Raw genomic sequence first — 144179 nt, 5'->3', positions numbered from 1 at the left:
GGCGTGTGTGGGGGGGTGATATATAGATTTGTTCCAGGTCACTGGGTGGGGGCTTGAGCTGGTTTTGCATAGTGTTATTGGAATGGAACCCCTAGATACTGAACCCGGCCCTTGTTGCTGCCAACTCTGACAGGCAGAAGGGTTACATGTGCATCTATTCCATGCTAAAGATAGTGATGCCATTAAGAGAAATGCCATGTGAAAGTAATGGTTTGTTGTTGCAATGTTGCCAGCAAACACTGGTAACGTGCGATATACCTTGGTTTTGTTCAGACATCAGTACACAGAAGCAGAGTAGGGGTTTGTGGGGCCCTGGGCCAGACCAAGTGGGGGACCCTCCCCACGCCTTCTGCCTGAAGTCCTCCTCACCTCCCAGGTGCTCCTGCCGGGAAAGTGGGGGTTGGAGCACAGGGGCTTGCCCCGCCCCGCACTCCTGCTGGGGAGTGGAGTCAGGGTGTGGGGGCTTGCCCTGCCTGCCTGGCACTTTTGCCAGGGAGAGGGGTTGGAGCACGGGGGCTTCCCCCACTCCTCAGCAGGAGTGTTGGATAGGCAGAGCGGGTTGGGGTGGGAGAGGTGCCCATTTTTCTGGAGAGCCCCCAATTGGCCAGGGCCCCTGGGCATGGGCCCCGTTGGCCCAGTGGCTAATCTGCCACTGTCAGTACATATGTCGTGTACTGGAAGCTGGATCTGTACTGGTATCTGCATAACGTGTTGGCTCTGGGCTATTCTGAAAAAAATAGAAAACTTAATGGAGCTACGTGAGGCATAAACCACCAGCACCATATGTGTGAATTATGGTCTCAAACCCCTGATTGGGCCAATGATCCTGTAATCCAAACACTTAATGTAATCTGAAACCAATTCAGTGAGTCTGAATTCTCTGGACAAACTTTAAAAGGCATGTGCGACTGACAATGTGCAGCTTAACACTCAGGTTGTTACACTTGTATATTCATGCGTCGTTGTTGCCTTTTGTCTGGGCACTGATCCCAAAATCATTCAAAAATTCGCACGGATTTTGTGTGACCTGCTTTCTGCATGCCCAACTCGAGAGGCCTTGATACATCAAAGGGTGCTCAGCACCTCTGAGAATCAGTATGTGGATGCTCAGTGAAAATGTGAAAATCAGGCCCTGGGGGAGTGTTAAATTCAACAACGCATGAAAACTGACATATCTCAAAGTAGTTGATTCTTGTGGCGTTTTGTCCCAAGTTATTACGCATCTACATGAACTCAGGAAGGACCTCTATCCACATTTCTTTGTGAGATGACATGCAGTACTGACTTACACTAAGGGGAAAAAACAAGTAAAAGGTTTCTTGATGCAGTTACTCTGACCTCTATCACTCTGCTGTCTTTCTCCTTATAGTTCATTTTGACACATCTCTGTGAACTTTTGAGTGAGGGGTGAGGTTATGGAATATGTACAGCTGAAAAATAGGGCAGATAATTTCCACTGCCAATGAGGGGAGACTTAAGGTTTTAAGTAGTGTTTCAAACTTGTCATTTGAAAAAGGAAAAAAAAAAAAGATCAGGTTGGCTAGTGGGCATACAAAAACCATTTTATCTTTACTTATATTATATTCCCACATCTTGAATAATTTCAGTCAATGTCACAATTTGGTCCAATATCACAAGCAGAAGTACATTAAACAGCAAAATATTTTAAAAAATTATATTTAAGATTATTAATTACACCTATATTTTGAGCTCATTTAAGTGATCATGCCACCAGTTTATTCTTCTATCAATATGTGACTTGTATGCAAAATCATCTTTTCACTAGTAATCACTCTAATTCGGTAGTTTAGGGGATGGGTCAATTAATAGATGGCAGCTGTGAGCCAAAACTTTCCACAGTGCTGACACCAGCTCAGAATGTCTCACTGTGTATAGGACTTACTGATCTCAAAAGGGATGTTCTTATTTTAATGTTGATCTTTTTAAAAAACCAAAATACTAGATCAAACAAATAACTTGCCAAATTTCCAGATTCAAATCTGGAAGCAAACTTCTGCAGGAGGTACTATATTTGCAGAAGTACTGTACTAATTATTACTTGCAGTAAAGGCCACTGAGTTGACCCACTATCACATCAAACTCTCAAATGACATTAATTCAAGATGTGAATCCCGGCAATTACAGGCCTGTGAGCCTGACTTCAGTACTGAGCAAATTGATTGAAACTATAATAAAGAACAATATTGTCAGACATATAGATGAACATAATTTGTTGAGGAAGAGTCAACATGGCTTTAGTAAAGGGCTTTGAGGGGGTCAACAAGCATGTGGACCAAGGGGATCCAGTGGATATAGTGTACTTAGATTTTCAGAAAGCCTTTGACAAGGTCTCTCACCAAGGGTTCTTATGCAAAGTAAGCTGCCACGAGATAAGAGGGAAAGTGCTCTCATGGATTGGTAACTGGTTGAAAGATTGGAAACAAAGGGTAGGTATAAATGGTCAATTCTCAGAATGGAGAGAGGTAAATAGTGATGTCCCCCAGGGATCTGTTCTGGGACCAGTCCTATTCAACATGTTCATAAATGATCTGGAAAAAGGAGTAAACAGTGAGGTGGCAAAATTTGCAGATGATACAAAATTACTAAAGATCGCTAAAACCCAGGCAGACTATGAAGAGCTGCAAAAGGATCTCTCAGAATTGGGTGACTGGGCAACAAAATGGCAGATGAAGTTTATTGTTGATAAATGCAAAGTAATGCACATTGGAAAGCATAATCCCAACTATGCATATAAAATGAAGGGGTCTAAATTAGCTGTTACCACTAAAGAGAAAAAGATTTTGGAGCCATTGTGGGTAGTTCTCTGAAAACATCCACTCAGTGTGCAGCGACAGTCAAAAAAGCTAACAGGATGATGGGAATAATTAAGAAAGGGGTAGATAATAGGACAGAAAATATCATGTTGCCTCTATATAAATCCATGGTATGCCCACATCTTGAATACTATGTGCAGATGTGGTCGCCCCATCTTGAAAAAGATATATTGGAATTGAAAAAGGTTCAGAAAAGGGCAAAAAAAATGATTAGGGGTATGGAACTGCTTCCGTATGAGGAGAGATTAATAAGACTGGGACTTTTCAGCTTGGAAAAGAGTCTCTACACCAGTCATGTGTAGGGGTAGGTAGATAAGGAAGTGTTGTTTACTACTTCTCATAACATAAGAACTAGGGGTCACCACATGAAATTAATAGGCAGCAGGTTTCAAACAAATAAAAGGGAATATTTCTTCACACAGTCAACCTGTGGAACTCCTTGCCAGCGGATGTTGTGAAGGCCAAGACTATAAGAGGGTTCAAAAAAGAACTAGATAAATTCATGGAGGATGGGTCCATCAATGACTATTAGCCAGGATGGGCAAGGATGGTGTCCCTAGCCTCTGTTTGCCAGAAGCTGGGGAATGAGCAATCGCTTGACGATTACCTGTTCTTTCATTCCCTCTGGGGCACTGGCCACTGTCGGAAGACAGGATTCTGGGCTACATGGACCCTTGGTCTGACCCAATAGAATCATAGAATAACAGAGTTGGAAGGGACCTCTGGAGGCCATCTAGTCCAACCCCCTACCCAGAGCAGGACCAATCCCAACTAAATCATCCCAGCCAGGGCTTTGTCAAGCCTGACCTTAAAAACTTCTAAGGAAGGGGATTCCACCACCTCCCTAGGTAACGCATTCCAGTGTTTCACCACCCTCCTAGTGAAAAAGTTTTTTCCTAATATCCAACCTAAACCTCCCCCACGGCAACTTGAGACCATTACTCCTTGTCCTGTCATCTGATATCTCTGAGAATAGTCTAGATCCATCCTCTTTGGATCCACCTTTCAGGTAGTTAAAAACACCTATCAAATCCCCCCTCATTCTTCTCTTCCGTAGACTAAACAATCCCAGTTCCCTCAGCCTCTCCTCATAACTCATGTGTTCCAGTCCCCTAAGCATTTTTGTTGCCCTTCGCTGGACTCTCTCCAATTTCTCCACATCCTTCTTGTAGTGTGGGGCCCAAAACTGGACACAGTACTCCAGATGAGGCCTCACCAATGTCGAATAGAGGGGAATGATCACTTCCCTCAATCTACTGGCAATGCCCCTACTTATACACCCCAAAATGCCATTGGCCTTCTTGGCAACAAGGGCACACTGCTGACTCATATCCAGCTTCTCGTCCACTGTCACCCCTAGGTCCTTCTCCGCAGAACTGCTGCCGAGCCATTCGGTCCCTAGTCTGTAGCGGTGCATTGGATTCTTCCATCCTAAGTGCAGGACTCTGCACTTGTCCTTGTTGAACCTCATCAGATTTCTTTTGGCCCAATCCTCCAATTTGTCTAGGTCCCTCTGTATCGTATCCCTACCCTCCAGCGTATCTACCACTCCTCCCAGTTTAGTGTCATCCGCAAACTTGCTGAGGGTGCAATCCACACCATCCTCCAGATCAATAATAGGGCCATTCTTATGTTCTTTTGAGAAGCCTATACCACTTATTTACATTTCTTTGATTTTACTTTGAGCAATTTGTGCAGCCAGTTAATCCACTTTCACTTTTGTAGGTGGGTGCCCGTAGTTAGGGTCCTGTCAGCCATACTAGAGGAGTCGTACTTTAAAACGTTCTCCTGCTCTGAAAGATACCTCTGCTCTGAGAGATTTAAAATGAAAAGTACAGCTTGAATTGATAAAATCCCTCACAAGGAACTTCTAAAGTGTGCGCAGTGTAAACAGCTCGACTCCAAAAGTAAATGGAGGCTGCAGAGATCACATACGGGGTGTCTGATTTTCAGTCCTAACCAATTTTCACTAACTGTTATGATTCATCCCCACAAAATTCTCCTCAGAAAGGTGCCATGACCCCACAAAGTCACCATAATTTTGAAAGCTCCATACGCTGCAATGACTCAATGTCCACCACAATAACCATCATAATGGTGCTATACCACAGATGAAAACAAACACAAGGGAATGTGTAAATATGGCCTCTGCAGTGCCCCTGTTCCACGGGTCATCTTGGGCAGTGGTTCTCAAACTAGGGCTGCCACTTGTTCATGGAAAGCCCTTGACGGGCCAGGCCGGTTTGTTTACCTGCTGCGTCTGCAGGTTCTGCCGATCGCGGCTCCCACTGGACGTGGTTCGCCGCTGCAGGCCAATGGGAGCTGCGGGAAGCGGCGCGGGCTGAGGGATGTGCTGGCCGCCCTTCCTGCAGCCCACATTCACCTGGAGTGGTGAACTGCAGCCAGTGGGAGCCACGATTGGCCGAACCTGCAGACGCGGCAGGTAAACAAACCGGCCCGGCCCGCCAGGGGCTTTCCCTGAACAAGCAGCGGCCCTAGTTTGAGAACCACTGATCTAGGGAAAGTTATTCCATTAATGGCTGAATGAAGCAAAGAATTAGACTGAAGGTTGCATAGAATTCTTCTGTTCTCAGTGGAGGAATACAGCCAGTGTTACAACCTACCTCGGTCTGGCTTAATAAAACATACTATTTCTGCTCATTGTCATGGATCCATTTGTTATGTGTTTGTACAGAGGGGCCTCAGTCTGGCTGAGGCCTCTAGGTCTGTTGGAATAGATATGTTTAATGGATGATTAATACTTAAGTAGCAATGGAATTGTTCCCTTTGTCTTTAATGGGAATTGGACTGAGCCTATAGGGTGAAATTAAATCCAGCAGAGGCCTTGTGCAGGCTCTCTTCATGGGAGTTTCAGAGTAACAGCCGTCTTAGTCTGTATTTGCAAAAAGAAAAGCAGTACTTGTGGCACCTTAGAGACTAACCAATTTATTTGAGCATAAGCTTTCGTGAGCTACAGCTCACTTCATCGGATGCATACTGTGGAAATTGCATGAAACAATGTTTCATGGTCTCTGTATATATAATGTCTTCTGCAGTTTCCACAGTATGCATCCGATGAAGTGAGCTGTAGCTCACGAAAGCTTTTGCTCAAATAAATTGGTTAGTCTCTAAGGTGCCACAAGTCCTCCTGTTCTTCATGGGAGTTAAATCTCACGTAAACCCTCCAAATTAAGTGTGTGCAAGTCAAACCTCACCCCTGTGTCAAGGGCTATCAAAAAACCCATGTGTGCAATTAAGTTGTAGCACTCCCCCCTCCATGTAGCAAGGTCGTCACCACACTCTGTTGATCTGTAACTTTCCTGCCAAAAACTGAGTAAAGAGACCTTTTAAAACAGACGAAACTCTTCTTGTTAAGGTTATTCTAGTACCCAATTCTTCTTTTCCTATAATCTGTATTGGCACAGACATACTATGTGGGAATACCTCCTTTTCTCCTCTTTATTGTGTTTGTTACAGCACTTTGTGTTGTGTTGGGATCCATTTAAATGGCAGGTGTTTTTATAATGACATTTTGAATAGAATAATAACTTAGTTTTAAAGATTTATTTTTCAATCGAGCACTGGAATTTGCATAAAATGTAACATTTACACAATGCCATCTGACTCCATGGCACATCATAATCACCAACCATGTGATAGAACTTGTATTACTTTATAACCTCTAGACTGTGTAGTTAGAAAGGTCACCTGCTGCTTGGAAAAGCACTTAATTACTGCAGTACTGTAATTTGGAATAATTCGTTCCTTTTTTGAAAACATACCATTACCTGCAATTGTTGCTGCATATTTGAAGACATTTTAATTAAAAATATGATATGTTCTTCTACTTCCCGCAAAATGCCCTTTACATTGAATTTGGTAGTACTTTATTTCAATAACAGACCTGTATTATGCAGTTCTGTTTAATCTCTTTATTCAAAACGATGGCTGAAAATAGTTATTTTTCCACCTTAACTCTAAGTAATTTAAGGAAGTGGCACAAACACTGAAACACAAGAACTAGAAGAGCTAGGAGCCAGATCTTCAGCAGGTGTGATGAATTTGCTTCGCACCTGTTCATGACCAGCAGGAGACAACCAGTGCATTTACGGTTGAAGATGAATGTGTCCAAAATTCAAAAATGAGGTGGCTGATGATTGACAATAAGGTTATGATTATTAACTCTGTTCTCCATTTTCAGCATGAGCTATTGGCCACTGCTGTGATACTTTCTTGTATACAGTATATTGTAAAAGAAAAGAGAATGCAGCAGAATACATTTTTAAGGGTATGTCTTCACTACCCACCGGATCAGCGGGCAGCGATCGAACCAGCGGGGATTGATTTATCGCGTCTAGTCTAGACACAATAAATTGACCCCCGAGTGCTCTCTCTCGACTCCTGTACTCCAGCACCACGAGAGGCGCAGGCAGAGTCGACGGAGGAGTGGCAGCAGTCAACTCACTGCGGTGGAGACACCATGGTAAGTTGATCTAAGTATGTCGACTTCAGCTACATTATTCACGTAGCTGAAGTTGCGTAACTTAGCTCGATCCCCCCTAATGTAGACCAGGGCTAACAATATGTTGTAGTTCAGTAGTGGCTTTCCAATGGAAGATCTCAAAGCACTGTCTTACTCATGTGAATAGTTTGTCTCAAGATTTGGCCCTAACCAGTCAGATTTTATTTTGAGAACACTGAGTGTTTTGACACTGTGTAGCTGTAAATGGCCCATGGGCGTTCTTCATTTTCATTCATATGGCATGGGGGCTTTCTCTGGGCCATATTTCTCACTGCAATTCAAAACATGGGCCCTAATTCAGGAAAGCACATGCCTAAATCCATTCCTATCCAGGACTGCACTCAAGCCTATGTAAATGCCGAGCCACACTGATGTTAATGGGAGTTTGCCATTGATCTCAGCAGAGCCAGTATTTTGCCCTCTGGTAGATATGGCAATTTCCAGCAATATATTGGAAGGCTTTGTTGTATAGAGCTTGTGTATTATTGTGGGTTGGGATAGCATATAACTTTTCTAGGGGGCAGATGGGAGACCTGGGAGTTCAAAAGACTATACTAAAAACGTGCCAGACAAGTATGGACTTTTGGGACAATGAGTGTTAAGTGGATTTTCTGGGAAATACCTAGGGAGAGGTTAATGCAAATTCCCAACCTCGGGTTATGCAAAACCCCAGTCTTTTGAAGCTATGCCCTGAGGAGAGAGTCATTGTCTGCTGATTACTTATTATATAGCAGTGGTTCTCAAAATTTTTTTTGCAAACCACTTGAGGGTCTCAGTGGACTACTTAATCTTTCCAAATGTTGTTTGTACCATTAGCTAATAATTGTAAAGCGCTTTGGATAAAAGCGCTGTATTAAAAAAAAAAACACCTTAAGAATAATTAATGTTTTTTGTTCTACAAATAAAAGCACACAACTCATATTAAAATATCAGTAGTCTTATCTTTCTAATGGAATGGATATGCCCTCTCTCCTCCACTGTGGCAGCCACAGAGGAGAGACTAGGAAGGAGCGGAAGTCTCTCTCTCTCTCTCTCTCTGTTCCCCCCAACTCCCCGCCACAGCAGCCCCTGAGCTGGGGCTGGGAAGGAGGAGGGGGGTCTCTTTGTTGCCACAGCAGCCACAGAGCTGAGGCTGGGGGAAGGAGGGCCATCTCTCCCTGGCAGCTGCAGCCCTGGAGCTGGGGAAAGTCACCTCTTTCTCTGGCTGCCGCAGCCCTGCACATCCCAAATTCCCTCCCACCCCCTCTTCTCACCCCACTGCCCCCTCCCACCTACCCTCTATTTCCCCCAAAGCCACCACCTCACCTTACATGTGCATCGTCTCTAGGATCCAGGCACCTAATTAGTGGAGTCATGCCTGCGCGGCTCCACTACTTAGATAGGAAGCCCTTCATTCTCTCATGTGCAGCTGCCCAGGTGTGCACCTTAGAGGGAACTATCCGCAGACCACCTGAACAGAGCTCGTGGACACTGGTGGTCTGTGGACCAGTTTGAGAACCTCTGTTATGTAGGCTATAGCCAGGATCAAAGACCCAAGCTCTCTGAAGAAACACCTGATCTGCCCAGTCTCTGTCTGGTTCTAAGAGAGATGAACTTGTAAACACCGGGAAGACCCAGTTGTGGCTTTTGAAGGGCTAAAACCTACCAAAGCCTGAGGTTGGAGTTGGGGTGATCGCTGGTAAACTTTTTAGCACCCATGTAGGTTCTTCTATTGTTTTACTTTGTTTTCTCTGTAAAGCTTTCACTTTAAGAATAAATGTGCTTGCTTAGAAGGAGCAAGGTTTAAACTTGTTGCTGCAGGCATTACATAGGGCATAGCCCTCAGAGAAAGCAAAGTGCAGGTGCTGGTCTTTAGGCAATCTGGCTTGCTGGGGATATCCCAATGTAAGGCAGGGAGCTATGCAGCCTCAAAATCCCCAGTCTAGAGGGATTTAGAGTAGCAGCCGTGTTAGTCTGTACCCACAAAAAGAAAAGGAGGATTTGTGGCACCTTAGAGACTAACAAATTTATTTGAGCATAAGCTTTTGTGAGCTACAGCTCACTTCATCGGATGCATGCAGTGGAAAATACAGTGGGGAGATTTTATATACACAGAGAACATGAAACAGGGGGTGTTACCATACACACTGTAATGAGAGTGATCAGGTAAGGTGAGCTATTATCAGCGAGGGGTGGGGGTAACACACAAAAAAAGCTTTTGTAGTGATAATCAAGGTGGGCAATTTCCAGCAGTTGACAAGAACGTGTGAGGAACAGTGGAGGAGAGGGAATAAACATGGGGAAATAGTTTTACTTTGTGTAATGACACATCCACTCCCAGTCTCTATTCAGGCCTAATTTAATGGTATCCAGTTTGCAAATTAATTCCAATTCAGCAGTCCCTCGTTGGAGTCTGTTTTTGAAGTTTTTTTGTTGAAGAATTGCAACTTTGAGGTCTGTAATTGAGTGACCAGAGAGATTGAAGTGTTCTCTGACTGGTTTTTGAATGTTATAATTCTTGACATCTGATTTATGTCCATTTATTCTTTTATGTAGAGACTGTCCAGTTTGGCCAATGTACATGGCAGAGGGGCATTGCTGGCACATGATGGCATATATCACATTGGTAGATGTGTAGGTGAGCAAGCCTCTGATCTTGTGGCTGATGTGATTAGGCCCTATGATGGTATTCCCTGAATAGGTATGTGGACACAGTTGGCAATGGGGCTTTGTTGCAAGGGTAGGTTCCTGGGTTAGTGTTTTTGTTGTGTGGTGTATGGTTGCTGGTGAGTATTTGCTTCAGGTTTGGCAGTGAGTCCAGGCTCTCCACCCAAGAGAAGTGATGTCTGGGAGCCAGAAGCCTAAAGTGAGTGCCCTTGGTGGACCATGGAGGGGAAATACAGGGCCTGAAACTATGACACAGTTGAGCTCTCTAAACACATGCTTCAAATTATCTTCAAAAGGGATATTTTGGAGCATTATCACTGCTGGTTCCTGACCATCTTGCTTGGCTTTCAAACATTCTGCAAACCCCTTGAACGGTACCATGAGGGCCTGGTTAATGGGGTAATAGGTGGTATTATAGCAAGCAAATTAAGATCTAAGTATAACAGAGAAACATAGCCGTTTCCCACTTTTGACTCAACTTAGATTGCTATATTCTGTAATGTTATTAAATGCTGTCTTGTACAACACATTGTACTTACCTGGAAAAGCGACCAAGAGGGTATGCTAAGAAATGCCCAGGAGCAATGTGCAAACATTGCCAACGCATTAGAAGAAAACTGATACTAGCATTCATTGTTACTACAAGGGATATTACGCATGTGGGAGGAGTACCATGAGCCATCTAGTACTCAGTGAATACTCAGGCCACATTCTTGTCAATAAAACATATTGCCATAATGGAATGGAACATCCACCTAGCAATCCCAACACACAAAGGGGGAAATATCCCTTTTCCAAATGTACATTCCATGCCCTTCCGGGCATGCATTTAAGAATAAAGGTTCAAACTTTCTTCTGGTAGAAATGCCTCACAGCTTTATTGACTTCAGTGTAGTTGCGCCAAATTCTCTGCTGGTATAAATTGGTACTGTAGCCAAATAACATGGTGAGAACCACAGAATTGGGATATTTGCCATGTTAAATTGTACTGAAGTGTGTCATTTTTAAGGTAACTGAGCATTAGCTGAATACTAAGCATTCTCTCTCAGTATATTTCATTATAGTAAGCAAAAGTATACCTGAGCTACATACAGTAGTTAAATTTACCACTGTATTTATGGTCCTTCCTCTTCTCACTCTATTGTAAACACCACAGCACAATGAACATCTGATTTTCAATGATAAGGAGAGAATCTGAGTGGGTGGGGGGGAATAGCTTAATGTAAATAACAAAAGCATCCTGGGAAAGACCATTTTTCATTTATTTGGATTTACAAAAAAAAGCAAGCAAGCCTACTTCCAACTCTAGGGACTTGTAAGAGTGATTTTAAAAACAAAAAAAAATCAATGAGGGGAAAAAAACCCATCAGTAACCCCACAAAGTACAGCAAGAAGGGAATAACTGTGTGGCATAAAGAAGATGAAAGGAATTCATGCTTTCCCCATATATACATCAACTGCCTTCTTGAAAAACAGGAGGCTGGCAGCGCACCCAAAGGTTAGGTTAGTTTTTTGCTTGGTTGGTGTTCTCTTAGGTGACAGAGTTGACATTTTCCCTTTATCTTTACAAGGAGGCAGTTACGTTATTCCCCTTGGTATCCCAGTTCTTGTCTGCTCTTGCATATTTATTCATCCTTCATCTTTAGGGATAATTCCAACCGGAAAGATTATAGTGTTGGTTTACATGTCTTCCTCCACTGTCACAGAGAGGACCATAGCACAGAGAGCTGTTCACCACTGAAACCAGATAGCAGAAGTTTGTTTGACTATGAAATATAATGTGTCTAAAAACAGTTACATTTCAGATGCCAGTAGCATAATGGAAGATGAGTATCAATGCTAACCAGTGAGGAGAGACCCCTTCTGTTCATCACCTGAGATTATTCTAACACATACTTCTACTCAAAGAGTCCCAGGGGATGTAAACAATCTATGGCTCATGCAGCTTGCAGCTGCAGTGTATTTTGTGAAATCACTTACTGTATTAATAACATTATAACATTCATAAACCAGTCGGAGAACACTTCAATCTCTCTGGTCACGCAATCACAGACATGAAGGTCGCTATCTTAAAACAAAAAAACTTCAAATCCAGACTCCAGCGAGAAACTGCTGAATTGGAATTCATTTGCAAATTGGATACTATTAATTTAGGCTTAAATAGAGACTGGGAGTGGCTAAGTCATTATGCAAGGTAGCCTGTTTCCTCTTGTTTTTTCCTACCCCCCCCCCCCCCAGATGTTCTGGTTTAACTTGGATTTAAACCTGGAGAATGGTCAGTTTAGATGAGCTATTACCAGCAGGAGAGTGAGTTTGTGTGTGTATGGGGGTGGGGGGGATGTGAGAAAACCTTGATCTATGCAGGAAATAGCCCGACTTGATTATGTAAAGAGTTGTCACTTTGGATGGGCTAGCACCAGCAGGAGAGTGAATTTGTGTGGGGGGGTGGAGGGTGAGAAAACCTGGATTTGTGCTGGAAATGGCCCACCTGTTGATCACTTTAGATAAGCTATTACCAGCAGGACAGTGGGGTGGGAGGAGGTATTGTTTCATGATTTCTGTGTGTATATAAAGTCTGCTGCAGTTTCCACGGTAAACATCTGATGAAGTGAGCTGTAGCTCACGAAAGCTCATGCTCAAATAAATTGGTTAGTCTCTAAGGTGCCACAAGTACTCCTTTTCTTTTTGCGAATACAGACTAACACGGCTGTTCCTCTGAAACCTGTATTAATAATGCAGAAGCAATTAGTTTTTGGAAATCCAAGGCTTTATGTATGCTGTGTACACTAGAAATAACTCTTGCGTGTAATTCCCCTGGGTCTAACAGTGCTGTTATGCAAGGTGGGATCGATACTGTAATGTAAGCAAGGTCTGAATGAATTCTCCCCTGACAGCCAGCTGGGATGCGGAGAGACTTCAGGAGCAAACTGTATTTGCATGAACACACCTACTCTGCTTAGATATCCAGCAGATAGAGCAGTGTTGCTCAAAGTAATCAACTTTGGCTGTTGTTGGGTTACAAATCACTTAGTACTGAATGCAGGGATACTGAAATGTTGTTACCAGTGTTGTTGGCATTATTGCATGAATAAAGGGGAGCAGAACTGTGCTTAACCTGTCTCAAATGAGGGGGTCCCCCTCAGCTGAAAAGACCTCATTAAACCAGGGGCTTGAATGACAGAGCCCTGTGAAAGTAAGAGGGGTGAGGTTAGGTGTCCTAGCTGGGAGGTGTAGACTCTCTCTCTAAGGGACCTGGGTCTGGTTTAACCTGTTCCTCCTCTCTGTTCAAAGAAAGAGCTAAATAGGCTTCATTAGGAGCCTCTTTGTTATGTTAAAGTGCTCAAATGAGAGCTGAAATCACTTGAGATGGGGCAGTGTTTCTGGCCAGCCTGCAAAGAGCTGAAAATAACTGAGACTGATGTCAGAGGTCACAGCAGAGAGGTAGATGTCAGCAGAAGGTGATTGACAGTCAGCCAGCAAATGAACAGCTGGTGAAGTGGTGAGCAGAACAGAACAAGCGGCTGGCGGGGTGGCCAGGTGGTGAGGAACAGCAACGGGTGGGGCTGCCAGGCACAGCAAGTGCACGCAAGGTGCCTTCTTCCCCAGGGTGGGATGTGAACTCTCACCGATGCGCCTCCGAACCCTGGGCCCTCACTGACCAAGGACAAACCACTGTGAGTGGGGTGTGGTGAGGGAGCAGAGAGGGGCACAGAAAAGGAACTGTTGGCTGTAGAACTCAAGAACATGAGGCTAAAGACACCACTTCACGCACTCTGGGGCGGGCGTCCTGCTCACAGCTTTATGATTATGAATCCTGCTTGTGGCATTTCCCCTAATTAATGTCAAGTGACTTCCCTCCTTTCATTAAAGGTTTCTTTTCTACACTCAGGCCTGGTCTACACTGGGGGGAAATCGATCTAAGGTACACAACTTCAGCTAAGTGAATGATGTAGCTGAAGTCGACGTACTTAGATCTACTCACTGCGGTGTCTTCGCTGCGGTGAGTCGACTGTTGCCGCTCCCCCATTGACTCCACCTGCGCCTCTCACTCCGGTGGAGTACTGGAGTCGATGGGAGAGCACTCGACGGTTGATTTATCGTGTCTCGCGATAAATTGACCCCCCCCACTGGATCGATCGCTGCCCATTGATACAGCAGGTAGTATAGACAAGCCCTCAGACTCTGTGTTTGCGAGGGGGGAAGCATTGCCTCTCAGACATGCCCGGGGTGGTGTGTAATTTTCCAAGGTTACTGGGTGGGGGCTCGAGCCAGTTCTGTGTTGTATTGTTGAAAAGGAACCCCTAGATATTGAACCTGGCCCTGGTTGCTGTTGGCTCCACCTGGCAGAAGGGTTACAATAACATGGAATGTGCCAGATACTGAGGTCCTTACTTAGAAAAAGTTCCTATCCAAGTCAACGTAAGTAAAAATTGAGTAAGAATGGATTTGTGCTGTACTATGTTGGCAATAGCTTAGCCATACGTTTGTCTTGTCCTTGTAAAGCAAGGACCAAATTCTCTGCTGGTGTAAATGGGTGAGGTCCACTGAAGTCAATACACCCATTTGCTGAGCAGGAGAATTGGCCTAAGTCTCTATAAACTCTTTAGCTGTCTCTCTCTCATAGAGCCTGCCCCCTCTGATCTGATGGAGTGCTTCCTTCTGGCTCTGTGTGGATATAGGCACTTCCTTCTGCACAGCCATGAGCTGGCTAAGGAGTCTCTGCTCTGAGCTTTGTACATAACAAGCATGTTCCTGTTATTGCCAAGCTCTGGATCTTCAGCGTTCCATTTCCCTGCTATCGCCACAATAGGGCTCATCGCTGAAACTGTTCCATTTTCACTGATAAAAGCAACTGTGATTAGTACCAAACGCAGGTGACTGGAAAACAATCTGTTTCAGGTATGACTGTGGAGAGCACTGAAAGAGGAACTTTTCTGTGTGTTCAAAAGTTCATATCTATTTCCAAAGGGTTTCATTTCTGAGCATTTAAATACCTCATACAGCAGTCACCATTAAAAGCCAGCATTTACCAGCCGTTACCACAGTGTGAGACAGCAGTTGGACTATCTATCCATGTCCTTATCGGGCCTCCACTACTGTAGTGTCAGAGCCCCTTGTTTTTAATGTCTTTATCCTTGTGATGGGTCACAGGGCCTTAACTCTGTGGCAGGCTGCACTTGGAGGAGAGTCAGGGCTGGTAAGTTCTAGCGGATGATGAAACCCAGCTGGGCAGGGACAGGCTGAGCTGGTATAAAATCAGGAAGTGGAGCACCAGGAGGGGGCTGCAGGAAGGAACTCTGCAGTTACTCCCTAGAGAGGAGGAGAGTTGGCAAGAAATGAGGAGGTGGTCTAGGGAGAAGTCCTGGGATCCTGCCTTGGACAGTAGACTCTGGCAAGAGCCTGAGAAGGGTGAAATACCCACCGGGAGAAGAGGAAGCTCTAATGGTAAGCTAGAGGGCATCAAAACTAGAGAAAAATGTAGGAAGCAGCCCAGGGAAACTGCAATTATGTAGTCTGTGGTTGCTAATTATATGGTCCCTGGGCTGGAACCGGGACAGGCCTGGATTCCCCTTCTGGCCACTGGGAGAGTGGCACAGTCTGGTCAGTGAAGCAGAAGACTGCCTGAGACAGTTGTCCAGAGGGACTCTGATACCCCGAAAGGGGAAAACTGTAGTGACCTGGTCGGAGGGCCAGCCCACAAAGGGGTAGCCATGGGATCCGGAGGGAGAGACCCCAGCATGAGAAACTGAAGGAGGGGGCATCAGACTGATTAAGAGATAATCCCTAGATCAGCCACAAGGAGGCACCACAGTAGTCAGTAGCAAACACCCGGACAATCCTCACAACTCGAGTTGGCCGAATTTTTTTGGCAAATAATAAATTTGCCAAAAGTTGTGGTTTTGGAGGCACCAAAACTATTCATGAATTTGGGCTGAATTTGGCAGACGATTTCAGACCAAAAATTCCCCAAAACCTGACGACAAAAAAGGTGAAAATTCCAAAATGTTCAGTTTCAAAGGGCTGATTTGAAAAGACCCTTCTAAACTGGTTTTTGTTTGTTTCATCAAGAAAATCAGGGAAATAAATTAGTTGTGGTTAAAACAAATTGATGTTTTGTTTTGTTTTTTTAGTTTGTCCAACAAATTATTCGCTCGGCTGCACTTGCGCACCCCTGCAAGTGAATTAGGGCAATGCCATTATCCCCATTTTACAGATGGGGAACTGAGGCACAGAGACAGGGTAGGATTCAGGTGCCTAACTCCCACTGAAATCCATAAGTGACTTGCCTGAGATCACACCAGACATTTGTGGTGGAGCCAGAGTCCAAGTTTCCCATGGCCCAGCCTAGTGCTGTATGCACTAGACAATTGTCCTTCTCCTCCACCTGATCTAGGTATAATGGAAAACAAAGGTAGCCTCAGACACCTCTGTGGTAACAGACGAGCAAATGTGAACTAATGAATCAAATCCTTTGGTTTTCTTGACTAATGAAGTTATGTAGCTCATTTACTGAGAGGTTTGATATGTGCTTAGTCAGTTTATCATGGCCATTCCTTTGGAATTCAAGGTCAGCTACAAAGTAAATTATCCATCTTGGGTGCATGCTATATGGTATCTGAACTACAAAAGAAGAGGTACAAAGACTCCTTTTGTGGATGGCAGAATCACAAGAAGACATTACACACCCATTTTTCTACAGGGGTTCAACCTCGCAATGCTGACGGATCTCTCAAATCTGGACATTTAATGGGAGTTCAGCATGAACATGAACAGTGGGAGCAGGCCCCGAGTTGAGAATTAAGTGAGAAGGCCAGATGCTGCTCGGAGTTACGCTGTTGTAAACCCAGAGCAGCTCCACAGAATGTGCAAAGCTTCTGGCCAGAGCAGTGCAAAGCAGTGGGAGCAGGGCTGAGGACCTGATCCTGCATCTCCCAACACTGGTTATCCTTCTGGTCCATGGACTTGTATAGAGGAGATTGTCCCACATTGCCACAAATTGTTGCTTCTTCCTGCAGTGCTACCGTTCGCTTTAGGGTCAGATTGAAACCTGTGGGGTAGACCGTCCCTTCCTGCAGAAAAACCTGACACAGAGTATGCAAGTAGAGGGGGAAAGGGTCTCCGAGTTTTCCTTTGAAGGGAGTTCAGTAAGTAGGACTGTAGGCAGGCTCCTACCACGCACAGATTCAGGGGGTAGATGAGTGAGGGGAGACTTGGTGCTGTGGCTATGTGGCTCCTCTGTGTTGGTTTGAGCTCCCTGTGGTTTGTCCCTGTCAGCACGGCTCCTTCATTGCTGTCCTCATCTGGCTGTGCAGGGGGAGAAGTGAAGGGAGTTTTAGGCAGCAAATCAAGTTTGAAGGAAATTGGTTCGGTAGTTTTTATACGTGCTGACAGCACAGGTCTTCTCACCCTGATTGAAGCTCTGTTAAAATGCAGGGGCTAGAAAGCTGGCTGCCCCCCGCAGCTGGTTAGCGCAGAGGTGGCCTAGAGCTAGGTGGCCTAAGGGCATTCTTGTGCCAAACAGAGAGGTAGTGTTTGATTATTACAAACTCATGAAATACCCACAGTGAGCCAAATCCTTTGCCTCTGCACACAGCCCAAGTAAATGTGTATGGGGGAAACGCGAACACTGGATGTAGAGGGACAGGATAGGGAGGTCAGGGGTACAGCCACCGCTCAGAAACCCTGCCATAGAGATACAGTTGCTACTACAGCCTACAGGATGAGGCCTTGAGTCTGATTAGCATGGACACCAGGATAACGCATCAGCCAGATGCAGACATGAATATGTACAAAGATGGTTTATCCTTTGCCTCCAGCCTCAGCTGAGGGAGGATCTAACCCTATTAAGCACACATCATTTATACAAAGTTACCATAAATAAATAGTGTTATATATGTTTTCTGTTACACTATGTAGGAAGGTAGAACATGGTCTGATTTGGTGTCGCAATTCTTATCTGCTCTGGGATCTTGCTTCTGACAGTGGGCTCCATTCTTTATTTAAGTTACAGTCTTTTCTAGAGACCTCCGTTGAGATCAGGGACCCATAGTCACTGCTGTGCAGCTGCATAGCAAGACACAGTCCCTAGTCCACAAAGCTTACTGTCTAAATAGGCCAGACAAAGGATGGGAGGAGAAAGAGAGGTGAAATGACTTACCCAAGATCCCACCATAAGTCTGTGGCAGAAGCAGTCCAGTGCCCGATCCACTAGATTGCACTGCCTGTCAGGTACCAGCTACTTCAGAGGAAGTTGCAAGAAACCCTTAAAGGAGTAACTGGCCAATAGGGGAATTATCGTACTAACATGCATCTATTTAGGAGCTGTCTGATACCCTGAATCATGAGTGTTTAAATTCTTTATAGAAGTGTTTTCCTGTCTAATCCAACTGTGGATAATCTCACTAAATACAAATCTAATCTTATTATGATTCCTACTAAGCTCTTGGTCTCAATGCTACCTTGTGCCAATCAGTGGAGTGATTAAAAATCATTTCCTTTTGTTAGCTTTGTATGTATTGCCTTTCATTGTCAGTGACTTTGGGGATGAATGTACAGGAGCTCCTGATTTACTGTCTCTGAACCAATCATAATATCTAGCATAGTCTCCCTTACTCATCTCCTCACTAAGATAATCAACTCTAAGCTGTCCTCATATGGAAGTCTCATTAGCACTTCCATCTCTTTTGTTCTTCATCTCTGAATCTCTTTCATTTCTTCCATTTCTTTCTCAACACTCAGCAGTTAAAGTACCTTTCCAAAAATTATACTGTCCAATGATAAATGTATGAATTGGTTTACCACTTGACTATCCCTTTACATAAAATATTTAGGTACTGAAAATATTAAACAAAGCTAAGGTAATTATGTTGTGAAGAAATGTCCATTTTTGTAAACTTAATAATAATGGGTCAAATTCTGCCCCTCTTACTCATGTTGAGTAGCACCCTATTCTACAAGTAGTCCCACTGCTTCCTCCAAAATTTCATTTGGTGGTTCATACTTATTGGCATTAATAACTTCCATTCAATATATGTTTCTCCATGCTGTTGACTAATGTCTACTGGTCTTATCTCTCTCTCCCTCACTCTCTAATTCACATCACATATTAATATGCATTAAGCACACAATATCAATATAACATCATTTTGTGTGTATATATATTTCTAGCAGTTGTGTGGCCTAACTTGGCCTATGTCTGTCTTTCTATAACCCTGTTCACCTAAGCTATGTATCCAATATCACACTGCAAAGCTGTAGTCAGCTTTGGCATTGAAAAACAGGCACTGTCAAAGGCAAAATACATTCAAGTTCTGCCCCTGTGCAAGCTGGGGAGGGACTTTCAGTGACCAATACCTGGAAAGCTAGTGTCCAAAACAAAGATAAGGAAGGTACAGAACAACAAGTTCGAGAACTGGGACGAACTGGTGCATTGGATTTTAGTGACATGTAAAGACTTTTGCAAGTTGTAAAATCACCCTGTAAATAGTCTGACCTGAAATGTGTAACTCTGGGAAGACATCTTGATTTAACTGGGAATTGGTCCTGCTTTGAGCAGGGGGTTGGACTAGATGACCTTCTGGGGTCCCTTCCAACCCTGATATTCTATGATTCTATGATCTTCTGTGTAGAGTGAACTTAACAACGTGGCACAAGACAGATTCCTAGAAACTGGTACCATATTGAACCGTTTTTCCTGAACGATACTATTATTGACTATTTGCAATCAACCCGACTGATGTTGGTCATTTGGTCTTGTGTGCATATTTCATAACGAACCAAAGTGTGGTCAAGCAATGAATTGAGTGTGCAATTTACCAATAATGCTGGTATGGTGTGTGACAAGCTCAGGCAGCAGATTGCATCTTACTGTAAGTTTCTGCATTGCAGCTTACTGTTCTCATGCTGCAGCTGGGATGGCTTGGCTGACCCCCGGGGACTGAACGGAGACCTCTGGAGCTAGAAGCGAGCTTGAGCAAAAGCTCTCTAGTTGCAGCGGTAACAAATGTATATCCTCTGTGGATCGGGTGACCTGTAATACACACTGAGTTACCCAGGGTCATCAAGCAATGTAAACATCCACGCCACTGATGTCACTTGGTATATGGTGACCTGTGTCACTGTTTTTGCCTGTGGACTGGGCCTTTCTTCCTGCACATGGCAAGCTGGTAGAGGTGCTTCCTCGTGTTGCAGAGCATCTTTTCATCTTGGATTCAGACACTAAACCTCTCTCACTGCAGCTGCTTCCGGGGTTTTGTGAGAACAGTGCTCAGGAGTTTCCCTCTGAACCCTTAAACCCTCAGATGGCATAAGAAAGTAGACGCTGGCCACAATTACTACATCAGTGGTGCCCAGTCTTTCTCTGCCCCAAATATAGGGGAATACTGGGAGACCCCACATACAGCGGAGGATAACTTTTAACTTTCTAATGGCAACTGCTGTGTCGGTCAAACTTCAATCCCATTGAAACGAGTTAATTATTTTTGTGCAATGTTAACTTAATAATCTTGTGCCTCCAGTGGGCCAGGTGATCCTTAGTCCTGCTGGTATGTGCAAAGGGGTGAGAGGCGGGAGCTTTCTTATCACTGCCTCTTCGTGAGGGCCAGGCTGAGAGGGGCTGGGAGAGATCACTGACGATCTGAGGGGAAAGGACAAGAAAACATATCATTAGTATAAAATGTAAAGGGAAAAAATGGCCGAAAGACAAAAATAAATCACTAAGACGCATTTAAAATCCATTATCTAGGAACACAGGAATGGCCATCCTGCCTCAGCCCATAGTCCATCCAGTCCAGTATCCTGTCTCTGACAATGGCCAGCTGCTTCAGTAGCCAGTTATGGGAAAACCTGCCCATATAGAAATTTTCTTCCTAACCCCTTCAATTAGAGGTTGGCCTGAAGCATGAGGTTTGAAATCAGCATTGATTTCAATAGTTACTTTGAATTCATGCTGGTATAAACTAAAGCAATGTTTTCCCTCATAGTTTCTTAACCACTTTCTTCCCTTCTAGGTGACCCAGTCATTTTTACATCCTGGATATACCGAACGTTAATACCTGAAAGCTCATCAGTGCAGAACTCTGTGGCACTATACACTAAGGTCAAACTTCACAGCACACTGTAAACGTAATTTGTACCCATATTACCCTGCCACGCCGTTGTCAAGTGGCCGGAGCATAAATGAGAATCAGGCCCTACATGATGCATGAAATCCTGATCAAATTCCTCAGTAATGGGTAATGCTGTTTGGTTTATGTGCTGTAGTGTATCTATATTATTCATTTACTATTCTGCACAGAATTTATGGAACGGATTCAACACAGTCTCTTTGCTATTATTCTACACTCCCCTGGTGACATTTGCATTAAGCCTCTGTTTTTAAACGAGATCCCAACCCATCACTCTGGCATCATCCAACTGAAAAAAGAGTGTAGCCTACCTGATTGCAGCACTGTTTCACACTGTGCTTTTACTGATGTCCGTGTTGATGGATAGTGCCAGTCATTTTTTTAAAACGCAGGTTGTGACTCCATCTATCCTTGAGACAAAGATACTCACTGATCTAGGAAACAGTCATAGATACCGTGAGCCAAATTTTCAGTTGATGTAAATCTGTGTAACTCTACGGGACTAGGCTGATTTACATCAGGTGAAGATTTGGCTCCTTGTTTGTTGCATTTTTGACAATCTTCCTGGCTTTCTGCGTGAACCCTTACTAATGAAATATACACTCATTCTGCTAAGTGGGGCTTGGCAATTTGAGGAGAAAGGACTCCAGTCCCCAGGGCTATGGAGGGACGTCATAAATCATATAATATGTTCAGAGATTTTGCCTGAGCCCACCGAAGAGACTTGTCAGATATGAGCTCTTGTTAAATAATTGCTGACAGGCATTCTCGGGCATCTTACTACTTCTGCTTTCAGTCATTAGCTTTGACAAAATGACTCCCTTTTATATTCACTTTGAATGTTCGACTCTTCAGTTTTGACCTCCTGGAGAGGAATTGAATAATGTAAGGTCATTAGAGATTTGAATTATGCCTTTCCCCCACTTCTTCCTGTCATTTCTGTCTCTTTAACACCATCCCGTCCCACCCCTGTTCTTTCTACCTAAGTGAGTGGATGGGCACTTCCCTTTAGAAATCTGCCCTCTCCGCCTGCCTGTCCTTTTCTAGAACACTTACAGGATTAATTTTAAGAATGCTGATAAATACTTCCCTTGGTCCGGATGATGATGATTCTCTCCCTTGGGTCTTGAAAATCCACCATTTGTCCTGATTTAACATCATGACATACAAAAATATGAAGACAGACTGTACTCTGGCATCTGCAGTCCCTTTTGTGCTGCAAAGACAGTAGCCTTTCTGGACAGGAGGCAGCCATTTTTGTTGAAGAGCTTCTATATATAGGACAGGTCAAGTACTTCATCCTGTGCTACCTTGCAGAAGAATTGTGAATAAACTTCCTCATTGTAGACATCTTTGTAGGACTCTGTATGCTGGTCTTTAGCTCTGTGTTTGTGTGATGCACATTTGAAAAGGGCTGAATTGCATTTCCTTCCCTAAAGTCAGATCACAGCCCAAGCACAGATAAAGCAGTCACCATCGCAAGGCTTTTTTAGGCTAATTATCTGTAAGTACAAAAGAGGAGCATCACAAAAAAATGGACTTTTTCTTCATTCAAAGGAGAATGAGCCTATTGCTGGCAGAAGCTCTGTACAAGCTGAGAAAGGAGGTAGAGAAGAGGTGAGATGCAGGGGATTGAACTGTGATTCATCAGAGGGTTGAACTGTGAAATTTGAGTCAGGGCTGACTTTTGTCCACTGAACTGCGTTTTGAAATGAGGGGACGCACACTGAGAGACCGGATCAGAGAGAACTGGGAATTCATAGGCATAACTTCCGAGTCCCTTAAATAACTTTCCTTACCCTTTTTGTGGCTAAGCGTCACCAGACCTGCTAGAAACTGGAGTGATGCCATTACATAGTTGACATACTGTTTGGGTGATCTTCCAGAAAACACCATCCTGGCCACTGTGCGTGTAGAAGCCCTCTACACCAACATTCCACATAAAGATGGACTACAAGCCATCAGGAACAGTATCCGCGATAATGTCATGGCAAACCTGGTGGCTGAACTTTGTGACTTTGTCCTCACCCATAACTATTTCACATTTGGGGACAATGTATACCTTCAAGTCAGTGGCACTGCTATGGGTACCCGCATGGCACCACAGTATGCCAACATTTTTATGGCTGACTTAGAACAATGCTTCCTCAGCTCTCGTCCCCTAACGCCCCCACTCTACTTGTGCTACATTGATGACATCTTCATCATCTGGACCCATGGAAAAGAAGTCCTTGAGGAATTCCACCATGATTTCAACAATTTCCATCCCACCATCAACCTCAGCCTGGACCAGTCCACACAAGAGATCCACTTCCTGGACACTACAGTGCTAATAAGTGATGGTCACATAAACACCACCCTATACCAGAAACCTACTGACTGCTATGCTTACCTACATGCCTCCAGCTTTCATTCAGACCACACCACACAATCTATTGTCTACAGCCAAGCTCTACGATACAACCGCATTTGCTCCAACCCCTCAGACAGAAACAAACACCTACAAGATCTCTATCAAGTGTTCTTACAACTACAGTACCCACCTGCTGAAGTGAAGAAACAGATTGACAGACCCAGAAGAGTACCCAGAAGTCACCTACTACAGGACAGGCCCAACAAAGAAAGTAACAGAACGCCACTAGCCATCACCTTCAGCCCCACAACTAAAATCTCTCCAGCGCATCATCAAGGATCTACAACCTATCCTGAAGGACGATCCCTTGCTCTCACAGATCTTGGGAGATGGACAGCCCCCCAACCTGAAGCAAATACTCACCAGGAACCACACAACAAAAACACTAACCCAGGAACCTACCCTTGCAACAAAGCCCATTGCCAACTCTGCCCACGTATCTATTCAGGGGACACCATCATAGGACCTAATCACATCAGCCACACTATCAGAGGCTCGTTCACCTGCACATCTACCAATGTGATCTATGCCATCATGTGCCAGCAATGCCCCTCTGCCATGTACATTGGCCAAACCGGACAGAATACATGGACATAAATCAGACGTCAAGAATTATAACATTCAAAAACCAGTCAGAGAACACTTCAATCTCTCTGGTCACTTGATGACAGACCTAAGTCGCAATATTACAACAAAAAAACTTCAGAAACAGACTCCAATGAGATACTGCTCAACTGGAATTAATTTGCAAAACTGGACACTATTAAATTAGGTTTGAATAAAGACTGGGAGTGGATGGGTCATGATACAAAGTAAAACTATTTCCCCACGCTTATTTCCCCCCTGCCCCCCACTGTCACTCACACCTTCCTGTCAACTGTTGGAAATGGGCCATCCTGATTAACACTACAAAAGGTTTTTTTCTCCTACAGATAATAGCCCACCTTAATTGATTACTCTCGTTATAGTGTGTATGGCAACACCCATTGTTTCATGTTCTCTGTGTGTGTGTATATATATCTTCCTACTGTATTTTCCACTGCATGCATCTGATGAAGTGAGCTTTAGTCTATGAAAGCTTATGCTCAAATAAATTTCTTAGTCTCTAAGATGCCACAAGGACTCCTCATTTTGCTGATTCAGACCAATGCGGCTACCATTCTGAAAGCTGGTCGGGTTAAGAAAGCCAAAGGTGGCCCCACTAACTGATTTATGCGGAGTGAGAGGGCTGAGCCGCAAAGAGGGGGCAGCGGCTGCTGGAGCAAGAGCGGTGCCACAGACGGTGAAAGAGACAGAGTGTGGCGGAGTGTAACCGCAGGAAGGGGCACTGGCCAGGCAGAACTACCCCCAGAATGACCAGGAGGGGGTCCCATCTGTGGTGAGCACCGTGCCCCATCACAGTCCCCCTACCAGCCCACCAAGAACGGTGACTTGGAACCCCCCCGTGACATGGGGTAAGACCTACTTAACCCCCTGATGCTAATGAGACTGGAGTTGGATCGAAGGCCCAACGTGAAGGTGATGGACTATTGTTTGTTGGAACTACTGGTTTAACCTGGACTGGGTGGGATTCTGTGACCTATCCCGATGGCTGAGTTGCAAGAAGAAGCAAGGCCAGAACACCTGTCTGCAGGGGGCAAAAAGGAGATGGCCTGTCCAGCCACCAGGGGATATGCCATCCGTATGCTCACAGTTGTATGCTTATAGCAGGGAGATCAATTCCCTCCCTATTGCCCACCCCTGGACTCTACTTTTTGTATCCTACTTGGGGAGGATTCAGTATTTTGAGTGCAGATGAAAAGACATTAGCTAGGATAGATCAAAACTTTGGAAAGAAAGTGGCCTGGAAGTGAAAGACTCATTGCTGCGATCTGTCGTGATATTTTTGTTCCTGAATCAATGCCCCTTTAAAGAGTTTCTTCGTGATCTTACAAGTATTTTGATCTTTCAAAAAAATCAGTTTATGGTGGTGGTGGGGGGCGGGGCGGGACAGAGAGAACTGGTTCAGCTTATCTTGAAAGCCTGAGTTTAATTTAGGCTGGGAATGTGTTAAAATTCTCCGATATATTTAATAAATATGCCCCATTGACAGTGAAGTGGGTCAAGAACCATCATTGTGTATGGATCTCAGGGAGACCTGGCAACAAAGCATCAGGCAAGCAAAATGACATAGAAGGGACACATAAAAGCCAACTAGAAAATGATGAATGATCTCCTGGAAAATAAGGCCAGGAGAAGAATCAGTGTATCTGGTCAGTAAAGCAAAATGACAATGACATTTTCCTATGGAAAATGTTATTCAAGATAATGCCACTCAGATGTACCATAGTGATACCAACACACAAAGATGTGTCACAAGAGAAACAAAAGATTTCCATCCACAGCAATGGAGGGAAAGAAAATGCAATGAGGTCCCTCTTGCCTGGCACTCTGCAAACTTTCACCAAAGCTCTGATTTGATAGCATTTCACACCCACTTTGCCTTGTTGTAAATGACAGTGCCAGGTTTAGGGCATTGCTGAAATGAGCCCACGGTCAATAATCATGATATATAACAAGCAGCGTGGCAGAGGTGCTCAGTTACTCAGAAACATGATCCTGTGTCATATGCATCGTTCCCAGTACACCTTTAATACAGTTCAGTTTGAAATTCATGACCATGCCAGGGCACAGTCTTCAACCCCGGCTGTTTGTGCAAAGCAATTGCAACTGAGAGTTCTCCTGACACAGGGAAATCCTTAGGTGTTTCCAAGCTGGAACAGCCAGTTCTATGCCATTTAGTGTCTCCCCCACCCCCACACTCCCTCTCCATAGAGGGGAGTATGCAGAGGGAAGGAGGAAATGAAAGAAGACATGGAGTTGATCCTGTGACATGTTTATCACAGGAGTGGGTGGGTGAGATTCTGTGGCCTGCGTTGTGCAGGAGGTCGGACTAGATGATCATAATGGTCCCTTATGACCTTAATATCTATGAATCTTAAGCCATCTTTGTGGGGAGAGGGACAAATTGTGGGGCGGGGTACACAGTGTGCCACTAAATCTGCCCCTGGGCCAGCATCTGGCTGCAGGCAACAATTTAGAGAAGGCAAGCAGCCTCACAAAATTACACTGGGGGATGTTTTGGTCCCTGTTTGGCCCAGGATTGGGGGAGTGGAAAGGTGGCTTATAGCCCCCACATCCCTATCTCAGCTGCACTGAGAGTAGGCCCAGCTGAGCGCTGAGTCCCGAATATAGGCGCTTTTAGCGCATCCGTTACTATGAATAGAGTGCAGTCCACTTAACTCAATAACTGGTTTCTAATTCGATCAGGACTTCTGAAACCAAGCCATTGGTATTGAAAATTGTAATCTCTGCCCTTTATTTGGATCTCTTTTAGCCAGATTGAACAGTTTTACTGAGTAATACAATGATTTGCCAAAGAAGGTGACTACTTAATTATCAAGAAGGGCCAAGATTCCAAACAGAGAGAAGAAAGAGACCAAGGAAGAACCAAGTGGTGATCGCCACAGGCAATATTTGTACACCTGAAGAATCACCAGAGGGGTCAGGAATCTGGCTTGGACTCCACAAAGATGACCTATCAAGGCTTTCAGTTTTTCCCATCCTTCTGATGCTCCCCCGCAAATATCACAGATCTTGCTGGGCCCGCTGGAAGGCCTCTTCAGGGAGACCCAGTACCTCTGCTCTCCCTCCTGGCTCAGCCAGGCCTTGTCTGGCTCCCTGGCAGCACAGCTCCACAGGAGCTGCACTCTGGTGGGTGTTCTCACTTATGTTTCTCCCCTCTAAGTCCCCCTCAGTGTTGGATCATATTAAAGAAGTTCTGTATTAAAATCACAAATGAGTTTGATTCCCCATAGTTTCAATTCCAGGGTATTACTAATTAAGAGGTCTCTTGGTTTTTGGTGCTGTTTCTCTCCCTCTCTGTGTGAAACTTCCAAGCTGCTAATTGCGTTAGTACATTCTAAGACAGAGTCTGTTCTCAAAGCAATTCACACAGAGAGAGACTCAAAGCAATACTCTAACAACAGAAACAGCACCCAGAGACTCCCCGCCCTTTTGTTGTATTAACAATTGTGATTAAAATAGAGATAGAGGATGTATGTGGATGGATGCTTGGTGTGAATAATAACTGAATGATCAGGAAGGTGCCAGCCTAAGAATCCAGTGTCTATCGGCTGAAGAAGGCGTCAAGTGGAAATAACCAGAGGACCCCCGGAGGGCAGACTGGAATCCACCCAACAGCCTCAAGAATGGGAGAACCAAAGAACAAGATAACATCTGGCAGCACAGAGCCATCAGAAATGTGCCATCTGCTGATTGATCCAGCAACAGCATGATGAAAGCAATTCCCATAGACTGGCCTAGGAAGAAATTCCTATAAAAATGGACTCTAGAAAGTGAGAACTTTGGGGTCTGATTCTGCAAACCAACTTCCAGGAACATCAGATGAGCATCTGACAAGGCCCTGCTCCCTCCTCATGTCCAGGCCACCTGGCCAGTGGCTTGGCATGAGCAACTCTAAGCCTGGTAATTATGATAACTACCTTGCAGAACCTGTGTGTGTTTGTATGAACGAATGTGTGAATAAATATGAGATTGAATGGAATGTTATAGCTCTAACTGTTGATTACCATGAAGTTACTTCTGATTTACATCCAGTGTCAAACAATCAGGCCGCAGGATATGCTTCGCAGCTGTTCAAAAGCTTGCGAGCATGAGTTCAAGTCTCTCACTGCTTAGAAAGAGAAAGGAAAAGATGTTCTGCCATCTTTGTTTCCAGCTGAACATGGCTGGAAAAGGGGATTCAGAGAGTTTAGGAAATTTGAAACTCACTCAGAATGTGCCCAATCCAATGCTCATTAAAGTTACTGGAATGATTTCCATTGACTTTTCTGGTCTTTGAATTGAGGCCAATGAGCCCCAAAATCTCTACAACAAAGCTTTTATGGTCCTGCTATCACTCACTGCTGGAAAAACACAGACAAAAGCCAATGGTAGAAATGCAGGCTTGAAGCACAAAGGAACTGTGTGAGTGCTGGCTCACATATTCATGTCTGTTCACTCAGGGCCTGATCCAAAGCCTATTGAAATCAATTAAAAGACTTACATGGACTTCAATTAACTTTAGATCAATCCTTGAAACTTTTATTGTGATGGACACTAGGCTTCCCCCTGAATTCAGAGGTCTGGATATTACGCCTGATCTGATGCTGTCAATCTGACATCCTATTGTCATTATCCTCAAGGTTATCTTCTTTCTTCCTCTAGTCACTGCAGCTTTCTTATTCTTAGAATCATAGAACTGGAAGGGACCTTGAGAGGTCATCTAGTCCAGTCCCCTGCACTCAAGGCAAGACTAAGTAATATCTAGACCATCCCTGACAGGTGTTTGTCTAACCTGCTCTTAAAAATCCCCAATGATGGAGATTCCACAATCTCCCTAGGCAATTTATTCCAGTGTTTAACCACCCTGACAGTTAGGAAGTTTTTCCTAATGTCCAACCTAAACTGCCCTTGCTGCAATTTAAGTCCATTGCTTCTTGTCTATCCTCAGAAGTTAAGAACAATTTTTCTCCCTCCTCCTTGTAACAACCTTTTATGTACTTGAAAACAGTTACCATGTCTGCTCTTGGTCTTCTCTTCTCCAAAATAAACAAATCCAATTTTTTCAATCTTCCCTCATGGATCGTGTTTTCTAGACCTTTAATAATTTTTGTTGCTCTTCTCTGGACTTTCTCCAATTTGTCCACTTCTTTCCTGAAATGTGGCGCCCAGAACTGGACACAATATTCCAGTTGAGGCCTAATCAGCACGGAGTAAAGTGGAAGAATTACTTCTCATGTCTTACTTACAATACTCCTGCTAATACATCCCAGAATAATGTTTGCTTTTTTTGCAACAGTGTTACACTGTTGACTCATATTTAGCTTGTGATCCACTATGACCCCCAGATCCCTTTCCACAGTACTTCTTCCTAGGCAGTCATTTCCCATTTTGTATGTGTGCATCTGATTGTTTCTTCCTAAGTGGAGTACTTTGCATTTGTCCATATTGAATTTCATCCTATTTACTTCAGACCATTTCTCCAGTTTGTCAAGCTCATTTTGAATTTTAATCCTATCCTCCAAAGCACTTGCAACCCCTCCAAACTTGGTATTGTCCGCAAACTTTATAAGTGTACTGTCTATGCCATTATCTAAATCATTAATGAAGGTATTTAGAAGCAGACTCAGAACTGATCTCTGCAGGACCCCACTCGTTATGCCTTCCAGCATGACTGTGAATCACTGATTACTCTCTGAGATCGATTTTCCAATCAGTTATGCACCCATCTTGTACTAGCTTCATCTAGGTTGTATTTCCCTAGTTTGTTTATGAGAAGGTCATGCGAGACAGTTTCAAAAGCCTTACTAAAGTCAAGATATACCACATCTACTGCTTCCCCTCTATCCACAAGGCTTGATACCCTGTCAAAGAAAGCTATCAGGTTGGTTTGACATGATTTGTTCTTGACAAATCCATGCTGACTGTTATTTATCACCTTATTATCTTCTAGGTGTTCACAATTTGAGTGCTTAATTATTTGTTCCATTATCTTTCCAGGTATGGAAGATAAGCTGACTGGTCTGTAATTCCCCAGGTTGTCCTGATTTCCTTTTTTATAGAGGGGCACGATATTTGCCCATTTCCAGTCTTCTGGAATGTCTCCCGTCTTCCATGACTTTTCAAAGTTAATTGCTTATAGCTCAGATATCTCCTCTGTCAGCTCCTTGAGTATTCTAGGATGCATTTCATCAGGCCCTGGTGATTTGAAGACATCTAACTCGTCTAAGTAATCTTTGACATGTTCGTTCTCTATTTTGGACTCTGATCCTACCTCATTTTCACTGGTATTCACTATGTTAGATGTCCAATTGCCACCAACCTTCTTGGTGGAAACTGAAACAAAGAAGTCATTAAGCACCTCTGCCATTTCCACATTTTCTGTTATTGTCTTTCCCCCCTCATTGAGTAACAGGCCTACTCTGTCCTTGTCTTCCTCTTGCTTCTAATGTATTTGTACAGTGTTTTCTTGTTTCCTTTTATGTCCCTAGCTAGTTTGATCTCATTTTGTGCCTTGGCTTTTCTAATTTTGTCCCTACATACTTGTGTTATTTGTTTATATTCATCCTTTGTAATTTGACTGAGTTTCCACTTATTGTTGGACTCTTTTTTTGAGTTTTAGATCATTGAAGATCTCCTGATTAAGTCAGGTGGTCTCTTGCCAGACTTCCTATCTTTCCTAGGCAGTGGGATAGTTTGCTCTTGTGCCCGTAATAATGTCTCTTTGAAAAACCGCCAGCTGTCTTCAATTGTTTTCCTCCTTAGACTTGCTTCCCATGAGATTTTACCTACCAACTCCCTGAGTTTGCTAAAGTCTGCCTTCTTGAAATCCGTTGTCTTTATTGTGCTGTTCTCCCTCCTACCATTCCTTAGAATCATGAACTCTACCATTTCATGATCACTTTCACCCACGTTGCCTTCCACTTTCAAATTCTCAGCCAATTCCTCCCCATTTGTCAAAATCAGATCTAGAACAGCCTCCCACCTCGTCGCTTTCTTCATCTTCTGAAATAAAAAATTTGTCTCCAATACATTCCAAGAACTTGTTGGATAATCTGTACCCTGCTGTGTTATTTTCCCAGCAGATGTCTGGGTAGTTGAAGTCCCCCATCACCACCAAGTCCTGGGCTTTGGATGATTTTATTAGTTGTTTAAAAAAAGCTTCATCCACCTCTTCTTCCTGGTTAGGTGGTCTGTAGTAGACCCCTACCAGGACATCACCCCCCCACACACTTTTTTTTACCCCTTTTATCCTTACCCAGAGACTTTCAATGAGTCTGTCTCTTATTGCTATCTCAACCTCAGTCCAAGTGTATCCATTTTTAAAATGTAAGGCAACACCTCCTCCCTTTTTTCCCTTCCTGTCCTTTGTGAGCAAGCTGTATCCTTCTATACCAATATTCCAGTCACGCGTATTATCCCACCAAGTCTCCATGATGCCAGCTACATCATAGTTGTGTTTATTTACTAGCAGTTTGAGTTCTTTCTGCTTATTCCCTATACTTCTCGCATTAGTATACAGATATCTAAGATACTGATTTGATTTTGGCCCCTGGTTCTGTCTTCTCTCTCCCTTATTTCTGCTATAACAGCCCATGCTCCCCCCAGATTCTGACCCTTCTTGCTTTTCTATTGGATCCTTTCTATTTTATTTGGTTATTAAGATCAGCCATTTTCTAATGAATCCCAATAAAAGGTTTAGATGTGTTCCAGTATCAGGTTTTGGGAATGCAATTTTGATTTAAATACTACTATCCCCCTGAAATAGTACCTTTTTGCTCTTCCAATGTTGACGTAATTGCAACAATTTGAAAGTCAAAACCCAGTTGGGTCTAGTGCCTGGGCGGTTATGACAAATTTAGCTCTTTAGAGGTATGCATAGATGCATGTTGTAGATGTGAAAACAGGGAGGAAATGTTACTAAGACTAAGTAACTGGAGAAAGAGTTTTATTTTGCGTAAATAACAATTTTCAGGTAAACTCTAAAACAATGCTTTCTAACATGAGCACGTGTCTACACGGTAAATAAAATCACGAGCAGCAGGCCTTTGGACAAGTGACATCTGACATACTTTTATGTAGATTGATTTTGAGCTATGTAAATTAAGAATGTTGCTCTTGTAGGCACAAGTGGATCTTACATTGCAGGTAGGACCTGCACTAAAAAAATCCTAATAAGCAAATTCTGTAGCTGATGGCAATTGAAGTCAGCTGCCTGTGAAACTAAGAAAAAAGAAGAATTATATTTATGGTGTTTTTTTTTAAATAAGCTTTTCTGGATAAACTGTGTAACAGGACAACATATTCCAGGCTTGTTTTTCTGCTAGTGTTATGAATCAGCACTGCAAAGGAGCAGGAGATGTTGAGGGGAATCTGTTTTGTCTGTTGCCCTATGCTGGCCCTTCATGCCTAACACAGTCTGCTGGAAGTTCTGTGCAAATTTCCATTCTGCTCCGTGTTAATTTAGTGGGCGTTTTGCCAAACTGAAGACTGCAGAACCAAATCCTAGGGAGGTTAATAATGGTGATTCTTCTCGTCAGGGGATAATTGAGTGCTGTGTTTAACTCAAATGTAAAACAATGTTGTTTCAGGGTTCAAGAGAATGAATACTCCTTTTCTTTTTGCAAATACAGACTAACACAGCTGCTACTCTGAAATCTGTTATATCAGTCTCCCTCATTTAATTTCCTGAGAGTTCCTTAAAACACAGAAACCCACAGCTCCAGCTGCTTTTTATTAATGTTTGAAATACCCACATACAGGATAAATATCCAACACTCAAATGACCTGCTCAAACCAACCATCTCTCATGCTGAGACTATCCTATCCTCGGTGTTCTGTAGGCTGGCTTCCCATAGACCATTGAGTAAAGTTCAAGGTCTCTGTCCTTATTTTTAATGTGCTCAAGGGCCTGGGCCCAGGAAACCTAAAAGATGACCTAAAGCTCTGGGATGAAGACTATGGTTGATAACTCCGTTTCTCTGGCACAGTGGAACTCTCTATAATAAGGATAAAGCTCACCTGGGCAGGAGACAGAGCTTTCTTGTGGGCTGGTCTGAGTCTATGGAACAAATGTCCCCAGGATGTAAGGACCATCACAAACCTCACCACCTTTTCTGCTCTAAGGGTATGTCTGTACTCACGGGCATGCACAAAGGGGGACAAGCAGGGGCACAGCACCCCCAATAATTGGCAGAAGCACAGAAGTCCTCCAGCCCGGGGCTGGGGGGGGGGGGAGCAGTCACATTTTTATTCCTGCCCCTGTCCATACTGCCATAATGAAGTGTGACTGCAGCTTCTGTAGACCTACCCCTGTGAGCTTTAATCTAGCTAGCTCGAGTAGCAGAGCAAAAAGTTGCAGCTGCGTGTGCTTCAGAGGGAGCTGAATAAGCCTCCTCAGAACATTGGGTAATTATCCATGGGGCTCGCTTGCACTGAGACTCAGACAGCTGCAGCTCCCCTGCTCTGGTACCTAAGAGAGCGAGGTGAAAGCCAGTTCGGGTATGTTTCCACAAGCCGCAACCACGCCTTGTGATGGCACAATGGACATGCCCTAAATACAAGGTGCACTTCTTCAGCCTGTCTTCTCTATCAGAAAACACACACAGCAGTGTGTGCATTTAACAAAGCCCACACAACCAAAACAACACAATCCACTACACACACCATTCTCCTCTTGGGTGGAAGATGAGAGAGAACAAATGACGGGATAGATGAGAGCCACGTCACTTAATGCACCACTGCAAGACGCTCAGCTACTACAGGGACGAGGACAATATACGAACCTATATAGAAGAGAGAAAATATAAACCACACAGCAAAATCTTATCCCGTCATCCACTCACACCACAGTCCCCACAACCAAAACCAGATCAGCATTTTAGGGTGTTCTAAAGATCAGAAAATGTGGCCTCAGGTGGGACAGCTTTGAGCGAACTGAGTCTGTGTTAGTGGCTCTAAATTAGTGTCCAAACCAACCTGCTCCCTAGGGTTTGGCTTTATTGGTACCTCAAAAATAGCACGTCATAAATCTTAGCCTAAGTTTGCCCCCTGAGTGTCCTACTGCAGGGTCTGACAGATCTAACAGCTTCCCTGCTGCGACCTTGGTTGCCATTTAGTTCACATTTTACTTTGCAATAGGTTTTCCCTCAGTCTCTCCAGGCAGATTGCTCCAGCTGCATTGCCATTGTCTAGCACACGCAGGGACTTATTGGTAATGTTGCTGTGACTAAGTGCTCACTATCACACGCCCCCTGAGGTGGGTCACGACCGGGAGGGCCAGACCTCAGGACAGACTGTCAAGAAGTAGGGCAGACACCCCAAACTGGTGGTGGGTTCTATAATTAGATTTCACCAACCCGGGAACAAATGTGAACTCCTGAAGCACCACACCAGCCTTACCGTGGAGACACAGACAGTCCCCTTGGGCATTCCACTCTATCTTGCCAGCCAGGCAAGCTGGACTTAGTGATAGTTGCTTGCCATACACCAAAGATCACAAAAGATTCAGGTTGCTTCCTGTCCCAAGAGACCAGTCACTTACCCCAGGTCAGTTTATAGATCATTCACCAAAGACAACGCGCGTAGCCAATCCTGTAATAAACTAACTAAGGATTTGTTAACTAGGAAAAAGAAATGAGAGAGTTATTTACTGGTTAAAGCAGGCAAGCATATATACGCCAATAAGTTATGGATCCAAGAGGTGACATAGTTGTAGTAATCTGTCAGCACTGAATGTCTTGTAGGGCTTACCCTTGGGATCTCTGCTTTTGTTTCATAGCTCCAGTCCTGTCAGAGTCCAAACAGTAAAAAAGATGAGAAATATTCATGTTCACTATCTTTATTTCCTTCTTCCAGAATTCAAGCTTCTGGGACCAACCCTTTGGCACGTAGCCTGTGCAGGGGCAATTGGCAAAGTCTTTGTACCATGATGTCCCACAATGGCCCATTTAGTTTTGGAAGTCCTTCCTGATGGGAAAGAGACGATCCGTTCTGACAGGCTGACGGTTTCAGGGCAAACATTTTGTACAGTTATACAGCAAAAACTTACATATTACATTATAGCCTGGGATAAAGATATAAGTGAGATTAATGCATGCAGCAACCTACAAGCATGTCATACGTCCAAACACATTGTTATAAGTTCAATACCATCTTAACCATGCTCAGACAAAGGTGACACAGACTGGTTTCCCGCAGTGAGTTCTCAGCTGAGTCCTAAAGCCTTGGCAACAGCTGGCACCTGGTTTGCCAGCATCACGCTCCTATGAACCAACAGGCTTCTTACAAGATCCACAGAGAGTGCACTTAAATTTCATATTTATTCTCAGCATTTTTTTGGTGGTTTCATGAGTTCTTGGTTCGGGAGAGAAGATGCTGGCTTGTCTTCCTTGCCACTCTCCCTCTTTCATTGTTTGGCTCCCTCATTCAAAAATGAAAGGGGCATGGTTCTTTTGGAAACCTTCTTAAATGCCCAGTGAGGCCTGGAATAATGATTCATACTTATGGTTCTGTGATTGTAGACTGCTCTATGCTTAAGACCAAAGCAGATTGTGAAGAACTTCAAAAAGATCTCACAAAACTAAGTGATTGGGCAACAAAATGGCAAATGAAAGTTAATGTGGATAAATGTACAGTAATGCACATTGGGAAAAATAACCCCAACTCTACACACAATATGATGGGGGCTAATTTAGCTACAAGTAATCAGGAGAAAGATCTTGGAGTCATCGTGGATAGTTCTCTGAAGATGTCCACGCAGTGTGCAGCGGCAGTCAAAAAAGCAAACGGGATATTAGGAATCATTAAAAAAGGGATAGAGAATAAGACGGAGAATATCTTATTGTCCTTATATAAATCCATGGTACGCCCACATCTTAAATACTGTGTACAGATGTGGTCCCCTCATCTCAAAAAAGATATACTGGCATTAGAAAAGGTTCAGAGAAGGGCAATTAAAATGATTTAGGGGTTTGGAACAGGTCCCATATGAGGAGAGATTAAAGAGACTAGGACTTTTCAGCTTGGAAAAGAGGAGACTAAGGGGGGATATGATAGAGGTCTACAAAATCATGAGTGGTGTGGAGAAAGTGAATAAGGAAAAGTTATTTACTTGTTCACATAATATAAGAACTAGGGGCTACCAAATGAAATTAATGGGCAGCAGGTTTAAAACAATAAAAGGAAGTTCTTCTTCACACAGCGCACAGTCAACCTGTGGAACTCCTTGCCTGAGGAGGTTGTGAAGGCTAGGACTATAACAGGATTTAAAAGAGAACTAGATAAATTCATGGTGGTTAAGTCCATTAATGGCTATGAGCCAGGATGGGTAAGGAATAGTGTCCCCAGAACTCTTTTTGTCAGAGGGTGGAGATGGATGGCAGGAGAGAGATCACTTGCTCATTACCTGTTAGGTTCATTCCCTCTGGGGCACCTGGCATTGGCCACTGTCGGCAGGCAGGATAGTGGGCTGGATGGACCTTTGGTCTGACCCAGTATGGCCATTCTTATGTTCTTATGTTCTCAAAGGGCAAAATAAGTAGCTCAGATCCTCAACTGGTGTAAATTGGCAATAGCTGCACTGGCTTTAATTACGCTTTCCTGATTTACACCAGCTGAGGATCTGTCGCCATATGTGTACAAGGGACAACACCCGTGTTCCCACTCCTCAACTCCTGTTGTACCCTTTCTTGTTTTCCTGTGTGTGAATTATCTCTCCTACCTGTGGCTGACACAGCATATCTAATCTCATGCTATCAACTAAAATGGATCCAGCCTTGGAGTTTGAAATACTTGATATAAATCAAAAGATTATTTTTCTAATTGCCAGCCCTGGGAGCTCACTGTGAGCTTGGAAAATAAAACTGTGTTCTTTCTGCCATCATCACCAGTTTTAAAGATGATACAGTTAGAATTTAGCTGATGCTGATGGTGCTGAAATACTGGAACCCACTGTTGGGAGCTGTACTTTTAAGAGGCTCACATTATGCAATACAGAGACAATTGGAACTGAGACACCAAATGAAGCAGATCTCTGTCAAGCTCCTGGTCTCTGAGTGATCACTGAACCACGCCCAGCCAGCTTGCCCAGCTAACAACAGTACAAAATTATTTCTCACCAAGGTAAACCAATGTGCTCTGAAGACACAAACAGCCATCTTCGGGTCTCATTTACGCTAATGTAAATCTATTGAAACGAATGGATTTACTCCAGTTATACCCTGGTGTAAGTGATTAGAATCTATACCAAAAGAACAGATGTGCTGTACAAGAAGGTTCCATTTTCTCACATTGATTGGGTGCTTGACTTTATTTTAACAAATCCATGACCACCTAGCCCTGTCATGGCTGTCACTCAGCTTCATACAATGGCACTGGGAATTTCACTGCAACAGTAGGGAAAATTCAGATCCTCTTGCCACAGAACAATTAGAGCTACTTTAGTCTTTAAGCCGAGACATATGGCCCATGCATTCATTGATTCCTTCCAGCAGAGGGAAGTAGTACATATATGCACTAGCCAGTTTAGTGGCGTATATTACTGCCAGCTTGTGCCTTTGTCTCATATGTGTGCTTCTACGTCTTATGCGGCACAAGTCACATAGTCTGAGAAAGCGCAACATTAGAATTGAGCAACAGCAGAGGAAGTCAGGAGGCACTGTCGAAACTGACAGATTTGCCAGACTAAACAACAGCCTAAACAACCGACTGTTCCTGGAAAAGCGGCACCAGCCTAAACAACAGCCTAAACAACTGACTGTTACTGGAAAAGCGGCACCAGCAGGTTTTTAATGAACGTCAGTGTTTTCTCTTTAATTCCTCCTCGTCTCTCGTTCTTTGACTTGGATCGTTTTCCAAACAGTGTCTTGGACGTGAATCGTCTTCCAAGCAGTCATCTTCTCCTGAGGTTTGAGAGCCAACCCTGTGAGGGGCTGATCATGTTCAGGTCCCAGTGTCTTCAGCTCAAGAGAAGGTGCTCAGTAGCTTGCTTTGCATCCCTGGGTCCTTTAGAAGGGTTGATTCAGACAAGTTTAATTCTGATGACTCATAAGTGTCACCCATTTTGCATTACTTAGCCTGTAAATGGCTGCTGACAACATACACAAGGGCCGGTGGGCTGGTGAGAGAATCTGAACTGGTCCCAGCAACTACTGTAAATACGACCTTGCAAAACATCCCTCCTCCAAATGGGTACATGCCGAAGCAGCACAACAAAGAGCTATTGACCGGGAGCACTTTGCTGCCACAGAGCCCATTGGGATCCAGCAACACATTCAGCGAGACAGGCCATTTTGCATTGCACAGGAAGAGTCTAATTCGGACACGGTCCATTGCAGCACAACTTCTTCCCTTCTTTTTTGTTTTCTTTGCAAAGATAGGGAGAGCTTTTCAAGCCGATCTTTGCTGGTGTCTCGACGTCTGACTCTCCTCTGTAGGCAGTTAGGCCGATCATTATAAATACCTTTTTTCTGCGCACTGGGTGAATACGCTGATGTTTGGAGATAAAAACATGTTTGGCAAATCATTTTGCGCTTTCATTGTAACCAGGCAGGAAGCATTCAGTGCTGTGAAATGTTTTATAATACTGTTGGAGGGCTAATTGTTGGTTTTGTTCTATAGCTAAAAGTGAATGGCCAGCCTGATTTCAACTGAATATAAAATTCCAACACTAGAAGTGTGGTGCATAAGTATAAAGTAGATTTGGTTAATTTTATGCACACGGCTTTTTTTTTTTTTTTGCAGACTACCCACCATATAGTGGCTATTAATTAACTATATACAACTACAAAAAGGATTGACTTTGTGAGGTATGACATGCTGACATATTGAGTGTGACATGCCACTTTGAGTTTATAAACCCTCTGATTATTCTGACTTAATGTACCAGTGCAGACTGGTTTTTCTTTATGAATAATGAGTTGATTTTTTTCCAAAATAAACTTTTAAAATGCTGATTTAAATTTATATATTTATATATTTTTAAATCATCATTTTAAAAGTTTATATATATATAATATGGTGTGGGCATTCTACCTGATGTACAATTCAGGGCAAACCTGTTAGTATAAATGAAGATTAATATTTGACCAGATACATAAAAAGGGGCCAGAACCTCAAAAGGTATAAACTGACATCATACCATTGACCTCAATGGAAGTATGTTGATAAACACCAGCTGAGGAGGGCCTCTTTGTTTGTGTTTTTCACATGATTAAGGAGATCCTGGCTCTGACCTGAAAAGAGTCCCTAGTGTGGCCTACCCCATTGCCCAGATCCCAGGGATCTCACTGTGTATGGGTGGGCTGTTCCATCCCTTCAAAAAGACATTGAGTGGTAGCTTCTGAATTATAGTGGAAATATATATATACACCAAATGCTTCAGTTCGTCAGACAACTAACACAACATGTCACCCTCCTTCTCTTTCTGCATATGATTTTTAAAAGAGCACCGGTCCTATAAGTCTTAACATATACTCATATCACTAAGCATCATTTAAGGAGTGTAGTAGTCTCCAAACCCACTCAGTCCAGTTCCCAACAGGTCCAGAGAACAGGGCCCCATTCAGCCAATTAGTTGTTCCTTCTGTTTCATCGCTACCACCTTTCTCAAGGAGGGGAAGTTTGACCTTTGAATGTTTGTGTTATTCAAATGACGGTTACTCCCCAAAAGGGATGGTCTAGTTTGGCCAGGTCTCAAGATACAGGCTTTGGCCTCCAAAGTGATCACATAGCCCCATGTCTTCTCTCTCATCCACTACATTATCTTTCCCTTGCTCTTGTCTTAATGTAGGGCTTGGTCCTGGAAACACACAAGCAAGTGAATCTATGTTCACAAAAAGAAAAGGAGTACTTGTGGCACCTTAGAGACTAACCAATTTATTTGAGCATAAGCTGTCGTGAGCTACAGCTCACTTCATCAGATGCATACTGTGGAAACTGCAGAAGACATTATATACACAGAGACCATGAAACAATACCTCCTCCCACCCCACTCTCCTGCTGGTAATAGCTTATCTAAAGTGATCACTCTCCTTACAATGTGTATGATAATCAAGTTGGGCCAGTTTGTGTGTGTATGGGGGTGGGAGGGTGAGAAAACCTGGATTTGTGCTGGAAATGGCCCTCCTTCATTATCATACACATTGTAAAGAGAGTGATCACTTTGGATGGGCTATTACCAGCAGGAGAGTGAGTTTGTGTGTGGAGGGGCGGAGGGTGAGAAAACCTGAATTTGTGCTGGAAATGGCCCAACTTGATTACTATACACATTGTAAGGAGAGTGATCACTTTAGATAAGCTATTACCAGCAGGAGAGTGGGGTGGGAGGAGGTATTTTTTCATGCTTTGTGTGTATAAAAAGATCTTCTACACTTTCCACAGTATGCATCCGATGAAGTGAGCTGTAGCTCACGAAAGCTTATGCTCAAATAAATTGGTTAGTCTCTAAGGTGCCACAAGTACTCCTTTTCTTTTTGCGAATACAGACTAACACGGCTGTTACTCTGAAACCTATGTTCACAAAGTAACTGAGATGTATTAGAGTTTGTGCAACCCGCAGTGTGTTTACTCTGTCCTCCTCTAGTGGTGGTTGGGGCCTCATATAGAGTCTGATAAGGCTGTACAGACCTTGCAGGACCATTATATTGTAAGCAGGCCTAGGCTCAAAAGTCCATGTAACAGTAACAATCACACATTTCAACTGACGTTCAGTGTTGTACGTTTTAGATCCTCAGATAGTGTAATTCTTCACAGCTCCATGTGAAATTCTGGGGGCTGTAACCATTTATTTCAGATTGGGATCTGGCCATTTTTTAATAATGATAAAAATGAGACTTTCAGTAAGACTTTATTGGCTTGAGAAATGATACAAGGGTTGCCAAAGTGTAAGAAAAAGACAGATCCCCCCTCAGGTATCTCTCTGGGGCAGGTAAGATGAGGCTATACACTGTGTTTGAAGGGCTATCTCTTTATCTGTCACTACTGTCCATTCCTAATTGGATAGACAAGTTGCAATGTATTGTCATGCTCTGTGGCAGGATCAGGAAAATGTTCCTTGTCACATTCTGATAAGAAGTCTTGTGTGATTCCTGAGAATTTGATTAATTCTTTGTATTTCAGCCACTGGAATGGAAAACATCTTTCTGCCTCAATCGCTCCTTTCTCATGCTGGCTGCACTGACTCTTTGGGTTTACATTGTGCTTTGTATCTATCGCTCTCTGCATCCGATGAAGTGAGCTGTAGCTCAGGAAAGCCTATGCGCAAATAAATTTGTTAGTCTCCAAGATGCCACAAGTCCTCCTTTTCTTTTTGCGGATACAGTCCAACACAGCTGCTACTCTGAAACCTGCTTCTAGTTTGTGGCAGCTGATTCTGTCTTTCAGGAGCAGCTGCCTCAGTTTCCCACAATTCACTGATCCTATTGGTATCCGGGAACCACATTTCACTGGTGATGAGAGGGCACGGGTGATGCATCCTGGCTAATTCTGAAAAACCAGATTTTGGAAACAGCAGTTCAGGATATGACTGTGGGAAATGTGGCGAAGAAAAACGCCTTTTTAAATAGTGAGATTTCTTTGGCGGTTTTTAACATTTCTACTAGATCCTTGTTTAAGGGGTGTGGACGGTGCTGAGTGCCTTGCTGGTTTGTGCTGGAAATAAGGTCCATGTTTAGTTCTTCTCAGGGAGCTGGCGAAATAAGACATAGCAGGGGCACATTCAGTGTCTTGCTTGTCCTGTGAACAGTCTGCTCACTCAGGGTAGGCGGTGGAAATGCTAGCATTCTCAGCCAGGAACCTTGCGGTAAATGTTTGGCTTGGCTACGTGAAAAAGGAATTTCGAGAAAAACGAAATGGTTTGGGGATCCAAATGGAAGGTAATCGGTCAGTGGCCTAAAATCGGGCACGGTGCTGAGCACCCAGTGGGGGAAGGGGCGGGGGCATTTGCGATCCCAAGAGGTGCTGCTGGTGGCTTGGCCCCTTGCACACCCTGGGCATGGGGTGGCTGGGCGCTCCACGCAGCCCTTGTCCGGGGACAGGAACCCAGCTGTCTGCAAGGACGTGCCACCTCTCTGAGCAAGCGGCTACGGCTGTCTCCACCTGCCCGCCCCCCCGCCACAGGCACCTCCCCCGGCCCCCGCCACAGGCACCTCCCCAGCCGTGCAAACCAAGCCTAGACTGAACTCACTCAGGGCAGGACCTGCTCGGAGGCGTCCCCGCCCCGGGGCTCAGGTGTAGACACGCCGCGCGGGCAATCCGGAGCGCTCTGTGCCTGGAGCGAAGCCATGTGCCACTGAAGCGAAGCGGGCGCGGCCCGGCTCCCGGGGGAAGCCAGATCTGGGACCCACCCCCGAGCCCGCACCGGAGACGAGCTATAAAGTTCCGTGCAGACTTCGCAGCGGCCCGGGAAAGCGCATCCGCCCCCGGCTCCGCGGCGTTGCTGCGCCCCGGCCGGAGCCAGCCCGGAGCAGAGACCCCCTCTCTTCGCCTCTGGCACGGGAGGCGCCGGGCATGGCCGCCCAGGGGGTGCGCCCCGCGTTCGGCTGGCTGGCCGTGAGCGGCTGCCTGCTGGCCATGGCACAGGTAAGAACTTCTGCCCAACTTCGCCCAGCTGGCCGCTTCGGCTCTTCGCTTGCCCGGGGGCCCCCGAGCGCCAGCCCTGGCGCAAGGTCGTGGCTGTGAACTTCCGTGCTGAGCCCTGCCTGGAAAGCCAAGGAAAGCACCCGCGGGGGGGGGGATATTGGGTTCCCCACCGAGAGGTGTTTCTTGAGCAATTGAGGCTGAGATTTCCAAGTCTCTTAATTGCCTCTCAAATTAACGAGACGCGGGCGGCTTGGAAGATCTCAGCCAAAAACTTGATATTTTTTCTCCGGTTCCACTCAGACCGCGATAGCCACTTTGCCAGGGCAAACACTGGGGATGCGTCTAAGCGGAATAAATTGCTGTCTCGAGTGGCGATCCAGTACATCTCGGGTGCTTTGTGGGCTTGTCTCGCTCTTAAAACCCGGTGTTGGAGAAACTAGCCAATCGGAAGGAGAGAGAGCTCTTTTTACTCTAAAATACAGGAAGTTTAGCATCTCAATTCACTTTCCCCTGCAGTTTCTTAATCTATGGACGGCAGACAGTACTGCGGTTGGACTTGGCCATGGGACCGTGGCCGGCTTGAAATCTTTTACATATTTTCCCCTTTTTTTGAGTGAAAAGTAGAATCCATGAAATAGCCTGGATTCGTTTTAGCTAAAAGTTTGTGAATTCATGGCATTTATTGCTGGTACCGTCAGTAACACAGTAGAGGGCGCTCGTTTATAAGCGACAGGGCCGGCGTTTAATTTCATAGGCGGCTGTTTCCATGCTTTCAGCCAAGATCTGTGTTTCCTCATTATTCGTGTTGATATAACTGCAGGTTTTTAAACAATCCTTGATGTCACTTAATTTTATAATATTGTATTGGTAAATGCAAAGAACAATTCCATGCCCTTGGACGGAGATAAATTCAGGCGCAAAAGTGGGACTTAAGGAAACAGGAGAATGAGGAATAAGATACTTAAAACACTGAATTTAAACAGCAGTCCTTCAATGTTACTCGAAAAGACAGTCAAAATGTACAGTGCTTTTTTCAGGTTCTAATTTGGAATGGGTGGCTATCCATAATACCAAACGGTTAACAGTGGGAAATTTTGCAGTGTGGTCTACTAGACTGACCACAGATCTTAGAGCCAGGAATTCCTGAGCTCTCAAACCTGAGCTCTTATCCTTGCTTTGCAATGATTGTCTCTGTGGTCTTAGGCAAATCACTAAAGCTTTTTGCCCATTGAGAATACTACTTATGTAACGATATAAGAGAACTGAAGATTAGTTAATGGTTTTTACATTTTCCAAAAACTGTAATGTACCATATAAGTGTTAAATATTGTCACCTGGCACTCAGGTACTATGGTTCTGGATACTTAAGAATAGTAGGAAAGTAAATGGATACATACACTAAGACCAAGGAATAACTAAAATCTACTTATAATTGATAAGAAACTCTGTTCTGGGATTTACTTGTGACTATGACAGTGAGTACTAGCAAGACCTGATCTAGGGTCAGGTAGAGAGAGCACTTGATCGAGTCATTCTTTGGCTATAATTCATTACTAGACATGTCTCATTTGTAACAGTCATGAGTAAGCCACAAACTGGAATTTCATAGAATCATAGAAATGTAGGGCTGGAAGGGACCTTGAGAAATCAAGTCCAGCCTGCTGTGCTGGGGCAGGACCAAGTAAACCTAGACCATCCCTCACAGGTGTTTGTCCAACCTGTTCTAAAAAACCTCCAATGATGGAGATTCCACAGCCTTCCTTGGAAGCCTGTTCCAGAGTTTAACTACCCTGATAGAAAGTATTTCCTAATATCTAACCTAAATCTCCCGTGCTGCAGTACGAGCCTGTTACTTCTTGTCCTACTTCAGAGAGAACAAGTGATCAGATATGTTAAGGGCTGTTATAAAGAGGACAGTGAAGACTATCAGGTCCCCCCACCGTCAGTCTTCTTTTCTCAAGACTATTTCCTGTGTTATTTTATTATATTTTTATTATCTATATTTACCATAGTGTCTAAATGTTTTCTAGTTTTTAACCCTGTGTTGGCAAAGGATATGTTTTCTTTTTTCTTTAAGAAACCCTTAATAACACAAGACAGGATATTTACAAATATAAATAGCAAATAACAAATGCAACACTCCTTTTTGTTTTAAGTAGTTTTAATAATAAAGGGGCCTTAGATTTTAAAACCAAGATGTAATTGTATCTCAACAGTATCTTTCATAACCTGTTTGTTTGAATTGATTGTATACTTTTAGCTGGATTTTAAGAAATCTTTAAAGGTCAATTCAAGAGAGATGACTCAAATGGCAGTGCTAGGTCAAGTCCCCTCCATCAAAAAAATAAAAAAAAAATGAAGTGAGCGATCAGCTTGTTACCTTATAGCCTGGATGCATTGGTAAGTGAAAGAGACAGGGAATTCAAAGACCAGGCATGTTTGGCTAGCAGGCACTCTAAACAGTAAGCACAGGCTGGGGGTGATTCATTTGTACTGTGGTGAAGAAAACTCACGACTAACTTTGTCATGAAGCTCAGTGGCCCCTTGGGCAATTGTTAATTTTCTTCCAGTCTTGGGGCCCTATCCTGCAAAGATGTACATGCTTAATTTTACTACTGCGAGTAATCCCACTGAAATCAATGGGATGCGTTACAATAATAAAGTTAAGCACGTGCATCAGTGTTTGTTGGATCAGGGCCTGGGTCTTCAGCATCCAGGAGAAGATCCCTATTTATTTTTCTCTAAAACTAAAAGGAAAAACCGCCACTAATGTTTTTGTCTCCATTTGTTTCATTCTATTATTATCAGTAACATTACAGTAGAGCCTCGGGGTCTTGGCTAACATGGGGACTCTGTCGTACGAGGCACTGTAGTACCTACCCCGGATAAGAGAGAGTCCTGCTTTGAGGTGCAACAATTTAAATGGATGACTCAAACAAAGGGCCTCGTCTAATGTAAATCTCCACCATGTATGCCAGTGGAATACCCGCCCCCAAAACATGGAGTGACTTGCTGGATGTCCCAGTGATAGTGCTGAGCATTGAGCGTAGGTGCCCTAAGCTGCAGCCTCGCGCCAACCAAAGGACTAGCCTTTCTCTAGACAGAGGCTGCCTTTACCTCTCTAAGCATGTCACATCACTATGGAATGTTGCTCTCCAAAGCCCGTGAGAAGGCACAGACCATTATAATATACACAAACTGCTTTGCAGGTAGGTGTAAACTTATGTGGGGTTTATACACCCCCATTACAGAGTCCAAGAGGAACCTGAGTCCAATTAGGCCTCTGGATTCCACGTGGAAGGGTGTCAGGTATAATTGGTGATCAAACCCAGCAGGGGAGGAGCTGGGACTTCCTGAAGGACAGAGCAGAGGGCAGTAGAAAGGTCAGGGAAGGGACCCAAGTGAAAGGTACTGGGAGCTTCCTCTCTTGAGCTCAAGGCTGAGGAACGCCTGGGTGGCCTGGAGCCGGAGAGTCCTGAGGCTGGGGGTAGTGAAGCCTGAGGCTAGAGGCAGATTGTCCTGAAGCCGGAGGCAGTGAAGCCAAGAGACCGTGACAGTAAAGCCTAAGGGGGATGTGGACTGAGTTTGGAGGACTGTGGAGAGGAGCTGCAGGCAGGGATAGGCTGTGGCCACAGCCCCTGAGAAAGCCCCAGGAGGCCTTGCTCTGAAATAAGAGCAAGAAAGAACTCTGCAGACATTAGGCTCAGTCCCAGCAGGAAGCCCTGAGGAAGCTGGGTGTGGGACCTGGGAAGGTGGCCAGGAAGCTGACGGAGTCAGGGAAGGCTGGTAGAGGTAGGGGACAATTCTGGACATGGACAGTTAAAAGGCACAGGCTACAGGAAATGGTGATTCTCTCCTCAGTGGGCCTGAAAGAAGGCTCAGTGTGGAGCTAAGACCAGGGAAGTTCTGAGGTGGCAGGAAATGAGGGGTTCTTGCTGTGGTGAACCTGAGGCAGGGGTTGGTGACGTACTGGGAGCTGAGTGGGACTAGAAATATTTACCTGAGATTTCTCTGAACGGTCTACCTTGAAGACCCTGGGTGAGGACCCAGGGGTCTTAGTAAACTCCAGGAAGGGGCTGAAGCAACAGGAACTTTGGGTGGTGTTTTATATGGACTTGACTGGAGTACTCCAAAATGGGTGTGGAAGTAAAACGTGATCTGTCTGGTGGCAGCCCATTGTCGGACCTGAGCGACTGCTGACAGACAGGAAAGAGCTGCTTCCCACCCAGCCACAAGGGAGCATGCTCTGGGTGACCACCCTTCTACAGGGTCCTAAGGCCAGTCTAAAGAAGGCCCAGAAGCCAGACTCTTCACATGTTATGAAATTACTGTGTGTGATTTGCAAGTCCTCTCTCTTCTGATAACTGAAACAGATACAAAATCCCTAGTCGCACCACCACTGGTAAGCCAAAATGTTTCACTATTCTTTGAAAAGATGCTACGCTACTCTGTGGATTTGTTGAGTTACATAGGAGAGGTCAATTGCAGCTTGTAGGCTCTTCCTGTTGTCTTTACTCCAGGTTAAGGCCATCTTTGCAGCAGCCAAGAAACTAAGGTGTGAATTCCGCTGAATTATTTTCCTTTCATCCAATAACTTTGGGCCAGATTGTGAGTCCTTTACTCACAGTGTTGAGCAGTTACTCCTGCTGATCTCAATGAAACTACTTTGTGAGTGAGTGCTTGCAGATAGATGACGTTCACGGTTAGGTAGAACGTATGTGTACCAGAGAAGATCCACTTAAACCCTCTTTTGAGAGCTTAAGTGTAATGAAGTGTTGCATAGGTTTTATGCCTACCTTCCTCACAGACTGGAGGACTCTCAAACTGGCTCTTTCCTTTTCTCACAGAACTACAATCAAGTGTGCTTGGCCCATAAGCGCTGACTCTGTGGGTGCTCCGGGGCTTAAGCACCCACTGAAAAAAATTGGGGGTGCTCAGCACCCTCACGAGCCACCGTGTTGCTGATCATTTCATCCAGAAAGCTACAGTGAGATGTAATGACTTTAAACTGGGACGTTAGTGAAGACAGCTTGTAGGCGAGGGCAAGGATTTTAGTCTACTGTAATTCATGATGATGTAGTTGTGTAGTTCATTACTATTTTAATAATAGTTAAATTGATAAGATACCAACGATGGACACACATATTCATAACTAGAATATGAAAAGTGTATAAATATACTACAAATAGGTCCCCCCCCCCAAAAAAAACCTGGCAGAGTCGCCCTCCCTCCCACCCCCCCAAACACACACACGTCTTCAAAAGCACCCACCGGCAAAAACAAAAGTCAGCGCCTGTGATTTGGCTTGATATGGTTTATAGGAGTCCACGTTTCTAACTGTTGATGGTTTTGTTATCATAGAAATGACCTTTGCTGAACAGCAGTTGCCAGCAGCTTTTCTGAGTGTCGTTTTTAAATTCTGAATATTGTTGACCTATGTGATTTCCCCCCCCCCGCCGTCCCACCATCGTCTATCTCCATAACTCTTCAGAAACAGTTCTCAGTGATTTAGCATGTTAGCTCATTCTCTTTGCGCCCCAGACCGTATATCGTCCAGACCTGCAGTGTGATATAAAGACTCAGACTTTCCAAATAGTCCTTTTTCCTCTCTCTTCATCTCTATGAATAGCTGTTTGCACGAGGTCATCTTACTTTGTGAGCGCTATATTGTGTTTTTACCTTTACAGAGTCTCTAGGACCCAGATCCTCAGTGGCTCTTCTCCCATTCTGTGCAGCCAGCCAGGGTGTGGATAGCTGGTGCAGAGGCATAAGGGGTATTTCATGCCCTTTTAATCCCCTGCACTGAATGCAGGAAAGGCCACAATCTGGCAGTCGGGTTCCAAAGCTCCTTGTTTATTTTCCCCCCCGTTGATCTTGAGTGTTTAACAAAGAAAGTGGCATCTTGGCTGTGATTGAGTCATTACAGGTTTAATTCACCTTCTTGCTTGTTAACAGGATGACTTTCCCTTTAATATTTATTTTGCCTCTGATGTTCTGAAGAACCCCTTATCTCCGTAGCCGCTTTGCTTAGCATTAAGTCAGTCAGTCTGCTCTTTCATCTTTCCCTTTCTCGTTTATCCATATTCATGATAAGGAAATATCCACTCCATTTTCTTTGTGTCGGTCACAGATAGCAAGATAACTTGCACATTTTCCCTCTGATGTCTTAGTCTCCAATCGTTGGTCAGTTGTATTGTTTCCATCTATCCTTACTGGGCAAAGACTATAGTGGGACTTCTTTACCAGCATTCTGACGATGTACAAAATACTATCCTAATGTTGTTCTTCAGTTGACACAGGGATGAGTTGCAATCATGAGTGGATCGTGGAGGCTGTCTATCTCGGTTGTGCATCCTTCTATGAAGATGTGGTCACCACTATGAACGTTTGGGAACCCCCAGTTGAGGATACTGCTTCTGGAATGGTGGTGTATAAATTCTCATTGGGCTATAGAGCCCGGTGAATAAAATATTTTGAGAACAAAAGAGTAGAGAACTGGGATGTCTGGAAGAAAGGTGTTCCTTAAAAGGCACTTCCTCTTATGATGTGGTCCTTGGAATGAAATAGCTGGAGAGCCAAGAATCTACTCTAGAAAAGCAGTCAGTTTATGAGAGGAGCAAAGAAGCATATCCATTGGGACTGTATGTGTTGCTTGGGGATAAGACCAGATCTACTTCCTCCCATTGTATTACTTAGTGCAGGAGCTCTCTTAATCAGGCAGGTAAGAGTTGGCTCTTGAAAGCTGGATATGCTATTGGTTGTGGCAGTGGTTTCTTTTAGACCCCCTTCTACTGTGACATACAAGTTGCACTCAAAAGCCAGCAAAATTGTGCCAACAATCAATATGATTTGTTTTGCCACTGAGCAAAACCAGCATTAAGTTTCCTTATCTATATTGATACAATTGATAAATGAGAGAGGGTCACTTCTTCAGCTGGGGAATGTCAGCACAGCTGATTTGAGCGTAGAGAAATTCTTTTGGTTTTTATTTAGGGTATGTCTACACTACGAAATTAGGTCGATTTTATAGAAGTCGATTTTTAGAAATTGATTTTATACAGTCGATTGCGTATGTCCCCAGTAAGCGCTTTAAGTCAACGGTGTGCATCCTCAGTCCCCTGGCTAGCATCGACTTACGGAGTGGTGCACTGTGGGTAGCTATCACACAGTTCCCGCAGTCTCTGCTGCCCATTGGATTCTGGGTTAAGCTCCCAATGCCTGATGGGGCAAAAACATTGTTGCGGGTTGTTTTGGGTACATGTCATCAGTCGCCCCTCCCTCTGTGAAAGCAATGGCAGACAATCATTTCACGCCTTTTTTTCCTGGGTTACCTGTGCAGACGCCATAGCACAGCAAGCATGGAGCCCGCTCAGCTCACCATCACCACTGCTGCTGTGGGCAAGTCTACTGTGGGGGGCTGCTGTGATCCACGTAGCCAGTGCAATCGTTGACATTCTGTTATCAAGGGTAGTGACTCTGGGAAATGTGTGGGCCTTTTTAGATTTTAGGTGCATCATATTCCTGTCCTTTGTCACTGGTGAAGAAGTCTTTCAGCCGTACATTCCAGTCCAATCGGCGCTGTAACGCCCCATAGCACTTCTGTGGTTGACACGTGTAACAGCTCCAGGGCTCTTGCTCTTTTGTCTTGGCTGAGGTACCTTGCCCTATCAGGACCTCCAGGCATTCGACATAGAAGCACCTGCAGCAGCTCTTTGCCTACGCAGCAGACAGTGCAGTAGGACTGGTACCTGTCTTCGTCGTACATATAGAAGAGCTCCAGGAATCGATCCCTGCAAGTCTGGCAAAGGCCCCCCTCAAACAGCAGGTGGAATGTGGCTGGGTTTTTTCTCCCGCACGATAAACAACTGTCTTCAAGGCTCCTGTTGTTTGTGCCTTCGTAAACCATTTGCTCTCTGCTCTGGTCCTCCTCCACCCGCTCCTTGCTGTTGTTGCAGAAGTTAGTCTTTAGCTGCTTGGCCGGGGGGTTCTGGGAACGTCTTCCCAGCCCTGCTTCTAGCAACCTCCAGGGCATAGTGTGCGACTCGTCGATAGGAGACCAGCTTATTAAACGTGGAGTGGTTGAAATGCTGCCTAAAAGCCATCAGACCCACCAGCTTGCCTGCTGAAACCTCGGAGAACTTCCCGTCCCCAAACCATTGCACCCAGCGCATTCCGGAGATTGCCTGATGTTTGGATGTGACTCTGTAGGAGACGATGATTGCAGGCCACCAGGAGAAGCTCTTGATCTTCCCCCACGTGAGCTCTCCAATTCCAAAATCTTTCCCATCCTGGTATTCCACCACTTCCCCTACAATTCTGCTCCCCAGTGACGAGCTCGGGGGATCCGTTGTGGTCCCCCTGGGTGCTGCTGGCAGACATGGTACTGCTGCTCTGGGAGGACTCCTTGGAATCCTCCTCAGTGAGGTCAATCAGGCCATCCTCCTCTTAGAGCACTGAATGGGAGCCAGAGACTCCAGGTCATTCTCTTCTTTAAGTTTTGTCTCATGCAGATTCAGTCTTGCCTGGAATATCATATGAGCTGGAGGCTTCTGCCTCAGGCTCCTCTCCCAGCTGGCAGCACCGCATGGTCGCACTGACCCCAGCCTACCCCTTGCTCCCATGGCTCATGAAGCCTGGACAGTAGTAAGGAGCAGTTCAACGATAGGCTGAGCAAGTGCAGAATGGTGGCAGAATGTGCCTTTGGACGTTTAAAAGATCGCTGGCGCTGTTGGTCAGACCTCAGCGCAACCAACATTCCCATTGTTATTGCTGCTTGCTGTGTGCTCCGTAATATCTGTGAGAGTAAGGGGGGAGACGTTTATGGCGGGGTGGGAGGTTGAGGCAAATCACCTGGCATCCGATTTTGCTCAGCCGGACGCTAGGGCGATTAGAAGAGCACAGCAAGGCGCACTGCGCATCAGAGAGGCTTTGAAAACGAGTTTCATAACTGGCCGTGCTTCGGTGTGACAGTCGTGTGTATGTTTCTCTTTGCTGCAAACCCGCCCCCTTTGTTGATTTTAATTCCCTGTAAGCCAACCACCCTTCCCCCTTCGAAATAAAGTAACTATTGTTTTGAAACCATGCATTCTTTATTAATTTTTTAAAAAATGAGATAACGGACAAGGTAGCCCGGGTGGGGTGGGGGAGGAGGGAAGGACAAGGCCACATGGCTTATTGTAGCCACACTAAAAATAAAACTCTTTGAATGACAACCTTCTGTTGCTTGGGCCATCCTCTGGAGTGGAGTGGCTGGGTGCCCGGAGCCTCCCCTGCTTGCGTTCTTGGGCGTCTGGGTGAGGGGGCTATGGAACATAGGAGGAGGGTAGGCGGTTATACAGTGGATGCAGCGGGGGTCTGTGCTCTTGTTGGCTTTCCTGAAGCTCCAACAGATGCTTCATCATGTCCGGTTGCTCCCCCATTATCCTCAGCATCGCGTCCTGCCTCCGCTCTTCGCACTCACTCAATTCTTTCCTGGCCTCTGCCACTGAATGCCTCCATGCATTAAGCTGTGCTCTATCAGTGCAGGAGGACTGCATGAGCTTGGAAAACATGTCATTGTGAGTGCGTTTTTTGTTGTTGTTTTTTTTCCCCGCATTCTAATCTGCGATAACCTCAGGGACAGAGATGATAGGGGGAGTGTAGAAACATTCTACGATTCTGGGGGAACTGCATGGTCACCTGTGCTGCTGAGTTCGCCACACTGACCAAACAGGAAATGAAATTCAAAAGTTCCCGGGGCTTTTTTTGTGTACCTGGCTAGTGCATCAGAGTTCAAAGTGCTGTCCAGAGCGGTCACAATGGAGCACTCTGGGATAGCTCTTGGAGGCCAATACCATCGATTTGCATCTGCACTACCTAAAATTTGACCCAGCAAGGTCGATTTTAGCTCTACTCCCCTCATAGGGGAGGAGTACAGAAGTCGATTTTAAGAGCCCTTTAGGTCAACGGAATGGAGTTGGTTGTGTGGACGCAGTCATTTTTAAGTCGACCTAACGCAGCTAAATTCGACCTAACCCCATAGTGTAGAGCAGGCCCTAGTCTTGTGGTGTGTGAGTGTGTGTTTTTGTTTTGTTTTTTAAAAAAAACTCCACCTACTGGAATCCCATGTTTAAGTGAGAATTTCAGCTTCCATTTTTAAAAGTAAACTTCTAGCCCTCATAGGTGTTGAGATTGGCTTAAAAATGAGATTTTTATTTGCCTTCTATTCTAAACCTTTAGGGGTCATAGCTCATGATTTTGTAGGGCCTGGCCTATGATTTTGGGGCACTGGAGGTTGGGAATACTGAGATTTGCATCTGGCCCACAGAAATAAATTTGATCTCAGGTTTGAAACTTGTCACAATTCTAGCCAGCATAATCTGTATGCTATATGTATCATGCACAGCATTCTGCAATTGCTAAAAAGGCATTGAAGCATATAATGAGGAGACTTCTAGCATAGACCGTCTCTTATCGTGTGGTCTGGCAACTTTTATTTTTTACAAGGGCAATGTCTGCATGGAACAAAAAGGCTGCTACAGTAGAATAAGCAAAAAACCTCCATTCTCTCTTTCTAAGCCGTTACTGGGAACTATTTCCCAATTGATGAGGCAAACAGAGGCTCTGCTATAGGTTGATGTTGGAAAGCTCTATGGGACTTTGCTATATTAAGGCCATTGCCCTCCATCTGACCCACCTTTTGCTCTGTGTGTTTTTCCTTTTTCTCCCGAACACTAATTCCCTCTTCCCTTCCCTAGATAAATATATTTATAACATCCGAGTCCTGTTCCTTCATACACCGTGTTCCCACAGGAGTTCCATAAGCACAGGGTTTATTCCATAAGGCCCTTATATGAACTTAAAAGAGTATGCCTAGCTGTTGTAGATTGTTAGACTCTTTTAAAGGAGGACTGGAAGTGTAAATAATGCCATTTAACACTGGGAGTAGTTTAATGCAGTTGTGAGGATGACCCCAGGTTAGAGGTGTGAGTGACAGGCAGGATGTGACAACACCACCACATAGTGATCAAGAAAGGAGGCGGGGGGCAGTTCTGGGTGTGGGGAAGCGGGGTTCAGAGCTCTGTTTTAGCCAGGTTGAACTAGAGCTGATGGCTAGACCAGAGTCAGGCTGACCTTTTAGTTTGGCTAGAAAGAGATGGGTCTGGAGCAGAGGTAGATCTATGAGTAGTCAGCATAGGGTGTGTCTATTATCACATGTAGGCATATCTATGCTAAGATTTAATCTAGCTAGGGCAGCTACAAATCGCAATGAAGATGCAGTGACATGGGCCCCAGCACAGGCTAGGAATGCGATTTACATACTCAGGGTTCCAGGAGGGCTGTATCTGATTTCCTCCTCATAGCCCTTCCCATTCTTCCCCCCCCTCCCCCAAACTTCCTGCTGTTTGCACTGCTGCTCTCACCTGATTTCCTCTCCTTGGGATTGGAACCAATCCTGCACTGACTGTTCCTGCTCCAACTGGGACTGTTTCTTTCTCTCTCCTCTTCCCCCAGCGCCTCTGTCCATTTTTCTCCTCCTGTCCATGATGCTCCAGCTGTAAAGTTTAGTGCTGGGTGACCTGCAGTAAATCATATGCCTTGTTTGTGCCTTACTTAGAAATAACTGCGGAGGCAAGACACGGCTTACTTCTGAATCTTTCCAAGTCGATTTTATTGGTCCAAATGTCTTGTTTACTTTCCAGTCCTGAGACTAAAGTGTCCTGTGCCACAGGAGAGATGCAGATGGCCCCAATGCCTGAGCCCCTGCGATGGCAGGGAATAGAGTAAGTCCGCTGTGCCCAGTGGCTCTTGGCAGGTGATCCCTGCTCCATGCTGCAGAGTGAAGTGAAAAACCCCTCTGACCTGGAGGGAAATTCCTTCCTAACCCCAAATCTGGTGATCAGTTTGACCCAGAGCGTGGAAGCCAGATTCCCCAGCTAAGCATGGAGGAGCGAGGATTCTCTGTAGCGCTTCAGAACATTGGGCTATTTCGTCTGGTGTCCTGCCTCTAGCTGTGCCTAATATCTGATGCTTCAACGGAAGGCAACCACTCCCGGCCAATTGTATCTGGGCAGTCTGGCCCGGGCAATGGATGGGGGATCCTTCTTGACCCTACAGGTGACCAGCTGAAGTCCGGAAGATGAGATTTGCATGCAGTCACTGTCTTAATGCAGAGATGCAAGTGTTATGAACATGGTGAGGGAGAGCTTCCTATTCTCTCCATGGCTTAGAAAGGAGGGATTGTGGGAAGTGTGTGGCCTTTCCCTGGAACTGGACCGGGGATGCAGGATGGGTGGGGTTAGTGTGAATCACAGGGATAGTGCCTTGAATGTACTCTGCATTTACAAAACCCAAATCTGCACAAATTCCAAAACACAAAACTACGCATTCCTGCTCCAAGGAGCTTACAGACCGAGGCTATGTCTTCACTAGACATGCTGCAGTAGTGCAGACACTCAACACAGCGACGACCGGGCTTCTCTCATTGGTGGAGTTAATCCACCTCCCTGAGAGGCGGTAGCTACGTGAATGGAAGAATTCATCAGTCAGCCTAGAGCTGCCTACACCAGGGGTTAGGATGGCTTAACTACAGGGGGTGGATTTTTCACACCCCGGAGGGATGTAGCTGGGTCAAGTTTTTAGTGTAGACCTGGCCTAAATAGAGCAAAAGAGGGAAGCCAAAAAATTCCTTCGGATCTGATCTCCATTGTGTGAGAGCAAAACACAGTCACTGCTCTGCCCCTGTGGGTTCTGTGGGGCTTCGCTGGTGGGCTCCAATGACTCTCCCCCTCTCCTCGTGTGAATAGTCTGAGGATGCTTGTGCACTGTGAGAACAAGAATGGTAAACTCCTCCAGGTACCCCAGTGTGAGGGGCAGGAAGGGGCACTAAGGCTGAAGCTCTGCAGAGAAGCAAAGAGAGAAACACAAGCAGCCACGAAGATGTTACTGTATTTTCCCCTCTCAATGAAAGTTCTTTGGTCAGGGTCGGAAGAAATTGACTTTCGGTGATTTTTCTGCCATTGTCTTTTTGCAGGAAGGCGAAAGGGGAAGAAAGGAATGTTGGGATTTCTTTCATTGTCCATGGAACCTGCATTGGCTGCTTTGGTGCCCAGGGATCTGCTGTTTCTGTCACCAGAATGAGCCATGTGCTCCGATTTTGAGCCCTCGCAAGGACCTGCTGTCTTTGTTTTAAACACGCTACCCACACACTCTCCTTACCCCTGACTAACTTGATCTGATCTGTTCATTATCCAAATAGCTCAAATCCTTTAAAGTAACCCCAGGGAATCCCTCAGTCCTTTCAGTTGCTAGCAGCGCCAGCATAGCAGATGATAAATGTTTAACGCATCTGCCAGCTCAAAGCATGGTATTTCCCCACCCCCGTCCTTTTGTCCTGAGAGGTGCTGATTGCCTTTCAGGTTCCTCTCTTCCCTTCCTCACAGCCTCAATGGAACACCTGACTGCCGCACGCTGAGTTTCTTCAGAAGCCCTCGCTAATCCTTCCATTGGGATCTTTCCAGAGTCTCTGAGTCTTGTTGTTTGGCTGCAGTACTAGTAGAATGGCTGGATTAATGCACTGTGGGACCACGCACAGCTCTTCTCCTATTACTAGGGCTTTGCCCTTCACTTGTAGGACAGAGAGAGAGGCAGTGGGGCCGCTTCCTGTCTTCTCGGAGCGCGGCAGGGACCCTTTCTCTCCCCCAAGAGTCAGGAGTGGCAGCACTGACCCCAACAATCAGGACGTATCTCTTTGCCTGGGTGGGCTGAGCCTATTGCACTCTTCTGTACCTGCCTCAAGCAGTCCTCTAGGGTAGTGTCAAAATTAAGGGTTCCCCTACAGCAGTGGGTTTGGGAGTCAATCTCCCAAGGAGATGGATGGGGCCATTCCCAGAGCTATTGTTTCAGGCTGTCTGCAGACTCAGGCAGGAACTGCTGCATTGATTACACGTGGGTCAGGCTCTGCTTTGCCTGAAGTACAAGATGCCTTGAAGATGTACAACCCAGAAGGCAAAATAGGAAAACCCCAAACTGTATTATTTTTCAAACTCTTGTGATTGGCTTAAAAATCGTATGATTTTTGGGAAGAGGCGACTCACGGCTTTTGAACACTTAGGGTTGGTGCGACAGGTGAATTACTGCCTCCCCCAGCTGTGTACTCAGCAGCTTATCAGCTCATTAGCAAATGCTGCCCTATTGCATTGAAAGTGGAGTTGCTTTCAGTTCAACACAGCCACCAATTCAATCATAACAATCTGAGAACTCAAGTCCGGCAAGGAAAAACCAGTCCACTGTGCGCGTTTTTATATTCTATTAATGATGAAAGGCAAGCACGCACACATCTCATGATCTGAACCCTATACGCCTGATCCTGAGCTGGTGTCCATCACCACAGCTCCGCTGAAATCGGAAGGAAGTCAGTATAGTTCCACTAAGACTTACTGAGCGTAGGGCATGACTACACTGCAAAATTAAGTCGACTTAAGTTAGGTCAACCTAAAGCCACCGCAGTAATTTGATCAGCTGTTCATGTCAGTGCTGCCCTCCTTCTGCCGGTGGCGCGTGTCCTCATTGGGAGCGCTTGCACCTACTGAAGTGGGGCATTGTGGGGCTCTGACAGCTGGAGGGTAGGGGATCGAGAGCCACGCAGTGCTGACTGCTGGAGGCTCCCCCTCCCCTGCCCCAAGCCTGAGCACCAGAGCCCCCTCCCCGCCCTGGGGCTCACTGCCGGAGATGTCAGCCCCAGACGGGCTAAGCACCAGAGCTCCCATGCCCAGGCTGACAGCTGGAGCCCCTCAGCTCTGCATGGGGCTGACTGCTAGATCTCCTCTCCCCACCCCAGTGGTCAGCCCCACGTGGGGCGGGGGGCCTCCGGTGGTCAGCCCCACGCTTACAGCACCTGTTGCTACCTTTGAAAGCTGGCACGGGGCGCTCTGTCAAAGGCAGTAAAGGTAGATGTAAGCAATGCGGTGTCTACACGGATACTGAGTCAACCTAACTACATCAACCTAAGCTCTACGGCTCTCGTGGTGGTGGAGTTATGAAGTTGATGTAGTGGGTGACTTACATCGGTGGGAGCTACAGATTAGTGTAGAGGTAAGCTGCCTTGCATTAACCTAACTCTGTAGTTGTGAACTTTCTGAGGTTTCACTAAGTATTATGCCACAGCAGTATTATGCCACTCATCCCGTGGGATATCTAGAAAACTAATCTTCACTTAGTTTGGCATGAGTTTAGCACTTCTGGGAGGCACCAGGCTGTCTTACAGACAAAGGGCTAGATTGTGACTTGAACTCAATGCCTGGGCAAAGGAATGAGTTTTAAAAAATAAACTATTAAACCACTTATGTCAATGCCTGGGCTACCCTGTGTCTAGGGGGGATGAGCAAGTGGGACTAATCCTTTGCTTATTCAACGAGCACCTTAGAGACTAACAAATTTATTTGGTCATAAGCTTTCATGGACTAGAACCCACTTCATAAGATGCATGGAATGGAAAATACAGGAGCAGGTATAAATACATGAAAGGAGGGGAGTTACCTTACCAAGTGTGAGGTCAGTCTAATGAGACAATTCACTTAACAGCAGGATACCAAGGAAGGAAAAATAACTTTTGAAGTGGTAATGAGAGTGGCCCATTTCAGACAGTTGACAAGAAGGTGTGAGCAACAGTAGGGGAAATTGGTATTGGGGGAAATTAGGTTTAGGTTTTGTAACGACCCAACCACTCCCAGTCTTTATTCAGGCCTAATCTGATGGTGTCCAGTTTGCAAATTAATTCCAGTTGGAGTCTGTTTCTGAAGGTTTTTTTGTTGAAGAGTTGCCACTTTTAGGTCTGTTATTGAGTGACCAGAGAGATTGAAGTGTTCTCCGACTAGTTTTTGAATGTTATGATTCCTGATGTTCAGATTTGTGTCCATTTATTCTTTTGCGTAGAGACTGTCCGGTTTGGCCAATATACATGGCAGAGGGGCATTGCTGGCACATGATGGCATAGATCACATTGGTAGATGTGCTAGGCTACTAACATGGCTACTACTCTGAAACCTTTGCTTATTGTGTCCTCAGAGCAGGAGGAAGAAGGCTGGCTGCACCCGCCACATGCTCAACCAGTGTGCAGTCGGTTATACTGGTACAATCCAGCAATAAATTGCCACTCCCCTGGGAACAAGGAGGAGTAGGGGAGGAATTGTGACTCCGAGTGCCTCAGAGGCACTCGATTTCCAAGAGGAGTGCAATTTGTGCACCAGCCCTAGCTCAGGCTTGTGCCTGATGGCTCAGTGTAGCTCTAAGTTAGTCATTTGTAGGGCCTTACAAATTCATGGTCCATTTTCGTTAATTTCATGGTCATAGGATTTTAAAAATCGTAAATGTCATTATTTCATCTATTTAAATCTGAAATTTCATGGTATTGTAATTGTAGGGGACCTGACCCAAAAAGGAGTTGGGGGTGGGGGGGTAGTGTCACAAAGTTGTTATAGGGTAGCAGCACTGCCAAGCCCCTTACTTCTGCAGGAGCCGCAGAAGTAAGGGTAGCCCGCTCCAGCTGCCCAGCTCTGAAGGCAGCAGCGCAGAACTCAGGGTGGCGTGGTCTGGTCTTGTCACCCTTACTTCTGCGCTGCTGCTGGCGGGGTGCTGCCTTCAGAGCTGGGCGCACAACCAACAGCCGCTGCTCTCCGGCCGCCAGCTCTGAAGGCAGCGCAGAAGTAAAGGGCGGCAATACCGCGACCCCCCCCCACCATGATCTTATGACCCCCCCCCCCCCCCCGGCAACTCCTTTTTGGGTCAGGACCCCCACAACGCTAGTCTCCCTCATGAAATCTGTATAATATAGGGTCAAAGCACACAAGACCAGATTTCACGGTGGGGAGATCAGATTTCCTGGTCCGTGATGTGGTTTTCATGGCTGTGAATTTGGTAGGGCAATAATCATTTGTGTACCCATCTAGGAGGTACAGAGTGCATAGTGATGTCTGAATTCTGCCATTGCCTTGGGGTCTTCTAGAGGAACTACCTTGAAATGTGAGGCCTGCTTGGGCCCCAGGCACAGCCAGCCATTGACCATACCATTAAAGGTGTCACTTAGTGCTGGCTGCGAGGTGAACCTCTCTCCAGTAGGACCTGGACTAAGCCCACCTATTCTGTTCAAATAAAATGCCAGCCAGCCACTGGTAACAGCTTTTGGTTACTAGCTGCAGTGCAGTCTACTGGTTAAAGCAAAGAATGGGGACATTTGTGTATGAGCTCTATAACTGACTCTTCCTTAAGCTGTGTGTGTCCTTGGGCAAGTCACTCAACCTTTTTCTGCCTGTATTTCCCCATGTGTAAAATTGGTACAAAATATTTACAAACAGTACTGTACCTCAAAGGGATGTTGAGGCTTTAACTCCTTGTGGGAACCTCAAATAGGTGCTAAAGAAGTGCAAGGTACAGTATAATTGCCCCCAATCTGGGCCAGAGCTGAGCCAGTGACCCAAAGGTGAGTGGTTTTGTTTTTGTTTTACTGACACTCTCTGCTATCGGGGCTTGCTGGCCCACTTTCCTAATTAGCTGATGTTGGCTTTTAATGTCCCTCATGTGGAAATAGTGTGCCTACAATAGGACATCCAGATCAATACGGAGTTAATTACACCAGCACAGCTACTGGAAATTAATTGGCGTTGTCAGGCTTTGGTATTAAAGTGGCACTCTACTTTTTCCTAAATGTTCAAATTAAAAACAAAAAGGCCAAAAGGGGGGAAAAAAATAACCTGAGATATTGATGAATTAAGTCATTGCTAAGGGGTCTGCCTACTGTACCCTTAATATGAATGTGGCATTCCTTTATTATTCGGTTTCTTGATGCTAGTGGAAGTAAACATTTCAAAAAGAAGCGAATAGATTAGAATTTGCAAGCCACGTGCCATATATGTCAGATATATTAATTGCATTATCTTGGTCTCCAGGCATGGACAAGACTTGTTAGGTCACCCAGGGACTGTGCAGGATTGTCCTCTACAGCACACTTTCTATTCAAGCTTTATGCCTCAAAATTTAAAAATCAAGTGTTGTTATATAGAAGCAGGAGTGGAAAGCTGTTAGTGTGGTGGGAAATGAGTAGTCGTCAGAATTACTGTATTTAAAACAAGCCAATGGGATGTCTCTGAAGCATTCAACGTTACTCCCTGTAAGAGTAAGGAATACTTGCCCCCTTAATGCTATAGAAGAGGGCATCTTTCTTCTTGACGCTAGCTGCTGATTAACATATGCACTGAAGCACAAGAAGTGAGACTTACAAATTGTGCCCTACCCACTGTAGAACATTTGTGTGCTGCTCTGCTGACTATCCGTGTCTAATCCCTTCCTCCAAAGGTACCCACCTGCTCGCCTGAACACCATTTAAAGCAATGTACACCAAAACACAGGTTAGTGCCGCTTAAGGGTGCATCACGACACGTCCCAGTGACAGTTTAGTACAGGGACAGGCAAAGTTTTTGGCCTGAGGGCCACGTCGGGTTTCCAAAATTGTATGGAGGGCTGGTTAGGGGAGGCTGTGTCTCCCCAAACAGCCAAGCATGGCCCGGCTCCCGCCTCCTATCCGACCCCACCCCCACCCCGGCTTCTCGCCCCCAATGGCTCCCCCGGGACTGCTGCCCCATCCAACCCCCCTCTGTCCCCTGATGGCCCTCCTGGGACTCCTACCCCAACCACCCCCAGACCCGCCCCTGCTGCCCCATTCAACCCCCTCTCTCATTCCTGACTTGCCCCCCGGGATCCCCGCTCCATCCAACCACCCCTTCTCCCTGTACCCTGACCGCCCCCGGAACCCCTGCCCCTGACTGCCCCCTGGGACTGCTGCCCCATCCAACCCCCCTCTGACCACCATCCCCAACTCCCCTGCCCCCTTACGGCACTGCCTGGAGCGCTGGTGGCTGGTGGTGCTGCAGCCGCGCCACCCAGAGCACCAGGACAGGCCGCGGCTCTGCCACTGTGCTGCCCTGCTGCCCAGAGCATTGCGCTGGCGGTGTAGTGCACTGAGGCTGCGGGGGAGGGGGAACAGCGGGGGAGGGGCCAGGGACTAGCCTCCTGGGCCAGGAGCTCAGGGGCCAGGCAGGAGGGTCCCACGGGCCGGACGTGGCCCACGGGCCCTAGTTTGCCCACCTCTGGTTTAGTAGGTCAAACATGCTGCTGGAACTCATGAGAGAGAGAAAAGGTGACTTCTAGCAGCAAGTGTCACTGCTTAAAGGTCGCTGGATGCTTCACCGCTAGGAGGGCGGTCGCTCTGAGGACCCACCTACAAGCTGTCTTCAGACTACAGCCAGGGAACCACAGCTCTGGAGTTTGTTGCTTTATGCAGATGGCAAAATGTCTTCGCCTGGAGTCAGTCATGCAATACAGAGAGGCTAATGCTTTGCTGCCCTAGCTTGTGTGTTCTTTCTCTGCGTGGAGCCAGATCTGCCTCATGCAAATTGCTGCACTCCAGAGGCGAGAAATATTTTAGAAGCTCAAAGGGTGTACTGCCATTAAGTGCAGCCTGAGGCTGCTTTTATAAAGGAAGGAACATAATGACTGTAAACCACTCCACATCATAAAGAAGCTTACAAATCCATGGTACGTAGTACCGCACATGTGTGTAGCCTAAAAGGAAAAGAGCCACACCTGGAAGAGATTATAGTTGTATTACGATGGATCGGATACAAATAAGAAAAACATCAGTGCCGAGGTGGAAGCGCATGGTGCCATGGAGAGGTCAAATGAAGAGAGTGGGCTTTGAGAAGGCACTTGACAGGAATGCACTCTAGCAAATATGATGAAACCCTCTTAGCAAAGTCACTCTCACCCCCCCATTCCCCAGAAGAGTTTCACTTCAAGCCGATGCCTTATAGCCAGAGCTGCAGTTTGCACGTTGCAACGTGCGGGTATTTATTTCTCCTTTCCATTATAAGTGGAACCCTGTGTGGAAGGTCACTGCAGGTGGGCGCCGCTCTTGGCATCACAGATTCAAGTTCCCTACTGGGACTGATTCTGTGCACTAGAGATCCCCATGAGTTCAGCGGAGTTGTGGCTGTGCAAGGAATACAGGATTAGGATTATGGCCCAGATTGACATCTCTGCTCACCCCTATGAATTCAGAATGTTGTAGGTCCTGACAAAATCTGGGCTTGTGTCAAATAAGTTATAGCCGGGATGAATTTGAAATCAGTGTAGTTATTCAAGTGGTGAATTTGGCCCTTTGAGTTTCCTGCTGTAGTTAGGAAAGCAACAGAAACAAAAAGATCACAACATCCTGCATTTGAAATCTGGGGCAAAAACCGAACAGATTTCAGGTGGTGTGTGCATACCCCCAGCAAACCAGTATAAAATATCTTGGACCATCCTAGCAGTCACAAGTAACAGCTTTTGACTACTGCACAGTGGTTCCCACTAAATTTCTGCTCTGCTGACCATCATAGAATCACAGGGTTGGAAGGGACCTCAGGAGGTCATCTAGTCCAACCCCCTGCTCAAAGCAGGACCAATCCCCAATTTTTCCCCCCAGATCCCTAAATGGCCCCTCAAGGATTGAACTCACAACCCTGGGTTTAGCAGGCCAATGCTCAAACCACTGAGCTCTCCCTTCCCCCTGCGAAGTGAAGAAACAGGACTATGTTGAAAATGTGTCTGGCAAGAATGAACTTTTGGGACAATGAATGTTAAGTGGATTTCCTGGCGAATACTTAGGGAGAGGTTAATGTAAATCCCGCACCTCCAGTTATACAAAAATCCAGCCTTTTGAAGCTATGCCCTGAGGAGAGGGTCATTGTCTGCTAGTATAGAAGGCCAGAAGCAGAGGATGATTGCTGATTACCTGTTCCTGGAGATCAAAGGTCGAAGCTGTATAAAGAAACAGGCTGATCTGCCCAGTCTTGGTTCTGGTGCTGAATCTGGGACAGTTACATAGGCGCTGACTCCATGGGTACTCAGCAGTCACAGCTGTTTGGCTGCACCCCCATTCAGATGTTTGGTGGTGCCCTGATTAGCGAATCAGGGGCGCTGCCAAACAGCTGTTTGGCAGCTTAGGGAGAGGCTTGAGGGGAGGATGGCGAGCAGGGGGTGGCATCAGGGAATGGGGCGGGAAGAGGCGGCGTGAGGATGAGGCCTCGGGGGAGGGGGCGGAGCGGGGGCGGGAAGAGGCAGTGTGAGGATGAGGCCTCGGGAGCGGGAAGAGGCGGCGTGAGGATGAGGCCGCAGGGGCGGAGTGGGGGCGGGAAGAGGCGGCGTGAGGATGAGGCCTCGGGGGAGGGGGCGGAGGAGGGGGCGGGAAGAGGCAGAGTGAAGGGGAGGCCTCGGAGGAGGGGGCGGGAAGAGGCAGAGTGAAGGGAGGCCTCTGGGGAAGGGGTGGAGGCCTCAGGGCGCAGTGGGGGTAGAACAACCCCTGGCAAAAGTAAAAGTTGGTGCCTGTGGACTGTTATGAACTTGTAACTACAGAGAGTAGTACCTCATTGTTGGATTGAAGGACTGACCCCTACCAGATGGGGTGACCTCTGGTAAGATTTTTTGATGTGTGTAGCCTCTTATTTATTTAGTATGTCATCTCTGTAACGATTTCACTTAAGAAGAGTGCTTGCTTAGAAACAGCTGTGTGGTAGCTTGTGACTGACAATTGCTGGCCTATTTAGGCAGTCTAATTTCCTGGGAATATCACCGTGTAAGGCAGGGAACTGTGCAGCCTTTAAAAAGCTGGTCACAAGGCGGAGAAATGCAGATCTCGACTCAAGAGAGATGGTGGCTGGGAGCTATAAACTTCTAAGTGGGTGCCCTTGCTAGATCGTGAAGGCAGAATACAGGTGCAGTTACCCTGGAACTGACACCAACTTTACAGACAACTACTAGACCAGCAGGTAGAAGGCCCATGTGGCTTCTTCTATCCTGAAATGTACCATTAATTATCTGGGCTATTTGCTGCTCAGTCATCCCACCGCTTCTTTTATTTTGAATGTTCACCAGTTGTAATGGTTATAGCTCAGTGATTGTACTGCACTATGTCCTGAAATGAAAAAGTGCCCATCTCACGGCTGGCATCCAGAAAGAGCTTTTGCTTATCAATACAATCCTTCTAGAGCAGTGTCTGATGTTCCAGTGTTCTCCCGCTTTCATGAAATACAATAGAAAATGCCACAAACTGGGGGATCCTGCACAGTATTTGGTGTCTAGAAAAACTTTTCTAGACTCTGAATTAGCAACATATTGAAGACGAACTGGCTTCCAGTTTGCTGGCTGAACTGATTTTTTGGTTTTTTTTGTTTTTTTTAATTGTTTTGGGTTGGCCTAAAATGAATTTTTTTTTTTCCCCCCGAACCAGAAAAGTGAAAAAATTCATTTCAGGCTGAACATAATGTTTTGTTCAACCTGAAATGTTTCATTTCACGTTTGAATTTTTACGCATTTAAAAAAAAAAGTAAAATTGAAGTTAAATTCAAAACAGTTCTTTGTTTTGAATTTTTAAAAAAATTAAAACATTTCATTCAGAAACTGTAAACATGAAACGCTTTTTGACGTCTTAGAATTTTGTATTTTGGCCAAAACAATTTGGTAAATTTGACACACATTTGGAAACGTTTGTCAACCCAAATCTGCATTTTTAGCACACAAAAAAAGTCCAAACCATTTGTCACCCAACTCTAAGGGCATGGCTACACTGGCAACTTCACAGCACTGTCGCGGGAACGCTCCCGCAGCGGCCCTTTGAAGTGTGAGTGTGGTCGCGCGTGAGTGCTGGTCTCCCAGTGCTCCTGGTAATCCACCTCCACGAGGGTGCCTGTCTACACTAGAGCTTTAAAGCGCTCAGACTTGTTGCACTCGGGGGTGATTTTTCACACCCCTGAGCCAGCAAGTTAGAGCACTGTAAAATGTAAGTGTAGAAAAGCCCTATTTGTAACTGAGAAATTGCTTCCAGTTCGTATTTCACAGTAGCTTTCAACTTACTCTGTCTTGAGTAGTAACTAGTATTAATTACTGGGACTGTAGTCTGCCCTGGATGGTGACGCCAACTTTCCATTATAAATGCCAACTCCTTCACCAGAACGACACTAATATCTCTGAGATAGCCCATGTGTGATCTTATGTCATATTAGGAGTCTTGTGACCAATGGGGCAAATCTGATGAGATGCTTTGGAGAAAAGAGTGCTAAAAGCAAGGTGCGTGATGAGAACACACCCAGTGGGCGGGGAAGGGATAGCTCAGTGGTTTGAGCTTTGGCCTCCTAAACCCAGGGTTGTGAGCTCAATCCTTGAGGGAGCCATTTAGGGATGTGGGGCAAAAATTGGGGATTGGTCCTGCTTTGAGCAGGGGGTTGGACTAGATGCCCTCCTGAGGTCCCTTCCAACCCTGATATTCTATGATTCTCTTTGTGGAGCATGTTTACCTGAAGAATAAACTCCAGTCATAAGCCAAAACATATTATTAACAAACATGCAAAGGACATGTGACTCATATAAAAGGGGGGGAAGGGATAGCTCAGTGGTTTGAGCATTGGCCTGCTAAACCCAGGGTTGTGAGTTCAATCCTTGAGGGAGCCATTTAGGGATCTGGGGCAAAAACTGGGGATTGGTCCTGCTTTGAGCAGGGGCTTGGACTAGATGATCTCCTGAGGTCCCTTCCAACCCTGATATTCTATGATACATCAGAAAGGATCATTTAAAAAAAGTTGAAAGGGTTACAAACCCTTGTGCTTTGGGGTATCAGCCAATCTCTACCTGCTGGAAGTTAAGAAGTAACATCCCTTAGGGGCAGGTTATCCAATAATTGCACAATTTGGGGTTTGTGTCTGCCTCTGAAGCCTTTAGTAATGGCCACTGTCAGACACAGGATACTGACCTAGATACACCAGTAGTCTGATCAAGTGTGGCAATTCCTATGTTCTTATGAATGATCAGTCTGGTTTCATTTATATCCAGGGGTGAAAATAACTTGAGACTTACTGGTACGCAGGGCTGGGGTCCTGAGCAAGGGGGGGCCCTTGGGTGGAAGGGGCGAGGCCTCGGGTGGAAGGGGCGGGGCCTTTAAATCACTGCCACTACCCTGGGACTCCAGCAGCGATTTAAAGGGCCCAAGGTGCTGACTGTGGTCGTGGTGGCTGGGAGCCCTAGGCCCTTTAAATCCCCACCAGAGCCCCATGGTAGCGGTAGCTGCAGTGGCAGCCGGGAGCCCCGGGGCTCTGGCGGTGATTTAAAGGGCCAGGGCCCTTTTAAATTGCCGGCCTAGGGAAGCTGCCCCCTGCAGGTACGGTTGGCTGTGTACCAGCTCTTGCTGGTATGCCGTACCGGCTTACTTTCACCTCTGTTTGTATCTGACCTCCTTTTCAGCACTTTCTCTAAAATCCTCTTGAATCTCACCAGTAGTTGAATGCTATTTTAATATTTCATAAACTGCCCTTTCTAATGGAGTCCATGGCCATGTACGAGATCCTTCTGGATCTCATTTGTCTCTTGGATCGTGCAAAAGTTGTCAGCAGCACTTCCTCTGTGCGAGCTGACTTCAATATTAATCAAGCTCTTTTGGTCTCTGTACTGTATGCTCAGTTACATAAAGGGCAGCTACACTCAAATTCGGTTTGGGCTGTGAGAAGCATATTTCTTGTCAGCTACTCTAGAGAAATTACCATTAGGTTTCCCAGGAAATGAAAATATATATTGTCCTTTTTACCCTTCAGAACCGAACCAATATTTTTATAATCTTAAAGCATATTTCCGAGGCAGATCTGGGACTCGGAGGAGAAATACGGCAAATAATCTTCTAAAGCGAAGGGTTGTGGTCCGTTGGCTTCCCCCTCTCTCTGTCTCTCTGAAATGATTAAACATTTACAGCACAGGTGGTTTCAAACTCAGATGTAAATTATCACATAAGATTCTCAGTGTGCCTACTTAATACGTATTCATGAATGCTTTCTGGTCCTGAATTACTCATGCTCTGATTTGCTGTTCCCAGTTCACTTTCAAGCATTTTTAAGCATTTACCAAAAAACACTTACAAAATATACAGCCAAAGCATAACATTAGCACTAGTGGACAAACAGTCCTCAACATAGAGGCTGGACAAATTCCAGGGAGAAAGCTGGGAGAATCCATCTGACTGCAGTCCCACAGGGAATGTTACCATTCTGTCCTAATGTGTATAGTTAAATTGTAAGCTCTCTGTATTTTAGGCGTCTGGTAAACAAAGCATTTAAGCACTTGCTCAAGTCCCACTGAAATTTAATGAAATGTAAGCATGTGCTTATGAGCCTTGTGAAACAGGTGGACTTTAAGCACATGCTTACCCGCTTTCCTTTTACTGAGTAACAAACAACTTCATGTAAACTATTGCTCCTCAATCTTGCAAAGCACTTGACGTCAGTCGTTCCACTGAAGTCAAGCGGATCCTTAAGTGCTTTGCTGGATTATAGTCTCAAGTATTAAGGCAAGATGGTGCAAAATGCTCCGTGTGGTCATCTTAAAACAGAGGCTTGTTGTGAGCTTGCTCTGTGAGAAACATTGCAGACTATAGTTGCTGGGGAGAAGGCGGGGGAAAGCAAGGGCCTGATTCATCGTTCAGTAGTCTCCTCTAAAGTGGGAGAGTCTCCACGAAGGTCAGTGGGCCACACCATCAGCTGGTCTAAATCAGCCTTCCTCCATTGCAGCTCTATTGGTTGATTTACAGCATCTGAGTATCTGGCCCAATTCACGTCTTGGCCACACTTGCGAGTTACAGCGCAATAAAGGAGCCCCGGGCGCACTAGCTCACTCCGCGTCCACACTGGCAAGGCACGTAGAGCGCTCTGACTCCGCGGCTACAGCGCTGCTGGTCGCCACCTCGGCGAGTGGAATAACGTTTGCTGCGCCCCCGCTGGAGCGCCGCGGCACCAGTGTGGACACCCTGGTCCTAGAGTGCGCGCTGATTGGCCTCCAGAAGTGTCCCACAATGCCAGTGCTAGCCACTCTGGTCATCACTTTGAACTCTACGGCCCTGCCCTGAGGTGACCAAGCATCAGACCCGCCCTTTAAATTCTCTGGGAATTTTGAAAAATCCCTTCCTGGTTGCTCAGCCAGGCGTGGAGTGCTCTCAGCCAATCTTTCCAGGTGACCATGCCTCCGTGCGCCAGGCGAGCCCCGGTATGGAGCAATGGCAAGTTGCTGGACCTCAACAGTGTTTGGGGGGATGAAGCTGTCCAGTCCCAGCTGCGTTCCAGCCGTAGGAATTACGATACCTTTGGGCAGATATCAAGGGACATGACGGAAAGGGGCCATGACCGGGATGCACTGCAGTGCAGGGTTAAAGTGAAGGAACTGCGGAATGCCTACCGCAAAGCCCACAAGGCAAACCGCCGCTCCGGTGCTGCCCCCGCAACCTGCCGTTTCTACAAAGAGATGGACGCAATACTTGGGGGCGACCCCATCTCCACTCTGGGGACCACCAGGGACACTTCAGAGCCCAGTGCAACAAGGGAAGATGAGGAGCAAAGTGGGAGCGAGGGTGCTGAGGTGGAGGAAGACACCCCGGCATCCCTAGATGCATGCAGCCAGGAGCTGTTCTCAAGCCAGGAGGAAGGTAGCCAGTTGTGGTGGCCGGTGCTTGGGGAAGGACAAACACCAGAGGAGGTTCCCAGTAAGCAGCTTTTATTTTGGGAAGGAAGTTATTCGGTGCGGGCTCCTGGGGCGAGGAGGGTTAGGGCCGTATGCATGCCTAGATGCGGAATAGGGCGTTGATGTGCTCTCTCACATCGCGGTAATCGGCCTCAGTGATCTCTTCAAAGGTCTCATCCAGAACTTGGGCAATACGCTTGCGCAGGTTTCTCGGGAGAGCCACTGTGCTCCTTGTCCCAGTCAGGCTAACTTGTCTGCGCCACTGTGCCGTGAGGGGCAGGGGGACCATTGCTGCACACTTGCAAGCTGCAGCTGGGCCAGGGCAGAAGCCGCATTGCAGTAGAAGACCCTGTCTTTCTTCCCAGGTCACCCTCAGCAGCGAGATATCTTCCAGGACCAACTCCTGTGGAAAATGTGGGGACAGTGTTCAGTATAGGGGTCCCCTGCCGCTGTTGGCTCTCCCCAAGGCACAGAAACCTAGAGGACAGTACAGCCATGGAACAGTCAGTCACGCTTGACCCTGTGCTTACTCACCGTTTTGGGGCTCCCGTGGGTTATCCCGTGCACTCGCTTTGGGATGGGAAAATTATGCTATTGTGTAGACTGTGCTTGCCCGTAAGTACGGGGGAATCGTTGCTCTGTCTGGTGTGAACAATGCTGCCTCCGTTAAGTGTTGCCTTTTGCCTTTACAGATGCAACCTTGAGATCTCAGCCGTCTGCGTTATCACCGGCCGAAAGACTCCAAAGAATCAGAAAGAGGCCACACAGAAGCAAGGAAGACATGCTGCATGAAATAATGCAGCATTCAAGTCATGGAAAATCAGAAAGTGCAGGAGTGGGGGGAGAGTGACAGGAGGGTCCGCCAGCAGAATGCGGAGCGCCGGCACCAAAGCACGGAGCGGCCGCTAAGCATCATGGAGCGCCAAGGGGACTCGATCCAGGCGCTCGTAGCCGTGCACCTACCGCACCTGCTCCCCGCAGCCCTTATCCCAAAACTCTTGTGCCCCCATGTCACTGCCAACCCACTTTCCCCAACATCCGGGTTCTTACCGCCACCGGCTGCCTCCAACACCCGTGGCTTCACCACCCAGCCCTGAAAACTACGACCCTTACCCACAGCACTCAACCCCCATCACCATGCAGCATAGCCATCCTGAAGTGCAGCACTCATTGCACGGCACGCCAGACAGGACATACGCAAATCTGTGATTGTACCGTTCCCTACCTCCTTGCCCTTTCTGTTTCCCAAGCAGTTCTGTCTCTTTTTCAATAAATAAATGGATGTTTTGGCTTTGAAAACATTCTTTATTATTGCATAAAGTAAAAGATACCTTAGCCCAGGAAAGAAACAGGCTCTGCATGTCAGCATAGCAAACATAGACTCCTACTAACATTGGAACCACTGCACTTCAGTCCCGTGCAGGGCACCATACATTACTGGTGTTTTTCAGCATCAAATTGATCCCTCAAGGCATCCCTAATCCTTGCAGCCCCCCCGCTGGGCCCCTCTAATAGCCCTGCTCTCTGGCTGTTCAAATTCAGCCTCCAGGTGTTGAACCTTCAAGTTCCCTTCCTGAGTGAATCGTTCACCCTTCCCTTCACAAATGTTATGGAGGGTACAGCACGCGGATATAACCGCGGGGATGCTGTCATCGGCCAGGTCCAGCTTCCCCTACAGAGAGAGCCAGCAGCCCTTTAAACGGCCAAAAGCACACTCTACAGTCATTCTGCACCAGCTCAGCCTGTTGTTGAACTGCTCCTTGCTGCTGTCAAGACTCCCTGTTTAGGGTTTCATGAGCAACAGCATTAAAGGGTAAGTGGGGTCTCCAAGAATCACAGTGGGCACTTCGACTTCCCCTACGGTGATCTTCTGGTCTGGGAAAAAAGTTCCGGCTTGCAGCTTCCTGAACAGGCCAGTGTTCCAAAAGATGCGTGCGTCGTGCACCTTTCTGGGCCAGCCTGTGTTAATGTCAATGAAACGCCCATGGTGATCCACAAGCGCCTGGAGAACCATTGAGAAATACCCCTTCCAATTAACGTACTTGGAGCCTAGGTAGGCTGGTGCCAGAATTGAAATATGCGTGCCATCTATCGCCCCTCCGCAGTTAGGGAAACCCATTTGTGCAAAGCCAGCCACAATGTCATGCACACTGCCCAGGGTCACGGTTCTTCTGAGCAGGATGCGATTAATGACCCTGCAAACGTGCATCAACATGATTCCAACGGTTGACTTCCCCACTCCAAACTGGTTAGCGACCAATCGGTAGCTGTCTAGAGTTGCCAGCTTCCAGATTGCAATAGCCACCCGCTTCTCCACCGTCAGCACAGCTCTCAATCCGTGTCTTTGTGCCACAGGGTGGGGGCGAGCTCCTCACACAGTCCCATGAAAGTGGCTTTTCTCATCCGAAAGTTCTGCAGCCACTGCTCATCATCCCAGACTTGCATGACGATGTGATCCCACCCCTCAGTGCTTGTTTCCCGAGCCCAAAAGCGGCGTTCCACGGTGGTGAGCATGTCCGTGAATGCCACAAGCTAACTCGTGTCATATGCGTTACTCGAGACGATATCCTCGTCGGAGCCCTCACTGTCCCTTTGGATCATGAGGAATAACTTGACTGCCAAACGTGATGTGCTGGCGAGACTCATCAGCAGACTCCTCAGCAGTTCGGGCTCCATTCGCGCAGACCTAAAGGGAGGACAGAGCGCGCAGTACAAAAACCATTGAAAGATAGCGCCAAATGTGGACGGAAGCACAGGGAATGCTGGGGTGCAAACTGATGCATCACGGGGCATTGGGACAGGACCCAGAATGCCCTGTACTCCCTGCCCCCTTCCCAGAAGCCACAGCGCCAGAATGGGAAGAGGTACTCTATGGGATAGCTGCCCATAATGCACCGCTCCCAATGCTGCTGCAAGTGCCCCAAATGTGGCCATGCCAGTGCGCCTGCAGCTGTCAGTGTGGACAGACTGCAGCGCTTTCCCTGCTGCGCTCTCCAAAGGCGGGTTTAACTCACAGCGCTCTACATCTGCAAGTGTAGCCAGGCCCTCAGTTCTCACAGGAAACGGCACCCAACTCTCTTAAAATATGAACATAAGAACGACCATATTGGGTCAGACCAAAGGTCCATCTGGCCCAGTATTCTGTCTTCTGACAGAGGCTAATGCCAGGTGCCCCAGATGGAATGAACAGAACAGGTAATCATCAAATGATCCATCCCCTGTCACCTATTCCCAACTTCCAGCAAACAGAGGGTAGGGACACCATCCCTGCCCATCCTGGCTAAAAGCCATTAATGGACCTGTCCTCCATGAACTTATCTAGTTCCTTTTTGAGCCCTGTTAGTTTTGTCCTTCACAACATCCTTTGGCAAAGAGTTCTACAGGTTGACTGTACGTTGTGTGAAAAAAACACTTCATTTTGTTTGTTTTAAACCTGCTGCTTGTTCATTTCATTTGGTGGCCCCTAGTTCTTGTGTTATGTGAAGGAGTAAATAACACTTCCTTCTTTACTTTCTCCACACCAGTAGTAATTTTTATAGACCTCAATCATATCCCCCCCTTAGTCATCTCTTTTCCAAGCTGAAAAGTCCCAGTTTTATTAATCTCTCCTCATCTGGAAGCTGTTCCATACCCCTATGGCAGGGAGGAGGGATAGCTCAGTGGTTTGAGCAGTGGCCCGCTAAACCTAGGGTTGTGAGTTCAATCCTTGAGGGGGCCATTTAGGGATCTGGGGCAAAAATTGTGGATTGGTCTTGCTTTGAGCAGGGGGTTGGACTAGATGACCTCCTGAGGTCCCTTCCAACCCTGATATTCTATGATTTTTGTTGCACTTTTCTGAACCTTTTCCAATTCCACTATAAAACAATGGAGGTGATAACAATTGAAAAGTCCCATTGACTTTGAATAGAGCTGTCAAAACAAGATGCTGGTGATAGTGTCGTGATGAAAATTTGTTGTATCTGTCAGAAGTAAAATGCAACATTGTTTGAACTGGCTGGTTGGAAAACTTTAAAACTGTATGGACATAATGAACTGAATTATACTGGTGTGAAACTGAATTCTTGGGGTGAAATCCTGGCACCATTGAAGTGAATGGCAAAACTCTTATTGGCTTCACTGAAGTCAGGAATTCACTCCAGTCTTTTTTTTTTTTCAATCTGCAACTCTGTCTTTTTTTAAAAGTATATTTGAAGTTCAGATTGGGGGATGCAGAACTCCTTATTCAAATAATTAATTCCTTGTACAGATTCGGTGATGACCAAATGAAGCAAATTTTTACTTTTCCTTAACTCAATGGAATGATTGAGAACCTTATCAGATGGACAGCCTGGAAGGAGAACCATAGAACATCACAAGGGGCTATCATTACAGTAACATCACCTGCAGTAAACCTTGCCTCTGTCAGTAGTGCAAGCTTCCCCAGGTTGCCTAGGTGTACTTCGCAGCTCATTGGAGGGAGAGAGGAAGACTAGCCGGCTGGCCTCTCTCACAGCACTATGAGCGTTTGCTGCTTAGTGCAGATTAGGGTTGATGAGGTTTTGTTGTGTGGCTACCTCTTCACTTAGGATAGGGCTTAAATCACCACCAGTCCCCTTTGAATCAGTGACCTAGCACAGAAGTGCCCTTGTAAATGGCTTGATCCACCAGTGTGACAGATTTATTATTCAAACTTTGATCTGAAATTCTGTGGAGCTTTCAGACACTCAGCTTTGCTATTACTGACCTCTTTTTTTTTTTTTTTTTTTTTGTTAACAATCATAGCATCATAGAAAATATCAGGGTTGGAAGGAACCTCAGGAGGTCATCTAGTCTAACCCCCTGCTCAAAGCAAGACCAATCCACAACTAAATCATCCCAGCCAGGGCTTTGTCAAGCCTGACCTTAAAAACCGCTAAGGAAGGAGATTCCACCACCTCCCTAGGTAACCCATTCCAGTGCTTCACCACCCTCCCAGTGAAAAAGTTTTTCCTAATATCCAACCTAAATTTCCCCCACTGAAACTTGAGACTATAACTCTTTGTTCTGTCATCTGGTACCACTGAGAACAGTCTAGATCCATCCTCTCTGGAACCCCCTTTGAGGTAGTTGAAAGCAGCTATCAAATCCCCCCTCATTCTTCTCTTCTGCAGACTAAACAATCCCAGTTCCCTCAGCCTCTCCTCATAAGTCATATGCTCCAGCCCCCTAATCATTTTTGTTGCCCTCTGCTGGACTCTTTCCAAATTTCCCACATCCTTCTTGTAGTGTGGGGCCCAACACTGGACACAGTACTCCAGATGAGGCCTCACAAATGCCGAATAGAGGGGAATGATCACATCCCATGATCTGCTGGCAATGCCCCTACTTATACATCCCAAAATGCCATTGGCCTTCTTGGCAACAGGGGCACACTGTTGACTCATACAGTGGTTATTCCAATTAAGCCCACAGGACCCAGACCTGTGCTTCTACCTGCAAACTATCCTGATATGAAGGAAAGATAGGAAGACTAATGAAAGGCCAGTATGACTCCATCAGGAAGTCTTTAATGACAAGAAAATTAAAAAAGGAGTCCTACAAAAAGTGGAAACATGGATGAATTGCTAAGGAGGAGCAGAGAAGTCTTGCACTTGCCTATAGGGACAAAATGAGAGACACCCAGCAAAGGACAGAAAAAAGCTATAAAATGGGGTTCTTCGAATACAATAGGAGTGAGAGGAAGGCAAAAGAAATTGTAGAACCTCTACTTACAGAGGAAGGATAGCTGATGACCTCAACAAGACTGAGGTGTTTAGTGCCTATTTTGCTTCACTCTTCCCTAAAAAGGCTAATGGTGACCAATTAATATCAACCATGAGGGGGAAAGAATGCAAGCCAAAGTAGGGAAGAAAAGGTTAGAGAATATTTAGTATAGAATATCAGAGTTGGAAGGGACCTCAGGAGGTTATCTAGTCCAACCCCCTGCTCAAACCAGGACCAATCCCCAATTTTTGCTCCACATCCCTAAATTGAACTCTCAACTCTGGGTTTAGCAGGCCAATGCTCAAACCACTGAGCTATCCCTCCCCACAATAAGATAAATTGATGTATTCAAGTCAGCAGGGCCTGATGAAATTCATCCTAGGGTATGTAAGGAACATGCTGAAGCACTCCCAGAACCGTTCGCAATTATTTTTGAGAACTCTCAGAGGATGGGGGAGGTCCCAGAGGTCAGGAGAAGGACAAACATAGTAACTATCCTGAAAAAGGAGAACACAGAGGGCCAGAGGAATTATAGACCAGTCAGCCTAACTTTGATACAAGGAAAGGTACTGGAACAAATTATTAAACAATCAGTTTGTAAGCACCTAGAGGATAATAGGGCTAGATGTAATAGCCAGCATGGATTTGTTAAGAACAAATCCTGCCAAACCAACCTAATTTCCTCCTTTTGACATGATTACTGGTCTAGTGGATTGTGGGGAAGCAGTCAACGTGATATAACTTGGTTTTTGGTGTGGCTTTTCACAGTCCCACATGACATTCTCATAAGCAAACTAGGGAAATATGGTCTAGATTAAATTGCTATAAAGTGGATGCACAACAGCTTGAAAGATTGTACTCGTAGTAATCATCAGTAGCTTTCCGTCAAACTGGGAGGGGTGTATCTAGTGGGGTCCACATGGGTCAGTCCTGGGTCTGGTACGAGTCAATCGGTTCATTAATTACTTAGATCAGTTGTTCTCAAACTTTTTTTTCACAGACCACTTGAAACTTGCTGAGGGTCTTAGCAGACTACTTAATGATCTTTCCAAATGTAGTTTGTACTGTTAGCTAACTATTGTAAAGCGCTTTGGATAAAAGCGCTATATTAAAAAAAACTTAATAATAATTAATGTTTTTTGTTCTACAAATAAAAGCACACAACTTGTATTTTAATATCAGTAGTCTTACCTTTCTAATGCAATGGTTGTTCTCTCTCTCCTGCACCGCAGCAGCCCCCGAGCTGGGGCTGGGAAGGAGCGGGGTGTCTCCCTGGCAGCTGCAGCCCTGGAGCTGGGGAAAGCTGCTCCGCTTTACACAAGGTGCTACATTTGCCCCAGGATTGTAAAGGGAGGTAAAGTAACATAAAGCCATCTCTGGTCCTGTACCACGCAAATATGTTGTGCTCAGGTGCTCCAGAGGGCTAACACCACCATACATTAGAGATACATTTTAACTTTCATTTAGGTCTGATTTATCCTATGTGGATAAAGAGTGGGTTAAAGCAGCAGTGGGAGGGGGTGGGGGAGAACATGAAGTATGGTCTTTCCATAGCTCTTACTTGTCTAATATTTTTTTCTTTTGATACAAGAAAAGAAAACCCAGGTGAATTTAAGATTTACCCACTGGGAAACTGGCACAAAAAAGGACAATCCTGTACCAAGCTAAATTACATATGAACTTTGAGAGAGACATTTATTTTTGATGCGCATGACGTTGGGAAATGTTTAGATGCTCAGCTTATGAAATATCCTCTCCTGAATAGCAGATCTGTAGATAAGGGTATTTTGAAAGAGACAACTTATCTGCTAGGGCTGAGCCGGTAGGTTAGGTAAAAAACTCACCCTTGCCTGGTTTCAGTTGAAGAAACTCCACTTCTGTGAGTCTGGGTTCTGGAGACTTGGCTAATGTACCCCTTACGTTTGCATATGCAGGGGCATGCATTCAGGGCATTATGCTTTACAAGAGGGAAGGAGAGTGGTCTAGCCAGGTCAAGCGTGGAAGTCAGGAGATCTGGCTGATCTGCCACAGACTTCCTGTTTGACTTTGGCTGTGTCATTTAACACTGCCTCATTGTTCCCTTCTATAAAATGGGCTTAACACCTACCTCACCAGGATGTGTTAAGTCTTAATTCACTCATGTTTATAAAGGGCTTTGAGCATTTCAGACAGAAGGTGATATAGAAGGGCACAGTATTATTTTGGAATGAATTATACATGCTTCTAGCAGAATGCACACATTCCCCTTTCCCCCCGGACCTACCGGAAGCGTGCGGAAACAGCCTTCTGAAAGCATCCCTTATGCAGAGGGGACTGCCTATCTGGTGTAGTGCTTGTGTCCAGGTTCCCTGTTCTCAGCCCTGGTGTAGAGGATGGAGTGGCAGTGTAAAGGGGGTGGGTGGAGAGTGTGACCGCAGTGCACTATGCTACAACTAGTCTGCTTTCCAGGATGCATCCGGGGAAATGGGAAGCAGAGTACAAATCAGAGCAACCCTCGGGATGCTCTAACACAACAGGGCCAGGGCGGAATACAGGGAGTGCAAAGAAGGCTTAAAACCACCTTTGTCTACCATCACCTCCTCATCCTCAGCACAGGCACAGGGACATGGGAGTAACTGAGACTCACCCGACTCCCCTCTGTCTATCCCAGCAAGCCGTACGTAGGTTGAAAGTCAGGGTTTGACGATGTACATACATAGTGTGCAGCTAGTGGCACTGTTAAATCTGCCAGAAGTTTTTCTCAACAGCTACAGGGGAACGTGCCTTCGAAAATGCCGGCATGACGAGAATGTTAACTGGTGGAATTAGGGTTGTGGGAATAGCCAACCTTTCAGTTTAGTGGCTGAACTGCAGCATTGCGGAAAAACTAGTTTTGGGTTAACCTGAAATGAAACTATTTACATTTTTTTTGGCGAAATGAATTTTTTTTTTGCGGGGGGGGGCGGGAGAGAACTTGTCTCAGATCAACCAGTGTGTAAAGTTACCCCACCCCCAAATGTAAAAAAAGTGAAATTCAAAACAAAAATGTGTGTCCCTTTGTAAAATCAAAACATTTCCTTCTGAAAGTGTTAGAAATGCGGGTCTTGAAAATTAACTCGTTTAGAGCACTCCCATTAAAATACAGCTAAGTGTCAAAGGATCCAAGCAACAGCCTTTCTCACTGCTGTTTTCTATGCATTTTTTTTCTGTACAGGTGGATTCTGATGACACGATTACCACGGAGGAGCAGATTTATCTTCTCCTGGAAGCCAAAATTCAGTGTGAACTAAACCTCACAACCCAACTACAAGAAGGAGGTGAAGTACTTAAGCACCCGATCTTTCTCTTCCCTCCACCATCAGTACTAAAGGGGTGTCAAGACTGTCCAGTATATTGACCATCCCAAAGCGCAGGAGATCAATGCAGAAAGATCCCAATTTTTTTCTTATTCAACATTTCTCTGAATCGAATCGTGTGTGTGTGTGAATTGTGCCTTTAATAGACATTCCTTATTTCTCTCCCAATTTATCTTGAAGACTCAAGGAGACAAGGTTGCACATAGGCTGATGCTTCAAAGTGATCAAGGCTTTTGAGCCTTCTTTGATATCCGTAGTTAGTGAGGTTCCAGTCACTTGACTTCATGGATGTGCCTGAGATACCACATTCTCTTCATAGTCTGTTTTATTATTCCACACTGCTGTGGAGTTAAGTTTAAAGGTGAGCTGAAAAGGGTTTTAAAAAACATGCCTTTTTTGCTCTTTTGGAAGAGATTTTATCTTGGCTATCATGAATGTCCAGTTTGATCTTTCCTGGTTTGCTAGAAGGTCTCAGGTTTCAGAGGAGCAGCCGTGTTAGTCTGTATTTGCAAAAAGAAAAGGAGGACTTGTGGCACCTTAGAGACTAACCAATTTATTTGCATCCGATGAAGTGAGCTGTAGCTCACGGAAGCTTATGCTCAAATAAATTTGTTAGTCTCTAAGGTGCCACAAGTCCTCCTTTTCTTTTTTTAGAAGGTCTCAGACATCTTTATTGTGAACAATAACACCTGAATTGAAAGGATGAGGCTACAGAATCTTTAACAAAACTTTCTTTTGTCTAAAATGTTAGCCACTGAACTTAAATAGTTGTTAATTAAGACAAATCAAATATAAAGACTTCAAATCCCTTCTTCTCTCAGTTGATGAGCTTTTACTCTTTTGACTCTTCTGACATCCCTACAGCTGAGCAGATAATGGATTTTTATTTTTTTTGGTTCAGCGCTGAACTGAAAAATGCAAAATAAATGTTGTGTAGTATCCATCTAAATACTTTGTTCAACCTGAAATGATTGCAGATGGGATTGCTGTCTTTCGCCCTTTTTAATTAACTTAATTTCTATATGAAACACCATTTTGAAATGAGAAGTCGAAATGTTTCACTGTTGAAATTGCTGAAATGAAATGCTTCATTTCAAAATGTCAAAACCATTTTGTTTCAGAACCAGTGAAACAAAATATTCCAAAACTTTTTTTTTTTTTTGGCTGAAGCTACTTGCCAAATTAGACCTGAATGTGTGTGTGAATATTTGCCCAAAGCAAAATTCACCTAGCCCTAGACATCACCATTTCACTAGTTCTGCATTCTTTATGGAGAGTTCCAGCCCAGTCAGGACTTGAATTTCTAGGTTTCCTGATTCTTTTCCTACTTACACTAGAGTTACCCCCACTATAACTCTGTTGGCTTCACCAGTTGAAAATCTGGCCTCTAGAATTTAGAAAAGATCGGCTAGTCTAGCTCCCTGTCACTGCAGGATTAATTCCTACAGACCACATATCGGTTCACTCTGCACACTATTTTCAAAAACATATTGTATCACCCCATTTACATGGAAATGCTTCAAAGACATCATAAGTATTGAGATACTCTTGCGAGCGGTTGGAGAAGAGATTTATATTGGAGGATGAGGACTTGGAGTAAAAGGAATTTGGGATAAAAGGGAAACCACAAAATTAGGCTTTGCTTTGTTTTCGTTTGGTTTTGTCTAAATAAGAAAACATGTCTTCTGTACATACATATTATTACTGTCAGTAACAATGTGTAATAGCAACCATAAGAACAGTCTCACCAATAAATAATACTAATGCCAGTCGTCATAATAGTAATATCACTAATAACAGTAATCACGGTTTCCAAGTTTTTTGAAAGAAGATAATTTATGGTGTTCATTGAGAGGAAGATGGCAAGTTAATATTCAATTGAACATAAAGTATTTTTTTCCTTCTACCAGACAATGCATGTGTACTGTTTACATGCACAAAACAACTCTCGGTGAACAAAATACTTACCGAAGCCTGTTTTCACGAGAGCTCCACAAAAATGAATGCAAAGTCCAATGGCTTAGGTCATGTGAGTTACAGTAACACACAAACATGTCTGTCGAGGTGCCACAGAAAAATGAATACTATGAACTAGGATTTCATCTCACGACCTATTTCACGACACTACTTAAACATGTGTGTAAATCAATCTGTATTCCAGATAGGATTTAGGTACATCCTTAACTTTAAGACCATGCTGTACAAAAACATGTGTGTAAGTGCTTCCTGAATAAGGGTGCTTTCTTTACAATGCTGTGCATTTGAAATAATCCCGTTCTTAGGAAGTGGTGTTTTTCCAAATTTACGCTAGTGTAACTGAGATCAGTATCTGGCCCTGAAGCTTTACAGAATGAGTTAAAAATAAATATTTAAGAAGCCCCGAAGTTCAGGTTTTCCTTTGATATGCTTTTTTGGTGGTAGTGACTTCCTGTAGTGGACCTGAAATAATATACGAGCCTTTTATACTTATTCTTAGTAGTGAAGTCCCTGACAAGTGTAATTCTTAATGGATGAAACAAACTGGAACAATCTTTAACCACACAAAAATTACTGGATCAAAAGTTAATCAGATTTTACGTTTGTTCAAAAGCCAACCCCTTTTAAGCAGCCAAATATAATTGGGTATACTTGTTCTGAGACGAGATGTATTGAGACAGTGAATAAAGGGTAACTGAGTTGGTTGCTATTTCTTTAATAGAATAATTTCAATTATATTTCCAGAAAGGTTGCTGGGTCTCTGTTCTGCACTGATGAATGACCTGTATTTCCCACTGTGTGAATAAAAGAGGCAGGCTAAGTGATGTGGAGAGTTTGAGACCCAGTCTATACTACAAAGTTAGGTTGACATAAGCTGCCTTGCATCAACCTAGTTGTGCATGTGTCTATACTTTAATTTGTCTCCCACCAACGTAAGTACCCTGTTGTGGTGACACAGTGACACCGCCTCCCCGAACGGCATTGAGCCACGGTTGATGTACTGAGGTCAACGTGACGTGAATGTAGACACTGTATTACCTATGCCAACCCTAACAGTCCTCCTGCAGCTGTCTCACAATGCCCGACACTGACCGCTCTGGTCACAAATGTGAACTCCACTACCCAGGGGGTCACGGACACTGGAAGCCTCTCTTCCTCCCACCTTAAAGCCTTGTGAATTTTTGAAATGCCTTTTCCTTATTGCCCAGCTTGATGAGCGCACGTCGCAGCTCTTGATTGTTATGTACAACTGCTCAGCTGACTGTGCTGACTACACGCTCCAGATGTACACGGACCAGCCACGGAAATTGCATGGGGGATGCAGGAGAAGGGGTATGACAGGGACCAGCAGCAGTGCCGAATGAAAGCCAAGGAGCTGCAGCAGGCATATCAGAAGGTCAGGGAAGCCAACAGTCAATACAGTGCTGAGCTACAGACCTGCCCCTTTTGCAAAGAGCTGCATCCCATGCTTGGTGGAGACCCCACTTACACCCTGCACGGCATTGTGGATGTCTTCAAGGAGCTGAGTCACAGGCCCCTGACATGAACAGTGAGGAGGAGGAGGATGGGGAGAGGAGGGAGACATGCGACGGCGGGCCCAGCTATGCTGCAAGTCAGGACCTGTTGAAGACTTCACAGCAGTCCAGTCAGCCCCAGGGGTCGAGCACAGGCGAGCTTGATGCAGGGGAAAGAACCTTGGGTAGGCGTGTAAACGTATTTTCCATTCCAGTGATGTACTGATGGTGCTCCCAGCTTAGCAGGATGTAGCTCTCAACTTTTTCATTAATTTATTCGTACTAGAAGAGGTAGCAGTACAACAAGCAGAGACAGTTATCTGCTTTTCAGTCCCCTGTAGAGTTAGGCAGGGGAGGCCATGCAGAGCAGTTTATGTACAGAGGGGCATCCTTTGTGTTTCTGTTTCTGGGAGTGAGTGACAGAGGATGGATCACTTGATGATTACCTGTATTGTTCATTCCCTCTGGGGCACACTGGCCACTGTCAGAAGACAGGATACTGGGCTAGATGGACCTTTGGTCTGACCCAGTAGGGCCATTCTTATGTTCTTTGAATTCTCCTGAGAGATCTTGATGAAACTTTCATGGAGGTTCTTTGCAATCCTCTCCCAAAGGTTTCTAGGGATGGCAGCCTTATTTCTTCCTCTATGGCAGGACACTTTCCCACTCCAATCTGTGATGACTTCGTCAGGCACCATTGCAGTACACAGGCTAGCGGCATATAGGTCTGGGTGGCTTCAGGATGCCAGCAGCAGCTGTGCTCTCTGTGCCTTTGTTACCATCAGGAGTGAGATATCCACTAAAATCACCATGGCCTGTGGAAACTGGTACGGGTATTCAGTGCCTGATCATCATAGTTTCGTGCAACTGAACAATTCCTTCCTCATTTCCCGCCCCTGGTGGGCCATACTCCCCATGGCTGGTGCTGTGTGCAGGCAATCCCAAGTAGAAGTGTCAATAAGTATGGCTTGTGTAAAACTTTAGGGGAGCAAGCAAAGGGAGTTCTGACCCTTTCACTTTCTGTTATGACTACAGTGCCAAAGGTACCTGTGTTCTGTCTGTAGCTGCTGGTGTTGCAGCTTTCAGGGCTTCCCTCTCCACGCCCGCGGAATGCCTGAGCCAGATGAGGAGAAAGAGGAGGACTTGGGGCGACATGCTCAATGAGATCCTGCAAGCCAGTGCTGCATCAGACCATGAGCAGAGGGCCTGGAGTGTGAATATTGCAGGCTGTATGGAAAAGGAAAGACTGAAAAGGAGAGGGAGAAGGAGATGCACCAGGACACACAGGGGCTTCTGTGGCACCAAACACAGATGCTGCAGACTCAAGTGGAATGACCGGTTCAACAAGCACAGGCTAAGCTCCCTTTGCCTTCCATGGAGAACTCCATTTTAGTACCTCCCTACACCCCCCTCAACAGTCCACATGGCCCCCCGGGCTGCATCCCTCCCCTACTACTTCACACTGAGGGACAGTAAGGACAACTCCTGCTTCACATACACTGACCTGGGAGAGCCACGGTTGCTGTGTGTAGGTAAAAATGGACATGCGTGTTTTTTCCCCTTGTTAAGTTCTGTTCCATTCATTTATTTAGTTCTTTTAAAACGTATTTGCTTTTAAATTGCACCAATTTTTCTTGCACTGTTTTTGTTACTCAATAAACTCCTATTTTTTGGAAAATAATTCTTCTTCTTTCCTTGACAACCTATTCTGCAGAGTGCCTAGTGGAACTGAAAGCACTTACATGCGTGTTGTACAGAGTGACAGAACTCCTAGGATCAGTGACAAACAGTGCTATATTCATAAATGTACACCACGCAATTCCCAACAGGCCCCAAAATGGTAGGGCCACTTCAGTGCATTACTGTGGCTCATGGTTAAATGCTCTTTCAAGGCCTCCCTTAACAGAAAACCTCCACGTTGAGCTCTTCTAATAGCCCTTGTGTCCGGCTGCTCAAATTCAACAAATGTGCCACCTCAGCCCTCCACACTGGTGGTGACTTTTCCCCCTTTGCCTCACAGATATTATGCAGGGCACAGCAGGCAGTTATAACTGTTGAGATATTTCGCTTGGAGATCCAATCTTGTGAGTAAACAATCCCCATGGTTTCTTCAATCAACCAAAAGCATGTTCAGCTGTCATTCTGCACCTGTTGAGCCAGTGGCTGAATCTTTCCTTAGTGCTATTGAGGTGCTCAGCGTACGGCTTCACGAACAAGGGGGTAGCTGGGTCCCCCAGGACTATATTTGCATTTCAGCATTCTCCAAATGGTAACCTTCTGGATGGGAAAGAATGTCCCCCGGCTTGCAGCTTTCTGAATAGTACTGTGTTCTTAAAGATACGAGCGTCATGCACCTTCCCTGACCAGCCCAACACTGTCGATGAAGCATCCCTGGTGATCCACCAATGCTTGTAAAACCATAGAAAAGTAGCCCATTCTGTTTTACTCTGGGATTAGGTGGTCAAAATAAGAATATGCAGGCCACCTACTGCTCCACTCATGTTCGGGAGCGCTCCGGCTACGTATCCATTCACTAAGTCTTGTGCGTTGCCGAGAGTGACAGTCCTGTGTTGGAGGAGATGATTAATGGCCCTGCACATTTCCATGACAATGGCCCCATCGTGGATTTTCCAACTCCAAACTATTTCCCGCTGACCAGTAGCAATCCAACATTGCAAGTTTGCACAGTGTGATCATCACTTGCTTCCCCGCTGTCAATGTAGCTCTAATTCTGGTGTCCCTGCACTGGAGGGCTGGGGTGAGCTCTGCATGCAGATCCAGAAATGTGGCCTTTCTGATCAAAGAGTTCTGTGGCCACTGCTTGTCATCCCAAACCTACATTACAGTGCAATCCCACCCATCCGTGCTCCTTTCTTAGGCCCTCAAGCAGTGCTTGGCCATCTGCAACTTGCTCCATCAACACCATCAATAACTTTGAATTGGATTTTGGTATATACCATAGCAGTCTGTCTTCCACAAAATCGTCATGTTCCCCTGGTAGTAATGCTGGACTTTAACTACCCAGACAGCTGTTAGAAAAGTGATATGGCAAAGCACAAAATCTCTAGTGAGTTCTTGGAATGTGATGGGGACAACTTCTTGTTTCAGAAGCCGAAGGGCAGCCATTTATTTTAGACTTGATTCTGACTAGCAGTGAGGAATTGGTTGTGAATCTGAAGATGGAAGGTGGGGGGATGGATTAGATGCCTTTTCAAGGTCCTTTCCAGACCTACTTTTCTATGATTCTCTGCGTAGACTAAATGGCATGGATATACTGCACATATATTTTCCCATGTAGTTTGTTCTCATAGGAAGCCCAGGGGCCAGTTATCCTTCCTCCTGTTGAAAAACCCAGAGTTTCCTCTTCATCCTTCCAATGTAGGGGAAGAATCTGTAGCACCAATATGGGGACCAGGTGGGGCCAAGTCCATCAAGAAATCAGCTGTCAACTAAATAGATGCAGGAACCCTGCATGGTGCGTGCAAGTCAGCATAGGCCATAGGAGTTGTGTGGCTACCATTTGTCTAACTTAGGTACTTATGTAGCCCCATTACCATAGTATCTTAGCACCTCGCAATCTTTAATGTATTAGTCCCTCACAACAGCCCTGTGAGGTGTGGAAGTGCTATTATCTCCATTTCCACAGATGGGGTAATTGAGGCACAGAGAGACTTGACCACGGTCACATGGGAAGTCTGTGGCAGAGCAGGGAATTTGCAACCAGGTCTCCCAAGTTCTAGGCTAGCAGTATAACCACTGGACCATCCTTCTTCTCTGTCCCCTTGGTACTTGTGTCCTATATCCCTCTCTATGGGGCAAGCAAGCACAAGGAGTGAGTTATCACTGCTTCCGCTAGGAGATTTGCACATTGCATTATTGTGGAGTCAAATGGTGACAGACTCCAGTGTAGCTTCACCACATAGACCTCACTTTATTACACCGATAATTGTCCTGGCAGCAGGACTCCGCTTTGGAATCAGTCTTAATTTGAGCAGTCAGAAATAGACAATTTAGGAGGTTCACAGACATACCTTGATATACCTATCCTGCCACAGCTCCTAGAATCAGCAAAAATGTGTGCAACGGTCAAAGTAACAATTTCCTAGCAGTATACGACCTCCTATTTCTTATTCATGGGGGACCATGAATTTCCAATAAATTTGACATATTTTGCAAATGTTGGAGGGCAGAGTTAAGGTAGGTGGATGGTATAAATTAAGTGGATTGAGAGTCAGAGATGAAGAGTTCTATGGAAGTGCGGAACTGGCTGCATCTCCAGAGAGTCTAAGAATTGGGTTTTAAAAAAATTTAGAGGTTGATTTTATTTTTTTAAAGAAACTGGTATTGTTTTGGGGGTATAAGCTAGATGTCACTGGTTCATTTTCAATTGTGTTATTTGGGAAGAAATTTAACACTTTAATCCTTTAGGTACCTAAATTGCAAGATACTTTTAAATCTCTTACTTAATTTGGGCACAGGTATTTAGGCGATACGGTAAAAACATAAGTGGCATAGAGGCTTGTCTCATACTTTTCATTTCTTCTTTCTATGTCTTCCTTCTATTGTGTGCAGAGGGTAACTGCTTTCCAGAATGGGATGGACTAATATGCTGGCCCAGGGGCTCACTGGGAAAAAAGATGGCTGTCCCATGCCCTCCTTATATATATGACTTCAATCACAAAGGTACCACTGGTCTTCTTGTTCTCATCGGATTTATCTGAAGCAAATAAAAAGCCAGGTGGTGCAAAGGACCTGCGTAGACTAACCAAGACTCATTTCCTCCTTGCAGGGGTGGCTTTCAGACACTGTAGCCCTAATGGAACATGGGACCTTGTGCAGGGTTTGAACCGAACGTGGGCCAATTACTCTGACTGCCTTCGCTACTTACAGCCAGAAATCAGCCCGGGGAAGGTATGGGGGTGTTTTCCCAATGCAATCATAGAGCATGAGAGTTTGGATGGGAGGAACAAATCCTGAAATTGTACGCACTTTTCATTCCTTGATGGTTCTATACAGAAACAAATGGAAATATGAATGACATGCACATTGTTGTCCTAACTTAATAATGGTGCATCAGTCCCATTGAGCGTTTGTTATTTACACAATGGTTTTTAAGTCATAAAATGAGGAAGAGTCTTATTTAAAACAACATAGACGTGAAGGAACTGCAGACATTGAAGCTATGAACTGAAGGCACTTTCCCCTCTCAAGTGTGCCTCGCTGTGTTTAATGTGGTTGTGAGGGCTAAATTCATCCATAGCAGAAGAGCTGCAATTTCCATTGTCATCAGTCGGCATGGTATCTGCTTTAGGCAGGGGTGGACTAACTCCAGATTCTTGGATCCAAAATTCATGTCCCAGGGCTGGGGCTGAAGAAACCTGGGCTCATTTTGGTACTCTGCCACTGAATCAGCCTGTGATTTAGGGTCAAGTCAGTGAACCTGCCTGTTCATCAGTTTTCCCATCTGTATAATGAGGATAATGTTATTTGTTTATCTTGAGATTAGGGTGCTTCAATAGAAAGTGCTGTATAACTGATCAGTATTTTTTTTAAAAAAAAGCCCCAGACTCTCAAACATTTTTATGTATACTTTTCCCCCCTATAAGTAGCTTTGGTGAGGTGTAAGTCCTTATGTCTGTGGGATTTGGGCCATTGTTAAAGTATTTAGGCACCTGATGATGCAGATAAATGCGTAATAGATTTTCAAAAGCTGCCAGGCCCATAATTTCCATTGAAGTCAATGTCTGTCTTTGCAGCTGTGTGCTCGGATGGATCCCACTGCAGGATCCGGTCTAAATAGGCTATGTCTTTCTTCCTTTTAATATTGAGCTGTGTGATGTATTCATGTTAGACTCTCAGCAAGCTGTCACACAGCAGCCCTCTTCAGGGCAATGGGCAAACATATTCTAAAACGCCATCAGCAGCTGAGCTGAGAGGGAGGAGGAGGAATCAGAGCCTTGGCTCCACCCTCTCCAATGTAGAAGTCAATGGATCTGAGCAGATACCAGGGCAAGAGAAGTGTGCCCACTTATTCCCTCCCTCCCACCAAAGCTAGTGGCGGGAACTGACAACAGACAAAATGCCAATATTGCCTGCTCTTGTGCCTTTGAATGGTGGTTAGTGTGTTTCTTCAAATCTGCAGCTCCAGGAATCATGTTACATGATCTCATCTTTCTTTATAAAAAATAAATGTTTGTTTCCATGGTTCTGGAATAAAGTTTTAAAAGTGACCCCCTAAGGAGTAGAACACCAGAAGGCAAATATATGAACCCAAGTTCTTCCTTTTAGTACTCTTGTGATTTATTTTTTTCCAGTGTAGACTGATGAATCTTGAATTCTTTGGGATGGCAGTACAACAGGTTCATCCCTGGTGTAAGTCCACTGATGTCAGAAACTGGTAAACTGGATTATTGGAGATGAAGATGAAGAAAATAAAGTGGAAATGGTCTTGTTTTCTTTTCCAGAGGGAATTCTTTGAACGTCTCTACATTATGTACACTGTTGGATATTCTATGTCCTTCAGTTCCCTGGCAGTGGCTGTTTTCATCATCGGCTACTTCAGGTGAGCAATTCATAGTCCCAGCTGCTCTGTCCCCTTTTTGCACCATCATCTCTACAAGAGGTAATCTTATGTTCCTTATTCACACAGGACTGTCCAATCTCTTGATGCTTTTTTATATTCCTGTCTGCAGTGCTGAGAGTAAATATTGTGCATTGCATGGAGTAATTTTCAATGCCTACCCATTGTGTAAAGCTTTGATCAGATGAAGAACACGTTAAAACATTTCAAGGGAAAATAATTTCCCATGGCCATGTAAAAATTGCAAGCAGCAAGAGACATTGTATCAGTCTCCAGAACAGTTAAAGATGACAGCACAGTGAGGCACAGAATGATCAGAGTGGTTTATCCTATAGTCTGTTTTTGAGGCTTAATGGTTTATTTCACAACTGAAACAATAGGATTGCTGGCATGTGGAATTATCCGCTTGAGTTATTGCTAGGAATATTACTATGGTCAGTTGCCAACACTTTAGGAGTTGAATGCTCACTCTAATGCTGTCTTTTGAAATAACCAAAGAAGAAACAAACTCTAAAGACTGCATGCCAGGTTTTCCATGACTATTATTCATATTAAGGTCTCCAGCAGCGTGTTAGGCATTTCATGGAAGACATGGAAAAACAGTGAGATCCTCGCTTCTGCTCTGGCCCCTTTATGCTGTGTAAAAAGGCTGCAAAGGAGCTCTGAAAGCCCTGTTTTTGGCTCTGGAAGATTTCTTCTGCTACAGGCACTGCAGAAGACAGCCATAGAGTGGAGAACCTCCTCACGAATCTTGGTGTAGGGCGCATGCTAGGTGTGGGAGAGGAATGCCAGGGAATGCAAGTAGCATTGCAGCCATTAAGAGCAGTGCTGTGACCCATAGGTCGGCCTAGGGAGGCTGCTGTAATGTAGACAGTCCCTTGACACCGCACCCTCCTGGGCTGCAAGTTCTGGGCCATGCCTCCTAGGGATGCATGGTCACAGTCCCAATGCAAACCTGACCTGTGACAGACAAAAACGATGGGGGCAAACAGTAGGAAGGGAAAGGAGCGAGGAGGATGAGGGTTACCGCAGTAAGACTATGCAGTTTTTTCATTGTCAGCATATGCACTTGTTGGTGTTTCTGGCAATTTTGTCTGAGTTTTTATTATGGCTTTAAAAATAGATAATAATGATTGCCTGCCTTACTGAGTCATCAGCATGAAACCCAGTGCATTCTGGGAAAGGACCTTAGGGAGTTTGAGTGATTGCTAACTAGTTAATATTATGCATTAGGGCAGGCATCTCCAGGTGGGGCAGTTACACACATTCTTCCAACTTCTTTTCCATAGCATGTGAACAAGGTTTAATCTTGGAAGAAATGTTTATATAGTTTTAGTTGCAAGGGTGTGGGTAGAAGAAGCTATTGCAAGCAGCAAGAAGTTTGATGTCTGCTAGAATCAGATTCAGAAAAATACTTATGTGCTTCAGGCCATTTCCGTTCAGGAGAGCTCTTAGGAACATTCATGTGCTTAAGGCCTACTTAAGTCAATAAGAACGCAGTCACTCTGTAAAGGAAATGGTAGATAACCAACTGAGTGTGAGCTCCGAGTGTGAGTTGGTAGATGCTGAGTAAATGTGATCCACGTAAGCAGGGAAATATCAGGTCAGAATGGGGAGGTGGTATTATCTTTGTATATAGCATTAATGAGACTATTACTGTCTGGTTCAGGTGTCCATACTTCAAAAAGGATGCTGAAAAATCAGAAAGGGTTCAGAAAAGAACTACAGGGTCTGGAGAATGTGCCTTATAGTGAGAGAGTAAAGAGACTCCATCTGTTTTGTTTATTAAAGAGCGGGTTAAAAGGTGACTTGATCATGGTCTACAAGGGGGAAATAATTCTGATGGTAGACAGTTCTTTGATCTATCAGACAAAGGCTTAACAGGACCCACGGACTGGAAACTGAAGCTAGACAGCTTCAGACTAGAAACACAATGTGTATTTTTACATTAAGGTCAATTAACCGCTGAAACAACTTACCTAGGGACATTGTGGATTTTTCCATCACTGGTAGTCTTCTGGCCTTAAAATATGTGAATCTATGCAGTCAATGGTGTCATACTGTCTGGAGTGGCTCACAGCTCTGAGTGCCAACCTCAAGGCAGACTGTCAGAAAACAGGGTAGACACCCCAAACTGGTAGTGGGTTCTATAATTAGATTTCACCAAGCCAGTAACAAATGTGAACTCCTAGATTACTATACCAGTCCTACCATGGAGTCACAGACAGTCCCCTTAGGGTCTGTCTACGCTACCTGCCAGATCGGCGGGCAGTGATCAATCCAGCGGGGGTCGATTTATCGCATCTAGTCTAGACATGATAAATTGACCCCCGAGCACTCTCCCGTCGACTCCTGTACTCCACCACCGCGAGAGGCGCAGGCGAGTCAACAGGGGAGCAGCAGCAGTCGACTCACCATAGTGAAGACACCTCGTTGAGTAGGTCTAAGTATGTTGACTTCAGCTACATTATTCACGTAGCTGAAGTTGCGTAACTTAGATAGATTCCCCACACCCCCCACCCCCCACCCCAGTGCAGACCAGGGCTTAGACTCTCCAATCTATCTTGCCACCCAGACAAACTGGGCTTTGTGATAATGGTCACTTAAACCGAAAATCACATCACATCTGGTTGCTCCCAGTCTCAAGAGACCAATCAGTTACCCTAGATCAATTTTACTCTAGATCTTACACCAAAGACAACACTGGTAGCCAATTCTATAGTAAACTAACTAAATGCTTATTAGCTAAGAAAAGGAAATGAGAGTTATTGAGAGGTTAAAGCAGATAAAATATATGCACAAATGAATCACAGTTTGTAATTCTAAATAGTGGCAGTGATGTCATAAACTGCCAGTTTCCCAAAAGTCTTCTCAGGGTACCCAGATTGTCTTTGGGGACCTCGGCTTTGTATCTGGTACACTTCCCTGTAAGAGTCCAAACAGTCCAGAGATGAAGGATCTTTCTCTGAATCCATACTTATAGCTTCTTCTCACAGAAAACAAGCTGACAATGTCACTACCCAGGTGGGTTTTTCCTTTGATGACTGAGAGTGAGGAAGGTATTTAGAGTCTTTGACCTCCGGTCATCATACATAATGACCACTTGCTTTGAAATTAGCACTTTTCTGTTCAAGTTCCTCATTTGCATTCCACAAAGCCTCCTTTGCGTTTTAGGGCTTGTTTGGTGGGTTATTTAGTTACGGGAGTACACAAAATGGAAATGTTTGCTACTGCATTATAGCAGTATACAGATAAGTGAAAACAAAGCAAGTAACATCCCACTAGTTTTCATGACGTTTAAACACCAAATACACTCTTATACATTTAATAATCACTTTGATCCACACAAATACACAATGAATAGGCCTGGGGCTCTGGCATGAGCTGGCACCTGGTCTGCCAGCGTCACAAACGGGACTTAAGCACATGCTTGATGTTAAGCATTTGCTGGAGGGCTGTCCTGAATAGAGATGCTTTCCTGAGTTGGAGCCTATGTAATTTAAGGATGCTGTACTGCAAACTCTTATTACCAAGCATAGTGCATAATACCATGAACTTCCCCCTTCAGTAGCATTATTCACTGTACAATGCACAATGTTTGAGTAAGTGGTTGTACGATTCAGCCCAATTAGTTTCTATTGCTGTCAGGGTGGCATCTGGCAAGCTTTATATTCAGTTTACTAACAACAAGCTGCAGACTGTCAACAGTTGAGACTTATAAATATTTGCTCATGTGAGGTGTTGCATTTTAAGCCTTATCTTACGATAGGAAAGTTCAGCAAAAATATTGTCGGTAACTGTCATCACTAAGTAATCATGCCCTTTTATTTTGTATTTTTGACCTTCCTAAGAAAAATATAAGAGTCCTTAAAGTATGAAATAGTGACTAAGGCCTGGTCTACACTAGTGGGGGGGTCGACCTGAGATACGCAACTTCAGCTACGAGAATAGTGTAGCTAAAGTGTCCTCGTGTCCTCACGGCGAGGGGTCGACTGCCGCTGCTCCCCCGTCGACTCCGCTTCTGCCTCTCGCTGCGGTGGAGTACAGGAGTCGACGGCAGAGTGATCAGGGATCGATTTATCGCGTCTACACTAGATGTGACAAATCGATCCCCTATAGATCGATCACTACCCGCCAATCCGGCGGGTAGTGTAGACGTACCCTAAGTCGAGGGATGTGGAAGTATTGAACTTGCTGAGCTTGGCCATAGATTATCCCAGAGCCTACTGCAAAATTTTGCCCTTTTGCTGGCTGAATTCAATAACCTCTTCTAAATTATCCTTTTCGTCCCACAGGAGGCTGCACTGCACCAGGAATTGCATCCACATGCATCTCTTTGTCTCTTTCATGCTAAGAGCTGCCAGCATCTTTATCAAGGACAAAGTTGTGCATACGCACAGAGGAGTCAAAGAGCTGGACTCGCTGCTGATGAGTGACCTCCAGAGCACTGTAGTGGCACCTGCAATTGACAAGTCACAATACGTAAGCACTGACCCTCGGGGAAAACAGTCAGCCTGCTAGTTAACTGTTCTCTGAGTTGTTATGCCCCTTTTAGGACAATCTGTATTCCTTCCAGAGTGGTGAGGTATTACTGTGGTGAATCAGTATAAAATATCAGGCTGATCCTGAAGATCAGGCTCTTGAAAATTCAGTATGCAATGGGCCAAAGTCTCATTTTCTTAAAGTAACTTAAGCTCCTGAGGCCCAGATCCTCAAAGGTATTGATGTCAATGGAAGTTGGGGGCCTGCGAGGCTCTGGCTCCTAGGGCCAGATTTTTAAAGGTATTTAGGGGCTGAAAGGTGAAGATAGATGCCTGGTGGGATTTTCAGAAGTGCATAGGCGCGAATGGGAATTAGGTGCCTAGGCATGTCTGAAAATCCCACTAGGCCCCTATCTTCATCTTTAGGTGCCTAAATACCTTTAAGATCCTCACTTAAGTGCTTGACACTTTTAAATATGGGACTTGGATTCCTAAGTCACTCAAGCCAGTGGCTCTCAACCTTTCCAGACTTCTGTACCTCTTTCAGGACTCTGATTTGTTTTGCATGTCCCCAAGTTTTACCTCACTTAAAAACTTACAAAATCAGACCTAAAAATACAGAAGTGTCACAGCACACTTTCTCATTTTTACCATATAATTATAAAACAAATGAATTGGAATATAAATATTGTACTTACATTTCAGTGTATAGTATGTAGAGCAGTATTAAACAAGTCACTGTCTCCATGAAATTTTACATTGTACTGACTTTGCTAATGCTTTTTATGTAGCCTGTTGTAAAACTAGGCAAATATCTAGATGAGTTTATGTACTCCCTGGGAGACCTGCCTACCCCCAGGGGTTTACGTACACCTGGTTGAGAACCTCTGACTTAAGCACCTTTGAAAATTGTTCCCCAGATTTCAATACTTGTCTACTTGTTTCTATTGTGAATCCTTCTCTTTGTTAATGGGGATGAGACTGACTGACTTTTGCTTATTTGTTCAGGTCACCCTGGCTGTCCTCCTTGCAAAATCTGACCCACTTGTCATTTTCTGCTCGAGTCAGACGCAGGACTGCATTAGCAGGTCACAATGAAGCTGCCTTAGCAGAGCAGCGGGGGTGTGGGAAGCTTTTACAGCGCTCGCCCTCTCTCTAGCTGTCTCAAAGAAAAGCTGTTAGCTCTCCACTTTCACAAGCACTAATTCATCCACAAATGGTCCTTACAAAGCAAGGAGAACTGTTGATTTTACACAAAGACTTGACACTGTGCTAAGGATGGCCTTGCTACCTGTTCCTATCTCTTTAAATAAGACATGTTAAAGTTGTCAGAATAAGAGCCATGTGCAAAGGGTTTAGTAGCATAATGTCAAGTTTTGGGGGTAGCCATGTTAGTCTGTATTCACAAAAACAACGAGGAGTCTGGTGGCACATTAAAGACGAACAGATTTATTTGGGCATAAGCTTTCATGGGTAAAAAACCCCACTTCTTCAGATGCATGGAGTGAAAATTACAGATGCAGTTCTTGGATGGTTGCTGTATCCAGGAATGGTAACCCATTATCTTTCTGTTTGGGTTCCTTGACAGGTGGGGTGCAAGATTGCGGTTGTGATGTTTATTTACTTCTTAGCCACCAACTACTACTGGATCCTGGTTGAAGGCCTCTACCTGCACAGCCTAATCTTCGTGGCTTTCTTTTCGGATACCAAATACCTGTGGGGTTTCACCTTGATAGGCTGGGGTAAGGTATATGGGACTCTTCTGTTCCTTGCATCTTTTCATCAGGCTTCTCAGAGGGAAAGGATTCTGCTATTTTACTATCCCCATTGCTCTGTTTTATCACATGAGACACAAAGAAAAAGACAGGAAGGACCTATGTCCAGCAATAATCCAGGGCCACCAGTAGTTACAGGAAGTTGATTGTGTTGAGCACCACTGGTGAACACAGGAGGTAAAGCTCTGCCACTGACTCCTGTACAGCCTGAGGCAAGTGACTTAACTCCTCCATTTCCCGACTCTGAAATGGGGATAATAATACATCCCTACTTCCAGGGGTGTTGTGAGGGCAAAGCAGATCATGTGAAGTGCTTAATTGCAAGCTAAACATGGTATGGTGGGGAGCACCACAGAAAAGCCTCACTATAAATTAAAATAAGAGATAATTGGATATTTGGTCCTCTCCATACTCCAGAGAGAGGTGAATCTCCTGTCCTCCTGTTAGCTTATTTCATATATCAATACACTGGCCATTATTATCCGTTCAAGAAGGATCTATGAATTTGCAGAGATTAAGCCAAATTCCACTGAGTCCCTTCATGTAAATCTGCTCCTGTCAATGGTGTTACTCCCGATTTAAACCAATGTAACTGAGCAGAATTTATCCGTGTCCAGAACCAGGGATTGACCACAAGCCTCAGAAGAGAAATGGCAGGAGGTTACTTACTGCACTGGGTCTCTTCAACAGTCATCCTCAGGTTGAACTTCTTACACTGGTATTGCGTTCTCATAGTCTTGCATTAGACTCATAGACTTTAAAGCCAGAAGGATCCATCATGATTATCTAGTCTGACCTTCTGCACATCGCAAGCCACAAAATCTCACCCACCTACTCTTGTAATAGGCCCATAACCGGTGTCTGTGTTACTGACGTCCTCAATTAATCATTTAAAGACTTCAAGGTACAGAGAATTCATCATTTATTCTAGTTCATTCCATCAAGTGACTCATTCTACATGCTGCAGAGGAAGGTGAAATCCCCCATGCCCCCAGAGTCTCAGTCAATCTGACCTGGAGGAAAATTCCTTCCTTACCCCAAATATGGCGATCAGTTAGCCCTGAGCATGTGGACAAGACCCACCAGCCAGACAACTGGGAAAGAATTCTCTGTAGTTACACAGAGTTCTCCCCAGCTGGTGTCCCATATCTGGCCACTGGAGATATTTTCTAGTAGCAGTCACGGATGGGACAAGTGCCATTGTAGGCAGTCTTATACCATCCCCTCTATAAACAGTCACTGCAGTTAAGATCCGTTGTCTGATTCCTTTTGCTTTCACAGTGAAGTGTGTTCTCTGTTTGGTCTGTAAAGAGATCTGAGGTTAACTTCATTTTGTATTTCAATATTTTTAACTTTTCTGAAATGGGGGAAATGAAGTTAACGCTGGTGAAATTGACAGGTGGTGGGGGCTCTGAAAAGGAAATTCATGAGGGAGAAAAAAGGATATTTACCAGGCTGAAACTCGTGTTCTCCACAGCTGATCCAAGCGTAAACAGTTCCCCCCTTCCTTGTCTTTCTAGTTCTGGATTCAACTCAGAACCGAACAGTGAAGGTCATTCATCTTTGGAACAGCTTATCTAGAGATGATGTGGCTTCTCCAGCACTTGCAGACTCTATCTTTCTATTAGCTGTACTATAGCTCAACCAGACGTTATGGGCTGGATGCAGAAATTACTGGGTGAGGTTCCCTGACCTCTATTATGCAGGAGTTCAGACTAGGTGACCACAGTGGTCCCTTCTGGCCTTAAAAATCTATTAATGGTGTGGCATGATGGTTCACCACTGACATTTCATCCTTGATACTAAGTGGTGATTCTGGCATAAGACACTGTAAATGGAGGCTTCCCTGTAACAAGTGGGGGAGGGATAGCTCAGCGGTTTGAGTATTGGCCTGCTAAACCCAGGGTTGGGAGTTCAATCCTTGAGGGGGGCATTTAGGGATCTGGGGCCAAAAATTGGGGATTGGTCCTGCTTTGAGCAGGGAGTTGGACTAGATGACCTCCTGAGATCCCTTCCAACCCTGATATTCTATGATTCTAAGTGCTGCTAGGGGGATGGTATCTGCAGTGAATAGATAAATAAGCACTGCAATGTGAGACAGGCGCCATAAAGTGTCTTTGATTAAATGTTCGCAGTGCAGTAACACGGATCTAAGGCTACTCTTTTCGTACCAAAGAGAACTGAACAAGAGAGAGACCTTGTTTATGCACAGGACCGTTCTTTACTGTCCTCTCAAAATCTTCAAGAGAAGTAACTGACTCCACGCTCCTCGGCGGGGCAGCAGTAGTGGGTTGTATGGAGGTTGGATTGACCCAGGACCTCGTGCGCTACAAGCCTTGACTACCTGAGCGAAAAGACCCGGCTCTGTTAGCCAAGGCTGTCACAGGCTCATCGATGTGCACGTAGACTGGGGTGTGTCTCAGGACTTGCGGAACAGGGGAATAGAAATGAAATGTTTCTCTGGAGATGCAGGTAATACCTGCTTTGAAGAGGTTTTCAATCCATCTGGCTAACTAGTTAGATGTTTATATGGCCCTGCATCAGCATTGTATCTGAGTGCCTATGCGAGGGCCTGATCCAAACAGGGCTCGTTGCCTGGTTTTTAAAATCAATTTCCCTGGTAAGGGAGAAATGGAAAGGAAGGTTACAGTACAGGGGGGAAGTTTGGGCTTTATTTATTTATTTTTATATATCTAAACATTTCAGGAAACCCAAAACATCATGAGTTTCTCCCATCTCTGGTTAGTCTCTTAAAGTAACACAACTCTTTTCAGGAGCAAGCAGGCTGCTTTTTCTTGTGAATGAAGAACACTCCAGAGGAAAAATATCCTGGGCCAAAGGGAGCTCTGGAGCAGGCCCATTGAAGTCATCGCATGAATTTGACACATCCTGTTGAATGTGTCTGTTCATTCCAGCATTAGCACTTGGGAAAGCAGCGCTCCTCTCTACGTACCCTCCCCATCGCCTGTTGCTGTAAGCAAAAACGTATCGCTTTCCAAATCTCCTTAGCAGCTTTCAGGGTGCAGCCCTGCTTGCCATCATCTGCCAAAGCTTTGAGTTAATCTATTAAGACACACTGATAGGAAATGCTTGATTGGATACGTCCAGGTTCTATCCCTCGCTCTGACATAGGCATGTCTATCTATGTGAGCTTGGCCAAATCGTTTAACCTCCCATGCCAGCTTCACTACATCAAAACACATTAGGTGTAATACTCATTAACTCACAGGGGCTCTGTGTGGTGTTATTGTGTGTAATAGCCTTTGAGATGTCTGGATGAAAGGTACTTTAGAAATGTAGGCTATGATTTTCAAAGGATCCGAAGACAGTTAGACACCCCAGTCCCCCTGGAACGTGCAGGGCTACATTTGGATTGTTTCAAAGGTTAGGGGCCCGATTTTTAAAGGTCTGGAAAGCTATCAGTTTTGGTTTACAGCAGTAGATGATGTGGAGGGTAATTAGAGAACAGAGCTGCTTTCCCAAGTGCTAATGCTGAACGAACAGGGACATGAAGCATGATGTGTCAAATTCATCTTATGACTTCAGTGGGCCTACCGAGAGCTAAATTTGGTGTCTAACTCCTTGAACTACCTTCAGAAATCTAGCCCATAATCCCTAGGCCAGTGGCAGTCCTACCATGGAGAATAAAGATGGGCTGAAGGTGGATTCGATATGGAGATCTCCTAGCACATTTCTCCTTCTCATAACTTTTCATTTTGAAAATGTGGAGTCCCTTGTGATTTTTTTTTTTTTTTAAAAAAAACTACTAGTATTTGGGGATTATTATTTTCAAGCTACTTTTCACTCTTTCTGCTGAGTTCAGTAGCCCTTTCATATAGACTTATAGCCTGCCTCTGTAAAGGGATGGTTGCGGTGACCAAATAGGCCTTTTCAATCACCAACTGCTATGATACCATTATTTACATAAAGGCCGTCAGTTACTTCCTCTTCAGTCACTTCTTGCTTTGCGTGGGCCTTTTATCTGCATATTTACTTTGGATGTGTGGCGGAAAATTAACCACTCGTTGTTTTAGGAATCAGAATTGCCTGAGGCTTTTATTTTATGCAAGCATATATGCCAGGAGAGTCAGCATAGCCCCACGCAGGGTGGCAAGCTGCTCTGTTTTCCATACACTTTAACAGAATTATAGAGGGTTTTCAGTGGCATTCTCGAACAATACACTTCCGCATGGGTACTTTTCCACAGACCCTTCCAATAATGCCTTATAAGGACAAGATCATACATATTGCAGCATTAAGCAATTATTTTTCAGCCACCATTGCCATGGTCTTGCTGATAACTGAACATCTGTATGTTCTGATCATGGTAATGTTCAAATCTCAGTTGGCAGCTCAAGGAAAAGAAAGTACTTGAAGAGAGGAGCACACAACACTTGCTGGTTTCCATGCCAACGCTGTATTCTGCATGCTCATTTACTATTATATTTATTTAATTTTTTTCTAAACTAACATATTTTTGATAAAGTACATCGCAGCTGCTTCCCAGACACCAATTCCAAGAATGGCTTCTAAAATAGTTTGCTTAGGATCTCTATAAATAGTCCACACAAAACATATTGAATTGAGCTGAACAAAACTTGGAATGTCTGTCCTATGGGAAATTCAGGTATTTCAACATGTGTTCTTCGATTTGGAAATGGTGAAACATTTTTGTTTCAGCATTTTTGATCACAGCTAAGTTTTCTATATTTCTGAATGAAAACATTAAAGCTCTGGTTTGTTGAATTGACTTGAAATGATTAAATTGCTTCTTCCAGTGGTGCTGTATTGCCTCATAGGAGATGTGGTTCAGCTACTTGTTGCCCCCATTTTCTAGTGTGGGCTGGGCTCTCTGGCCAGACTACATCTCCCATGATGCACCTGAGCCGTATGACTCCCATAATGCATCACACAGCTTGTTCAGAGGGGAGACCAAATTTAATCATCTAGCCACTTTAGGGCTTGGGATGTAGGGACTAAGCAGTCAAGTGCATGGTCAGGAAAGGGTGGGTAAAGAAAAGGATGAGGGTATGTGCCAAGTACTGCTTTGAGTTAACGACTGTATTCAAGATAGTAGGCTGATCCGAGGGCAGACTTAGGGCCTGATTCTCCTTCTGCTCACACTGTTCTAAGAGGAGTAATGTCTCTGAGGTCAATCTATGTAAAGCTGGTATAAATGAGACCCCTAGCAATTTTTATTCAGCTCTTCATTCCAGGCCACCATTTTTAGTTAATTGATTGGAGCCCATATTCCCTGTCTTTCATGTGTGATCAACTGCCAGGCTGCAGCATAATCAGCCCTATGGGTGTTCACCGTGCGACCACGGAAGGGCCATGTGTGTAGTCGTACTCCTGTGCATTGTAGAGTTCTTTCAAGTTTATGCCCAGCCCAGTGAAGGTTAGGGTAAAATGTCATGCTCCCTGATGCACACCAGCTGTGGTGCTCAAGGGGTTATATACAGCTATGTGAGCGGATGGTGGGAGTACTTGAGATTAATGCAGTTTGTTCGTTCCATGCTTCCCCCTTCCCACTTTCCCTCATGAAACTGGACAGGTGAACCAGCCTATTTAGCATCCCGGCTGTCAGCCCCCCTTCCTTCCTTGACAAGCTGGGCAAGGTGAACTCCACTGCGAAGTGTTTCATGCGGTAAGGCCTGCCCTTGTGATTTAAACGCTGTTCCTCTCTGGCCTCAGCGCGCCCGCTCTCCAGCAGATACTCTTCCAGCAGACGGTAAACACCCGGCAGAGTGCATCATTCAGAAAGGAGCCCACTTTCTAATATGCATCAAAAAGCAAGGAGACATTAAAACTTTTTTCAGGCCTGTGCTACTCAGCTGATAGTGTGTGGCAGGAGAGGGGGACAAAGAATAAGGGCTGAGAAAATTGTTTCAGGGTTTTTTCAACCTGTTTTTTTTCTAAACAATAACTTGGGGAAGCCAACACGAACTTGCAAAACATTTTGATGTTGCCAAATCTGAATTTTTTCGAGTCTGTATTTGCAAAAAGAAAAGGAGTACTTGTGGCACCTTAGAGACTAACAAATTTATTTGAGCACAGGCTTTTGTGAGCTACAGCTCACTTCATCCGATGCATTCAGTGGTATTCAGTGGCATTCACCTTACGAAAGCCTATGCTCAAATAAATTTGTTAGTCTCTAAGGTGCCACAAGTACTCCTTTTCTTTCTGTGTGCTGAGTCATCTGAAGTAAAAGAGTTCATACATTCCTCCAGTGCTTTGATTTATTAGCTTCATTAGAGTGGAGTGTGAGCTTGGCTCCTGGCTGCTTTTCTTGGTTTATTATTCACATACACCCCACCATTCTCAGTTGTCTTTTTAGGGCCGGTCCATCTAAAACAGGCTTGAAACGCACTTGCTCATGGTATGATCTTAGGATATGTGTTTGTGGTGACAGGGAGGGAGTCACTTAATCTCTGTGTCTTGGTTAGTGTCACAGTTCAGGGCTACTGCACTGTGTATTTCCCCTTGCTGGTCTACCAAGGGCAGCCACTCTAGGCTCACTGCTCCTTAGCTGTCATCTTTCTTGTGTAGAGACCCACATCTCTCTCCTTCCTATGACCGGGGGGTTTCCAGCCTGCATGTTCCCATAGTTCTGATATTCCCAGCAAGCCAGACTGCCTAAAAAGGCCAGCGTCTGCACGCTGCTTTCATTCTAGGGGCCATGAACAGCTGTAATTGCCAACAGTTATGAATTATCACACAGTTCTTTCTAAGCAAGCACATTTATTCTTAAGGTGAAAGCATTACAGAGACAACAAATTAAAAACAATCAAAGACCCTACAGGCAAGCTAATAAGCATACCAGAGATCAGCCCAACTCTAATCTTGAGATCTGGTGGGAGTCAGTCCTTCAAACCCCACCAAAGGTTTTATTTTCTGTGGTGACACTTTCATAACAGCCTTAGCTCAGAACTCGCACCCACATGGAAGAGGTTAGTCTTTCCTTTATATGGTTTGGACATTTTGATCTTGAGATTCCAGAGACAGATAATCAGTAGACAAAGGTCCTCTCCTCCAGGCATAGCTTCAAAAGGCAGGGGGGGTTGCATTACCAGAAGTGGGGAATTAGCATTTACCTCTCCTTAGTGTTTTCCCCAGGAAATCCGCTTCACATGTATTGTCCAAAAATCCATTCTTGTTTGGCATATTATTCAGTGTGGTCCTTTGAATTAATTAATGCCTTTAACTTTAAACTTGATAAACTAATTAAATAATAGCTTTATGATTATTTGTCTTTTAATGATTAAAGGCAAACAGATTTGTAGTGTGTGTGGGGAAAAGTCCAGGTAATGTACACATTTTACATAAACCTTTTTACTTCCATTACAGCTGGTGGCCCTTCTCTATGGCTTACAAAATACATAGCTACGCAGCCTCTCAAACCTGTGAATAACTAAGCTTCCATTATTGTCTGATACGCAGAGGTTCCTTCTTTTAAATAATTATATATACCTTTGTAATTAGTAATATATTGTGATTATCATTCAAATAAAGTTGTCCACACTATTACCACCCAATTCAAGTGCTTATAGCCTTTGAGTTGTATGCAGAGCCTTTGAGTGGCTAAAACTTTGTCATTAACAAGAGTAGGAGGTAGCCCCCCCTTAAATATTGATAGGCACACAGGCCTTCGGCCATTCCTGACTAGAACTGCACATGAGAACTTCTACAGTTAACCCTTTGCCTTCCTGTCTCAATCGCCCCAATCAAACACAGTTACCTTTTCACCTTCTCACTTTAGCATGACAAAGCTTCTCACACTAATAGAGTAGGCCTTAACCAGAGCAAAGCCAAATAACCCAATTATCGGGATTCTCCTCTTTGCCCCCTAGCATGTCCCAATCGAATAAAGCTATCAATATTAGGCCCTGTAGTGTCACTAATTTCACAGCAAACTAAATTATACATGAAATAGGGTCATAGGTCAACACCTCCTTAGAGAGGTTACATACAATCCTGGCCTACAATAATACATAAAATTTTCATTTAATGAAATGGACCCGAAAGATACTTAAGCTTAATTTCATTAGGTGTGTCATAAATATAAAGGGAAGGGTAAACCCCTTTGAAATCCCTCCTGGCCAGGAGAAAGCTCCTCTCACCTGTAAAGGGTTAAGAAGCTAAAGGTAACCTCGCTGGCACCTGACCAAAATGACCAATGAGGAGACAAGATACTTTCAAAAGCTGGGAGGAGGGAGAGAAACAAAGGGTCTGTGCCTGTCTGTAGTCGTCTTGGCCAGGGACAGAACAGGAATGGAGTCTTAGAACTTTTAGTAAGTAATCTAGCTAGGTACGTGTTAGATTATGATTTCTTTAAATGGCTGAGAAAAGAACTGTGCTGAATAGAATAACTATTTCTGTCTGTGTATCTTTTTTGTAACTTAAGGTTTTGCCTAGAGGGGTTCTCTATGTTTTTGAATCTAATTACCCTGTAAGGTATCTACCATCCTGATTTTACAGGGGGGATTTCTTTATTTCTATTTACTTCTATTTTTATTAAAAGTCGTCTTGTAAGAAAACTGAATGCTTTTTCATTGTTCTCAGATCCAAGGGTTTGGGTCTGTGGTCACCTATGCAAATTGGTGAGGCTTTTTATCCAACATTTCCCAGGAAAGGGGGGGTGCAAGTGTTGGGAGGATTGTTCATTGTTCTTAAGATCCAAGGGTCTGGGTCTGTAGTCACCTAGGCAAATTGGTGAGGCTTTTTACCAAACCTTGTCCAGGAAGTGGGGTGCAAGGTTTTGGGAAGTATTTTGGGGGGAAAGATGCATCCAAACAGCTCTTCCCCAGTAACCAGTATTAGTTTGGTGGTGGTAGCGGCCAATCCAAGGACAAAGGGTGGAATATTTTATACCTTGGGGAAGTTTTGACCTAAGCTGGTAAAGATAAGCTTAGGAGGTTTTTCATGCAGGTCCCCACATCTGTACCCTAGAGTTCAGAGTGGGGGAGGAACCTTGACAAGGTGTTTCAAGGGTATGGGAGGAAATTGCCATATATGTCACAGTTACTATTAATTATAAAAGTGGATAAAGCACCTTGTGACAGCCAGAAGCTGCAGCTGACTTTGAGGAAGACATAAATAAAAAGCACTTGGACACTGAAGCACACTGAGCTTCCCTTGCACCTGGGGAATTTTAATACTGTTTTGGTGCCAAAAGGGACCGGGTAGGTCCTCTGCTGTAAAGGGTTGTAGCTTAATTGACTTCACTGGAGCTTTACTAGTTGACACGAGCTGATGATTGGGCCCTTTTGTCTTTTATCTTCTACTTTCCAATTAGATTGTTAAGCTCTTTGGGGTAGGGAGGTAGCCTCTTTGTGTTGTGTTTGTACAGCACCTGGCACAGGACTAGGACAAGGGCTTGTGGGGGCTACAGTAATACAAATAATGAATAAATAATGTTTTAAAGTAAAGAATTAATCATTGTTTCTTTCATTCTCTAATACCCTTCTCCAATCTGACATTAACACCTTCCTTTCTTCCCCGCTCTTTCCTCTTCATTGTTGTTTCTCTATTTCTTTCATCTGTTGCAGTCTATCATTTCCCTGCCCTATAGTCCCTTCCTAGATGTTGTGGACATCAGTTAGGGTGAATACATTTTAACTGTTAGAAAAACCTGCCCCCGGAACAAGCAGCGAGTCTTCTATATACTTTTGAATAGCTCTGCTGTTTCCAGGCCACCCTTAGTAGACCCTACAGGTCCTGACGTAACCAAATGCAATCAGCCAGAATCCTCTCTTCCACAGAGGCTCTCCTGAACAGGGATGGACAGAGTTGCAAAAGTCTGAATCTGGATCTCAAAGTTCATGGATGTTGACATACAGGGTTTGGCTCACTCTCAAAGTCTAGATCCTCGCATACACTTCCTCCTGGCTGGCAGTGTTCATGTCTGGGGTTTTCTCTCAGATCCCTGTCTTCCCAGCTTGCTAATAATTGTGTGTGCCTAAGGGAATGTCTACACTGTACTGTAACCGACGGTTAGTAGAACACGAGTTAGCAGACCTGGGGTTTGTTAACCTAGGGGTTGAGCATCGACACTCGTTTGTAACCCCAGGTTAGGAATTTTTGAACCCTGGGTCCCAACCTGGGGCTCCAGCATCTACACTGCATTGTCTGAACCTGAGTCCAGCCACCCATGTCCCAGGCATCCTCTCACCCTCCCAAAACGTGACTGTTCTAGCCCTTTGTTTGTGGTGCAGTGTGGGCAAACTTAACTGTCCACCACATTTGACTGTCCAGAGGACAAAGTCAGCCCATGGGATTGTGGGGCACTTTTGGCAAACTCCCAGAGCACAAGTCCTGTGGGGCTGTTTCTACAGTGCAAAGCAATAGGGCTTGAACCCGGGGTCCTAGCTTGACTCACCCTCTGGGGTCCTGGGACCCTGAGTCCAAATTTTGGGTTAGCGCAATTCATGTGTAGACAAAGTTTAGGTGTTGGGGAGAAGTTCATTGCATACCAGATGGAACAGGTGGAGAGTGGCAGGGAATTGGCTCTGCCCCCACAACACACAGTACATCTGAGCCAGCTCCCCAGAGGTGGTAATTTACTATTGGTGTAGGCCAAGGGTAAATTACTGTTTCCCTAGAGCCAGCTTGGAGCAGAGAAGGAATTGTGGCTTCCTGGTATGTAATACCAGGTGATATAAGTGAAGAGTGCACAACACAAATGGCATATCTCCAAAGCAAGAGAGGCAGAGAATAGTTTGAGAGCACTCTATAGACTGAGATATGTCCTCATGAACCATATTTTGAATAAGGTACAAATTAGTAGGAATCTAAGTCTGTTCTAAGAGAATTCACAAACAGCAAAAGGACAATTGTTTGCTCAGCTCTTCTGAAGACCCAGCATTTGAGTGTTTTAAAATGAGACTAGTCATGACATTAGAAGACACTCTGTAGAGAGCAATGATGTTTGTGCAGAGAGATGGCTCTTCCATTTCAAGTATAAACATAAGGCTTTGTCTTTTTTTTTTTTTTTACTTTACTTTATCACCAACTTTCCCCACATGGCAAAATCAAATTCAGAGTTGCAGGATCACAGGAACACACAATGCTATTTCCATTAACGAATGGAGGAAGCAAATGGTAGCTCACCTGAGCCTTTGTCAGTATTGAGGGTCGCATTGCATGGTGCATCTCAGAAATCACAACTTCTTGAGCAAGTATAGCCTGAAAGCGCTGTCAGCTTTCTAAAACTCTATTCATCTCTTAAAGAGGAATGTCAGCATCAGATGCTGTAATCTGTTGGTGCTCAGATGGTAGTCCACAGGAAGTTCTTGCTGTTATTGGTTGTTTAGGGCCTTGCCCAAAGCCTATTGAAGTCAATGGAAAAATTCCCATTGGCTTTAGCTCAGGCCACTAATGCATTTGGCCAAAGTAAGGTCAGTAGTGTTTTCAATAACTGTCATCTGGAGGTTTCCTATGTTAAGAAAATTGTTACCAAAAACAAACATCCTGAAAGGGCAACAATCCTTCCCGAAACCACCAGAACCATTTTTAATACACTTTTGACATCGTTTTCTTAGGAGTAGGCCACATCTGGCGCTCTGCGGACAAGCTGCAGCAAATCCATGAACTGCATACGTCCTGCCTAAGCCATCAAAATGGGCCTACAGTGGGCTGTGGGCCAGCCCTCTGCACCATGGCAAATCTTCCCCCAAGGGAGTAGCTCACTTTGCACATAATTGTCTATTTTCAAATGGGAAAGGTTGGTAGCCTTGATTCCACTACAAATATTCTTACTCTCACAGGGGAGGTTAGAGACTGGTGACTGGAAACCTTTGCATTTGCTTCATTGAAGCCAGTGGCAAAACTCCCACTGTCCTCAGTGAGAACAAACCCAGACCCTATATTTGCATCACACAACCCATGAGTGGTGCTGCATTTTAAATACTCAATCTGAGACGTGTGCCGGGAGAACATTGCAGGAGACTGAAGTCCTCTGTCCAGCCAACAGGTTCCCTTGCGGGCAGAAACAGTGCAAATTTCCCTGTCCTGCCACTTTGCCTCAATCCTTTCTTTGACTAGCTTTTCGAGGGAAAGAATAATTCATGCTTCCCGCCCATACGTTCCTTGGCCTTGGCCTGAGACAGCCGAAAGTTGCCAGCTGTGATTCCGGCTTTTGTTTAGTGCTTTTTGTTCACTTGGAACTGGCTTGAGGCTACCCAATTCATTTCACATACACCAACCAATGACTGTCAAACTTTTCCAAGCTGGGCTGGGTTCCTGTATCCTATAGAGAAAAGCTCCATGACTCATAATCACCTCGTCCTCTGGCTCATGGTGTATAAGAAACAGTGGAGGCAAGGACACAGATCCTCAGCTGATGTAAATGAAGCCACTGAATTACACCATCCAAGAATCTGGCCCAAAAAGTTGTGTGTAGAATGGGTGTTTTCCAAACCTTCAGCTCTGTCTAAAATTTATGTGCAAATTCTGACCTCCGTTCCATCCCATCAACTTTTTTTTTTTTTTTTTTTTTTTTTAGAATTTGTCTTTCATGCTCACATTGAATACTGCTTCTTCACAGCTCAGGGTTTATTAATAATAAGAACTTCATTTCCTTCTGGCTTCTTTTACAAGTAGTTATTTTACTTTCCCTTAAGGTGCAAATAAAAGGTAATTTTCTCACCCATGCCATCATTCTTCCAAATGAACCTACTCTGAACAGTAACCAATTAACTTTTCATAATTGTAGGATTTCCGGCTGTCTTTGTAGTAGCCTGGGCAGTGGTCCGTGCAACGGTGGCAGATGCAAGGTAAGCGGCAAAGATGCAGAAGGCGCTGTGAGCTATCTGTTTATGGAAAGCAGTCAGATTTGTTTTCATCTCTCCATTCCTGCATGTACCGCAGATCACGTGCTCCCATTCTTACCTGCAAACAAAGTGTCATTTTTAAACAGCAAAAGACAGATGCACCATCAGAGTGCCGGGGTCGATGGTGGAAACCTTAATGTAAAAGAGAAGAAAAGTGATGATAAAAACAATGAGCCAGTTTATTTACTGCTGTGTCTCAGCATGGCTCCACGGGTACCGAGAATAACGGCCTGCATAACCCTACTTTCCCTTGTTTACTTTCTGTGTGGCAAAGCTGAAAGATGATAATGGGCTAAAGCCCAACATAGAGCTTTCCTTTCTCATTTCCCGAAGGTCCGATAGTAAGTTAAATGCCCAAAGCAAATCATTCCTATTGGTCTGATAACTCATTGCTGTGTAGATCTTCGCTGCGATTATAAACCTGTTTCTATTGTATTTCCAAAGGGTTTAAAATCAGACATGGCATTTAGATAGTGGGCAATAAAATTGCTAGGCGTGCAGCTAGAGCACTGAAGAACGGTGCGTCATTTCCACTCTGGATCTTTTTCTGTTATATACCATTTACACTCAATGAGACCAAATATTGGGTTAGCCAGTGTTCAAACAACTGCTTTTTCTAGACCTCGTGATTGATAAGGTATTGGACCTTAAACCTGCCATTAACCCAGGATTGAATACTGATTGGCAGACATATCAAGCCAGTGAATTTTTGGGAGTAAATATTTTATATTTGCGGGGAAGGGGCGAACTCTCCTGACAGGCTGTTTCTGTAAACGAATAGTAACTGAAGCTGCTCAGATGTTTGAAATGTTAAAAGTTGGTGGTACTGAGGGACTGGTGGGGAGAGGGCAAGTGAGAAAATGAAAGTTGTATGATAAATGTGATTTATCACACGGTACCATAGTTTAGTACAGGGGTATCACCAGTACATATTATATATATTCATATTGTGTGTGTGTGTATATATACACACACACACACGCTCCATATCCATTACTGCCCATTTTCTAAAAAGGGGCCCCCAAGCTGGCTTCTAGACACATCCAAAGGTTTGCACGTACCGTTAGCGATAAGTGAAAATAAGAGAATTTACATTTCATCCTCCCAGACTCTGTTGACAGACGAGAGTCAGGCATCTAGGGTGGGTTTTTCAAATGCACTCAGCATGGGCCTCCTGGCTGCCACTGAGGTCAACAGGAGCAGGGGATGCTGAGTGTTTTTGAAAGTCCCTTCACAACAAACAAGGAGCTAAGAAAAGTCATTCAACACTCCATGTGCATGGTAGGAAGGGACAAGCAGCTTCCAGCCACGGGGTGGGGGGGAGGTGGAGGGAGAGAGAGCTAGGTGACCCTGCATGCCCCCCACATGTTGCCTTGGGATGATGCAGTGCAAGGTACCAAGAGAGGTGGGTGCGTCCAGCCAGGCATGGAGGTCAGAGAATGCCAGGCAGGGAGCATGGGGTCGGTCAGTCAAACACCCCTCCCCCCACCCCCGTGTGAGAGAGATGTGTCTGTCACCTCTCCCCATCTGAACCCTAAAGCCTTAATGAGAAGGTAAATAAAAAGAATCTAACGACCCAGTATTTCTTTTTAAGAGGGGCTCAGTCAACTTGATGTTAATTTGAACATTTGTACTGCATAGTTCTTTGAATTACCTTGAATATGAGTAATTTTACCATGTGGCCGGTATTCAGCATAGGAAAATATGGTCTCTCTACCTGTCACTCACAATGAGCAGATATTTGTCTGAATACACAATGTGCCTTTCTTCTAGGACATGAACAAAGAGTTGTCCAGCCCAGCTCAGTATATATTTGTGGGTAGTGAAAGTGATGCATGGTAGTAAATTGCTTTGAACCATTCCTACTGCCTGACAAAGGTTTGAACTATCGACATGCAGCAAAGCAAATCCTCAGCAATTATTACACAGACAAAAGTAAAGCTCTGAGAGGAAAGAATAATTTTCTGCACATATTGACGCAGAGGGCGAGAGCCTGGAATAAGGTCATAGATATTGTTTAGTAGTTGCTCCTATGATTCATCATTTCAGCTGAATCCAAGGGCAAGTGTTGGTGCCAGGTTGTCCACTTAATAGCCATTTGTTTGAGGTTGGAATTGTTACTGTTAGATTGCCGCTTGCTTTATCACTGGGACACAGTAATAGTGAAGACAGACAATTAGAGTCAAGGAAGTGCACTGATCTTGGAGGTTTTGCTTTCGAAGTTTTCTTTGCTATGACGCACTCGGGGGCCTTGATGAGGAGCAAGGCTGGGGAAGAGGGGAGCTTATGGAAGACATTGGGGCTCTGCAGCAGGATACACAAGGGATTTTACATGTCAACCCTGACAGCTATCCATGGGACTGATCCACAGGCATGGAAAGCCCCCCATTGACTTCAATGGGCTTTGGATCAGGCCCCTTTGAGTAGCAGCCTTATTAAACACACGGAAAACTCCCATGCAAATAGTGTCTTCATAACCTTTGAGAGAAGGTTGCTACGCCACATGGCCGGAAAGGAGCAGCTACGTCGTTCCACACCCCATCTCCACTCCACTCACTAGTTCTCATTCTCAAGTTCCACCACCCACAACTACGTCTCTCCAGCCTTCAGCTGGAACAACCCAACCTGCATCTTTAAATCAATACACGAGCTCGCCTATGCAGGACTTCAATTCTGACATTTCTATATTTAAAAAAATCACCGGCAACATAGATCACTGATTCCTCCGTTACCCTAAAAATTACAAAGAAACCAAGTTCCCTGCTCCAGTTTGCAGTCTGACACCGTACCACCAGCCAGACACCTGGGAACGAATTCTCTGTAGTAACTTGGAGCCCTCCCCATCTAGAGTCCCATCCCCTGTCCTTGGAGATATTTGCTGCTGGCAGTCTCAGAATGGTGTAACAGGGCTAGGAGCAGAACACATGACATTTTAGCTGATCCGTGCCCTCCAGGGATCTCTCCAGGATAAGCAGTTTGGAAAGGTGGCTTACAGCCACCTTTTTCTCACCCTCTCCTCAGAAGCTCTGAGCATGAGTCCAGGGAAGCGCAGAATTTGGTCTGAAAATTTGTACGCCAGAAGCTGCTGTGTTATGCCTGCATTGAAATGAAGAGAGCTGCATATAGAGCTAAGTGGTGTGAAAGGGCTGTACTGTAGCGGAAGTCCCCAGGAAGGGGGCTTTCAGGCAGCATACATGGCATGGTAACTACTCCACTCCTGGAGAAGACGTAACATCTCACACACACCCCGTTCCCACCTAGCTCTGCTAGCTGGTGCACAGTAATGGCAGTAGGGCCACATCCCAAAATTCTGCATACCCTTCTCCCCGTGAGGCAGTTAGCATCTGTGGGCATCCTGGTGGGCATGTGTGGCTGGCTCAGGGACATGGGGACCAGACGTGTGGGAAAAGTGCCCTGCATCTTTTCCTTGTGCATCCACACCAGGGCCAAGCAGCCAGACCATGATGGGGGTTTTAACTGAGGAACCTTAAAGGACATATAAAAATCCCCCTGCAAATCAACAGTGGAACTCTGGTTTTACAATAAAATGTACAAAAAATAAAAAACCCATCTCAGAACCCTCTTTCCATTGTGTGATGAGATTCATCGCACTTAAAGCCTGTGGTAAGGAAGAAAGCAGTGAAATCTGAGGTGACTAATGAAAAACATCATCGCCGAGGAGAGACAGCTGTAACTCTACAGGAGACAAAGGGTAGCGGCTCCTTTAATGTAGAAGGTGTGTATGAAGCTTTGATGTGAAAAGCCTGTAAAGAAGCCATTGTTCCCCGTTCCTGCCGGCAATTGCCAGTGTTATCTTCAGTCTTGACCACTGGAGGGCTGCTGCTTTGCAAGGGCACAGCACGAGTCACCAAACCAAGTGGCGGTGTGACCCCCATGTGCCATGGCCTGGCTGCAGTTTCTGTGGGTGCATTCTGAACCCATGCTTAAGCCTCCCCCTGCCACTTTCCTTCATGCAAAACATCAAGGTGAAAGGAAAAAAAAGCCTTTGAAACTTGAGTTATGGACCCAGCTGTCACAGAGTAAAATATTCCAAAGACATATAGGGCCTGATCTTCAGTCCCCAGATCGGACCAGATTTTGTGCATGTGCACGCAAGAATCTAATTTGCATGCCCCTCTCTGGAGGAGCCTACACAAATCTCTGATTTGTCCTGGCGTATTTATTTTATTGAATTCCATGACTGGATTTATTGGTATGTTTCCACTAATAGAGCTTCTGCCTAGGAGTATTGGACCAAAAATATTGAAACCTGGATTCTTCAAAGCCCATATTTAGACACCTAAAATAAGTGATCTGCTCGTTCAGCAGCCTGCTCTTCAGTTGGAACTGGGGCTTTTTTATGAATTGTATCATGCACCTGTTGATATATTTTCAAAGGTGCTCAAGCACTCACCTCTCCGACTGCTGGCAGTGGGACGTACAGATGCTCAGAACCTTCTGTTTGCCAGAAGCTGGGAATGAGCAACAGGGGATGGATGATCACTTGATGATTACCTGTTCTGTTCTTTCCCTCTGAGGCTCCTGGCGTTGGCCACTGTCAGAAGACAGGATGCTGGGCTAGATGGACCTTTGGTCTGACCCAGTATGGCTGTTCTTATGTTTTTAACCTTTGAATTTCCAGTCGTTTGGGATAGATATGGTCAACCAATGATGGTGTTCTTCTTAGGAAAACAAGGAGAGCTTGTAAACCTCCATTAAATACTTCTGGTCTTTTCTCTGTGCATGCACCCCAAAAACCAGAGGCTGTTTATTCAGCCACAGCTTGCAGCTCTCCATTCTGCTGCACGTTCCCAGAACTGCACTCCAGTGTGAATGGCGACCCTTTGACTTCTTCAAACATCTCCCATGCCTTGGCACAACCATAGCAAATTACTCGACACATACGGGAACTTTCCTTACAGATTCTTTACCCCATCATGGTGCTATATAGAGATAATGGGGGGAAAGGGGGGAAGAGAAGTATTTCACCAGGTTTCTTTTTCAATTCAGAAGTTTGTCCAACTCAATTTTTTTTTAATTTCAAAATTTGAAATTTCAGCAAGATTGAAAAAGATGCTCATCAGCCCATGGGCTCTATTATTTTGAGTGAAAGAAATCTAAAGGAAGGTACTAACTTTTCTGTCAGTTGCTCAGTTTCCTTATAGTAGCACTCACTGGACGGAACAATGTCGGTCATTCCATTTTGATCTTTGGCAGAGGATGCTGTTGCAGGTTCTTTTGAAGTGTCGTTCACTACCAGCAGCCTTTTCACCGAGGATGTCACCATTTATCTTTTCTTGCTAGGCTGATACAGGAACATTTTTTTCCCAGTAAATACTAGATTGAGTAGCTGAAAGTTTCTGTCTCCCACATTCTGACTCACAGCAATCATTTCATCCACTCAAAACTGTTAGCAAGTAGCTCTGACTCCTGTTAAAAAAACAAAACAAAACCTAGTAATTCTCCACTGGCAGATATTGAAAGTTGCGTCAATTTCCAAAGATAGCTTGATAGTTCTTTTACGAAGAAAGGAGAGACTGTGATCCCTGTTGCACTGATGTATTCGTGGAGTCACTCTGCTGATGGAGTTATTCCAGATGTACACCCATTCAGTGGAGATCAGCATCTGGCCCAGAGTGTCCTGTGTTACCCCTGCATTTACTTGAGCCAGAGATTTTATTTGAATGTGCATTGAATTTGGCAGTCCAGTCTCCATTAACAGATGGCACCCTTCTCATCAGAATTCCTCTGCTTTAGTATCACTGAAGTTGGCCATTGGGATGCTTTGTCAGGGCGTCCAGAACTGTAAGCCACTGTATTACCCTTTGCCTTAGGAAGAGAAAGCTTTACAGGAGCTTAAACTGTGTGTCAGCAGCTTGTCTACCTCCCCAGCAAACTCCTAGAGACTCTGCCAGTCTCAGCCTGGCATTGCAGGTCACTCTCTAGTTCCCAACACCGTTCCCAACACCCCCCAGAAGAGCAGTATCCAGCCCCTAACATTGGACACTCACACAAACTACCAAGTCCACTGCCTCCAAAGAGCACTCATCAGCCTGTTAATTTAGCAGAGGACCTGCACTTTAATACACCGCGCTGAGATGATTTTATGCTAAAACCAAACAAAGGTTTATTAATAAAGAACCGCAATTTAAGTGATAGTAACCAAGGATAATAGAAACAGACAATGGTTACAAATAAAACAAAAATAAAACATGCTTTCCAGTGTCTACAGGGTAGCAGATTACAATCTTGGTTTCAGGCAATTTCTCACTGAGTCAGTTCCCATCACCTTCAACCCACATGGCTGTGGGGTTCCATCTTTCACAGATTCAAAGAGCACAGGTCTCTTGGTCCCTTAAGTGATGGATAACCAGAATGTCTTTTTGCTTCTCCTTATATTCCCTGAAGTTCATTGTCTTTGCCTTCAGAGCCTGGGGTTCAGACTCCAGTCATGCTCGTTTGTTTTCCAGCAAGCTGGGTCCCTTTTCCTGCTGGTTTGATTACTCTATTTACCTTAGATGCAAATGTCTTTTGCTTGTAATGAGGCCATACTGTTGTCTCCTTTGCCTGTTAGCTTGATCACTCTGTTTACCACAGAGGCAAATGCATTATCCACTGGCTTGCAGAGCTTGATGCTGGCAGACGGGTCAATATACCTTCCTTTCTCTAGGACAACCTGCTTATCATCTCTACTTGGATTGCTTGGACTCAACATATTTTAGTAACACGTTTCCAGCACACCTGCATAACTCTTTATATGCTCACTGTACATATATTGCACAAGATATTAATGACCAGAGTGTCACTAGTTTTCATATGGTAGCTTACAAGATGCACTTTAGATAAATATTATGACAAAAGGGTGTGATGTGTAGTGAGTTTGTCAGACATGGTAACAATTCTCATTACAGATGGTGAACACTTTGCCTGTGGATATTGAGGGACTCATAGGGTCAATAGCCATATGGTCCTTGCGGTCCCTTCTAACCCTATTGTTCTGTGAGTCAGACTGGCTGCGATTCAAACAATGCTGCCTGGCAGAGTTTGTTTGTTAAGCAAAGAATGAAGAGGGAGAACACTCAACACAGTGAAGGTTTCCATTTTCCTTGTTTAGGAAGGCAGCATTCCTGGAAGGAAATATGAGCTGAGATCTTTTACTAACTCATGTCTCTTATGAAGTGGGAAGACTCTGGAGGCAAAGGCTAAGGGCTTGTCTATGTGGCAAGTTAATGCACAGTAAGTTGGAGAGTAAATCTACTGCACACTAGCTTTCTGCACACTAGGTCACCATGCGGACCCTGCTTCTTTGCAGTAAAGGCACTCAGGTCAGAGGGCACTAGGGAGCTTTTTGTGTGTGGTATCAGGGTTCCCAGGCTAGTTAGTGATAGAAGGCGAGTGCGCTGTCGATCTACACCCTAACTTGCTGTGCACTAACTCTCCATATAGACAAGCCCTAGTACAAAGTACCCCATATCCTATTATCAAGTCAGTTTGAGACCAGGTGAATACAAATTGGTGAGACATTAAAAAAAAAATCTGATTTTTAACATTTAAATCCCGATTTATTTTTAAAAATAAACCTATTTACATTGAAATTTGAAATTGACAATCTATGTTAAGGCCTAAACTTATTCTAATCTATTAAAATTAAATACAAAAACTTTTAAGCAGTACAAGTTTGCTGACAAGGTATTAAGAAAGTCAAACCCTGAACTGCTTGAACTCACTGGCTAAGCACTTGAAACAAGTGTGTGTTTGAAGTGCTAACCTGGCTTTTGACAGCAGTAGCCCTTTCTGCCAGTGCAAAGAGACTATTTCTCCATTTCAGTTTATTCATCTAATTCAGTTCAATGACTAGTTCATTCAAAGTTAAGAAACCAGTTGGGAGTTGAAAAAGCAAGAAAGCTTGTTTACTCCAGCAATGTATGAATAAAAAAGAAGGTGTGGGAGCGAGATCTACTAGTACTAGAATCGGGAAGGACATGGTGACCAGAAACAATCTGTTCAATTAATTAACTATGGGTAATACCACCTTTGTTTAATAAAAGCAGTTAGTTTTAAATGCAAAACGTGTTTTTACAAACTTTTTCTTATGTATCCAACACATTTAAGGTGGTTTTATTTAACAAAAAAATGCTTTTGTGCATTTTAATCAGATTTTTAATTTCCATCCAATTAAAACTTGGCACAGATCATAAATAAAAATTAATCATCTAGTAAGTAAGAGATGCATCATTCACCATTTTCTAACTGATAAAAAATAGAAAAACTAAGAATCTGAATAAATTAAGCTATATAACTGCTTCAATAAATGTGTGTAGATATTGTATATCCTGCTGGTTAGCAAAAAGGCGACAAATTTAACATAACGGCTACATTTAGTTGCAAATAACATCATAATGGTCCCTTCTGACCTTACCATCTATGAGTCTATGTTTTAATGGTTACCAACTACCAAGAATTAATGAAAATAACTGAAAAGTACAAATGCAAAATATGATTGAAACCGATTACGTAAATCAAGGTTTCCTGCTTGCTAATTAAAATCAGTCATTTTAAATTGCTTTGATTTAAATCAATCCACCCTGGTTTGAGCAAATTAGCCAGACTCGTAAATTAACAAGGGTTCTTTTCATTGTATTGCTGTTATGGTTATGGTAAGTGTTTATTTTTCTGGCAGTAGTTTCCCGTAATTGCTAATGAAAATTGTCCAGCAGTAATGGTCTGATGAGTCACAATCCGATATAGAGAAGAGCTCTGTTGGATGCCCACAGATGGATGAGACAGAATCATGTTTCAGAAAGCTTGGTTTCATGCAGTATGTATTGTCACTTTGCAATGGTATGGAAAGAATCTGTTTCTTTAATCAGACAAGATCAGTACTGGAGAGTTCCTGTTAATGTTTTTATGAGTTATTAGCATCAATGAAACATTTTTGATTCATAAATAATAATTATATGACCTGCACAGCTCAAACAATCGGAAAGGGTTGGGCAGACTGTGCTGTCCCAAAGCACATTACATCTTAAGTAGCTCCCTAACATGTAGAAGGAACATGCCTGCTACCACACATCTTTATGGGATAGCAGCTGATAGCCCTATGGGCCATAGGACAGCATGGCTCCTCTTGCCACTTTGTGCCTATGGAGGAGTAGCGAGGAAATGGTTCATGCACTCTACTGAGCACAGAGAATGCAACTGAGCTGGGCCTTTCCATTGACTGTGCACAGGTCCCCTGCCATTGTATGCTCACTTAAGGGGAAGATTCACACCCATAGATTCCCTTCTGCTTGCAGAGCTAGGGAGCATAGAATCCTAGAAGTGTAGGGCTGGAAGGGACCTCAGTAGGTCATCTAGTTCAGTCCCTGGAACTCAAGGCAGGACTACGTAATAAACACCTGTCAAGGATGGTCTAGTTGTCTAACCTGTTCTTAAAAACCTCCAATGATGCAGATTCCACAACATCCCTAGGCAATTTGTTCCAGTGCTTAGCCACCCTGACAGTTTTTAGGAAAAACTTCCTGTCAAACCTAAACTTCCCTTGCTGCAATTTAAACTTCTTGTCCTATCCTCAGAGGTTAAGGAGAACAGTTTTTCCCCCTCCTCCTTGTAACAGCCTTTTATGTACTTGAAAACTGTTACCATGTTTGCTCTGTCTTCTCTTTTCCAGACTAAACAAACCCAATTTTTTCAATCTTTCCTCCTTGGTGATGTTTTCTAGACCTTTAATAACTTTTGTGGCTCTCCTCTGGACTTTCTCCAGTTTGTCCACATTTTTCCTGAAATGTAAGATCCAGAATGGGACACAATACTCCAGCAGAGCCATAATCAGTCCGGAATAGAGCAGAAGAATTACTTCTCGTGTCTTGCTTCCAACCCTCCCACTAATGATCATCCCAGAATGATGTTCACTTTATTTTCAACGGTGTTACACTGTTGACTCGTATTGAACTTGTGATCCACTATGACCTCCAGATCCCTTTCTGCAGTACTCCTTCCTAGGCAGTCATTTCCCATTTTGTTTGTGAGCAATTGATTGTTCCTTCCTAAGTGGAGTACTTTGCATTTGTCCTTATTGAATTGCATCCTATTTAGTTCAGAACATTTCTCTAGTTCGTCCAGATCATTTTGAATTTTAATCCTATCCTCCAAAGCACTTGCAACCCCTCCCAGCTTGGTATCGTCCACAAACTTTATAAGTGTACTCTTTATGCCATTATCTAAATCATTGATGAAGATATTAAACAGAACTGGACCCAGGACCAATTCTTGTGGAACCCCACTCAATATGTCCTTCCAGCATGACTGTGAACCACTGATAACTACTCTCTGGGAATGGTTTTCCAATCAGTTTTACACCCATCTTATGGTAGCTCTGTCTAGGCTGTATTTCCTTCGTTTGTTTATGAGAAGATCATGCGAGACAGTATCAAATGCCTTACTAAAGTCAAGGTATACCACATCTACTGCTTCCCCTCCATCCACAAGGCTTGTTACCCTGTCAAAGAAAGCTATTAGGTTGGTTTGACACGATTTGTTCTTGACAAATCCCTGTTGACTGTTACTTGTCACCTTATTATCTTCTGGGTGTTTGCAACTGGATTGCTTGATTATTTGAGCCACTATCTTTCTGGGTACTGAAGTTAAGCTGATGGGCCTGAAATTTCTCAGGTTGTCTTTATTCCCCTTTTTATAGATTGACACTATATTTGCCCTCTTCCAGTCCTCCTGGAATCTCTCCAATCTTCCATGAGTTTTTGAAGATAGTCATGAAATGGCTCCGAGATCTCCTCAGTCAGCTCCTTGAGTATTCTAAGATGTATTTCATCAGGCCCTGCTGACTTGAAGATATCTAACTTGTCTAAGTCATTTTTAACTTGTTCTTTCCCTATTTTAGCTTTAAAGCCTATCTAATTTTCACTGGCATTCATTATGTTAGATGTCCAATCGCTACTAACCTTTTTGGTGAAAACTGAAACAAAAAGTCATTTAGTACTTCTGCCATTTCCACATTTTCTTTTATTGTCTCTTCCCTCCACCCCCCATTGAGTAATGGGCCTACTCTTTCTTTGGTCTTCCGCTTGCTTCTAATATATTTGAAGAATGTATTCTTGTTACCCTTTTATGTCTCTAGCTAGTTTGATCTCATTTTGTGCTTTGGCCTTTCTAATTTTGTCCCTACATGCTTGAATTGTTTGTTTATATTCATCCTTTGTAATTTGACATAGTTTCCACTTTTTATAGGACTCTTTTTTGAGTTTCAGATCATTGAAGATCTCCTGGTTAAGCTAGAGTGGTCACTTGCCATACTTCCTATCTTTCCTACGCAGTGGGATAGTTTACTCTTGTTCCCGTAATAATATCTCTTTGAAAAACGGCCAACTTGATTGGGCCTTGTGTTATTCTCTTCCAGTTTGGAGTCTTCCAGCTATTTCTTATATTGAAAAATCATCATCAATGAAGTCCATTGGTAGGAAATGGAGAGCATTACACTGTGCTAATGGAAGAGCAGGATAGAATTTTTGTCAAGAAAATGGCTTTTCAGCAGAAAATGCTGATTCATCTAAACCAAAACAGTTCACAGGAACGGTTTTGACAAATGTCTTGTTTTGAAAAAAATTCAGAGTTGTCACAATGACCCGTTTTGATATTTTTTAAAAGAAATATTCCAGGTTTTAGTTCAAAATTACTTTGTTTCAAAAGTTAAGCTTAGTGTAGTTTTAAAAAGAGTTACAATTTTAAAAAAGAACTTTTTTGAAACTGAACTATTTGATGGATTCAAACTGATTGAATGGTTGATTTTGTGATTGTTGGTTAGCAAACATTTTCAAGATTTTGACTTTTCATTCTGAGTCAGGGTGGGAAAAAAATTCAAAATCTCAAAAGTTTTCCTTGGATGGGAAAACCATTTATCACCCAGCTCTAATTAACAGTACAATATTATACATTTCTTTCCCGTCACGTAGTATAGCTTAGTGTAACAAAGTATATCCACTCATCCTAAATGTACGGAAAATCAAAACTATTGGCACCTATCACTGTGGCTTGTGTGCACATTCCCTCTACCTCTGTCTGTCTGTCAGAAAGGAGAAAATCACCCTCAAAATTCAGACTAAAAATAAGGTGCAAATTTTTAACAGTGAGGGTAATTAGCCATTGGAACAATTTAAGGATGAGGTTGATTCTCCATCACTTTAATTCATTAAATCAAGACTGGAGCCCAGATCCTTAAAGGTATTTAGGTACCTAACTCCCATTGATTTAAAAGGGAATTAGGTCCCTAACTACTTTTTAGGAGCTGGGCCTGGATGTACTTCTAAAAGATGTCCTGTAATTTGAATAGAATTTATGGTCTTGATGCAGAACTCACTGCGTGAAATTTTCTGGGCTATGTAATGCAGGAGGTCAGACTAGATCATAATGGTCCCTTCTGGTCTTTAAATCTGTGTATTGATTTTTTTTTAGTTTGTCTAAATTCAAACAGCCTTTGCTTCCTTTGTAAAATAAACATACTTTCCCGGTGGAGTAAGTGGTCAGAAGAAATCAAGTACAATATCTTATTAATAAAAACAGCAGCGCTGTTTGTCTGTTACATGCCATATATTCTTGCCTGATTTCTTGCCATTCATGGATATTCCACAAATTTGCAATCAGAACATAACCTATTCTGCAACATGCTTAATTGCCAGATTGACAGCCTCAGAGACTGAAAGGCCTTTATCAAACTGGGGTGGTTTGGGCTGTTGCAGTTCAAGGATCCTTGCCTTGTCACATCACCATGATTAAACTCTGAACTGAGGGAGCTCCCCCACGCCGATGGGTAAGTCAGTTCTTGACCTTGCTGCTGAGTCTTCCAGTGAAGATGTTGATTGCTCAGGTGGTTTTTGTGATATGGGCATCTGCCAACTTGAAATTGGATGGAGACCAGTGACTGGCTTCACAGAGCTCATTCAACAGCACTCAAAAGGAACCAGCTTCCACTAGCAGTAGGCTGTCACTTATACTGTGCAGTCGGTGACTTCAGTCTCTAGGGCTATCAGTCGGACGCCTTTCAAGAGAGCTACATTCGGTACCGAAAGAAACAATCGATTAAAGAATATAATGTAGTCCACGTAAGCTGTGTACATACAGGCATTTAGAAGGAACGCTACTGGTGTATAAACCCCCACTATGAACAGCAAATATCCTCCAGCCAGGTCCCACTCTTCTGGCTTTTTTTTAATTGAAAATCCTATTCTTATCAAATATCTATTTTGCAAGCTGATCACCGATGTATGGGCTGAACAGCAGGTGATGCAAATCAGCATTACTCCATTGAAGTCAGTGGTTCAACACAGATTGACACTAGTTGAAGCTCTGCTCCAAGGGTGAGGCCCCTACCCAAGAAGTGGGGAGACCTGGGTTCAAGTCCCTGCTTTGCTATTGATGTTCTGTGTGACTGTGGAACAGTCAGTCTCTTTGGGGCTTCAGTTCACCATCCAGGAAACGTGGATAATAGCACTTCCCTGCCTCAGTGAGCTGTTTTGAGGAAAAATGCATTATTCTGAGGTGCTCCGATATGACAACCATGGGCATCAGATAGACAATGTAATTACTGATGGAGTGGCACTCTGATGAGCATTCAAAGGCATTTCAGCTGTGCTAGCCACTGTCATAGAATCATAGAATATCAGGGTTGGAAGGGACCTCAGGAGGTCATCTAGTTCAACCCTCTACTCAAAGCAGGACCAATCCCCAATTAAACCATCCCAGCCAGGGCTTTGTCAAGCCTGACCTTAAAAACTTCTAAGGAAGGAGATTCTACCACCTTCCTAGGTAACGCATTCCAGTGTTTCACCACCTTCCTAGTGAAAAAGTTTCTCCTAATATCCAACCTAAACCTCCCCCACTGCAACTTGAGACCATTACTTCTTGTTCTGTCCTCTTCTACCACTGAGAATAGTCTAGAGCCATCCTCTTTGGAACCACCTCTCAGGTAGTTGAAAGCAGCTATCAAATCCCCCCTCATTCTTCTCTTCTGCAGACTAAACAATCCCAGTTCCCTCAGCCTCTCCTCATAAGTCATGTGTTCCAGACCCCTAATCATTTTTGTTGCCCTTCGCTGGACTCTCTCCAATTTATCCACATCCTTCTTGTAGTGTGGGGCCCAAAACTGGACACAGTACTCCAGATGAGGCCTCACCAATGTCGAATAGAGGGGAACAATCACGTCCCTTGATCTGCTGGCTATGCCCCTACTTATACATCCCAAAATACCATTGGCCTTCTTGGCAACAAGGGCACACTGTTGACTCATATCTAGCTTCTCATCCACAGTCACCCATAGGTCCTTTTCCGCAGAACTGCTGCCTAGCCATTCGGTCCCTAGTCTGTAGCGGTGCATTGGATTCTTCCGTCCTAAGTGCAGGACCCTGCACTTATCCTTGTTGAACCTCATCAGATTTCTTTTGGCCCAATCCTCCAATTTGTCTAGGTCCCTCTGTATCCTATCCTTACCTGCCACCGTATCTACCACTCCTCCTAGTTTAGTATCATCCGCAAATTTGCTGAGAGTGCAATCCACACCATCCTCCAGATCATTTATGGAGATATTGAACAAAACCAGCCCCAGAACCGACCCTTGGGGCACTCCACTTGATACCGACTGCCATCCAGACATGGAGCCATTGATCACTACTCGTTGAGCCCGACAATCTAGCCAACTTTCTACCCACCTTATAGTGCATTCATCCAGCCCATACTTCCTTAACTTGCTGACAAGAATACTGTGGGAGACCGTGTCAAAAGCTTTGCTAAAGTCAAGAAACAATACATCCACTGCTTTCCCTTCATCCACAGAACCAGTAATCTCATCATAGAAGGCGATTAGATTAGTCAGGCATGACCTTCCCTTGGTGAATCCATGCTGACTGTTCCTGATCACTTTCCTCTCGTGTAAGTGCTTCAGGATTGATTCCTTGAGGACCTGCTCCATGATTTTTCCGGGGACTGAGGTGAGGCTGACTGGCCTGTAGTTCCCAGGATCCTCCTTCTTCCCTTTTTTAAAGGTGGGCACTACATTAGCCTTTTTCCAGTCGTCCGGGACTTCCCCCGATCGCTATGAGTTTTCAAAGATAATGGCCAATGGCTCTGCTATCACAGCCGCCAACTCCTTTAGCACTCTCGGATGCAGCGCATGTGGCCCCATGGACTTGTGCTCATCTAGCTTTTCTAAATAGTCCCTAACCACCTCTTTCTCCACAGAGGGCTGGCCACCTACTCCCCATGGTATGTTGCCCAGCGCAGCACTCTGGGAGCTGACCTTGTTCGTGAAGACAGAGGCAAAAAAAGCATTGAGTACATTAGCTTTTTCCACATCCTCTGTCACTAGGTTGCCTCCCTCATTCAGTAAGGGGCCCACACTTTCCTTGGCTTTCTTCTTGTTGCGAACATACCTGAAGAAACCCTTCTTGTTACTCTTAACATCTCTTGCTAAGCTGCAACTCCAGGTGGGATTTGGCCTTCCTGATTTCACTCCTGCATGCCCGAGCAACATTTTTATACTCTTCCCTGGTCATTTGTCCAATCTTCCACATCTTGTAAGCTTCTTTTTTATGTTTAAGATCCGCAAGGATTTCACTGTTAAGCCAAGTTGGTCGCCTGCCATATTTACTATTCTTTCGACACATCGGAATGGTTTGTCCCTGTAACCTCAATAGGGATTCTCTGAAATACAGCCAGCTCTCCTGGACTCCTTTCCCCCTCATGTTATTCCCCCAGGGGATCCTACCCATCAGTTCCCTGAGGGAGTCGAAGTCTGCTTTCCTGAAGTCCAGCATCCGTATTCTGCTGCTTACCTTTCTTCCCTGTGTCAGGATCCTGAATTTGACCAACTCATGGTCACTGCCTCCCACGTTCCCATCCACTTTTGCTTCCCCTACTAATTCTTCCCGGTTTGTGAGCAGCAGGTCAAGAAAAGCTCTCCCCCTAGTTGGCTCCTCCAGCACTTGCACCAGGAAATTGTCCCCTACATTTTCCAAAAACTTCCTGGATTGTCTGTGCACCGCTGTAGTGCTCTCCCAGCAGATATCAGGGTGATTGAAGTTGCCCATGAGAACCAGGGCGTGCGATCTAGTAGCTTCTGCGAGTTGCCGGAAGAAAGCCTCATCCACCTCATCCCCCTGGTCCGGTGGTCTATAGCAGACTCCCACCACTACATCACTCTTGTTGCTCACACTTCTAAACTTAATTCAGAGACACTCAGGTTTTTCTGCAGTTTCATACCGGAGCTCTGAGCAGTCATACTGCTCCCTTACATACAGTGGTACTCCCCCACCTTTTCTGCCCTGCCTGTCCTTCCTGAACAGTTTATAACCATCCATGACAGTACTCCAGTCATGTGAGTTATCCCACCAAGTCTCTGTTATTCCAATCACGTCATAATTCCTTGCCTTCACCAGGACCTCCAGTTCTCTCTGTTTGTTTCCAAGGCTTTGTGCATTTGTATATAGGCACTTGAGATAACCTGCTGATTGCCCCTCATTCTCAGTATGAGGCAGGAGCCCTCCCCTCACAGACGTTCCTGCCTGTGCTTCCTCCCGGTATCCTGCTTGCCCACTTACCTCAGGGCTTTGGTCTCCTTCCCCCGGTGAACCTAGTTTAAAGCCCTCCTCACTAGGTTAGCCAGCCTGCTCGCAAAGATGCTCTTCCCTCTCTTCGTTAGGTGGAGCCCGTCTCTGCCCAGCACTCCTCCTTCATGTAACACCATCCCATGGTCAAAGAATCCAAAGCCTTCTCTCTAACACCACCTGCGTAGCCATTTGTTGACTTCCATGACTCGACGATTCGACGGTCCCTACCCCGGCCTTTTCCTTCCACGGGGAGGATGGACAAGAACACCACTTGGGCCTCAAACTCCTTTATCCTTCTTCCCAGAGCCACGTAGTCCGCAGTGATCCGCTCAAGGTCATTCTTGGCAGTATCATTGGTGCCCACGTGGAGAAGCAGGAAGGGGTAGCGATCCGAGGGCTTGATGAGTCTCGGCAGTCTCTCCGTCACATCGCGAATCTTAGCCCCTGGCAAGCAGCAGACTTCTCTGTTTTCCCGGTCAGGGCGGCAGATAGATGACTCAGTCCCCCTGAGGAGAGAGTCCCCGACCACCACCACCCGCCTCCTTCTCTTGGGAGTGGTGGTCGTGGAACCCCCAACCTTAGGACAGTGCATCTCATGCCTTCCAACCAGCGGAGTCTCCTTCTGCTTTCTCCCCTCAGACGTATCATCTGGTCCACTCTCCACAATGGTATCTGTGGAGAGAACATGAAAACGGTTACTTACCTGTGTCTGCGTTGCTGGTACCCGGACATTCCCCCTTCTTCTTCTGGAGGTCACATGTTGCCAAGCTTCTTCACTGGCCTCTTGGCTCCGCTGTGCAACGTGCTCTAAATCTTTAGAGCTTTGTGCCCGTAGAAGCATATCCTGACTTTTGTCCAGGAAATCCTCAGATTCTCGTATGCAACGCAGGGTCGATATCTGTTGCTCCAGACCTTCAATCTTCTCTTCCAATATGGATACTAGCCTGCACTTTGTACAGACAAAGTCACTTCTGTCCTGTGGAAGAAAGACAAACATGGCACATCCAGTGCAGGTCACAATAGCTGAACGCCCCCCCTCCATATCACCTTCCTACTATGAGCTTCCTCAGAGAAGCTGGCAAGATGTAAGCCTCACTGGGCTCACCCCAGGTGAACTCCCAGGCAAACTCCTGCTGTTTGCTGCTCTGCTGTTCCCCGCTGCTCAGCTGGTCCGCCGCCGCTCAGCTGGTTCGCGGAGCTCTGGCTATTTTTAAACAGCCAGGCTTCCCTGAAACAAACAAACAGACACCCCCAGTACCCACCCCCTGCAGGCTACCACCCAATCAGGCACTCGCTCAGGCTTTCAAACTGTGCTCCCAGCAAACACACACTCGGATACTCACTCAGCAAACACACACTCGGATTAAGAAGTCTGTTATTCCAGCTGAATTAAGAAGTCAATTAAGAAGTCTGTTATTCCAGCTGAAAAATAACCATGCAAACACCACAAATGATGAATTTTGGGTGTGTTTGGTTAGCATTTGACCCTTTATATGCAATGTAAATTCATACTAAAACATTACGTTTTCTACAGGGCTGAAACACAGTGTCCAGCATGACAATCAGTTGACGTTCTTTCATGTCTGTGTCGGTATGAAATTGCAGACATTATTTTGTCAACAACAGGAAGAAAATAAGTCCTTTAGAGAGCAGAAGGCGCTGTTGACAAGCCTGAATAGCTAAGAGTCTCATATAGAGTAAGACAGAAAATTATTGTCATGTTCAGACAACACATACGCCCATTCAGCAGGAAATGCGCTCATAAAATATCCCTAAAACAAGGCCTGAGGTTGCTTAAGACTTGCCACTCCAGGCTCATGACTACTTGTAAATGGATGCGCCAGAACTTTGCAATTCATATGCATTATTTACTAACCACAGGCTAACTGTGTGAACCTAACTCAGCCTGGAGAGCACTTAGTCATACCAGGGACCCATTGAAGTCAATGGACAAATGGGTGTGCTTAAGCACGCCCCGGCAGGAAAAAAGGCTTCACAACTTATCCCTAAACTGACATGTTATTCCTGTAAAACCAATGGTATCTGCATTTAGCAAGTAGTGTCATGGCCTCTATCGTTAACATGATTACAGCTACAGCTGACCCAACTGTAGCATGTGTGATGAAGTATTTACATTGCTTTAGAATAGCTAAACAGCTGTAATACCTACATTTATATAATGAAAACATGCAGCAGGAGGTAAAGGATCACATCATTTTGGCTTATGTTTTTATAGAGACAAACTCTGATTCCCTGTACCCTCATCATTAGTCGTCAAAGCCCTGCATTTTTGTCTAATATGGGCCATTTGGGTTGTATTGATCAGTCTTGTTTTCGCTTCCACTCTCCGTCATTTATCTATTAGCCAAACGCATTTTTTGACCCCATTCTGAAGCTTGAACTTATGGCTGACATGCTTTTCCTGGTTAAAACCCATGTCTCCAGTCAACGGTCATGAAAGCTGCTGTCTTGACAGCGCAGGCGAATGACGCCGTCTGTGCAACCACTCCTGCAGCAGTGGAAGTTACCCACGTTGTCTTCTCAGAGGGTCTCAACTGTGCCCCAGCGGGATCAGCTCTTGACTAGAGCTTCCAGTCTCCTTGTCCTTTCACTCTGCGAGTGCCAACAATGGAGGCAGTTAGTCCCAATGGGGGATGGGGGGAGTGTCATTGTTTTGAGGGTGATGATGTGGCTGGTTTTGTTGGTCTTTTCGTAGACTGATAGCCTAGCGCTGACTGTTTCTTTTGGCTGACCTAAATCGGTGGCCCATTCATCTACACGCCTCCAAAGTGAGCATGACCCATTCTAGCCAATGGGGAAAAAACAAAACTAAAAAAAAACCCAAAAAAAACCCCCACCTTTGATTGTTTATTGCTGTTGTCATTAGTTTAACTCTAGGTATTTGTTGATATCACAGATGCTGGGAGCTCAGTGCCGGCGCTATCAAATGGATTTACCAAGCACCGATATTAGCAGCCATTGGGGTAGGTTTTATACATGCGATGTAGTGTAAATAGTTTATTGGTTGTCTGATTTTTTTTAAACTCTCTGGCTTTGCTGTAAACGACACAGGTTCTGAAGTGAGAGTGGGGATGGGGAGGGTGGAATGAGGAGCAAGTTACCTTAGTCTCTCAACTAACTCTTGGGATCGATCAGAAAAAGTGACTCAAGAAATGAAGTTGATCAAGGTGAAGCTTTCCCTAGTGATGGATGAATGAAGAGTCAGCAGTTAGACTCTGTTCAGATAAATGCTCCAAATTTCAGATCCTTTTCCTAATTATTGAAATCTCTTGAGTCTATAAAATTGGCTGGAACTTGCCCGAAAACAGATGTTCTCATGGAATTTCCAGTGCTTCCTGTCCAGGCCAGGAATAACATAAGAACAGCCTTTGCGTCAGGATTTAATCACTTTCTTTATTGGTCCCATCCAGAAGTGTAAAAACGGGTGACAATGAAAAGCAATTTAAAAATAAAGTTAATCCAACTTTTGGCTTTTGAACCTCAAGGGGAAAGTTTAGGGCAAAAGCTGTAATGGCTTCTTTTTTTAAAATTCCAGACTGAGAACACTTTATGATAGCTGATAAAAATGATCATATTCAAGTGTAGGCCAAGGGTTCCCTTTTCAAAATCACGTGAGTTCCATTTTCAAAAGTATATGGGAAACGAAAGATCTTCTTTGCAGTTTCAATCCCCGTGCCCATATTCTCATCTTGAATTTTAGCCCTGTAACATTTTATGCTAAAGGGAATGGCTGAAAAGCACAGAGTGGGGCAAGGAAGATAGGAAAGTGATGTGTGACTCCAGGAGCCGAATCATGCGGCTCTTCCATGTGCGAAACCCTCATTGAAACTACTGGGAGTTTGATATGAAGGTAGATTCTTCAGAGGGGATAATGCTAATGAGTCCATACTTTTGCTTTTAGAATTATAGTGTTTGTATCCACAATGGCCCAAGTCCTGGGCAGCATTGCACAACCCAAGTACTGCACTGGGTACTATCTTTGTTACCGTAACTTGGCACACAAATAATAAACATAATAATAATACGGCAGCTGGACCTGCCAAGTTTCATGCATCTCATGATTAATCTCATGTCTGTATTTATGTAAAATCAGTACGTCATAAATCTCATTCATGCTCTGTGTTTGGCCCAATTTTTGACACACATGAAAATACCTGATGATTATAACTGGAACAATTTATTCAAATACAGAATTAAAAAGACTGGCATTTGCCAATGCATAGGGAAACCAAGAATTGTGTCTCCATTATCCTACTAATTAATCTGGCCCATAAAATAAATATTATATTTAAACAGAATGTAGCTGTACACTCCCCTGGCATAACTTAAAAATAATTTAAAAATATTCCCCAAAATAGCTAAAGCACAGCAGGGCGATCCAATATAACCCACCATCAGCAACCCCAGCATATTAAAAACATAAATACCCTTTCCCCACCAAAGCTTAACTTTGCAGCATGCCGTGAGGATCAGTAGTAGAGCTGGTTGGACAATTTTTGGTGTGGGGGGGAGACGGGGGCGAGGGCAGTGTCAAAAATGGCCTTTTTAGGAAATTGACAAATTTCTTGACCTTTTTTTCTCCCAAACGGTCCTGGTGTTTTGAAGAAACATAGAAAACAAAAATATGGGGGGGGGGGTATTTAAGTTTTTGAGGTTTGATTTATCATTCTTCCTGTTGGCAACATGGGAAGGGCGGGGGGGGGCGGAGAAAGGAAAAATAAATAAAGTCCCAAATGAAAACTTTTCTATAAAAATGTTAAAGAAAAAAATTGGAATAACCCAATAATTGTTCCTTTTCTAAACCAGCAGAACAAATAACACTGTGCTATTTTCATGACATGGTTCTCACTTTCTGATCATGTCAACTGATCAGATTTGGTCTGTTTCAGATCACTGAGTTGGGATTGAATTCCAAAGCCATGAGGCCAGAGAACACTCAGCCAATTGCCCTTTCTTATTTATACCAGCATAGCTTTCACTGCAGCACCTCTGCTGAGCTCATCTGTACACTGTGCAGAGCCTGATGTGACACCTTAAAAACACATAAAAATGGGATTTTTTTTAAAGGGCCGCTGCATACTGAATTTTCATCATGCATCAACTTAACCTGTCAAAGGTGCTTCTGTAACCAGGACACATGCATCCTTACACAGTTAATTTTGTTTGCTTCAGGAGAAGCAGAAAAAAAAAATCTTTGGAGAGCGTTTTCTTCTTCTGTTATATTTACATTTATATCATCCTTTGTTTCTAGACACACTTAATTTCTGCTGCCTCGGCCTCATAAAAATTCACTAGTAATGGCTGTAGCTCTTGCCAGAGTCTCTTGTCTTAGGAGCGGTGTTGTAATAAATGATCAAATTTGTCCAGACATTAAAATCTACTTTTCAGACTCATCTGTGATTTAAGGCTTTTAGATGGCTCATTGAAATGTGCTTAACTCAGAGTCTAGGTATTAGACATGGCCCCTGGTTATTAGCCGCTTCTGCACTTGACACCAAGCTTTTTTATTATAATCAAAATGACACTTTGGTGAGTTTCCAGAGCTATCACTCTTACTGGGCTCAAAACACATTTGTAGTAAATGAAGTGTTATGACAGGTTGGGACAGGAGATCTGGATTCCAAGCCAGCTTGCTTCCCAAATGAAAGTGAGCATGGCAGTTTCAACTTGATTGCCAGCATCACAAAACTGTGGGACTGAGACCTCAGGAGAGTGGACGAGGTTTGAAAGGTGAGGACTAGCTGCACTGAGAGAATTGTCTGGGGAATGGTATATGCTGGTCCTGCATTTAGCAAGCTACTCTCATGCCAAACCAGGAGTGAAACTGTGGGGACCCAGACCCCACTACGGACCCAGACCCCACTACCAACCCAGGATTCCAGGCAGCTTGTACAGCCAATGGAAGGGTCTATGCCACCACATCTTCACTGCGGGTTTTTAGATCCACTAGCTAGATTAAAGCTAGCATAGGCATGCCTACCTGCACTGTGTAGTGTAGACATACTCTCAGTATTTGTACAGGACCTAGCACAATGGGGTGCCAGTCTCAATTGGGGCCACTAAGCACTACTGTAATACATAGAAATAACAACATTACTGGTGCCCCCATCCTATTTTACGGAACAAATTTTATTATCAAACACTCCGATCGCAAGCTAGCTGTTTCTTTCGTCTCTAGAACAGAACACGGGGTTTTTCTTCAAGCCCAAGAGTAACAGTTTGCACTGCTGTTTGCTCTCTGAGTACAAAAGCCACCCAGTTGTATGACCGGACATTATATCTGATGCACTGGTTTGTTTTCAAATGAACCTGGAAATATTTCAGGAAAGCCAAGTAACAAACAAACCAGCATAAAAACTGGCTGAGAGAAATGAAAACAAATAGAGACAAAGCACATCCTTTTTAAAGGCACACACCCAGGAAACCAAAAAGAGTAACATCAAAATGAAAGGTTTCAAAAAAACGACGAAGTCACCTTTTCTTTGGTTAGTGAAGATTTTGGGGCTGTTTGTGGGCTAACTTACATAGGTGTAAAAGAGGAGTAACTCCACTAAGACAATGGAACCTGATTTGTGTTTACACTGTGACCCCTCTTCCTCTCTTTGGCAACGTGAAGTGGATGTAAATTCTCCTTTACATTAATATAATGGTGTAAAAGGGTCTTAAGTGTAAAGGAGAGCCATGCCCAATGATATACAGCCGCACAGAACTTGTGTAAATGAGATTGGAATCAGGTCAGTTAGTCACAGATTTTTAGGGATCATTGTGATGATTTAATCTGACCACCTGCAATCACAGGCCATCGAATGTCAAAGAATTAATTCCTGCTTCACGTCCAATAGCTCTGCTTGCACTATCTGCTAGAAAAACATGAAATCTTAATTTGAAAAATTCTGTTGCCGGAGGATGCGTCACATCCCTTGGTATCTTTATGAGCAGTGGCACAAGAGGCCCCTGCATACTGTTCTAACTATGTGCTATTTAGAATTGCTGTAGAAATAAGGAATTGCCAGAAAACAGTGACATAGGTGCTCTCTGTCAGTATACTCCACTTCGGTGCCGTATTTTGAGTGCAGTCAATCCATTCTTTTGGTGTCAATTGGGACCTTTCACTATGTTTCAAGGTGAAAGTGGCAGTAATTTGTGTAATGGAAATGGCCATGCTTAACGCAGGGAGAGCGTCCTTTCTTCAAGCCCTGTTTTTACAGCCTCAGTAATATGTGAATGAACTGTCTGTGTTCATATATGATGCTGTCCAGTTCTTGACCTGATTCTTCTCTCATGCCACTGGTCTCGTGCCAACAATTTCAATGGAATTACTTCTGATTTAAACAGCAGGAGAATCAGGCTCAGGCCCTGTGTGAATTGATGTCCTAAACTTAGCCTCTGAGGACCTATAGGAACAAGGAATTCAGAAGCCTTTCACCAAGACCAGTTTGCCTCCAGATCCCAGATGTTCTGCCCTTATTTCAGAGGTCACAGTGGCAATAAAGTCCTGGTCCAAAGCCGCTGAAGTGAATGGGAAAATGCTCCAATTGACTAGCTGGGCTTTGAGGAGAAGGGGTCTGACAGGTAGCTCAGATTTGAAAGTTTCCTAACAAATTTCTGTTTGATTCATGTGGATGAAAGTTCTCCTTAAGGGACCCCAAACCTTTTTCACTGCAACTGTTTCCACTGGCACTATGCTGTTGTGACAGCGTGGGAATCCAGTTAGTGATACAAAAGACCCATTATACTCTCAGTTTCATCCTTTGGGCAGCATAGCGTATGATCCCCTGGCAGCGTACTCACTAGATTTTCAACTGACACTATGAGACCATTTGATTGTTTGTTTGTTCACAATCAGCATCCAATTCTGCGGGAGGGCTTAGCTGATGCGATAATAGGCACTTTGGTGCATGGAATAGAAAATGCTTTCTATGCCTAATAAAGGCAGCAGGTGTATTCAGGATTTCTAAATTACACCACAGAAGTCTTGCCAAAGCTGCACTTGAAAGGGGTGGTTTGCAAATGAAAGCCCTGCGTGTACACAAGTAAAACTGGCAGTAGGTACAAGGGAAACAATGCAAACTAAACTGTGATAACAGGGCTATCTGTGATGCATAAAAAAAATTACACTGCTGTGAAGACTAGGGCTTACTATGCCCAGCGCTCAAGCAATGCCAAAAAGATCTCCGCCAGTTCAGCGGGACCTGTTTTAAGGTGCAGTATCTCCCAAACCCCCGGGGCTGGAAAGAAATGCCATATAGCTTTGGGAAGCTGGGATTCGTCCAATTTCACAGAGCTGGTACTGCCAACTCCAGTAATCCTGGCCAGATTGAGGACATCAGCCCTTAAAAACAATAAAAAAAAAAAAAAACCACACACTTTATACCAAGCTGACTTTTGTTTCTACTCAGTTCCTGATGTGGTTTGAGCTGCTGCTATATTGAACACAGCTGGAGTTAGGCCCAGAGTCACCGAACTGGCTGAACTGTGCTCAGGGGAAGTGCACAAGTTGGTGATGGACTAAGGTGATATTAAGCCATCTTTGCAACTCCCTGATCATGTGGTCAATGGGCATTGGTCCTTGTCCCCAGCATGACTTAAACCTGGTGCCTGTGGCCCCAAAAGACCATCATAGCCACAGTCCCTTTTGCCAGGCTATCCCCCCTACACTAAATCAAAGAAGGGTTGACATAGGAGTGTTTATATCATCTCTCTGCCACCCAAGGATTCCTCCCTCCCCTGACCCAGGTAGCCAGTCCACTTTGCACCTCTGGAGTAGCCTCCAGGCCAATGAATCTGGCCCTAAAGCTTTTAGTAATGGAAAGCATGGGATCCCATAATTAACACCTCATCAATATCTAACTTAACCTATGTCAGAACTGAAGTGGTTTAATTTGGCATGGTTGACTTCAATGGAGCTGAAAATCTGGCCCATCCATGATAACCAAGTGATGTGATATCTCACAACTAGCCAGGGCTAGGAACTTCAGAACCAGTAACTTTTCCAAGCAATGTCCTGGACCAGTGATCAGAAAGATATATTTTATCCTTGCTGCAGTTTTCCTATGTGGCAAAATGTTCTTCATTGTTTTTGTGCCTATGCTCCTGATTACATTCTTTTCAACCAACCTTCAAACCCCCTGTAATACCGCTCTGCATTTTACAGCTGAACTTCATTCTGTTCCTGAACACCGTACGGGTTCTGGCAACCAAAATATGGGAGACAAATGCTGTTGGGTATGACACAAGGAAACAATACAGGTAAATCCCTGGGCTGGATTTTGTTTAACAGCATAGTCAAGATTTTTCTGGCTAAAAGGGATGCTTTAAACGGTATGAATCACCTACAAGTCTCAATAAAAGGTGAAGCAGCCTTTGAAGCATAGCTTCTGAGAAATTTCGGGGTTGATGGATTGTTTTGCTACATTCATCTGAAATATCCTGGTTTTGTAAATTCATCTTCCAGACTGTGTGGGCATACAAGTTCAGCTTTCCTGTGGGCATTTCTGAAAAATATTCATTCATTTATTCTAGGGCTGTCAAGCGATTAATTGCACTGTTAAACAATAATAGAATCCCATTTATTTAAAATATTTTTGGATGTTTGTTTTCTACATTTTCAAATATATTGATTTCAATTACAACACAGAGTACAAAGTGTACAGTGCTCACTTTATAGTTATATTTGATTACAAATACTTGCACTGTAAAAAACAATAGTATAATTCACCTAATACAAATACTGTAGTGCAATCTCTTAATAACCAAAGTTGAACTTACAAATGTAGAATTATGTACAAAAAAATAACTGCATTCAAAAATAAAACAAATGTAAAACTTTAGAACCTACAAGTCCACTCAGTTCTACTTCAGCCAATTGCTCAGACAAACAAGTTTGGTGACAATTTGCAGGAGATAATGCTGCCCACGTCTTGTTTACAATGTCACCTGAAAGTGAGAACAAGCGTTCGCATGGCCCTGTTGTAACTGGCTGTGATGGGTTCGGTCACAGGGATCCCCTTTGGGACTGTCACCTGATGTGCTGGAATCACCTCTGAGCCCGTTTTCCCTGCACTACAGTATTGTATGAGGTGAATTGAAAAACACTCTTGTTTATCATTTTTACAGTGCAAATATTTGTAATCAAAAATATAAAGTGAGCACTGTACACTTTTTGTATTCTGGGTTGTAATGGAAATCAATACATTTGAAAATGTAGAAAAACATCCAAAAATTTTTAATGCATTTCAATTGGTATTCTATTGTTTAATAGTGCAATCACGATTCATTTTTTTAATTGCAGTTAATTTTTTTTGAGTTAATCGCGTGAGTTAACTGCGATTAATCGACAGCCCTAAGGCTACAACTCTAGCACACCTAACCATAATGAAATATCATTAAAAAAAAAAATCACACACACACACAAATGCTTACAGAACTCTCATAGAGGGGTACTCTCAAAAATCCCCTCTTACTCCTATAACCACCACCACCACTTGGGACCCAAGTCAACCCATTGATCTACCAAACTCCTGAGAAAACAGATGGGTCTCGCAGGTTAACAATTCTGGGGGTGGCGAATCAAGGAGAGGGAGTGCATTCCAAACTGAGCACCCAACTTGGAGAATGTCCTGCCAGCAGATGTATACCTTTAACTCAAGCAAGGTCCAGCATCTCTTCAAGGTGAAAGGTGGGTTCTCAGTTAACCAGCTCCCAAACCAATGAAGGACTGTCACACTGTTTGGAGTGGTTCACAACTGTGAGTGTCAATCTCAGGGCAGACTGTCAAAAATTAGATTTCACCAACCCAGTAACAAATGTGAATTCCTGAAGCACCATACCAGTCTTACCATGGAGTCACAGACAGTCCCCTCAGGCATTCCACGCTATCTTGCCAGCCAGGCAAGCTGGACTCAGTGATAGTTGGCTGCCACATAAAACCAAAGACCACAAAAGATTCAGGTTGCTTCCAGTCCCCACAGACCAGTCACTTACCCTAGGTCAATTTGTACCTAGATCTCACACCACAGACAACACTTGTAGCCAATCCTGTAATAAACTAACTAAGGATTTGTTAACTAAGAAAAGGAATGAGAGAATTATTTACAGGTAAAGCATATATATGCCAATGAGTTACAGTTTATGGTTCCAAAAGGTGACAGAGTTGTAGAAATCCGTCAGCACTGAATGTCTTATAGGGCTAACCCAGCTTGACCCTAGAGATCTCTGCTTCTGTTTCATGGCTCCTGCAAAAGTCCAAACAGCAAAAGTTTAATATAATATAAAATGCAAATTTTAATATAATTAAAGCTCCAGCTGGAACCAAATAGGCAGTCAGTTCAGACTCTGGAGCACTGGTGTAATGTATTCTCTCCACGGCGCTCTGCTTAACAAGTGGTTGGCCACATACTGCACTAGCTTCAGTTTCCAGTTGATTGCGGTGTGTAGCCTCCTGTAGAGTGAATTACAATAAACTATTCCTAAGGTGACAAAAGCGCAGATGAATGTGCAAAGGCCTGCATGAGAAAAGAAAGATTACACCACCTGCCAATGGGAAAAACACTCCTGGCTGTCACACTTACCCGAGCAGCGGGCTCGGTAGTGGCACACTGAAGTTGCAAAGCTGTATTGAAAGGGCGGTCCTAACCAGGGGAGCACCTCCGCCATTTTCTGGAACAGTTTGAAACTGATCCCTTCAGGTGTGTCCTGGGGTGCAAAAGTAGACAGGGTGCAATGGGGAGGTTGTGAGCCCATGCTCCCAGCCTCCACCACACTGAGCAGTGGAGCTAGCCAGCCGTGCAAGGGATGTAGCAGCAGGGACGATTCCACTGGACCTCTTGGAGCTCCAATGCTTCACAGATCTCTCACTGAGGTGTTGCAGCTACAAGCCACACCCTATTGGAGGGTTTTTGCTGCAAGCCACAGTAGAGCCCTTAATTTGTAGTGTTTTCTTGGAAATGCCCATTTCCTTTTTAACTGAACCTTCCCTAGGCTCTTGAGCTTTTCAGCATATCTCACAAGAAAAGAGATCTTTTGCTTTTTCAAGATGAAGTGTAAAAGCTCTCACGGGTCCAATGTAATAGAAAAGTACTTGTGTACCACAGTGCTAATTCACGTAGTAAGTACCTGCTGAGGGAGTGACGGCTGCAGTACACATCACCCTTGTTGGGGTACATTTTGGGGACACAATCAAGTGGGACTCTGTTTTATGCTGGATTGAGGAAATGTAATTATCCCACATTGCCACTGGGACTTTTTATGCTGGAAAATGATTAGCTAAAAACAAAATAGGAAGTCATTACTCTGTAGGAGGTTGAAAAGTCAACAAATTTATGTTAGATGTAATCTTAATGAGTCTACATGATCTCCTCACTGCAATCCACTCTCATTCTTGTATTTTTTTGTAACTCTCTTACAGGAAGTTAGCAAAGTCCACCTTGGTTCTGATTCTGGTCTTCGGGGTGCATTATATTGTCTTTGTGTGCCTACCGCACACTTTCACCGGGCTGGGATGGCAGATCCGAATGCACTGTGAGCTCTTCTTCAACTCTTTCCAGGTGCGAGATATATTATCCGTTTTGTTCTCTGTCCTTCTCATCCCTTACCCCTTCTCTCTGGTTTTCTGCAGACCCTTGACACTGTGTAACAGTGTAATTCTGATGCCAAAGGCAAATCACATTTTTACAGAGCTCTGACAAGGTTGGTCATTGAGTTCCTAAACCTAGGAGCAGCTGGGGGCTCGTTCCACACTAGAGAAAACACAACAGTACTCCTGCTCCTCTGTGTGCTATTTACCATGGAAGGGTTGTGATGACTATATCTGGAGTGTGTTTTCTCTGCTGGTGTATTATTAGCTTTTGTGATAAAATAGATGTCTTTTTGTTTCCTAGTTAGGAAAGTTCTGCTTCAAGGATGAAGCTTCTGACTTTAATTTACTTTTCTACTATATGCATTCAGTTACTATGACAACTGGGTGTAAATAACCACAAGATTATGTAGGTTCCAGAAATAACAGTGAAAGCAGACATTGCAGACACGAATCTGAAGATAGAGAGCAGAGCTGATTGGTTGGAATAATTTTCCAACACAAAATGCCATTTTCACAAAAATCAAAATTTTCTGTAGGAAAATATCAATTTTGCAAAAAAAAAAAAAAAAAATTGATTCTCTCAGGAAAACTGAAGTGATGGTTTTCCAGCTGCCCTGTGCAAAGGTCTTGTTAATTTCACTTTCTGACTCTTGTCAGTTTCACATTCTCTCTGCAGGCAGGATTCTGGCCAGTGGAAACATTCCATTTTAGTTCTCCTGAAAGGGAATTTTTCTGGAAGTTTCTTCTCACAAAACATTTCACATTTTTTTACTTTCTGTCCTCATTTGGCACCAATTTTTTTTCCCCCAGGAATGTGAAATATTTCATGGGAAGGGATTTCCATTTTCCAGCCAGTTGTACTAGAGAGAGTATCTAGCTTCCATCTCCTTGTCTTCTTTCTCCAGGGATTGTGATAACAGATAAAACTCTGCTGGGTGTAGCTAAAATAACATGGAAAGAACTTGGAAGACTTTGAGAAATGATAAACTTCATTAATATGTTTAACATAAGTTAGACATGCTAAAATTTAGCTGGAAGGAGACTTACATTTGACATGCTTCTTCACATGGCAATTATCCCTTAATAATTTATGCTTCCTTATCCTTCAGGGTTTCTTCGTCTCCATCATCTATTGTTACTGCAATGGAGAGGTAAGCTGAAAGCCCGGATTGGATGAGGCTCCTAACCAAAAATCACTGCGTGACAGAAAGGGATATTTTGTACAGAATGTAATAAGAGGGTAGTTGTGAGTTAGCAGTTTGTCCCTACAGCTACTGAGCAACTCTTAAAGGGATAGGGTCAGGCAGTTGGTTCCCTAAATTGTTATGAATTATAAAATAAACAAAATGGAAACAATTTTTGTCTAGATTTGAACAAGCCCCTGTATTATTTGCACCTTGGTCAGAAACTGACTAGTAATATTCATTGTACCAACGGAGTGAAATGACATGCATGATGAAATGTAAATGCAATGTTTAAAAAGGTCTTTCAGTCAAGGTGACATTAGTGACACAGGGCCAGATTCTGATGCTCTTACTTCAGCAACACTTTACTCTAATGGTCCCTTCTGGCTTTATCATCTGAATCTATGATTACAGTAGGACTGGAGAAAGTTAATTAGAATCTGGCTGATAGGTGATGACATTTGATTGGGCATTTGGGATTTTTCTTAAGGGTTAATATGTGATTTTTTAACCTGATTTTACACAGCTGGAGGGGCTTCATATCATGTGAATTTTCAAGATTGTGCTTTAAAGGGAAGATGGTTAAAGGTTTCCTTTAGCTTTTGACTCCTTCCCCTTACAATTTATGCCTTAGATCTGTTGATTGATTTTGTTTTTCCCTCTGGTAGGTTCAGACTGAAATCAAGAAGACTTGGACTAGATGGAACCTGGCTATTGACTGGAAAAGGACGACTCCATGTGGCAATTACAGATATGGCTCCGTCCTAACCAACATGACCCACAGCACCAGCAGCCAGTCTCAGATGGTGGCCAGCTCCTGCATGGTTCTGATTTCCAGCAAAGTCTGCAGAAATGCCAGTAGGCAAAATGAGGCACACATGAATTTGCCTGGGTACGTTAGGAGCAACTCTGAACAGGACTGTGTGCACCACTGGGTTCGTGAAGAGGCCAATGAAAATGAAGAGAAGCAGGTGGATGATATATCGCTCAAGGAATCACTTAGACCGCGGGGTAGTAGCACAGACCCTGAGCGGAACAGGGTAGAAATGGAGGAGGCTCTGTGAACAGTCATGGACATCCATGGGGATGTCCAATATAAAACAAGTTGAATCCTCTTATGATGCCAACAGCTACTAGTATCTGTATACTGCCTTGAGCCAATCTCGGTGAAGATCTTAGTCAATGATGAAGCTCAATTTACAAGGACTCCAGACCTACATAATGCTGCTGACTACGCAAAATGGTTTCTATGCCACTGTCAAGGTTCCCTCCCCACTCTGAACTCTAGGGTACAGATGTGGGGATCTGCATGAAAGACCCCGTAAGCTTATTTTTACCAGCTTAGGTTAAAAACTTCCCCAAGGTACAAACTTTGCCTTGTCCTTGAACCCTATGCTGCCACCACCAAACGTGTTAAACAAAGAACAGGAAAAGAGACCACTTGGAGATGTCTTCCCCCAAAATATCCCCCCAAGCCCTACACCCCCTTTCCTGGGGAAGGCTTGATAAAAATCCTCACCAATTTGTACAGGTCAACACAAACCCAAACCCTTGGATCTTAAGAACAATGAAAAAGCAATCAGGTTCTTAAAAGAAGAATTTAATTAAAGAAAAGGTAAAAGAATCACCTCTGTAAAATCAGGATGGTAAATACCTTACAAGGTAATCAGATTCAAAACATAGAGAATCCCTCTAGGCAAAACCTTAAGTTACAAAAAGAAACAAAAACAGGAATATACATTCCATCCAGCACAGCTTATTTTACCAGCCATTAAACAAAAGGAAATCTAATGCATTTCTAGCTAGATTACTAACTAACAGAAGTTTTGAGACTGCGTTCCTGATCTGTTCCTGGCAAAAGCATCACACAGACAGACCCTTTGTTTCCCTGCTCCAGCTTTGAAAGTATCTTGTCTCCCCATTGGTCATTTTGGTCAGGTGCCAGCGAGGTTATCTTAGCTTCTTAACCCTTTACAGATGAAAGGGTTTTGCCTCTGGTCAGGAGGGATTTTATAGTGAAAGAAAGGTGGTTACCCTTCCCTTTATTTTTATGACAGCCACAAATGGCAAAGGCACAAAAAAGTGAATTTTTAGCCAGAGGCTTTATACACGATAAAACATTCTGTTGAGACACAGCCATTCTTTATATGCTTACACTACCTGCATTACACTTAAAACTCTGCACAGCAAACACATCTTAGCTGGTTTATGCAAATGCTCTTCTGAAGGCATGTGAAAGGTGACTCCTCTATTTGTACACCTGAAAGGTGGAAATAAGAAGGTTTACAGTATATGCATGTGAAGGGATTCTCTGGACTCCAAAATGTCTTCGCTGTGAATCACAGGGCTGGGAAAAACTTAAGGGTTTCCATCCAGTACCTTGTGAACTTTGATCTCAAAGCGGAATGTTTCAAATGTTTCAAATCATGTTTTTAAACTGAGATGCTACTTACGTTTGATTATTTATACTATTGCTTTAGTTTGTTTTATGGAAACATCCAAACCAAAACCTCATGTACTATGCGACCTAAATTCTCTAATGAGACAGCCCCTACTGCATGCACTGAGCTCTGCAGTGATTTGGGAATTAAGTGGCAATACTAACTGAATATGAAATCATTTGAAAACCTTCCGGTTAACTGAAATAATGCTAAAAAGAGCACCAGAAAATTTAAATATAATTAGTGCCCTGTAGTGGAGGAATGTCTCCTGCTGTATGTCGACCTCTGAAAGACTTTGATGTTGGACAGCGAATGGGTTTGTGCCCTCTGAATCTCCATTAAACATCAAAAGAAGCCGTGATTGGATGAATAGAGACCTGAACTACTTCAGCCAGCTTCAGTACTGTGTCAAAAGCACTTTTATTAAACACGTCAAGATCTTTGCCAGATACTTACTTCCTGTTGGCCAACTTTGGTCCAAAGATCCTTATGCGGAGATCGAATTCTTCTGCTGGCACACAATCCCACTCCGTTCTTCCATGGATTTCCAAGCAGTGGAGTTCTGCTACAGGGGGGATCGGATACACAGTCTGGCAGCTGCCTACACCACGTCTCTCCACAGCCCCTCTAAGTGCACCCCTCTGACATGCTTCTGCTGTCCAGGCAATTTTTCATTGCTTCCCCTCATGCGGAGCTGCTGTGTAAAGTGGAGAAGACGCAGTTGAGCTCAGATGTGGTAATGGACATGGTATAACAATCGGACAGAACAGTTAAGGAGCTGCTGCTTGCCTCGCCATGTTGGCCTAGGTAGGGGGAACTCATAAGAGAGCCCCTAAATGGAAATGCAATGGCTCCCATCGTGGTAGGCTAGTGCTGCCGTCCGTGCCACAGTCTTGACTCTTAGAAAGATTTCACTCTTTCTGCCTTCTGCTCGGCCATAACAAGGGCAACGGCAGAGGGGGAAGCCCAGGAAATGCACTGAATTCCTCCCTTGTGGGAAAAACTCACACCACGGCCCAGGGGTGAAGATGGCAGCAAAAAGGCCATTTTTGTGGTGCTGCTGTGTAAGCTGGACCGCTTGGGGTGGGGTGGAAGGTGCAGTATGCTGCCATTCACATCCCCACATGTCTACATGAGGCGGGGGGGGGAGGGAGGGCTTCCATCCTAACTATTGAGAAGTACCAGAGTGTGCTGTAAAACACGGAAATGTTTTTTAAATGACTGAATTTGTGGGAAATGGGTGAAAATAGTTTAAATTTCATCTGAGTGTCAATTGAGCCGAAAAGACTGAGATAACTAACGAAGCAATGATCTGTTTGGAGTAGATTTGAAATTTACCAGGAACGGCAGCGCATTTCTCCCTACAAGGCATGAAAAGAAGAACAGGCCAGGGCGATGCCAAGTCCGCTCTCTGGGAACTGCATGATTTCCCACAAAAAGTCCCAGATCCCACAGCAACTTGGTTTATCCCAATTGGATTTGGCATGGGCTAAGCTAGGCTGAATGAAACATCAGAGGGCTGATGCTGTGAAGTGCTAACTGATGTTAGATGTCCATTCTGCTGTTTCGGTTGCTGTTGTTTCATGATTTTGTTGGGTAGCTATTGTTCAGTGGCACATGAGAAACATTAAAAAACACCCTCCTTTTTTCAGCTTTTCAGTTGTGCTTAAAGCTTTGGCCTGGCACTTGTGCTTCTCGTTTATTTCTGCCTCTGTGGCCTATCAAATCTCTCTCAGAGACGCTTCTTCATTACAGTGATCCTTTTCCTACCCAAAAAGGAAAGGAGTACTTGTGGCACCTTAGAGACTAACCAATTTATTTGAGCATGAGCTTTCGTGAGCTACAGCTCACTTCATCGGATGCATACCGTGGAAAAGGTATGCATCCGATGAAGTGAGCTGTAGCTCACGAAAGCTCATGCTCAAATAAATTGGTTAGTCTCTAAGGTGCCACAAGTACTCCTTTCCTTTTTGCGAATACAGACTAACATGGCTGTTACTCTGAAACTTTTCCTACCCAGGTATTCTCTGTGATTAAAAGCTCAGATTTCCCTCATTGAGCCTATGAACTAGCCGGTAAACCTTATAGACAGGGGAATAGACAAGATGGCAATTAGTGGGAGTTAGGTGCACGAGTTCCTTTGACGATCTGGGCCTCTGTCTCTACTAATCTGGGTCAGATCTAGAGCAGCAAGAAATTGAAACAGAGCTACAGTCAATAGCCCAGAAAATAAGACAAACGTTCTGTCAAACCAATGAGCAAAGGTAAACAGTCCAGAAGAGAAAACTAGTGGGGGAAAAACCCATCAAAATGGTCAAAGATGACATGAATGTAATAGAATGGATTTACATTGCACTTCAGCACCAGCCCCTAACTGGCCAGCATTTCGACTTTGCTTATATTATAGAGGTTTATTAAAGAAGCTTATGGGTCAGCCTCATTTTCTCAACTGTGTAGATGCTGAAAAATTTTCATAACTCTTCCCTCTCCCCACCTGGCACTGACTCCAGCCCCTCTGCAGCCTTTCCTTCTGCAAAACTGGTTGCCCAAGCTCATACCTTCACACTTCATCTGAATCCAAGTCTGGATACTGGTTCAGCAACTATTTCTGCTGGAAGAGCTGTCTGCTGCCTTGGAGTAATAATATTTTCTCTTCCCGATGCACAGGAGTGACATTTTACAAATCAATCCCTGGATGCAGCTGTCTGAGGAAAGGGTCCTCCTGTCATCTTCCTTGCTTTATCACGGTGTCTCCAAAAGAGTGTTCTTTCTTTATAGTTTTAAAAAGCAAGTGCCTGGCCAGTGAGAGAGCTCAGATTGATAGCACCAGCAACATGAACACCTCCTGATTTATGGCACTGCCAATGCAACGGCAAACATCCTCTTTACTATCCAGTCAGGTTGCCTCCTACCTCACCGGGGCTGATCACATCTAGTGACAGCGAGGTAGTGCTCGTTACTTTCTGCTCAGTGCATCAGGCCAGTTTCTCCAATCTACCAGGGAAAGAAGCGGGAGGAGCAGAGCAGAGCTCAGTTATGCCTAATGGAGTAGGATCCCTGTACAACCCTGTAGCAAGACAATGACTTACCGGCACAGCACCTCCTGCTGGTCATCTGGGTAATAGCTCTTTCCAGCCTCAGAGCACCTCCTTCTGGCCGGTGTCTCGCCTGCCTCAGGCCCCATGTCCCTCCCGGACCCCAGTGCCCTTTTCCCTTGAGGTTCTGCCCACTGCAGTACCCACAGTCTCTGCGTCTCCCCTCCCAGGGGAACCCCCAACCCTCTAAACCCACCTTGCCTCAGTGGCTACTGACAGTCATCATCTAGCCCCCCGCTCACTGGGGCAGACTAAAGTCTGTAATGGGCTCTCATCACTGGCAAGGAGGATGGGAACTGCTGCCTTTGCCTATCCCTGGGCTACACCTCTATAGCCCCAGTACCTTCATGGGGTTTTACGAGGCTGAGCTCCCCAGCTCCCTTTGCCCTTTCCCAGCACTGCTCCACTTCAGGTACCTTGCTCCCAGGCAGCTAGCCCTTCTCACTCCAGGGCTAGAGTGAGACTCCTTCAGCTCCTGGCCCTCAGCCCTCTTATAAGGGCCAGCTGGGCCTGGATTGAGCTGTCCACAGCTGTGGCTGCTTCCCCAGTCAGCCTAGCTTTTCCCAGCCCCTGCCCTCTTCAGGGCTGCTTTTAACCCCTGCCTATCGGAGAGGGGCAGGCGCCCCACTATGAACCCCTCAAACCATTTCCACAGCTCAGGCTGAGTGGAGAATCAAGCCATTAATGTTCTTCTCTGTCATCATATTTAAAGGATCCATTGTAATGAGGGTATTAATGTGTTCCCGCAGACAACTGTAA

General features: G+C 44.6%; 1 protein-coding gene and 1 pseudogene across 1 annotated transcript; one reads left to right on the top strand and one right to left on the bottom strand.

The window, feature by feature from the left end:
• Window positions 1-42359: 42359 nt before the first annotated feature.
• Window positions 42360-139001, top strand: PTH2R (parathyroid hormone 2 receptor). The gene is made up of 13 exons (XM_073304765.2): window positions 42360-42723; window positions 78194-78296; window positions 86399-86509; window positions 86616-86737; window positions 88291-88388; window positions 92702-92888; window positions 94476-94629; window positions 107375-107435; window positions 127020-127086; window positions 133278-133372; window positions 136530-136668; window positions 137810-137851; window positions 138553-139001. The coding sequence occupies exons 1-13, from the start codon at window positions 42652-42654 to the stop codon at window positions 138946-138948; spliced, it is 1647 nt and encodes a 548-aa protein (XP_073160866.1). The 5' UTR covers window positions 42360-42651; the 3' UTR covers window positions 138949-139001.
• Window positions 50221-51344, bottom strand: LOC140895899 (DNA (cytosine-5)-methyltransferase 3B pseudogene; annotated as a pseudogene).
• Window positions 139002-144179: the final 5178 nt, after the last annotated feature.

This window comes from Lepidochelys kempii, chromosome 11 (assembly GCF_965140285.1).
Source record: "Lepidochelys kempii isolate rLepKem1 chromosome 11, rLepKem1.hap1, whole genome shotgun sequence".
In the NCBI taxonomy this organism is placed as follows: domain Eukaryota; kingdom Metazoa; phylum Chordata; order Testudines; family Cheloniidae; genus Lepidochelys; species Lepidochelys kempii.
Note: the sequence above shows the minus strand (reverse complement) of the source record. Positions and strands in the feature narration are given on the sequence as shown.

Excerpts from the sequence above, each read along its gene's own strand:
- PTH2R (XM_073304765.2), top strand. The coding sequence starts at position 42,652 with ATGGCCGCCCAGGGGGTGCGCCCCGCGTTCGGCTGGCTGGCCGTGAGC. Across the intron at positions 136,669-137,809 it reads TCTTCTTCAACTCTTTCCAG|GGTTTCTTCGTCTCCATCAT; the intron begins GTGCGAGATATA and ends CTTATCCTTCAG. Across the intron at positions 137,852-138,552 it reads ATTGTTACTGCAATGGAGAG|GTTCAGACTGAAATCAAGAA; the intron begins GTAAGCTGAAAG and ends TCCCTCTGGTAG.